The sequence below is a fragment of the Chlorocebus sabaeus genome, chromosome 5, assembly GCF_047675955.1.
Source record: "Chlorocebus sabaeus isolate Y175 chromosome 5, mChlSab1.0.hap1, whole genome shotgun sequence".
Lineage (NCBI taxonomy): Eukaryota > Metazoa > Chordata > Mammalia > Primates > Cercopithecidae > Chlorocebus > Chlorocebus sabaeus.
Window position 1 is genome coordinate 55315772 of NC_132908.1, and position 144179 is coordinate 55459950.

Genomic DNA, 144179 nt, shown 5'->3' on the forward strand with positions numbered 1-144179 from the left:
TACAAGAAATCTGCTATCATTTTAATCTTTGATTCTTTGTATATACTGTGTCTTTTTTTTTTTTTTTTCCCCCTGGCTGCTTCTAGGTTTTCTGTTCATCACTAGTTGTAAGCAATTTAGTTATGATTTCTTTGGTGTCATTTCCCTCATGTTTATTGTTATATGAGATTGGTTGAGCTTCTTAGATCTATAGGTTTGTAATTTTCATCAAATGTGGAAAAATTCAGCCATTATTACTTCAAATAATTTTTCTGTCTCCTCCACACTTCTGAAGATGAGCAGGATCAAGGAAAGACACTACAAAGGAAAATATCAAGAGAAGGCAGTACAAAGGAAAATATACTAAGCTTCTTACATCTTGGAGATGCACATTTGCATAGTCAGGACTTTAATCTAGGAAAATAATAACCCAGAGCTTGCTCCATGCCTGGTACCTGGTTAAATGTAATCTCAATGAACTCTTCCAAGACCTTAGTGGGAATGGCTTTGGATGGATAGGAGAAGGACTGGGATGGGAAGTAATGAGTAATGATTAAAGGTACAAGCTTTCAGCTCCAGCTCTGCATGTCACCTGCTGTTTGAGTAATTCACATCACCTCTCAGGCTTTCACTTCCTCACCTATACAAATGAGGTGAGTAATAGTGTAACTGACCGAGTCCAGCTGCTCGCCGCTTGGAGGCCAAAAACACAAGAAGTGAGGTGTGGTGAAAGGAAAGCAACTTTATTCAAATGCTAGCAGTTGGGGAATGGCCAGGCTCATGCCTCTGAAAGACCATTCTAACTTTTTGGGCTGAGTGAAGGGGTTTAAGAAGGAAAAAGGTGGGGGAAACATGCAGGAGCGGTGCAGCGGGAGGTCTTGTTATCTTGAGTCATCGCCTGTCTGGAGGACTGGTTTGCATCATCCTAACTGCGGTAGTGGTGGGCTAACTGCTCCTAACTCCCCCTAATCAGAGGGTTCCACAGCCGGGGCTCTCTGCCTGGCTTGTTTCAAAATTGATCCCTGGAATTTCTAAGCAAGCACATAATTAGATAAGCCAGTACTGTTCATAGAAGTGGCTGGTGGGAAAGGGCGAAACAAAAAGTTTCAAAGTATGTTTCAACGCTGGAAGCAAGAAAGGAAAAATGTTTTAAAATGTATTTTGAGGCTGGGATACTTGGTTACAATAGTACTTATTTTACAGGGTTAGGGAACAAAGCACTCGAATGTTGGCTGTTATTACTACTATTTTTTTTGTTTGCCAATATTTGAAATATCCCTCTTCCTTACTAACTCAATTCTTCCTTAACATCGATTAAAGCAATATATGTTGCTCAGCTGTGACTGACTCCACTGATTGAGGATTGAGCCAGGATCTGTTTATTTCCTTCTTCAGCTCCACGTCTCTGGAGCTCTCCCTGGGATATGGAGGTTTTCAGGATTAATAACTGGATGAGATACTCAGTTCAGATCAGCCTCAGTCTCCTTTTCCCATCTTGCTTTTCTCCCCTCCTCTTCTCCATTCTGTTGCCTCTGGACTTTCCAGGGTGGAGTCTGAGAGAACAAGGGAGATGTAAGAGACAGAAGAGGTCTCACATGACAGCATGATTTTGGGCTTATGCTCTTGTGACCTGCTTGTGCCTCCAAAGCTTCTCATTCTCGAAGGGCTACTGTGGGTTCCCTAATGATTCTTCCACAGATAAATCCCACTGATTCCCTGACATGAGTCACAGTGTTTTTTCTTAAGATTCCTCTTGGTCTTCTGCATTTTCTGGATATGTCTCCAGCCTCTTTCTGTGAAGACATCTGACCCATGAAAATCCTTTCTCTTGCCCCATCTTGGGGTCAGTGCAGCCTGCTCCCTGGTAGCCCTTGCCCCTGCCTCCCCCTTAGATGTACAGATCCCTCCAGCCTCTACTTTTAACTTCTTGGGGGCATGAGGCAGATGTCAGCCCCTTGCCCCCAAACTCCAGAGCCTCAATAAGCTCCTCTGGTGACAGTCTGGAGACCCCTCATTTGGTATGTGAAACCCCTCCTGCAGTAACCCCTCCTGTGCCTTTCCTTACAGAGAAAGTCCAGAGTACTAGGACAGCTGTCATCAAAGGAATTGTCACTTCTCAATGGTGTACCAAGAGCAGGGTAGTGGGAGGTTCTACCTGTGGTGTAGGAAATAGTTTAGAATTGCATTGTCCATAAAGACCTTTAAAACAATAATAAAATCAACCAAAAGTTGGTCTTTTAAAAATTGTTATTACTGGGTGCTGGCAATTCTAAACAATGACAGCAACAAAATTCTCCTCCCCCCAAAAATCATGTGTGGGTCTAAGTCCTAAATAACGGCTACAGTTAATGTTGAGCTTTTATGGTACACGTTTTGGCTTCAAATTGGCATATTTCAATTCAGAGAACTCCTTGCTATACAGTCATCCCCTGAAACTCACAGACTCAGTTATACTCATTTATTTTGTGAATACGTTTCTATAGGTTTGGAAGAGTTTGGGCTTGTTTTGGGTAAAGTTCTCATCTCCAGCTCCTGTGGTATAATATATTCTTGCATTTGAACAACGGGTTCAAAATAAGTGAAGATGGTACAGTGATAGCAAAGACAAAGAAATGGAACTTGAGTTACTTCAGTTTTGTTATCCTGTGTGACTTTTTTGGAATTTTAATTTGTGTTTAAAAGCTAAGGCAGTGGCTGGGCGCAGTGGCTCACACCTAATCCCAGCAGTTTGGTAGGCCAAGGCAGGCAGATCACGAGCTCAGGAGTTCAAGATCAGCCTGACCAACGTGGTGAAACCCCCGTCTCTACTAAAAATACAAAAATTAGGCCGGGTGCGGTGGCTCAAGCCTGTAATCCCAGCACTTTGGGAGGCCGAGACGGGCGGATCACGAGGTTAGGAGATCGAGACCATCCTGGCTAACAGGGTGAAACCCCATCTCTACTAAAAAATACAGAAAAAAAAAAAAAAAAAAAAAAAAAACTAGCCGGGCGAGGTGGCGGGCGCCTGTAGTCCCAGCTACTTGGGAGGCTGAGGCAGGAGAATGGCGTAAACCCGGGAGGCGAAGCTTGCAGTGAGCTGAGATCCGGCCACTGCACTCCAGCCTGGGCGACAGAGCGAGACTCTGTCTCAAAAAAAAAAAAGAAAAAAAAAAGTACAAAAATTAGCTGGGCATGGTGGCATGTGCCTATAATCCCAGCTACTCAGGAGGCTGATGCAGGAGAATCGCTTGAACCTGGGAGGCGGAGGTTGCAGTGAGCCGAGATTGTGCCACTGCACTCCAGCCTGGGCAACAGAGTGAGACTCCATCTCACAAAAAAAAAAAAAAAAAAAAAAAAAAAAAAAAAAAAATTAAGGCAGTGATGGAAGCAATTCAAGTGTCCATCAACTGATGAATGGATAAACAAAATGTGGTATATCTATACAACAAAATATTATTAAGCCTTAAAAAGAAAGGAAATTCTGACACATGCTACCGTATAAACGAACCTTAAAGACATGCTAAGTGAAATAAGCCAGTCACAAAAAGACGATCGTATATGATCCCGCTAATGTAAGGTACCTAGAGTAGTCAGATTCACAGAGACAGAAAGTAGAACTGTGGTTGCCAGGGACTGGAGGGAGGGAGAAGCGGGTATAGAGTTTTATAATGAATATGGAGTTTCCATTTTGCAAGATAAAAAGGTTCTGGGGATTGGTTGCACAACCGTGTGAACATACTTAACACTACTGTATTGTACACTTAGAAATCGTTAAGATGGGCCGGACACGGTGGCTCACGCCTGTAATTCCAGCACTTTGAGAGGCCGAGGCGGGCAGATCACGAGGTCAGGAAATCGGGACCATCCTGGCTAACACAGTGAAACCCTGTCTCTACTAAAAATACAAAAAGTTAGCCGGGCGTGGTGGCGGGTGCCTGTGGTCCCAGCTACTCGGCAGGCTGAGGCAGGAGAATGGTGTGAACCTGGAAGGCGGAGCTTGCAGTGAGCCAAGATCGCGCCACTGCACTCTAGCCTGGGTGACAAAGCAAGACTCCGTCTCAAAAAAAAAAAAAAAAAAAAAAAAAAAAGAAGTGGTTAAGATGGCAAATTTTACAGGCCGGGTGTGGTGGCTTACGCCTCTAATCCCAGCCCTTTGGGAGGCTGGGGCCGGCGGACCACGAGATCAAAAGTTTGAGACCAGCCTGACCAACATAGTGAAACCCTGTCTCTACTAAAAATACAAAAAATTAGCCAGGCGTGGTGGGGGCGCCTGTAATCCCAGCTGCTCAGGAGGCTGGGGCAGGAGAATTGCTTGAACCCAGGAGGTGGAGGTTGCAGTGAGCTGAGATCATGCCATTACCCTCCAGCCTGGGCAATAAGAGTGAGGCTCCATCTAAAAAAAAAAAAAAAGAAAAAAAAAGAAAAAGAAAAAAGATGGTAAATTTTATGTTATTATTTTTTTCTTTTTCTTCTCAGCTGCCTGGGTCTCCCAAAGTGCTGGGATTTAGAGGTGTGAGCCACTGCGCCCGGCCATGTTATGTATTTTTTAACCACAATTTTTAAAACATGTAAAGCAGCTTGAACAGCAAGGTGATCCAAACAATATTTTTGTTTGGCAAGTGCAAATTTTAGTTCATACATCTAATATGTTACCAAATTAGAATAATATCTTTAAGACTGGAATTTATTCTTTGTGTTGGTTTGAGTCCTCCAAACCAAGATAAAATTAGACATGAAGAGATCTCTTTCTTGGGGAAAGCGTCTGTGATGGACAAAGGAGAGGAAGCTGGAGTAGACAAGGACAGCCTCCCACTGTGATGACATCTGGGAGAGGACGGAGGGAGGGCAAGGGAGCAGGCTTCCCAGATCAAAGCACAGCGCTAACAAAGTTCCAGCCAGCCTGATGGGGAGTCTTTGAGTCCATGATGCCAATTAGGCCAGGTACAGTGGCTAATGCCTGTGATCCCAACACTTTGAGAGGCTGAGGCAGGAGGATCTCTGAAGGGTAAAGTTCCAGACTAACATGGGCAACATAGCGAGACCTCCATTTCTACAGAAAAACAAAAACAAAACAAAACAAAAGAACAGAGGGAGAAAGAAAAAAAAAATTAGCCAGGCATAGTGGCATGCCTCTGTAGTCCCAGCTACTCCAGAAGCTGAGGTGGGAGGATCGATTGAGCCCAGGAGTTCAAGGCTGCAGTGAGCTATGAATGTGCCACGGCACTGCACTCCAGCCTGGGCAGCAGAGTGTGACCCTGTCTCAAAAAAGTAAAAATAAACTCCCCCTTCCAAAAAAACAAAAACAAAAACAAAAATAAAAAAAAAGTTTCCAATTAGATGCGTCCCCTGGGGCCATTTCTCTCTCCACACAAAATAGATGACCAGCCGCAAGACCACTTACAACTCTGCCAGTTGGGAAGATTTCCTTCTCCGCTGTCTTTCACTACCTTTTGTGAAGTGGTTGTAATGTAGCCACTATCCATTTTTGGCTTCCAAGCCAGCCCATCTGTAAACTGAGCTCAAGGCTTTGCCTTCTCTTCCAGGTGGTCATGAACTCCCTAAGCCCCTGCAAATATAGTCATACATTTGAGCTGGGGGAGGGATCCTGGTGCAAATGTGGTGGGTGCCACGTTGGTCTGGGCTACCTGCTCATGCAGCTTACTCATGCTGTCTGGTCTTGCTGAGGCCCAGCCCTGGATTAGCCATTTCCAGGACTGAGGCTGGGCCTGTCCTGCTTAATAACTCAGTGGGTCCAGCGGAACCCAGCGGGTAGACGGCAGGACTGGATGCATGGTCACTTGGTACCCCATATATTCAGCGTTCTGTCTCTACCAGGTTATAGTAACAGGCCAGGAGTTATTTCTCAAAAGACATATAATTCTCTGCTGTGGATTGTATGGTCTTGTTTCAGAATCCTGGGTCCTTTGTTGTGATTCTCCTGCTGGGTCTTGCTTTAAGATTCCTGCTGCATCTTTTTTCACCACGGATACCCCCAATGCCATAGAGTCTATTGTATCACACAGCCCAGTTGGCAGGGTTGTTTGCATCATAGCCTCTCAACTTGCTACAGAGCCCTTTCTTGCTCTGGGTACACTTGGAGCTGGCACCTTTTTATGTCACCTGGGGATAGCATCCATTTGTGTCACCTTGAATATGGACACATTAAGTATTCCTAAATGTGGTCTGCATTGTCCCTAGAACCTAAAGAGGCCTGCCGCCAGAGAGAAGGTGGTAGGGCTCCAGCTCTCTGCTGCCATCTCCAGTAGTTCTACTCTGGCCCCAACCTTGTGCACCCTGAGCAGCAAAACAAAAACCCTCCCTCAGATCTAGGGAGTGCCTGTCAGTGCTAATGCATGCCCCTTGCAGGGGAAGGTGGCTGACACGCACCCCAAGCACTTTATCACATCTTACTTTCTAAGCACATCTAGAGCTCACCCTCCCTAGAAGAAGTCTCCCCGTCCTGCCCTCTGTCCTCTTTTATCCCGATGGGGAGCAGAGAGCTCCTGTGTTGCCTCCCTGATCCTTTCCATGTCTCACATCAGGGTAGAAGTTAACAGCACGGACTTTGGGTTCCATCTGAGCTTGATTCCATTCTTGAGTGGAATGGAACCTAAGTTACTCCATTCCTTGGTTTTCTGATCTATAAGATGACAGCAATAATACCAATTGTACCAGATTGTTTTGAGGACTTAAGGAGATGACTACGATGCACAGTGTGACGCATGATGTTGCTGTCTGCATCCCAGGTTCCAGCGGCTTGTTTAGAGGCTGTTTCACTCATTTAATTGGAAGCTCCTTGAGGATCAGAATGGTCTTTTGCAGACATTCCCCCTAGGATACTAAGGACACAGTAGATATTCAGAAACTATTTAGGGATGTCTCTTGAATGTATACCCATTTTTATCAGCCACGTTTTTTCCTTCCAGAAATGCAGGATGTTAATATCTGAGAGGAGCTGCTGTTAGCATGTAGGAAGCCCCAGGTGGTGAACAGAGCAGGGGCCTCCCGGTGGGACAGGGGAAAAAGGACACTGATAAATCGTGTTAATTTTCTGGGTCCCAGTTTCTTTATTGGGAGAATGGAGAGAGTGATAGATACCATTATAAGGTTGTGGGGAAGGTTTTTCATAAACTATGCTAAACACGATGCCAAGGACACAGTAAGTGCTGAGAAACAGCAGCTGCTATTATTACTATCAATTTAAGAGTTATTGTTAAAGAAGTGAAACTGAACGCACTTAGGTGTGCTGTCAATGCCACCTAAGTGCGTTCCGGCTGGGTCCGCACGGAGACAGGCTGGGCAGGGCGGGGAGGGGCCACCGGAAGCCCCACCCCTTTCCTCGCGTCTGGTCGCCCGGGTAACGCGCCGCCGCATCGCCGCGTCGCAGCCGGAGTGACGTGTGGCCGCCGGCACCCGGAGCTCCTGGGCACACGGCATTGGCAGGGACCACTTCGGCAGAGTGATGACTGATGATGAGATCGAGAGCGTCCTCTCCGACTCCCATGAAGGGTCGGAGCAGGAGCTGCCTGTTATCCAGCTTTGCGGGCTGGTGGAGGAGCTCAGGTACCGCGGCCCGCGCCTGGGGGCAGCCCCTCTTCCTCCTGGGCCCTCCTCCCGGGGCGGCCTCGGACCTGGGGACTAGCATGGAGAAGATCCAAGCCCGCGCTGAGCACTGGGGAGACTTTGCCTCTGCTCCTGCGTCTCCACCACCACTGAACCAACAAGCTGTTGGTGGAGCTAGATCCGGGTGGTGGGGCGAGGGGGTGGGGCCGGTGGTGGGAAGCTCAGAGGGTAATTGGGGAAGTGAGAGTTTCAGCCGAATGAGTCTCTCTCGTGCCAGACGGTGTGCTTAGCCGATCCACAATTCTACAGAGGCAAGTTGGACCAGGTGACTTCTAAGTCCTTTTCTGATGCTAAGATTCTATGATAAGGCCGGGCACGGTGGCTCACGCCTGTAATCTCAGCACTTTAGGAGGCGAGGCGGGCCGATCACTTGAGGTCAGGAGTTCGAGACCAGCCTGGCCAGCATGGTGAAACCCCGTCTCTACTAAAGATACAAAAATTAGCCAGGCGTGGTGGCGCGTGCCTGTAATCCCAGCTACTCTGGAGGCTGAGGCAGGAGAATCACTTGAACTTGGGAGGCGGAGGTTGCAGTGAAGCGAGATTGTGCCACTGCACCCCAGCCTGGGCGACAGACAGAGAGAGACTAAGTCTCAAAAAAAAAAAAAAAAAAAAAAATCTGTGATAAAACTAACACGGCAGCAGAATAGAAACCTAGCTATTGAGATGGTTTTAGTACGAGGCAACGTGTGCCTGAACCTGGATATAAGCATGGAGATGGATAGTAAAGAATGACTGGCCCAGTAGTCTGTGTTTATTTTATTTTATTTTAGTTTTGCAGTCTACTTTATATCTACTACTATAGCAAGTAAATTGGATATCAAGATTCCATGATGTAGTTTAGTTGTACAACTTACTGGTCTTGCACAGAATATCCTAGCTCTAGCAGCTGCATAGATGTTACTTCTACACAGCTACAAATACTTTAGGTCAGAACTGAGGTATTATTACTAATAGTTCTCATTTTTGAGTGTTTCTGTGTACCATGCATTTACATATATGATCTTATATGATGACACTGCAACCCTAGGAGGTGGGGGTAAGGAAACAAAGACACAGAGGTTAAGTCACTTCCCTAGGTTCACACAGTTAGTGGTAGTGCTGGGATTCAAACTCAGGTGTGACTCCACAGACTACACACACCTGGAGCATGATATATGCTGAAAAAGCAAGCTAGTTTGATAGATTGTGTTTTCCATTCAGCCTTTTCCACTAGTTTGTTTTGTTTGTTTTGTTTTGTTTTTGATATGGAATCTCACTTGCTCTGTCGCCCAGGCTGGAGTACAATGGCATGATCTTGGCTCACTGCAACCCCCGCCTCCCGGGTTCAAGTGATTCTTCTGCCTCAGCCCCCGAATAGCTGGGATTACAGGCTCCTGCCACCACACCCAGCTAATTTTTGTACTTTTAGTAGAGATGGGGTTTCACCATGTTGATCAGGCTGATCTCGAACTCCTGCCCTCAGGTGATCCACCTGCCTCGGCCTCCCAAAGTGCTGGGATTACAGGTGTGAGCCACCACGTCTAGCCCCACTAGTCTTAAAATTCAACCAAACAGGAATTATTAAAAGTAATAGCAAAAACTGCAGTTACTTTTGCGCCAATGTAATAGATCAATAACACATGAAAACATCAAAGTTGTTCTCTCTCTCTTATATATATATACATATATATATGTGTGTAACACACACACACATACACACATAAGAGAAGTTAAGAAATTAAAAAGGTTATAACCTTGGCATATACAGGATAAACTGGGTATGTTTTCTTTTCCTCTGTTCAAAGTTTTCCACAGTTTATGATAAACTTCTGGTTGATACTTTTCATCTATTGGGTGCTGGAAATAAAAGAACTGAAAAACATAAACCAAAGGAAACATCTGAAGATTGTGGGTGTGTGTAACTTCAATAATATAGTAATTCAGGATGGGCACAGTGACTATTATTGCCTGTAATCTCAGCACTTTGGGAAACCAAGGTGGGAGGATCACTTTAGGCCAGGAGTTGGCACCTAGCCTTGATAACATAGCAAGATACCACCTTTACAAAAAATTTTTTAAATTAGCCAGGCATGGCGTTGTGCACTTGTAGTCCTAGCTACTTGGGAGGCTGAGGCAGGAGGATTGCTTGATCCCAAGAGTTCAAGGTTACAGTGAGTGCAACAGAGTAAGACCCTGTCTCTTAAACAAATTTAAAAAATATGTATATATATAATATATAGTAATTCAGAAATAATTTCCCAAATGGGTTCAATGACACTTGAAACCTATGACAATTTTCAATGTAATACTAGTGTTCTGAATTTTATGGCTCATTAAACATATTAATAAAAATATCAAATATATAGCACTTACTATGTGTCAGGCACTGTCCCAGAGGCTTTGTCTTCCTTATTGGAACCCTAAAGTTCTATTCTTATACCCATTTTATAGGTGAGGAAACTAAGACACCAAGAGGTTAAGGGGTCTTGCAGGTCCACTAGTTATTAAACACTAGTTATTTGGGGTTTAAACTCTTATTACTAGAACTTACTCAGGTACCCTGTCTTGCAGCTACGTAAACTCTGCTCTCAGAACTGAGACTGAGATGTTTGAGAAATATTACGCTAAACTGGAGCCCAGGGATCAGCGACCTTCACGATTATCGGAAATTAAAATGTCAGCAGCAGATTATGCACAGGTACACAATGGAGATCTAGAATATTCTTTTATTGTTTGTCCCCTTAAATGCAAGTGGCATTTGTGTATCTGCCTTTGGTGTGCCCTCTATGGCCAATTGACCATGGGACCTTCTTCTCCCTGTTTTACTTTTGATTTTTCTTTGCCCTCTAGGGTTTCTCTTTCAAGTGACTACGAAAGAAATTGGGTTCAGTTAATAGTGGACTGACTCTCCCAGCATATCTTAGTTTACTTGAAAGAATTTCTTTTGGCTAGGTGCAGTGGCTCAGGCCTGTAATCCCAACGCTTTGGGAGACTAAGGTGGGAGGATCACATGAGACCAGGAGTTCGAGACCTGCCTGGGCAATATTTCTAGACCCCATCTTTACAAAAGAAAATTCTTAAATTAGCCAGATGTAGTGACATGCACCTGTAGTTTTAGCTACTTGGGAAGCTGAGGTGGGAGGATTACTTGAGCCCAGGAGTTTGAGGCTGCAGTGAGCTATGATCACACTGCTGCACTCCAGCCTGGGCAACAGAGCAAGACTCTGTCTCAAAAGAATTAAAAAAAAAAAAATCATTTAAATTAAGGGACTCAACTGTTTACAAGGCCCAGCCAGCCACCTAAATGAGGAAAGTAGGCCTGGCACAGGCCCTTGTCTCAAAGGGGTTATCTGTGGAGGCTTAGCCTTTGAGGGCCAAGCAAACCCATATGTACCCTGGACCACCCACTTCTGACCTTTGCCTTAAATGCATAGAAAGTCCAAGATGTTTGTCTGTTTTGCTGAACACAGTCCCCCACGGATGCAGTTTCTTTCCTGTGTTCAGCTCAGGAAGTACCTCTGAGCTTCCCCTGTCTTTGACTTGAATGCTAGTCTATAGCAGGTTCACAGCCTTTCCACCTCAAGACGTTTACCCTTATTTATTTTCACTTCATTGTCAAACGTAGGCCTTTGAAGTAAGTATTTAGTGCAGGGGCTTATGATGACTTGAGAAATAAATGTTAGCTCAGGCCTAATATCCAGCATCCTTTTACCGTGAATTTATTCTCCCCGGCTGTCACTCTGGGGAACTTCTAGCAGGTCAGAGGATCATTTCGATGCCTACCTTGGGCTGGTTCATTACTAATTCCTCTTTGACAATGGCTTTGTTTCTGTTGGGTTGCAGTTTCGAGGCAGGCGTAGATCCAAATCCCGAACAGGTGTGGACCGTGGGGTGGGCCTGACTGTCGACCAAAAACTTGAGCTGGTACAAAAGGAGCTTGAAGACACGAAGGATGACTTATGGCACATGAGGGCAAATGCGGAACGCGACATGCAGCATCACGAGGTACACCTTCCTCCCGGCGCAGCCTGTCCTGCCCGGGCTCCCCACCTCCACCCCATCAAGAGGTATCTAGAGTGGGTTCATGTGATTGTTGGGGCTTTAGAAGAAACACAAGTAGGATGAGGCGAATCCAGGGCCTATCTTCAAGGAACTTACCACCTGCTTGTGGGGACGACATATTTTTGAACGTTTTTTTTATGGGAAATTTCAAAAATACACAAATGTAGAGAGGCTAGCACAACAAACCCCTATGTACTCAACATCTGGGTGCAGTGATCATCAACATATGGCCTCTTTTGGTTGATCAACTTTCCCTTCATCTGGCTGGGTTACTAGGAAGTGAATCCTAGTGAATCTCTGTACATAGGTCAGTATGTATCTTTAATATATGAATTCTTTTAGAAGACATAACCACGATAACCCTAAATGCTCTTAAAATTTTACAATAATTTCTTTTCTTTTCTTTTTTTTTTTGAGATGGTGTCTTGCTCTATTGCCCAGGCTGGAGTACAGTGGTGCGATCTCGGCTCACTGCAAGCTCTGCCTTCTGGGTTCATGCCATTCTCCTGCCTCAGCCTCCTGAGTAGCTGGGACTACAGGCACCCGCCACCACGCCTGGCTAATTTTTTTGTATTTTTAGTAGAGAAGAGGTTTCATCTATTAGCCAGGATGATCTCGATCTCCTGACCTCGTGATCCTCCTGCCTTGGCCTCCCAAAGTGCTGGGATTACAGGTGTGAGCCACCATGCCCGGCCTACAGTAATTTCTTAATAATACAACAGGTTTGAGGTTTAAGTTAGTGTATTAGGGTTCTCGAGAGGGACAGAACCAAGAGCATATATGTATATATGAAAGGGAGTTAATTAGGGAGAATTGGCTCACGTGATTACAAGGCAAAGTCCCACACAATCGATCGGCTGTCTGAAGGCTGAGAAAAGAGAGAAGCCAGTAGTGGCTCAGTCCAAGTCTGAAAGCTTCAAAACCAGGGAAGCTAACAGTGCAATCTTTAGTCTGTGGCTGAAGGCCCTTCAGCCCCCAGGAAGCCGCTGGTACAAGTCCCAGGGTCTAAAGGCAAAGAACCTGGAGTCTGATGCCCAAGGGCAGGAGGAGCGGAAGGAATTGTCGGGCATGGGAAGAAGAGGGAGAGCCAGAAGTCTCAGTACACAAGCTTATCCACCTTCTTCCACCTGCTTTGCTCTAGCTGCTCTGGCAGCCAATTGGATGGTGCCCACCCATATTGAGGGTGGATCTTCCCCTCCCTGTCCACAGACTCAAATATCAATCTCTTCTGGCAACATCCTCACAGACACACCCAGAAACAATACTTTCCCAGCCATCTAGGCATCCCTGAATCCAGTCAAGTTGACACCTAATATTAACCATCACAGTCAGTGAATTGAGTGAAAAGTCCCTAGGTCAGCATTTCTTTTTTTTTTTTTCTTCTTTTTTTTTTTTTTTGAGATGGAGTCTTGCTCAGTCACCCAGGCTAGAGTGCAGTGGTGCAATCTCAGCTCACTGCAAGCTCTACCTCCCAGGTTCATGACATTCTCCTGCCTCAGCCTCCCATGTAGCTGGGACTACAGGCACCCACCACCATGCCCAGCTAATTTTTTTTTTGTATTTTTAGTAGAGACAGGGTTTCACCGTGTTAGCCAGGATGGTCTCGATCTCCTGACCCCGTGATCCACCCGCCTCAGCCTCCCAAAGTGCTGGGATTACAGGCGTGAGCCATCGCGCCCGGCCCCTACGTCAGCATTTCTATACGGCACACGTACCCATGGTTCATGCCCTGTTACAGACTAACAGGGTCTCTTAGTGAGTCCAATACAGTCAATTTCCTCCAGAGAAGAAACATCACTGTTAATTCGGTTGCCCACAGGACAACGTTGTTGGCTTGTATTTGAGACCCATGTTGTATGAAAAATAGATACTTCTGTTCTATTTCTAAAGTTTTCTATTTTTCTGTTTCTAAATGTGGGCATTCACAGAATCACACTTGTCTCAAGAGGGACCGATCAGTAGACTCATGTCTCTCATGGATGCAACCATCTGTATACATCAACTGATCCCGCTCTCCCACCCCTCCTCTCTCTCTTTCCAAGTATGCATTGTTGAATTCTAGCAAGTTAAAGGAGGTTGGGATGTGGTAGCGTTATCCTGACCTGCTAGGTTGTGCAATGTAAGCATCAAGTGCAGAGACAGAGATCAGTATGGGCTAGAGTGGTCAAAAAGAATGTGTTGAGGAGGTAGGGCTTAAAAGGGACTTGGCATGATCTTGAAGAATGATGGCATCTGTTTAAGGCACAGGGAAAGAAAGGCACCCCAGGTAAAGAGAATGACATGGGCAAGGAAGTGGAGGTGGGCACAAGCATGGTGAGCTCATGACATTGAGGAGGCTGGTGTGATTAGAGAAGAGGCTACTTTGGAGGCTGCTTTAGGAAGTCAGGTTGAGTAAGGCAATGATTTCTTGAGAGCCATGCCAAGGAGTTTATCTTTGATGTCTTAGAAAGCTGGACCCCACTGAGGATACTTGAGTAGGAGAGCAATGTGTTGAAAGCAGTGTTTCCGGTGGATTGATGTTCTACCATGTGGAGATGATGGGGCTGGGAAGAGGCTGGAGCCTGAGGTCAGCCAGTGAAAATGCTTTTGCTTCTTGGTGCCCAGAGAAAAAGTCTGAACTAGGATGATTTGCAGTCTGGCTACAGATACCATTCCATTTTATTTTTTATAGTAAGGTGTGTGTGTGTAAATGTTTTCTTATTTCAAGGCAATCTATGTTGTAGAATGTTGAAAAATACAGTTAAGCTAAAAGAACATTTGAAAACATTCACAATTTACCACTCACAGGTAATTTCTGTTGACTTTCCATTTACCTCCTACAGTTTAGATAATTTTCTATGCATATATGAATTTCTTCTAAAAAATAGTATCATGTTATTTTGTAAACTGTATTTTTCACTTAACAACATCTCTTTATGTCAATACATATATTCATTTTATAACTTTTTTTTTTTTTTTTTTTTTTTTTAAAGAGATGGGGCCTCACTGCATTGCTCAGGCTGGGGTGCAGTGGCCATTCACAGTCACGATCATGGCACACTACAGCCTCAAACTTCTGGCCTCCAGCAATCCTCTTGCCTCAGCCTCCTAAGCAGCTGGGACTACGGGCACCATACCTGACTTTATAATATCTTCTTTATTTTTTTCCATTCTCCCCCCTCAAATACTCAGGCTTGGAAGTATAATGTCTTTTTTTTAAAGTAACAGAAATATAATAAGAGTGCCTCTTTATTTCCCCACTAATCCATCTCTGTAGATGTAACTGTGGTTCATGTTTTGATGTATATCCTTACAGATATTTTTAATGGATAAATAATCTCAAATATGGAAATACATATTTAGATAGATACCTTGGCCACGCATGGTGGCTCATGCCTGTCGTACCAGCACTTTGAGAGGCCGAGGTGGGCGGATCACCTGAGGTCAGGAGTTCAAGACCAGCCTGGCCAACTTGGTGAAACCCTTCTCTACTAAAAATACAAAAATTAGCTAAGAGACACCACCCGCATGGTGGTGGGTGCCTGTAGTCCCAGCTACTCAGGAGGCCGAGGTAGGAGAATTGCTTGAACCCGGGAGGCGGAGGTTGCAGTGAGCTGAGATTGTGTCACTGCACTCCAACCTGGGCAACAGAGCGAGACTCTCAAAAAAAAAAAAAAAAAAAAAAGGCCAGGTGCGGTAGCTTAAGCCTGTAATCCCAGCAATTTGGGAGGCCGAGGCAGGCGGATCACAAAGTCAGGAGATCATGACCATGCTGGCTAACACGGTGAAACCCCATCTCCACTAAAAATACAAAAATTTAGCCGGGCGTGGTGGCGGGCACCTATAGTCCCAGCTACTCGGGAGGCTGAGGCAGGAGAATGGCGTGAACCCGGGAGGCGGGGGTCGCAGTGAGCCGAGATTGTGCCACTGCACTCCAGCCTGGGCGACAGAGCAAGACTCCATTTAAAAAAAAAAAAAAAAGATAGATACCTGACATCTGTTTTTGTTTGCTCTCTTTTTATGGATTCTATTTTTCAAAGAATGCTTTTAACTAATAACATTGAATAGTCAAGTTTGTATCTTAAGGATATGTTCCTAAGACTAAGAAGAAACATATTTTGGGACACAAAGAGGCCTGGGAACTTAGGTTTTCTTAGAGGACACATCCTTGAAGATTGCTGGGAACATTCTTCTCTCTTTGTGCTGATCCCCCAGGCGATCATTGAGGAGGCTGAAATTCGATGGAATGAAGTTGCGAGAGCAGTGCATGAGTTTGAAAAAGATATTCTAAAAGCCATATCCAAGAAGAAAGGGAGTATTTTGGCCACTCAGAAAGTGATGAAATACATAGAGGACACGAACCGCCGGAGGGTGAGTTGGCAGACGGAGCTTAAAAAGGGAAAAAACATTCTTGCAGGGATGTTATAGAAATCATCCATGTGAAGCAGCCTAGCTCCATTTGGTCTACCATAAATGTTGCCCACATATGCAGATTTTCTTTGCATCCCTGAAAGTGTATGTGTATATGCATGTTTTAAAATGTATGTTTATGGCTGGGCGCAGTGGCTCACGCCTGTAATCCCAGCACTTTGGGAGGCTGAGGCAGGCGGATCATCGGAGCTGGAGGACCAGCCTGGCCAACATGGTGAAACCCTATATGTACCAGAAATACAAAAATTAGCTGGGTGAGGTGGTGTGCGCCTGTAATCTCAGCTGCTTGAGAGGCTGAGGCAGGAGAATTGCTTGAACCTGGGAAGCGGAGGTTGCAGTGAGCCGAGATCACACCACTGCACTCTAGCCTGGGCAACAGAGCAAGACTCCATCTCAGAAAAAATAAATAAATGAATGAATGAATGAATGAATGCATGCATGTTTATCAAGGTTAACACCAGCCAGGCAGGATGTATACTAACAGTACCTCAGATTGATTTCTGTTTTTTGTTTTGTTATTTGCTTCAAGATCTGTTATCTTTTCTTGAGAAAGGTATGAGACTGGTCTGGTCCAGCCTGTCTAGAGAGATGACTGTGGAGTAGGACAGGTAAATCTCTTCTTCAAATTTTTTAAAAAAACCTTTTAAAAAATTGTTATAGAGATGGGGTCTCACTGTGTTGCCCAGGCTGGTCTTGAACTCTTGGGCTCCAGCAGTCCACCCGCCTTGGCCTCCCAAAGTGCTGGGATTACAGGTGAATCTAAAGCTCTTTGAGATCCTTTGTTATCAGGAGACAGACCTTGGGCTGTTATGAGAAAAAAGGAGAATTTGGGGGGTAACCTTCATTTCCAGAGATTTTACAATATGTCAAGCTTTAGATCCTGGAGACAAGGTAGGGTTACTAACCCTAACATGTTAAGAGTAATAAAAATTATGTAAACTACCATGGGAATACAACACCAAAAATCATAAGATGATTTTGTCAGGAAAGACCCCTACAGTAGCATACACCCAAATAATCTTGATTTTGAAAGCAATGTAAAATTTGCATGTTGCAAAACCAATGTCCTCTGCTTCTTGGTCATGAAATATACCAGCCCCAGCTTAAGTAGAAGTAAAACGACCTAAAATAAGTGACAGAATGTTAGGGCTCAAGGTTTGGTTTGCAGCCCCAGAACCATCCACTTTTCAAACCAATGGGAAAAAGGAGAGAAATAGATTAAATGCATTAAAATATGCCTTTATGTTTTAGGATAATATGAAGGAGAAATTGCGTTTGAAAAATGTTTCTCTCAAAGTTCAGAGGAAAAAACTGCTTTCACAATTGAGGCAGGTATGTGGTCCTTTCTCTCTCTCTTTCTTTTTAAGGTTACCATGGTAGGCTGAATAAGGTTCCCACCCCCACCCCAAAATGTCCATATCCTAATCCCTGGAATCTGTGAATACATTAACTTACATGGCAAAAAGGATTTTGCAGATGTGATTAATTTAGGATCTTGAGATGGGGAGACGGTCTTGAATTACCTGGGTGGGCCCTATATAATCTCCCTCCTTATCAGTGGGAAGCAGGAGGGTGGGAGAAGGTATGATAACAGAAGCAGAGATCAGAGTGATGAGCTTTCATGCTAGGGAGAAGGGGCCAGGAATCAAGGACTGCAGACAGCCTCTAGAAGCTGGAAATGACAAGGAAACAGATTCTCCCCTAGAGCCTTGGGAAGAAATGCAGCCCTGCTGAGATCCTGATTTGAGCCTCCCAACCCATTTCAGACTCCTGACCTCCAGAACTATAAGATAATAAATTTGTATGAAAGCCACCAGGTTTGTGGTGATTTGTTACAGCAGCAATAGGAAACTCATATGATGACTGTGCAGGCAAATCAGAGGTTTTCTGTAGACAGAGTTGGCGTGAATTTAAAAGACCCTCAAGATATACTTGTTGGCCCTTTCTGGGAAAATGGCCTGGTGGCACAGTTATATGTGCTTTGATGTGTCTAGCGTCGCCACCAGCTGACCCTAATGGCTCCTGATGAAAAGCAGTAAGGCAAACATGGTTCCGTCCTTTCCTTGCTCAATATTTTTATTATTAACTTGAATTTGGACACTGGTGGCATGCTCATCAAAGGGGGCTACTGACAAGGACACAAAACTGGGCAGGAGAATTAACACGTTGGGCCACTATTGCTTGAGTGACTTGGGATCCAGAAAGACCTCAGCAAGCTGGGACAGATTTAACAGCATGAAGTGATGAAGGACAAGTGTAACACCCTACACTTTTGATCCCCCAAAATACCTGATCAGGTACAGGTTGGCTTAGCCATAGAGTACCTGATAAAGTCAGCTCAGCTGGTGGTGATGCTATGGCGTAGGCTGCACTTATAGAAACACAGTGCCCAGAACAAGGAAGGGGTAGACTTTCTCTGCTGTGTCTGAGCGGCCCCTACCTGGAGTGTCATGTCACAGGGTAAGCCCTACCCTTGGAAGAATTGGCAAACTAGAGTTCACATCGGAGAGCAAGCCAGATGTCGGGAATAGAAACCATATCCAAGAGCCTGGGACTGATGTGCCCAAGGAGAGAGGGCCCAGGAGGGCCACAGCCATGTCTCCAAGTGCTCAGGGTTGCAGCAGGAAGGAAGAGCAGAGCTGGGGCTGTGGATGGAGGTGTCAGGGAAGGAGATTTGAGTTCAGTGCAAGAAAAGATTCTGCAGTGAGTGATCCCAGTGGAGCTGTCTGCAGATCATCAGTTCCTGGTACTTGGAGGTTCATGCAAGCACCGGCATCTTGAAGAGGGGCTTTAAGCTGGAGATAGGGAGTAGATGGATGATCTTTAACCTTAATGCTGCTGCTACACAGAGATAACACAGACACGGGCCCTGCCCTTGTGAACTCCTAGACTAGTGGGCAGCAGTGTTGTGAGAAAAGGTGTGTATGTGTAATTGTATACAGAAGCTATATACCAAAGACTGGCTGGGCGCAGTGGCTCACACCTGTAATCCTAGCACTTTGGGAGGCCGAGGTGGGTGGATCACAAGGTCAGGAGATTGAGACCATCCTGGCTAACACAGTGAAACCCTGTCTCTACTAAAAATACAAAAAAATTAGCTGGACATGGTGGCGGGCGCCTGTAGTCCCAGCTACTCGGGAGGCTGAGGCAGGAGAATGGCGTGAACCCGAGAGGCGGAGCTTGCAGTGAGCTGAGATTGCACCACTGCACTCCGGCCTCGGTGACAGAGCGAGACTCCATCTCAAAAAAAAAAAAAAAAAAAAAAAAGAAGCTACATACCAAGGATCACAGAGCTAAAGCTTCCAGAGGCTCAGCAGAGAGAGGGATCCCCCTCCGGTGTGGAAAACAGGTTGGGAGCATTGGAGCTGGAGGAATGGTTGTACTGGGGCTTAAGGAAGTTGTGTTGTTTTGGGAAGGGGAAGAAGATGAATCCCAGGAGATAGGACAGACAGCATGAGTGAGGTGTGGGAGTGAGGAACAGCAGTTCCCAAGTTGGTCTGTTGTCTGCCACAGATATAAAGTGGCATAGACCTGGCAGGGCTGGTAAGGTGGGCCAGGACAGGGAGGGAACCTTATACACTCGGGCACTGCAGTGCAGAAATATCAGATGATCAAAGTAGGGGGAATCTATGGGCTGCTTGTCCTGGGTTTTTAATGTTAAAAACAACTTTTAAATGGCCTGATTCTTTCTCTTCCTTCATGGCCCTGTTAGGCACCACCCACTGTGGGTTGTCCTCTGTGCGTGACTCAGTCTTTCATCCTCCCCTGGCCTGGCTTAGCGACTTCTGTGTGCCCTCTGCCCCCACTCCCCCACATTCCCCCCGAATAACACATCCCACTGCACCACACTGTTGAGTCAATGGCTTGTCTGTAAACCCTCATATGCACTGCCTGGAGCCAGGGAACATTGTATTTACTTAAATCTCTATTCCCAGTGCCTAACACCACACCTGGGACCAAACTGATGCCCAATATGTGTTTGTTGAATGACTGAATGATGACTGACCTCCAAAGTCTTATCAAGAGTTGCAAGATGTGAGCCATACATTCAGAATCACAGCTGATGTATCATCTTTTCTTTCATCTTTTTGAGCTGTAGAAAGAAGAGGTGGGTGAGGCCCTTCATGATGTTGATTTTCAGCAGTTGAAGATAGAGAACGCTCAATTTCTCGAAACAATTGAAGCAAGGAATCAAGAACTGACCCAGCTAAAGCTCTCATCTGGAAATACTCTGCAGGTCCTCAATGCCTACAAAGTAAGGCCATCCCTGATGCCTAAGGCTCCCCCAAGGCTTTCCATACTCACCTTTCTGGCCACAGGGAGGTTCTTGTGCACTCCAGTTTCACACAGCGCTTAGGTGCCCCCTCACTGTCAAGCCATGTGTCCTGAAATTTCCTGAATGCTCCCATAACCCTGGCTGTGTGTGAGAACCAGGGTTTTTCTTTAAAAAGAAAAAAAAAAATAGATAGATAGATGATAGGTAGGTAGATAGATGGATGGATGGATAGATAGATAGATAGATAGATAGATAGATGACTAGTCCCACTCTGACTAATTGAATTAGGAGGTGAGGGCCATGCATCTTGTTTATTTTGTTTTCTTTTTTATTGTTGTTGTTAATTCCCCAAGTGATTTTTATGGATGATGAGTTTTGAGAACTAACCACATTTAGAGCCCTGTTTAATTTGAGCACATTATAAGCACTTTCCTGCTTAAAACCCTGCAAAGGAAAGCAGTCTTAGCTATAGATCAGAAAACTACTAAATAATTTATCATCCAAACAGAACCCTTTTGGGAGGGAAAAGAGGCACTATTAATAATTAGGCAGAGACTATAGGCACACAAAGGGCCTGGCCCCAACAGACGAGGCCATCTGGTCACCCTGCTAGAGACCATCTAATGTAGTATTCAGCAACTACAGGCCAGTGTATCCCCACCCACTGCCCTGTGAGCTAAGAATGATATTACAGAAGAACCTTTATAACCAATTTGATTATAGAAAACACTAACTGGAAACCAAATGAAGCAACATTGGTTTCTTCCCTAGAAATTCCATTTCTTTCATTAGTGGACCTATATTCTAAAATATTGTACTTAATTATTATATCTTGAATTGAATCGATAAAACGTTGGTAGGATTTTTTTCTCTTGTTAATATAAGTACACAATACCCACAATTTTGCTTCTGGGCTTGCAAAACCTAAAATATTTACTATGTGGTCCCTTACAGAAAAGTTTTGCTGACCCCTCGCATAGTGCCCAGGTGATATCGGTGGCTATGAGCTTAGGTAGCTCGCAGGTGGGCTTTGTTTGGTCCACACAGTTTAAAAATGTGAATGTGAATGCGTTTAGGCCAGGTTTACGTTTGTTCAACATTTTCCTTTTACAAATGAAAAAACCGAGGGTCAAAGATGCAGAGGAGACAGGGAGCAGTGGCTCACACCGGCAATCCCAGCACTTTGGGAGGCCTAGGTGGGCAGATCACCTGAGGCCAGGAGTTCAAGACCAGCCTGGCCAACATGGCAAAACCCCGTCTCTACTAAAAATACAAAAAATTATCTGGGCGTAGTGGTCCACACCTGTAATCTCAGCTACTTGTGAGGCTGAGGCACAAGGATTGCTTGAACCCCCAGGGGCAGAGGTTGCAGTGAGCTGAGATCATGCCACTGTACTCCAGCCTGGGCAACAGAGCAAGACTCTGTCTCAAAAAAAAAAAAAAAAAAAATGCAGAGTATTTGCCAAATTCAAGCAACAAGTTACTGATAGAGGTGGGACTCCCGGTCCAGTATACATCCCACCTAACTCAGTGTGTATCCCACCCGACTGCCTTTTCCAGCATGTAGAAAACAGTGTGCTGGCATTCTGAAATTTATGTGTCATAAACATCCAACAGATCCTCTACTTTTAGCTTCTCTCATCAGTTTTTAGCTTATCTGATTACTGTTATTTATAGAGGAAGCCAATTCCTGTGACTCCCAGGCCCTCGTTGCCTAGAGAGTGGGTTGTACTTGCTTAGATCACACTGGACCTCGATCTTATCCCATGGAATCAGTTAAGTAGCACAGGGCCTGCCTGGTCTTGTGGGGGAAAAGCCAAGGGTTTTGGAAATGGAACTACTGATTTTTAAAATCAAACTGCCAGGTTGCAGGGCCTGACCTCTTTCGGATGGGTCTAAACACACAGTGCAGATTGCTTGCAGTACCTGAGATCAGCAGCACAGGCCACCATGGGCAGAGTGAGAGCCATTCCTGGGGGAAATGGAGGCAGAACAACTGAGTTGTGGAGTCAGACCTTGCCTGTGCTTGAATGTTCTGCTGGGGGAGGTGCTTCATCTAGGCTAGATTCTTCACTTCTTGGAAGCAAGTTTTGTGTCACCAGGATGGTGCTCTCTCTAGTATGTGTTGTGTCCCCAGCATCAAGGATGGTGCCTGGCCAAAGCAGGTGCTTGGCCAATATTGCTGAATGAACTGCTTGCAGAACAGGTGTGTATTTGGTAGGCGTGGGAGGGTGACAGGAGGGGCCACTTTGATGTAAATATGAAACATTCATTCTCCCAGCAATCAGAAAATGAAAATAAAGAAACAAATATCAAACACCCAAGTGTGAAACCTTGTTAAAGACATGCAGAATAATTTTCCTCTATACTAAAAGTACCAATACCTTCAGTAGGGTAGGCACCAGGCTAAGTGCTAAGGGTACAGCATTGAGACAGCACCAGGCAGAAATGGGCTCTTCTCTTCTGTGAGTTTCATGTGTGAGCCTGAGTCAAGGTGGCAGCTTTTTCTCTGATTTTATGCCCTCAAGCCCTGCCTGGTGGAGTTTGGTAAAATGTAAGTATGTGACTACAGCTGTGATGAGTCACTCCAGACTGCCTGTAAACTAGTGATCTGGGGCCTTGTAGGTAGAATTCTAAGATGTCCCCAAGACTCCCCAGCCCCTGATATCTACACCCTGTATAATCTCCAGCCAGGACTGTGAATATGGTTTCGGTTAAGTTCTGTTCTGTTCTATGATTCAGTTATACTGTATGGCACAGTTGACTAAAGACAGGGAGATCACCCACTTGGCCTGACCTAATCACACGAGTCCTTTGAAAGAACAGTTTCTCTGGAAGAGGAAGTCATAGATATGAACCATGAGGAGAAATGGCTGGAGGAGGTCTTCTCCATTGTGGGCTTGAAGACAGAGGGGCCACATGGAAGGGATTCAAGAGGGACCTCTGGAAGCTGAGAGCGACCTCCTGCTGACAGCCCAAAAGAAAACAAGGGCCTTGGTCCTATAGCTTCAAGGAAGTACCTTCTGCCAGCAATAAGGGAGCTTGGAAGTACCTTCTGCCAGCAATAAGGGACCCTGAGCCCTTGACAAGAACCACAGCCCTGGCGGACACCTTGATTTCAGCCGGATGTGACCGTGCGGGAGAATCCAGCCACACTGTGTGCAGACTTCTGGCCTATGGAAGCTGTGAGATAATAAATGGGTGTGGCTCTAAGCCACAAAAGTCTGTGGTAATTTGCTCCATAGCAATAGAAAGTGAATGCAATCCTTTTCAGAAGTGGTCTCCTCAAGGGACCCACATCTTGACTCAGCATCACCAATGCAGCTTTCATCAGCCTTCGTGGAGACTGCCCTGGCAGAGCCAGTGATGGCCTCGCTGCTACTGTTGTACCTCCATTCCTTCCTGCCCTGCCGCTCTAAGTTGGTGACCACTTGTCTTCCCTCCACTCTCCTTCCTCCCTCCTGAATTGCTGGATTTGCAGCAAAGTCCTGCCCCATCTCCCTGGCCCCACACCTCACCCTGTCAGTCTGGTCTCATTCACTTTTGCTTTCGTTAGCAGAGCAATTCTCAGGCAGGACATGGAACAGGGAATGAGCCTTAAGAAGTGAGGCCTGAAAATAGGAGTGGGGAAGAGAATGGCCCCTGGGTGCCAGAAGGTCCCCCAGGCAGGTGGTTCTAGTCTTCTCTGTTTTGACACCCGGGGGCAATGCCCTTGCCCCCTCCTCCTGCCTTTACTTTGACTGTGGCCCTGCCGCTCTCTACCCACTCTCCCAGCTCCTATTAGATCCTCCTCTCCTTGGCTCTTTCGTTAGCTTGGAATGTTCTCTTCTGTCTTCACCTAGACATACTGACTCAACCTTTCAGCTCTCTTTCCAGCATATATTTGTATAATATAAGACTCGGGAAGGGGAACATCACACACCAGGGCCTATCATGGGGAGGGGGGAGGGGGGAGGGATTGCATTGGGAGTTATACCTGATGTAAATGACGAGTTGATGGGTGCAGCACACCAACATGGCACAAGTATACATATGTAACAAACCTGCCCGTTATGCACATGTACCCTACAACTTAAAGTATAATAATAATAAATAAATTTAAAAAATAAAATAAATAATATATAATATATATTTTATATATATATATATATATATATATATATATATATATATATATTTTTTTTTTTTTCCTCAGGAAAACCTTCTCCAACCCTGTCCTGGCATTCTCATAGCTTGGCACAATTGCAGTCTTACATTTCTTGCAATTATTTTACTGCCTTTCCCCTACTGTCCGGGCTGTGAGCCAGCCTTCTGGTGGCAGAGCCTAGTTTACTTCACTGGCCAGTGCGTGGTGCAGGGACTGGCGCCTGGTGGGTGGGTTTTCAGGATTTGTTGAGTGAGCTCCCCCAAATCACTACGTCTTTCCCTTGGTCCACTCCTCTGCCCAGCAAAGCACATCCCAGCGCCTCTGGCTGACTCTTCCCCACTGAGAGAGAGTGGTCAAAAGGTGACCAATCTAAGAAGCAGGGGTGGGGCCTGCAGGAGCCAGTGAAGGGCAATGATGCCGTGGGAATCTGCAAGGCTGTGCTTCTGCAGGACTCCTCTAAAACTAGCAGGCCCGGCCTCATTAGGTGATGAGATGGTGGTGGAGCCTGTGGGCTGTGGGATCTCACTGTATGGGCTCAATTCCCGGCTCCCCCTGGTCTCTGTGTCCTTGGGGAAATGGTTTTACCTCCCTAAGGGTCAGTTCTCTCACCTATAAATGGAGATAGCAGTAGCACCCACCTTATGAGGAGTATTCCCCACTCTCCATCCACATGAGATAGTCACGGCAGCTGTTTGTTGAATGTTCTCCATGTGCCTCAGCACTCTGCCAGGCTGTCTCCTGTACGCCTCTCCACAACCCTACATGGTGACTGGACCCAAGTTTAGAAAGGTTCTGGGACCTCCCCAAAGATCTCCTTAGTGAGTAGTAGGGCAGGATTTAGGTCCCCGTGTGCCTTACTTCTTTGCCTGTCCAGCTGAGGACAAGACTCCAAGGTACCCTCCTACCGCACCAGTTCTCAGACATCAGGATTTGGAAAATCTGGGCAACAGTGAGAAAGGCAATTTGGACTTTCTGGATGGTCCTGCTTTTCTGTTCGTTAACAAAGAGCTGTCTCCCCTTCCTGCGGTTCTGAGAGGTCATCTTAGCTCAAGACTTACTGTGTTGTTATATTTCAGAGCAAGCTTCACAAGGCAATGGAAATATACATCAATCTGGACAAGGAGATCTTGCTGAGAAAAGAGCTACTTGACAAAATTGAAAAAGAAACACTACAAGTAGAGGAGGTAGGAGAGGGCAAAATGTGGTATTTCTGGTATTTGTCTCCTTGTGTTTATAAGGGCTTGAGTTAAGGTCCACCAAGATCTAAGCCACCTTGCTAGTTTATCTAGAAAAGCCTAGACCATAAAAATCAAAATAGCTCTGGGCCATCAAAGCACAAAGTGGCACCTGGAGACCTACAGTCCAAGTGTGTCGCATTTTACTGCTGGGTTGGGTTCTAGAGTCACCTCAGAAAACAAAAATTTCATAGAGTCCAAATAACATTTGGGAATTCCTTAAGTGACCCATAAAGTACAATATTCAAAGTTTCGTGTCTACAACCCCAGGAAAAATGTTTAATGCATGTAGTAATGTACCTGATAGGAAAAAAAGTACACATGCCAAAATAGAATGTTTGATGTAAAGGAGAGACAGAGAGAGGAAAGAGAGAGAGAAAGAGAGAGAGAGAGAGAAACAGAGAGAGAGAGAGAGGTCATAACCATATGACATCTTGCCTGATACCCGGGCTAGACACTCACAACCTGAGTAGCCTGTAGCAGAGACCACTGAAGGACAGCAGACCTGTGACCTCTGTCCTGGGCTCACTCCAAGGCCTGTGGTCACTGTGCGAAGAGGTGAATGGAGTCATCTGAGCTCCCTGCCTATCTAAATTGCAATTTACCTCTCTCATTACTTTGCTGAGCATTGATAGCTGAATTTCCCTAACTTAAATGCACATAGGATGTGATGCAAAGATAACTTTTTGGGGCGCAGGAGAAAGAGTGCTGGACTCGTGATCAGAAGGCCTGGCATGAGGTTTGGTGCTGCCAATTTCTAGTCTTGAACAAGTTTTTAAATAGGACTGTTTCCATGTCTGTGAAATAGATCTACTGTCCTTATTGTAGTGGCTAGAGAGGACCACATATAATGACGCTTTGTTAACCTCTAAAACTGTATGATTATTAGTGTCATTGTCTTGTGTGGCCCCAAATTTGCCTACAGTGGCCCCAAAGCCACAGGATTATTCACATCTAAGTTACGTCACAGCATGCACATCATTTTCTCGATGGAGAACCAACACCTTCCGCAAAAAAACCCCAGTCTCAGTACAGAGTGGCAAGAAGCAAAGTTAAAGCAAAAACCTGTGAACTCTGTTAATGCAGAATTGCTGTGGTCCTTATTTATTTTTTCCTTGGGTTAATAGTTATTAGATTAAAAGTAAAACTTAAAATTGATTTTTTTTAAAGCTGGGAATTCACTGCTTAGTATATTTTAGTTTTCTTGTTAATGTTTTGAAAATAGCTTTATTGGAATTTAATTTATATACCATATAATCACCCATTTAAAGTGTATAGTTCAGTGTATTATAATATATTCACAGAGTTGTGTAACCATCATCACAATAATTTTAGAACATTTTCATCACCCCAGGAAAAAACCCTGCACCCATTAGACCTCCTTCCCCATAGGACAGGTGCAGTGGCTCACCCTGTAATCCCAGCACTTTGGGAGGCTGAGGTGGGCAGATCATTTGAGGTCAGGAGTTCAAGACCAGCCTGGCCAACATGGTGAAACCCAGCCTCTACTAAAAATACAAAAATTAGCTGGGTATGGTGGTGGGCACCACATCTGTAGTCCCATCTGCTTGGGAGGCTGAGGCAGAAGAATCGCTTGAGCCCACGAGGTGGAGGTTGCAGTGAGCCAAGATTGTGCCATTGCACTCCAACCTGGGTGACAGAGGGAGACTCCATCTCAAAACAAAACAAAACAAAAATCTACTTAAGTACATTTATTTATAAAAAGAAAGAAAGAAAAGAAAAGATCCTTCTCCATTCCCCACACCCCACTCTCACCCTCCGGCTCTTAGCGGCCACTAATCTACTTTATGCCTCTGTGGATTTGCCTATTCTGGACATTTCATTTAAAAGAGATTATACAATATGTGGTCTTTTATGAGTGGCTTTTTTCACTTGGAATAACATTTTCAAGGTACACTTGTATCATGTATCATTTGTTTATTTTTATGGCTGAATAGCATTTCATTGTGTGGACAGACCACATTTTATGTATCCATTCATCACTCGGTGGATATTTGGGTTTCCACTTCAGGACTATCATGAGTCATTCTGATATGAACATCCTGGCACAAGTTTTTCTGTGGATACGTGTTTTCTTTTCTTTTGACGTGTTTTCTTTTCTCTTGGATATATACCTAGAAGTGGAATTGTGGGTTATACATGGTAATTCCATGTCTAACACCTAGAAAAACTAGCAATCTGTTTTTGAAAGTGGCAGCCCCATTTCATATTCCCACAATGTGTGAGGGTTCCAGTTTCCGTACATCTTTGTTATTCTCAGTTTTTTTAAAAAATGGCCATCCTACTTGGTATGAAGTGATATCTCGTTGTGGTTTTTATTTGAATTTTCTAATGACATGGAGCATCTTATCATGTGCTTATTGGCCACTTGTCTTTCTTTGAGAAATGTCTAGTCAAGTCCTTTGCTTAGTTGGGTTATTTATCTTTTTAACTTACCCATTGTAAGTTGAAAATATCATAAGTTAAAAATGCATTTAACATACCTGACCTACTAAACATTATAGCTTAGCCTAGCCTATCTTAAATATGCTCAGAACACTTACATTAGCCTACAACTGGGCAAAATCATCGAACACAAAGTCTGTTTTATAATAGGGTGTTGAATGTCTCATGTAATTTATCGAATACTGTACTGAAAGTGAAAAATGGGTTATGTCGGTACTCGAAGTATGGTTTCTACTGAATGTGTGTTGCTTTAGCACTATCTTAAAGTAAAAAAAAAAACAACTTAAGTTGACCCATTGTAAGTCAAGGATCATCTGTATAAGATTCACAAATATTTTCTCCCATACTGTGGATTTTCTTTCACTTTCTTGATAGTTTTGTCTGCAACACAAACATTTTTAGTTTTGGTAGAAGTCCAATTTATCCATTTGTTTTCTTTTGATCTTGTGCTTTTGGTGTCATATATAAGAAATGATTGCCTTACCCAATATCATGAAGATTTTCTCCTCTGTCTTCTTTTAAGAGTTTTATAATTTTAGCTCTTATGTTTAGGTTTATAATCGATTTTGAGTTAATTTTTTTAAATGGTGTGAGCGAGGAGTTCAAAAGCTGAAAGAAGAAAGGAGATGAAATATGTTCACAGAGTTTGTCATATTAACCTTTTTATTTACATTTCTTCCTGTGAATTTGAGTTACTATCTGATGTTTCTTACGTAAATACAGCTTTGTTTCAACCTGCCTCCTTTGTGCTGTTACTGTCAAATACACTCGATGATTACATGTTATAGTTCCCCAAATACAATTATATATGTATTTTTATATACTTGCTTTTTAAATCAGTTAAGAGGAGAAATATGCAATTATACTGTCTTTTATAATTACCTATTATACAGTTAATTTTATTTGCACTACTTTTTTAATGTCGATTTCATATTCCTGTAGGGTATCACTTGTTTTCAGCTTGAAGAACTTCCTATAGTATTTCTTGTAAGGCAGGTCTGCCAACCATGACTTCTGTAGGTTTTTGTTAATCTGGGAATGTCTTTATTTTTCCTTTATTTTTCAAAAATAAAATTTTATTTTAGAAGTTTTAGATTTACAGGAAAATTGTGAAGATAGCACAGAGAACCGCCATACACCTCATACCCAGTTTCCCCTATTTTAACCTCTTATATCAGTAAAATGTGTTTATTACAATTAATGAACTGGTATTGATACAGTATTATTAATCAAAGTCTATGCTTTTGTCACATTTCCTTAGTTCTTACCTAACGTCCCTTAACTGTTCCAGAATCCCACCCAGGATATCCACATTACATTTACTGCTATGTCTCCTTAAGCTCCTCTTGCCTGAGACAGTTTCTCAGAATTTCCTTGATGTTGATGACCTTGACAATTTTGAGGAGTACTTGTCAGGTTTTTGTAGAATGTTCCTCCACTGGGATTTGTTTTTCTCATGATTACATTGGGGTTTATGTGTTTTGAGGGGGAAGACCACAGACGTAAAGTGCCATTCATATCACATCATATCAAAGGAGTCTACTATCAACATGACTCATCATTGATGTGAACCTTGATCACATAGATGGATAGTATGTTACGGATTTCTTCACTGTGAAGTTACTCTCCCTCCTTTCCATACTGTACTCTTCGAAAGGAAGTCACTATGTACGGCCCATACTTAAGGAGTGGGGATTTGTGCTCCACATAATTTATTTGGAATTCTTCTGTATAGGAGATTTATCTATTCTCCCCCATTTATTTATTTTTAACATCATTTATTTATATCAGTTTCAATTCATAGATACTTGTTTTATATGTTGGGTTATAATATCATAAGCCATGCATTGTTTAATGATGGGGATACATTCTGAGAAATGCATTGTTAGGCAATTTCATCATTGTGTGAACATTATAGAGTGTACTCTATGATGGTATACCTAGATAGTATAGCCTACTACACACCTAGGCTGTATTGTGTAGCCTGTTGCTCCAGGCTATAACCCTGAAAAATATGTTATTATACTAAATGCTGTAGGAAATTATAATACAATGCTAAGTATTTGTGTATCCAAACATATCTAAACATAGAAAAGGTACAGTAAAGATATAGCATTATAATCTTATGGGACCATCTTCATAAGTGATTCATTGTTGACCAAAATGTTTTATGTGGCATGTGACTGTATTACATTATTTATTTTGTTGCTCAGATTGTTCCAGGTTGGCCATTGGGAGCTCTTTCAGTTGAATTTGGTGTCCCTTTGACTCTCTTCATCTTTATGGCCTTTTTTTTTTTTTTTTTGAGCACTTCCTTTCTGGCACCAGAAGATGTTCTAGGTTCATCTTAGATATTTTCTGCCTCAGTCCTAGAATCCACCATTTCTCCAAGGAGGCTTGGTGTCTTTTATTTGAAAATGACATTAGAAACCAAGATCTGAGTGTGTTGATTGCTTGCTTTCATTTTGAAAGATCATTTTGAGGATATAATATTCTTGAGTGGCAGGTTTTTTTCTTTCAGCCCATTGCCTTCTGGCCTTCATTGTTTCAGATGAGAAATCAGCTGTTAATCTTGTTGGGCTTCTCTTGTATGTAATGAATCATTTTCTCTTGCTGTTTTCAATATTTTCTCTTTGCTTTGCCATTAAACATTTTGAGTGTGATGAATCTCTGGGTGTGGATTTATGTGCATTTCTTCTGTTTGGAGTTTGTTGAGCCCTTTGGATGTGTGGCTTACTGTTTTTCAACAAATTGGTGAAATTTTCAGCCATTATATCTGAATAATTTTTTCTACTCCTTTCTCTTTCTTTTCTCTCTCTGTTACTCCCATTACCTGTATGTTGGTACATTTAGTGGTGTTCCACATTTCTCTGAGACTGTTAATTTTTCTTCATTCTTTTTTCTCTCTGCTCCTCAATCTGCATAATCTCTATCAATCTACAAGTTTACCAATGCTTTATTCTACTGGCTTAAATCTGCTGTCAATCTCCTGTGGTGAATTTTTCATTTCAGTCATCATATTGAAAAGATTCTGGATTTTCTATGTTTTAAAAATGAATTTCTACCTCTTTATTGATTTTCGTTACTTGATGAGACATTATTATTACTTTAATTCTTTAAACATGATTTCCTTTGGTTTTTTGAATAGCTCCTTTGAAGACTTTGTCTGCTAAGTCCACTGTCTGCTCTCCCTCAAAGGCAGTTTATTTTGCCTTCCCTGGGTGGATCATGCTTTCCTATTTCTTTGCCTATCTCATAATTTTTGTTGGAAGCTATATATTTTAGGTGATATAGCAATTCTTTAAATTGATCCCTCCCACCCCTTTCTTGGGCTTGTCATAGTTTTTGCTTATTACTTGTTGAGTGACTTGGCTGGACTAGATCAGTAAAGTCTATTCCCCTGTTGTTAGTACTCTTTTTTTTTTTTTTTTTTTTTTTTTGAGATGGAGTCTCGCTCTGTCACCCAGGCTGGAAAGCAGTGGCGCGATCTCGGCTCACTGCAAGCTCCGCCTCCTGGGTTCACGCCATTCTCCTGCCTCAGCCTCCCAAGTAGCTGGGACTACAGGCACCCGCCACCACACCTGGCTAATTTTTTGTATATTTAGTAGAGACGGGGTTTCACCATATTAGCCAGAATGGTCTCAATCTCCTGACCTTGTGATCTGCCCGCCTGGCCTCCCAAAGTGCTGGGATTACAGGCGTAAACCACCACGCCCGGCCCCCTGCTGTTAGTACTTTCTAATGTTTCTCCTCACCTGGTGCAGCCTTAGGTCATGGATACAATTGCCCTGATGACCAGGGATAATTGTTGCTTCTGCTGAGTTCTCTTTGACTTTGCATCTTCCTACTAAGCTTACAGCTGATCTACCTCTATTGGCATCACACTTGGTCATCAGCCTTCATTAATTGTTAGCTAATTGCTCTATTGCTTTCAACAATACCCTGAGACATTAATTGTTTTACATTCTGATTCAATTAAAGTCAGGACCCTTTGCAGGGGCAAAGTGTTGCTAGTCTTTGAGGCTTCCCCCAACTCTCAGAGGGCTCTTCTTAGTGGTCTCTTTCTCTGTTCTGTTAAACATATAGCTGGTTTATTATTTTACTTGCTGCTACTAACATTATGGAACTACCAGCCTCCTCTAAATTGCTTACCTTAAAAAAAACTCCATTGTTTCCCACACAGTTCTTAGGCATGAGCTCCCCATCTCTGTTCCAAATAAAGCAAGTCCCCTTGGGCAACATTCCATGGCCCTCTGATTTACAGCCTGAATTGGTTTGGCTCTGTGTCCCCACCCAAGTCTCATCTCAAATTGTAATTCCAATGTGTCAAAGGAGACACCTGGTGGAAGGTAATTGGATCATGGGGGCAGTTTACCCAATGCTGTTCTCATGATAGTGAGGGAGTTCTCACGAGATCTGATGGTTTTTAAAGTGGCAGTTTCCCCTGCACGTGCTCTCTCTCCTGCTACCTTGTGAAAATGTGCTTTACTTCCCCTTCACTTTCCACCATGATTGTAAGTTTCCTGAGGCCTCCCTAGCCATGCAGAACTATGAGTCAATCAAATCTTCTTTTCTTTATAAAATTATCCAGTCTCGGGTAGTTTTTTATAGCAGTGTGAAAACAGACAAATACACAGCCTCTCTCCCTGGGCAAAACTTCTGCACTGCTGCCCTGGAACTGAGGTGGGACAGAGGACAACTTTTCCCGTAGTGACATTGCTGCTCTACAAGTGGGTTGCTGGGTGGGGATCATAATCTCTGGTCTTCTCAGCATGTCCCTCACAGCTGTAGTACTTATGTTTTAATGCCTTCATTCTTGCTACTTCATAATATTTATCTTAGGTATTCTCAAATTACCATCTGGACAGGAGTATGCATTGATGGTTCTGCCCACATCTTTGGGTCTCTCCACAGTTGTTTGTTTATGCTAAACAGACAGGAGCTATTCACTGAACACCTGACAATTTGTTATTGCTTTCTGAAAACAAGTTAATAAAAATTAAATTATTGGCTTGTTTTATAGTGTACTGAAACAGTGGAAGGTGCAAACCAATTACCTGGAGATCTTATTAAAATGCAGATTCTGAGTGGGTAGGTCTAGGGTAGCCTGGGAGTCTGCAGCTCCCAGGTGTTTCTAGTGCCACAGATTGTGCTTTGTGAAGCAAGGAATTAAAAGACAATACCATATTGGGAAGATTCAACATAATAAAAATGTTAGTTCTCTTTAAGTTGATCTGTGAAATATGATATTCCAATTAAAATACCAAGGAAGGCCGGGCGCGGTGGCTCAAGCCTGTAATCCCAGCACTTTGGGAGGCCAAGACGGGCGGATCACGAGGTCAGGAGATCAAGACCATCCTGGCTAACACGGTGAAACCCCGTCTCTACTAAAAAATACAAAAAACTAGCCGGGCAAGGTGGCGGGCGTCTGTAGTCCCAGCTACTCGGGAGGCTGAGACAGGAGAATGGCGTAAACCCGGGAGGCGGAGCTTGCAGTGAGCTGAGATCCAGCCACTGCACTCCAGCCTGGGCTACAGAGCGAGACTCCGTCTCAAAAAAATAAAATAAAATAAAAAATTAAAATAAAATGAAATACCAAGGAAGGTTTTTTTGTTTGTTTGTTGTTAAGAATCTAAATCAACTGACTCAAAAATTCCTTTGGGGGGAAAAAAGAGTATCCCCAAATTCCAAATGAATAAATGACAGGACTAGCCTTATCAGATAATGAAATATGTTATAAAGTTACAATATTTAAAACAAGCTCAGGAATAGGCTGGAAGATCAAAGAAAAATGTATAAAGTCCTATAATGAACCCTGATACAGATCATATAAGTATATAAATATTTGATAAAACTTTGATGTTGATAACTTTATGATAAAAGTGGCATGGCATTAATCAACAGACAGCCAGATTATTGAATAAATGACATGGGGTAACTGGGGTAACTGGGCAACCATTAAGGAAAAAATTAAGTTGGAACTATGTCTTACACTGAAGTTAATTCAGGTATATCAGATATTTAAATGTAAGTAATAAAACCATTAAAATCCTAAAATAAATACTGGGAAAATTTTTAATCTTGGAATGAAGAGGCCTTTCAAAATATAAAACCTAGAAACTATGACATCAGTAAAGTGAGTTATATAAAAATGAAAGTTTTTCGCATAGCAAAAATGATCATAAGCAAAGTCAAAAGGTAAATAACTGGAAAAATGTTGTATCTAAAATCACAAGGAGCTAATAACTCCAAACAAATAACTTCTACAGATCAACAAGAAAAAACTAATAACTAATAGAAAAAATGTGCAAAAGTTTTCAAGAGTTTACTGAAAAGCTAAAAAACTAAAACGTGAAAAATGTTCTACCTCACTCATAATACAAAGAATACAAAATAAAGCTATGATGGGATATTATTTTCCTTCTCTTAGATTGACAAAGATCGAAGAGTTGATAAAACTGTAGTGAGAGAATGAGGGAAAACCGGCAGTCTCAAACATTACTGCGGAAGTGTAATTGTTTTGATTATTATAAAGGGGAATTTAGCACTGTTTACCAAACATTAACATGCACATGTGCTTAAGGCAGGGTTTTTCACCCTAAACACATTATTACTGACATTTGGGGCTGGATAATTCTTTCTTGTGGCGGCAGGGCAGGGGGAGGTCTTGTGTATTGTAGGGTTTTTAGTAGCATCGCTGGCCTCTACCTACTAGATGCCAGCAGCACCCCTCTAATTCCCACAAAAATGTCTTTAGGCATTGCCAAATGTCCCCTGGGGGCAAAATTGCCTCTGGTTGAGAACCACTGCCCTAGAACAAGCAATTTCACTTTTAGTAGTTTATCCTACTGATTCACTTGCATAATGACAATGTGATGTATACCCAGATGGTTAGTAATTGCAGCATTGTTGATTGTAATAGCAAGAGATTAAACAGTTAAGTGACTGTGGGATAATTGTTAAATTATGGTACATCCATGTGGAAAATTATATAGCTGTCAAAAAGAATGAGTAAATTCTTCGTGTGCTGATACAGAAAGATCTTCAAGATTTATTGAGTGAAAACATCTGGATGAATAAAAGTGAATAGAGTATGCTACTATTTAGGTCAAAAAAGGGAAACATGTTTGTATAAGCCTAGATTTCTGGAAGGATGCACAAAACCTAAAAACAGTGTATGCTTCTAGGCAGGAGACCCTCCTGATGGGGTGACAGGAGTGGGATGGGAGCTCATCACAGTGTACCATTTGAACTGAATGTATAGCCTAAACAAAAGAATTATTAAAATAAAAGTTAAAAGGATAATGTTAATTTTTGGGGGGGAGACAGTTTCGCTCTATTGCTCAGGCTGGAGTGCAGCATCATGATCTCGGCTCACTGCAACCTCCGCCTCCTGGGTTCAAGCGATTCTCCTGCCTCAGCCTCCTAAATAGCTGGGATTACAGGCCTAAGCCACCATGCCTAACTCAGTTTTGTATTTTTAGTGGAGATGGGGTTTCACCCTGTTGGCCAGGCTGGTCTCAAACTCCTGACCTCAAGTGATCCGCCCGCTTTAGCCTTCCAAAGTGCTGGGATTACAGGGGTGAGCCACTGTCCCCAGCTGATGTTAATTTTTTAAAAATGCATTTTATTAAAAGGGCTAATGAATTTTACAGTATGATAATTTTTAAAATAAATATTTAAAAGACAAGGATTACTCACAAAATTGAATTACCATAGGTTCTAGCCATTCTGCATCTGGGAATGTACCCAGAAGAATTGAGAAGGGAATTGAACAGAGTTTTATACACCCATGTTGACAGCACCATTCTTCACAATAGCCAAGAAGTGGAAGCAACTCAAGTGTCTTATCGATGGATGACTGGATAAACAAAATAAATAAAATGTGGTATATCCATACAACGGAAAATCATTCCACCTTAGAAAGGAAGGATATTTTGACGCATACTACCATGTGTAGGAAACTTAAGGACGTTATGCTAAGTGAAATAAGCCAGTCACAAAAGGACAAATACTGTATGATTCCACTTATATGAGGTACCCAGAATAGTCAAATTCATAGAGGCAGAAAGTGGAATGGTGGGGGCCAGGGGCTGGGAGACGAGGGAAGGAGGAGCGATTGTATAACGGGTACAGAATTTCAGTTGTACAAGACAAAGAGTTCTGGAGATGGACGGTGGTGATGGTTGCACAAGAATGTGAATGTACTTAACGCCACAGAACTGTATAGTTAAAAATGGTGAAGATGATAAATTTTATGTTTTTTATATATACCTTATAATTTAAAAAGACATGGAAGTGAATTGAGTCTGATTGAAGTACACTTAAATACACAATTTTTCACACACAGAAAAACCCTAAGAAGTCAAAGTAAGTACAACACATTCCTTAATAAAGGAGAGGAAGAGGAAGGAGGGAAGGAAAGGAAAGGGGAAGAGAGACAAAGGAAAGGAAAGGAAAAGAAAAGGGAAAGGAATGAAAGAAACAAGACTATTTAGACCGCACTAGGTGTTTCTGAACTGACTTAAAATATGTTTTGCAAAAAAATCAGAGTTTTGTGATTCCCACCCCCTCCCCAACCTCTTTGAAAATGTAAACATCATTTTTGGAACTCTATTAGAACCATGGGAAAAGATGTCAGGGCCAGTGAGTTCTCAAAGCAAGAGCTTCTGGGGTTCCCTGGGTGTAACTGGTCCTTCCCAACCCAGGACCGGGCCAAAGCCGAGGCAGTGAACAAGCGGCTCCGGAAGCAGCTGGCTGAGTTCCGGGCACCACAGGTGATGACTTACGTCCGGGAGAAGATCTTAAATGGGGACTTGGAGAAGAGCATCAAGATGTGGGAAAGGAAAGTGGAGATAGCAGAGGTGAGCCACGGGGAGCCCCGAGATGGGCAGTCTTTTATGTTTTCAATGTTTTCATTTAGGATTTTGTTCTTTGGGCTAAGAATACAGATGTTTGGATATGTAATTTCTGGGAGAAACCTCAGCAGTTGCTTTAACTATTAAACCAAGATGAAGGATGATTTTTTTTTAAGTTCCCCCTTTTGCATTGTTAGGGGCAGGGTCTTTTCCATTTTCAGGGAGAAACTCTGTAGTAATAGTGTGTTTTTAGTTGCCTGTTTTCTTAATGAATTCTAGAAGTTTCTGAATCCCTCTGCATTGGTAATTTAGTGATTGCTACTTTATACATGGAGAAGTCAGTTTTTTAAAAAATGAGATACTGATAGATTTTTTAATATCACTCAGGACCTCATTCCATGCATGTACACAGTCGCCATGGGTCTTTCTGCTTTTGAACGAATCCCGCAGACTTTGAATATGGTAGTGTGACAGGAAGCACCCTTGCTCCTGTGAGCTGCGGGGGATAAATGGGCAATGGAAACCATTTGCTGGCATCAGAAGAAAGACAAGCACCCAGACTGCCATGGCCACGTTGCAAACTGAGGTCACGCAGGACATCATCAGAGTAGCTTAGAAAGCCAGTCAGGTCACTTGGAAAACTGGGACCTTGGCGTTTTCACATCTAGACCCTGGCTCCCATTTCCTATGTTACTTTCTCCTGCCTCTCCTTTGGCCATTTTGCAGCAGAGAGTAAATTAGGATCCAAACTTGGGCCACTTAGATCTGAAGCTGAGAAATAGCAGAATCGTGGCAGGAGCATGCAACTTCTCATTTCACTGAGCAGAAGAAACATGCTCTATAGAAAAATCCTCTGGGTGGGTGCTACCCCTTGGTGGCCCCCGCACAGCAGTGTGCATGGGGGACACGCTGCCCCACACAGGGTTGCCTGCACCATCACGGGGCTGGATGAGGGCTGCATTCTAAGTAACCACAATCAGTTTTCCCCAAGTGACCTTCTCTCCACTCTCCTTTATAGTTTTCTTTTTCTTTTCTTTTCTTTTTTCTTTCAGATGTCCTTAAAAGGCTACCGTAAGGCTTGGAATAGAATGAAAATAACCAATGAGCAGTTGCAGGCAGATTACCTTGCTGGGAATTAGCCAGAGGCAGGCCACGGCTTACAGACCACAACATGACCTATTAAAGTAATCAGCTCCTTTCTAGTCACCGGCTCCTCTCACTGTTCCCTGTCTGCCTGGTGTTCCCAACCCCCCAGCCAGGCTGAGCATCACCTCCTGGGCCACATCTGCCCATGGGGAGTGTTTTCACAGCCTGGCCCCTGGAACTGTTGCCACTGAAAGAACCACAGGGCGCTCTAATGGTTTGACATGTGTTAGCCAGCATTTAGTTCACAAGCATAATAAAAGTGACCTTCCCACACCCGGGAGAGGGACAGAGGAGGGAGAGCCAGCCCAGTGTGTGCTGTGGGCTTATCCATGGCAGCCCTGGTGTGCAACTATTAAAAACAGACACCAAAACAGCATGGTGAATGCCTGGCACTCAGCATTCTGAGCTTACTCTTCAGTTTGGTGGGGTGGCTCCTAGACTAGATACTGCTGCAAAAGAAAACCATCATGAAGGAAACCAAGATGATTTCTGCGGGCTGATGCAACCTTTTCTGACCTGCAGAAATCCTACCTTCCCCCACCTCCCCACCATAATAGTCATAGTACAAGGGTTGTACAGATGCCTCAGGAGACCGGCCTGATTCCTTTACACCCTTCTCCCTAACATCTAGATCATCTCTAGAGCTGGTTGCTAGTCGTGAATGCGTGATGGTCCTTCCTTGTGCCTGCAAGTATGATCCAACATGGCCCAGTTCAGAATCAGAATTCTGTGTCATGGCGGCATTTGGTCCATGGTGGGAGAAAGAAATCAACTTTTCCCAGTGGTGGAGTGAGGACAGGGGAGGGCCAGCCCTCTCAGCCTTGGATGTGATCCATTTGCTGTAGTCTTCCACCTTGGTGTACAGAAACAGGCCAGGGCACGTCTCACCACCGAAGTTCAGCACTCCTCTCAGAACCCACAGATCGAACTGCTGTAGCTGGCACATCATTGGGCTTCCTGGGTCCCCCTGTGACAAAAGACAGAAGGCTTTAAGTCTTAGAAAAACTAGTTTTGTTGCAAATCTATCCTTGTGCAATATACTGTTTGCTCTAGAAATGTTTTACGCTGGTTCTCACTGGAAATGGGGCAAATTATAGGATACGATTTCAAATCTAGGCAGCCACTACCACAAATTCCAGCAAGATGACTTTTCCTTTTATTATGCAAATTAGTTGTGGACTTCTACTGATTGCCTATAGCTTCCTGGTTCATACTTCATTTTCTTGCCCCTTTCCAGTCCTTTGGCCAAACCTTCCCTCTCTTCTGGCTTCTCATTCCTGAAATGTTGGTGTTTGTTTCCGTTCCATCCTGAAATGCTCACATTTTCCCTTCTCTCTGCCTTGCTTCGACCCTTAGTTTAAGCCACTTCCTGCCGCCTGGCAGCTGCTCACCAGCCTGGCTGGCTGTACTCTTGGTCTTCCCCACTCCCAAGGGAGCAGTCCTCTGGGACTCGGGAATTCTGCCACATACACTTTACCTAAGGTGAGGGAGTAGAAGCTTGGCATCGTTAGCTAGCTATGGGACCCTGGCAAGTGACCAAATCCTCTCTGAGCCAAAGTGGGAACGCAGTTAATGCCTGTAACACGTGCTGAGCACAGCACAGTGCCTGGCACACAGCACACACTCAATAGAATATTAGCTACCATCATCTTGATGTCTCTATAAAGGCCATCATTTTTCTGAAAAGTTGGGGAAAACGGGAAAAGCAACAAGGCAACTACTAGGTATCATTTACCTTACCTGCCCTGACCCCACGCCCCCAGGTCTCCTCTCAAAGGAATTCCTGCCCCTCCTGTGGCCCATCTGTGTCCAAGAAGGGGGTGGTCATCCCCAGGCTAGCCAGCCACCTCTGACCTGTGTGGCCTGCCTGGCTGGAAGGCCCAGGCAATGACATGTTGCTGTCGCGGTTTGGACTGAGACACAGAATGGGGCTGCAATTAACAACAGGAAACAATCTGAACAGACTGAACCACGAGCAGCAGAAAGGCAATAGAGCAGCCGCCTTAGCCCCTCACCATCGAGGCCTCGGTGTGTGGTCTGTCTTGGGTATTTCTCTCTCCCTCCCTCCCTCCCTCCCTCCCTCCCTTCCTTCCTTCCTTCCTTCCTTCCTCCCTCCCTCCCTCCCTCCCTCCCTCCCTTCCTTCCTTCCTCTGTCCCTGAGGCTGGAGTGCAGTGGTGCAATCTTGGCTCACTGCAGCCTCCACCTCCGGGGTTCAAGCAGTTCTCCCACCTCAGCCTCTCAAGTAGCTCAGCTATGTGCCAACATGCCCAGCTAACATTTTTTTTTTTTTTTTGAGATGGAGTCTTGCTCTGTCCCCCATGCTGGAGTGCAATGGCATGATCTCAACTCACTGCAACCTCCTCCTCCTGGGTTCAAGCAATTCTCCTACCTCAGCCTCCCCAGTAGCTGGGATTACAGGCGCCCACCACCACGCCTGGCTAATTTTTATTTTTAGTAGAGATGGGGTTTCACCATGTTGACCAGGCTGGTCTCAAACTCCTGACCTCGTGATCCACCCGCCTCGGCCTCCCAAAGTGTTAGGATTACAGGCATGAGCCACTGTACCCAGCCTAATTTCTGTATTTTTAGTAGAGATGGGGTTTCATGATATTGGCCAGGCTGGTCTTGATCTTCTAACTTCAAGTGATCTGCCCGCCTCGGTCTCTTAAAGTGCTGGGATTAGGCATGAGCCACCATGCCCAGCGGGGTATTCTCTTTCAATAAATCTCCCCTTTTCCAAGGAAGCCACACCAGAACAGAGATAAAGACCCGTGGGAGAAGAAGGGAACAACTCCACGGGCAGGGCAGCAGGGAGGCCGTGCTGAAAAGCTGCCGTGATTCCCTGGTGATCTCAGCAGGTCAAGGCCAGACACGTGAGGAAGTCCTTGAGGACTTCATTCTGTGCCTCTCTTTGAATGGAAGGGGGTGCTTTAGTGCAGAACTCTTGACTTTTCAATTGACTGTGAACAGGCCCTTGTGTGCACCTCACTATGTCTGCCTAGGTCATGGAGGCTCCCTGGCTAAGAATGACATGGTTCCCCCCTTCATCAGTCCCATTCACAGTTTAACTGTAGTGGTATAGCCAGAGCAAGAAAAAGAATGTGATTTAGGACGAATGATTGGATGAATGGTTGGGAGATGTCCTCAGCTATGGCATGGTTTTGCAGGTCGCTGTTCCACCTGGGCACAGCATATGCACTTTTTCTCTGCCCCATAATCCTGTAGGGACTGCGACTTCTGAAGCACAAGAGGCAGAGGTGAACAGCTCCAGATGCCCCTCTGGAGCTACCCTACTTCATCGCCCAAGGGAGTGACCACAGCCCAGAGTGGGGTCTTTCAATGTGTGATCTTTTCCCTTGACATTCAGCAAAAGCCCTAACAGTGGTAGAATAAAGGCTGGATGGGTGAGTGCAGAGTGATTCTGCTTTTGTTGGGTTTTGGGGAAACCCATAGGCAGATTCTGAACCTGGTGGTTGATTCTACATGTGGGAATTGTGGCTTTGAAGACCTCTGGACATGAGAACATATTTCCAAAACAGGATTCTACGGGGATAGGTCACCATTAAGTGGTGTGCAAGCATAATTCTGTTAAAAAATGAAGGCCTGTTTAGAGGTGTGTCAGTTAAAAACCAACCTGCACTTTGCAGTTAGATTTTAAAAGATGGTCACTTAGAGTAGAAATAGCTTAGAATATTCCATTGAATCTAAGATACAGTTAGAAATCAACATCTTTGAAATTAGGGTGTGTCATTTTTTTTTTTTTTGAGATGGAGTCGCTCTGTCGCCCAGGCTGGAGTGCAGTGGTGCGATCTCGGCTCACTGCAAGCTCCGCCTCCTGGGTTCATGCCATTCTCCTGCCTCAGCCTCCCGAGTAGCTGGGACTACAGGCACCCACCACCATGCCCAGCTAATTTTTTGTATTTTTAGTAGAGATGGGATTTCACCATGTTAGTTAGGATGGTCTCGATCTCCTGACCCTGTGATCCGCCCGTCTCAGCCTCCCAAAGTGCTGGGATTACAGGCGTGAGCCACCGCGCCCGGCCAGGGTGTGTCTTTTAATCAGCTGACATCAGAGTTTAACTGACAGCATTTTTTTTCTTTCTTGGGATTACATAAAATGATGGTGCATTCCATAATTGGCAGCATCTTAGATCTGAGGACGTATGATACTTGTTTGATGGAATGGTTGAGGGCAGAATTTTATTAAAAAGCTCTATCTTCACTGTATTTTAACACATTATCTAATTTAGGAAATTGTTAAGATCCCCCACCTGGCAGAGGACCCAGTACGAAGTAGGCACTCAATAGATGTTACACCAACTTTGGAAGGGCAAATGTATTTCTTAATGAGAGGCAGTCCATGCTTTTGCAATAAAATGACTTAGAAAAAATTATCTTTATATATGTATTTTTCCCCTTGCTCTAAAAATCCTGCCTTTCTGGATCCTATAGGGAAAAAAAAAATTCCCCATCAGGTGTCCTGAAGGTTATTTAAAGGAGAGTGAGTGATAAGCCTCTTAGAAAAGCAATTCTAGAGTAGAGGAGATAAACTATCTGGATATCTGGTAGACCTAGGTCCTTGTCTTTACTCTAACTTTTATTGACTGTGTGACCCTAGTAAGCCACACTTTCTCCAGAATTGGATATGAAGGGGCCTGAACCAGGTGTGTGTGACTTCCACACATTTTTTTTGAGGCAGTAGGACAGCCACATCTGTACAGCCCTCATCTGGCTGGAGGGCAGGGCTTCTCAGAGAAGAACAACCCAATAACTGATAGCATCAGAGGGGAGTCTAGGTTCCCTAGAAGCTGAATACAGCAGCCCCACACTGTAGACCTGCTCAAAGCATATCTGCCTGTGTGGTTTGGACTCAGACTTCCAAATTTTTAGCTAGTTAAAAAGCACCTGTGACTTAGACAAGCTTCATCATGTTACACTGAAAATCATGACTGGTTAGTTCATTCAGCAGATTTTTATTGAGCGCATACTGTCTGCCAAGTGCTGTTCACTCCAGAGACAGCCACTCATCCCAAGCTCTAGTCCCTGCCCTCACAGAGCTCCCCATCTAGGGAGGGGGTCCCGAGGCTCCCTTGGATGTGACCAAGGCTTACTCTCAACACTTAGCTTCTATTCCATGAGGTCCTTACCAAGCAGGCAGTCTTGGTTTCCTCTTTCGTGTGGCTGCCGCATTCTGTCTTCTGGACTTTGTGTAGGGGACATATGTCAAGATCTTTCACGAAGATTTTCCTCAGGATACTCATCGTCATGTGATTTCCTGTCTGGACCATGCAACAGAGAGCCCAGGGATTATTAATGAGAAGGCAGTCCCCTATGTCAATACAACTCCCACTCACATAGCCAAATGAGAGTGAGAATTTTTTTTTTTTTTTTTTGAGTTGGAGTCTTATTCTGTTACGCAGCCTGGAGTATAGTGGTATAATCTTGGCTCACTGCAACCTCTGCCTTCCAGGTTCAAGCAATTCTCCTGCCTCAGCTTCCGGAGTAGCTGGGATTACAGGCATGCACCACAACACCCAGCTAATTTTGGTATTTTTATAGAGATGGAGTGTCACCATGTTGGCCAGGCTGGTCTCGAACTCCTGACCTCAAGTGATCCACCTGCCTTGGCTTCCCTAAGTGCTGGGATTACAGGCATGAGCCACTGTGCCCTGCCAGAAATGTTCTTATAAATTCCTTTTTTTCATAGAAATAAGAACCTGTGACTGCGTTTTTACTGAAAACTACCTCCACTTTGAACTTGAATGTGCAAACAAGCAGAGAATACCCTTCCTCCTCTTCCAGAGAGCATCCATTTCCTTGTTTCTTTCTTTCCCCAAAATGAAAGAAAACAAGGATGGCTTAGACAAGAGGACAATCAGTTCTAGTTTGGAGACTAATATCCCCTCACCCCTCTGTACCCTTGTACTCATTCCAGGGTGTCCACTGCCTCTGTACTTCCAGTTTTGGTGTAGGGCTAGAGGGTAAAGGACCAATGTGATGTAAGAATGGCCACGGAATGGGCACAGTAACTCATGCCTAATCCCAACACTTTGGAAGGCCGAGGTGGGAGACTTGCTTGAGCCCAGGAGTTTGAGACCAGCCTAGGCAATATAGCAAGACCCCATCTCCACAAAAAATAAACTTAAAACAATTAACCAGGCATGGTGACATATGCTTGTAGTCCCAGCTACTCGGGGCTGAGGCAGTAGGATCACATGAGCCCAGGAGTTCAAGGCTGCAGTGAGCCGTGATGGCACCACTGCATGAAAAAGACCCTGCCTAAAAAAAAAAAAAAAAAAGAAGAGTGGCAACAGAAAGGGAAAACCCTAGGAGTCTTGACTGATTAGGTAAGGGTTTCAGCCAAACTCTAGAACCTCAAGCAAGCTCCATTATTAAATTAAGATAGGCCCTAGATTGTATTATCCAGGTCACCCCCACTGCCAGCACACACACAGCCTCCTCTGGGAGGAGGAATGCCTTAACTGCAGATGTGGGATTCCATCCTGACACCCAGCAGTTCTGCAAGACTGGTGTTGTATGCAACTTTCTACCGAGGAAGCAGATGGACTGGACCAGGTTGCCAAAATGCATCGCTGTGTCTGTCTTCAGGAGGGCTATGTTGTTGCTCATGGAGTTGTTATCAAAGTCCTCATGGATGATGATGGTATTGACTGGATACTCTGTGTGAGCAATCTTGCTGGAATCCATGTTACTTATACCCACTATAACGACAATGTCCTTCCTGGAGAGAGAGAAAGGGAATCTTGAGAGGCCAAGACAGCAAGGAAGCTTCACACTTCCCTGTTTTCCTATTTACGTTTTTTCAGCCTGGAACACTCCTATTCCATGTGTTAATTCTTCCTGACCCCTTTGGACTCAAGTTTCCAGGAAATCTTTTATGAACCCCTAGGCTTGTGCCCTCTTTTGTGAGCCTGCAGAATCCTGGAGATTCTTCAATCTTAACACCATTTGCCCCACCACTAAAGAAAATCTGTTAACATGTTATTGCTGATTAACATTTTTTCTATGAATAGGTTTTTGTTTGTTTGTTTGTTTTTTACATATTGTAGTTTGCAAAAGTAGTAATTGCAGTTCTACCAAAGATGTCATCTTGACTCCCGCTTTTAGTATTTGACATTTTAAGACAGGCATCTTTCCTTATTATATATTCTGTAAATACATTTTGGAGAAATTAAAGTTCTAATAACAATAGAATTGAGTTGGGTGTTTTCCCTTTCTCCTCTTGGGAATCACCCAAGAAACTATGAGAATGAGGAACAAATACAAGCACCATAAAACTAAGAGACGCTAAAGAATTCAGATCTCAGAGTCAAAGGAAGGGCTGATGAAAGGAAGGATGGCAGGAGTGCAAAAGTTACAGATGATACTGACTGCCACAAAGCTCAGAAAAAGCTTGTTGAGCATGTTCTCATCAAAGAAGCAAAAAGAAAAGAAACAAGACCATCACCAAAATGAAGGCCAAATCAAAAGCAGCATAAAGGAGAATAGGGCCCACAGAAAACACAATTAGGGGCATTGAGAAATGTGACCAAAATGAAAATTAACAAAGATTTTTAAAGGCTTGAGAGGAAAATGAAAGATAAGGCAGTCACAGGAGACCCAGCTGACCACAAAGAAAGTAACCAAAATGATGAAACAGGAAAGATATTTCAAGATATAATTTAAGAAAACTTTTCAGAACTAAGACTTGAATCTATAGTTTGGAGACAGCTAACCTACCTCCAGTAGTGTTGACTGTCCACTATATAGTTTAGAGTAGTTAATGCTGAGACATAGTTCTGGTCAGGTCCCAACAGGAAATAAATGTTCTACTCAAATAAGGTAAATTGGGGTGAGTTTAATAAAGGGATTTTTTTTACAAAGGTCTTGGCAGGATGCAGGGAAACCACAAGGACAGCTCTGGGCACTGCATGCTATAGGCAGCTCCTGCTGAGGTAACAATACTGTGTTGACACCGTCTCTGGGCTCTAGGTGAGGAGAGGATGTGATCAGACAGAGCTGTGTAGAGTGGGTCACTTAGCTGGCAAAAGCAGCCAACCAGCAGCCAATATGCAGTAGCCCTCGGAGGAGTAAAGACCCTGACTTCACTCTCCCCACTCCCTCTGATCTCTTGCCTCTTATATGATTGTTGGCCAAAACCAGCTGGAATCCAGAAGGCAAAAAAGACCACTGGTATAACCCATACAGGTGAGCCTCCTGGGGCCTGGCAGGGTAGAAGAGTAGAGTGGATCTGAAAGGGCAGGTGGGGGAAATCTAGCACAACTAGTAAAGTTGCTGGACTTGAGTGACAAAGAAGGAATCCTTGGACATCCAGACTAACAAAGATGAGGTCATCTTAATTAAGTTTGGCTGTATTGTCTAACCAAAGTACTGGCATTACAGGTGTGAGTTATTGCGCCTGGCTGGTAGGCGATTTTAATTCACCTCTGACGGTCTAGGACAGATAAAGTAGACTTCCTTGCCCAATTTTATATATTGAATTATACACCAACCATGGAGAATGAATGAACTTTTTAATTTACCTGTGAAAATATTCACATAGACCACCCATAGTAGACAGACAGGACAACCTCAACAAATCCTAAATAGATCACCACGTGGTATAATTCAATAATGTTAGAAAACAAAACAAAAAACCCTAGCACCTACCTGGACATTTTAAAACTCTGTCTTGGACACACATGGTGGCTCACCTCTATAATCCCAGCACTTTGGGATGCCATGGCGGGTGGATCACCCGAGATCAGGAGTTCAAGACCAGCCTGGCCATCATGGCAAAACCTCATCTCTACTAAAAATACAAAAATAGCTGGGCATAGTGGCATGTGCCTGTAGTCCCAGCTACTTGGTAGGCTGAGGCAAGAGGATTGCTTGAATCCAGGAGACCGAGATTGCAGTGAGCTGAGATCGCACCGCTATACTGCAGCCTGGGTGACAGAGCAAGACTGTCTCAAAAAAAAAAAAAAAAAAAAATTATATAAAATTTAAAAATCAAGCTCTGACTTTAATAAAACCCTTGAGTCAAAGAGAAAATCAAAACCAAAAGAATGGACCAGATAGAAAATAGCCATAATGAAAACACTACATAGAAAACAGAACTTCCATGGAGGGCTAGTTGGCAGTAGCTCTCAGGATTTTAAATGCATGTCTTTTTTAGCCCAGTCTTTCTACTCCTGGGATGTCTACACTATGGCACACTTGCATGTATGTGAAATAATGCATGTACAAGTATGTCTGTTGCAGCATTTTTGGCAGTAGTAACGGATTAGAAACAGCCTACATTTCCATTAACAGAGGACTGTGTAGTTATAGTACTTCCATTACAGGCTATTGTGCAGCTGACAAAAAGAATGCATTAGCCATTTATGTACCAATAAGAAAAGGTCTCTAAAATTTATGATAAAGTGAAAAAAGGCTGTGAGTAAATTAATGTGTATGGTGTGCTACCAGTTGCATGGTGGGTGTGTCGCGGGTATGTTATGAACTCAATTGCATTCTTTTGAAAATTTGTAGGTTGAGGTCCTAACCCCCAATTTGACCATATATTTGGAGATAGGGCCTTTAAGGAGGTAATTAAGATTACATGAGGTATGAGGCTGGGGCTGTAATCTAACAGGACTGGTGTCCCTATAAAAAGAGAAAGAGACACCAAGAATGCACAGGCACAGAGGGAAGGCCATGTGAGAACACAGCGAGAAGGTGGCTGTCTGCAAGCCAAGGAGAGAGGCCTCAGGAGAAACCAAATCTACTGACACCTGGATCTCAGACTTCCAGCCTCCAGAACTGTGAGAAATAAATTTCTGTTGTTTAAGCCACCCAGTCTGTGATATTTGTTATGGCAGCCTAAGTAGACTAATACAAGGGGAAAGAAAATTCTCTGTCAATAGACATAAGAAACAATATAGCCAGACCTATAGGTATATCGATATCCATGAGTGCTTTGAGTATTTAAGAAGGAATAGGCAAGAAATTGGTGACAGAATGTGACTCAAGGGAGAAAAACTAGTGACTGAGGGGCGGAGGAGGGAAGGAGCTGCTTTTCACTGTATATCCTTTGGTTTCTCGTGAACATTTCACTACATACTTTTTTTTTTTTTTTTTTGGACATGGAATCTGGCTCTGTCACCCAGGCTGGAGTGCTGTGGCACGATCTCAGCTCACTGCAACCTCCACTCCCAGGTTGAAGTGGTTCTCCTGTCTCGGCCTTCCTGATAGCTGTGATTACAGGTGCATGCCACCATGCCCAGCTAATTTTTGTATTTTTTAGTAGAGACAGGTTTTTACCATTTTGATCAGGCTGATCTCAAACTCCTGACCTCAAGCGATCCGCCCATCTCAGCCTCAGTGCTGGGATTACAGGTGTGAGCCACTGCACCCAGCTGCACATGTATTTTTAATTAAAAATACAAATCCTATGTTAAAGTATTTACCAGCTGCATAATATTCCATCAAGGATTTATATTATAATTTATTTAGCCAATTATAGTCATTATACTCTCTCCCCCAATACTCTCTGTGTGTTTATATGTAATTATATATTATATACTATATAATAGAGTATTGTGTACATATATTCCATATACATATATATTACAATATACATGTATATTATGTATAATATAGTATATAATTACATGTATATTATATACTATGTATTATATATAATATATATTTATGTGTATAGCATGTATATATATGAAAAATTATAATTTCATTGCAATAGTGGGACATTAGGTTTCTTTTCAGTGTTTTGTGTGTAATTAACCATCCTAAGAACAACTTTGTACATACAAATTTTCCAGTGGTTGAAATTATTTCCTTAATGTTGATTCCCAGAAATGAAGTCACTGGGTCAAAGAGTGAAAAATATTTACCAAAAACTTTATTCTTTTAATAATATTTATGATTTTTCTCTGGTTTAAAAGAATGCACATTTGTACTACAGAATTTGCAGAATACAGAGAAGCTAAAAGAAGAAAGCAGAAATTGTGCATTCTGAGCATTCAGAGATAAGCACTCTTAAAAGTGCTTCTGTATTTTTTTCGAGGCTTTTCTCTGTGTGTATGTATTTGTGGCAGTAACGTTTCTAAGGCCCAAGTGTTTTAAGGTAAGGGCTCCTATCGACTGGCTGAACAGGATAAGCGGTAGGGACCCTAGTGTTAGGAACCAGTGCCTCTGTGATGGCAGTAAAATCAGAATGAATATCCCACCTGCATTGAATGGAGGACTCATCTTTTCATTTTTCCATTGCGAGGCCTGCAGTCCTCACAGCAGAGATCAGCTTTGGCAACCGGTGATTTTAGAGCAAACGCTGAGCTGGTAAAAAGCGCTGTCCCCCAGAATGCACCTTGCAGGGCTTCCCCAGGCTGAGCAGGAGACAGGGCCACCCCCACCCTCACCCGCGCCGTTGCTGCGGGCCCCAAAAGCAGGGGCACTGGCCTGTTCTGAATGGCGGATGCGATGCTCAGGACCCAGAACTCGCTGAGGATGCAGCCGAAAGCCAGGTGTGTGTACTGCGAGTCCTGCAGCGACACCACCCACGGGAACTCCATGCTGCTGACCAAGCCCTCCTTGAGGTCAGGACCGTAGAAAACGGAAGCTTTCTGGACACCACAACCTGCGGAGCAGGTGCAGGGCCTCACTGCCAGGGCAAGGAGACCTCAGGACCCTCTCTTCTGCGGGCTGTCTCGATCATCACTAATGTTACCCGCAACCCCTGCTTCTTTCTTCTTCCTAGTGTGTCTTCTTCACCCTAAAAGATGCTCAGTGGCATTTCTGAATCCCAAAATTATGTTAGACTACAAATAAAAACGCTCATCTATTGAACACATAATGGTACATATTGGCAATGTCTGCCACCTTTCGTGTTCATCAGCAGTTCTCAAAGCCTGGTCTGGAACCCCCGGGAGTCCTCAACACACTTTTGGGATCTGCAAGGTTAAAGCTATTTTCGTTTTCTTTTCTTTTCTTTTTTTTTTCTTTTTTGAGAGGGGATCTCGTTGTGTTGCCCAGGCTAGAGTGCAGTGGTAGGATCATAGCTCCCTGTGGCCTCAACCTCTTGGGTTCAAGCAATCCTCCTGCCTCAGCCTCTGGAGTAGTTGTGACTACAGGCGCCTGCCACCACCCCTGGCTAAATTCTTTTATTTTTAGTAGAGATGAGGTCTTGCTATGTTCCCGGGCTGATCTAGAGCCCCCTAACTCAAGAGATCCTCCCTCCTCAGCCTCCCAAAGTGTTGGGATTACAGGCATGAGCCACTGCGCCCAGCTTTAAAACTACTTTCATAAGAATGTGAAGACATTATTTGCATTTTTGCTCTCTTCATTAATGTACCATAGAATTTTCCAGAGGCTACAGGATGTCATCACTGTGATTGCTAGTAGTATGTGTGACCTTGTGCATTCCTTTTTTAATTTTTATATATTTTTAAGATGGAGCCTCACTCTGTCGCCCGGCTGGAGTGCAATGGTGCGATCTCGGCTCACTGCAACCTCCGCCTCCCGAGTTCAAGTGACTCCCCTGCCTCAGCCTCCCGAGTAGCTGGGATTACAGATGCACGCCACAACGCCCAGCTAATTTTTCTATTTTTAGCAGAGATGAGGTTTTGCTCTGTTGGCCAGGCTGGTCTTGAACTCCTGACCTCAAGTGATCTACCTGCCTCAGCCTCCCAGAGTGCTGGGATTACAGGCATGAGCCACTGCGCCCGACCAGTGACTCCTTTTTCAGCCATGCATCCAACCACACTCAGCCGTAGCAGGTGCTGAGGTAGGGCCTGGGATTCCAAGAAAGGATTTTAGGAGCCCATCAGGGTGACATGCTGAAGAGTGATGGCGATATAGAGGGATATGTGACCCAGGGAGTGTGCCCAAAGTATAAGAGGAGGGGGCATGAATTCTGCCCACGACATAAAGTCTGGGAGGGCTTCCCCCTGGGGGCAACCTTGCATATGAGCACCAGAAACAGTTTCCAAGCCGTGACCCTAAGAACTGATTGTAACGTACAGAATTATCATTAAAGGAGCACAGAGGACCTCTCCATCATGGGGCATCATACGAGCAGACATCTCCATTAATTGACACTTGGTGACTTTGCTGGAACAATGACAGACTGATTTTAGCAAGATGATGTCTGGAAGGTCACTAAGTGCATCAGAACCACTAGAGACAGGATTCCTTATCTTTGGTCTGATTTCTTCTTGGGACGTTGGCAATCTACGGTACAAGGCATTCGCCAACCTTCCCTAATCCTACAAGAGCTTATGAGCATGTGACCACTTTTGCTTTTCAAAGCTCTAGTTGGCTAGTTTATCTGACCTTACAAAACCCTTAAAAGACAAGACGTAATGAGGAAATCTGACCCAGAGATAAAATGCTTGTCTTGACCCCTTAGCTGTGGCTTTTTAAGGAGGGAGAAGACCTTTCTGTGTTTTCTGGGTATCCCCTGGTCTCCTTGGGGCTGCAAGAAGACAGGGAGCTGCAGGAGGCTGAGGGAGCTGAAAGACTCACCTCTATGTGTGCGTGTGTGTGTGCGCGTGTGTGTGTGTGCGCGCATGTGTGTGTGAGTGTGTGAGTCCGTGTGTGTGTGCACGTGTGTGTGCGTGACAGTCCGTGTGTGTGCTTGTGTGTTTGTGTGTGCATGTGTGTGTGTGTGAGTGTGTGCGCCCATATGTGTGTGTGAGTGTGTGTGTGTGTGCATGTGTGTGTGAGGGTGTGTGTGGACTTTCTCATGTCTCCCATCTAACCCCAGGAAGGCAGGGCAGGGCCAGCTGGGATGGCAGCAAGGTGGGACAGAGCCTGCTTTAGCCAGCTGTCTTCTCTCCACCTGCCCGCTGTAGCCTGGAATTCTTAGTTCTGAGCAGCTTAGAGGTCAAGGGAGGAGGGGACCGCAGCTGCCACTTCTGCCATCTGAGGCTGTGGTAGCCTCCCAGACACCTGCAGCAGTAGAAGCCCCCGCTGCTCCTGGGACCAGTCCTGCCGTTGGGGGTTGTAGTTTGCAAAAGAGCAGTATTCTCCAGGAAGGACAGGGCAGGGGCTGGGAGTGGAGAGGCAGGCCTCTCGCTCACCCCTGTACCCAGAGAGCCTTATTTTCCTAACGACACTACCACCCTAAGGATTGGCTCTGACTTTAGTTTCCTCCATCCACATCCCATGATTCACTTCTTTGCCTGGTTCCTGCCACCAATGCAGGCCGCCCAGTAAAAAGTGCCGTGAGTCATCTTCCCGGAGCCCCTCCTTGAACATTAAGGACCACTTCATTTTCCTGGATGATCCCCGTCTAAGCCACATGTGCAGCTAAAGTCAGAGGGAGGAAAGCAGCTCACTCACTGGTGGAAGAATGGAGAAGGCCGAGCAGCACCAGGAGCACCCCTCGCATCTCTGCCATCCCCAGAGAGACTCGTCGCGGACACCATGGGCAGCTGGGGAAACAAAACCCAGTGACTCCATCCTCTTCCCAAACACATGCGGGGTTTCCTAAGCCTCTTTTATCCATCCGCTTCCCAAACACACGTTCCCTCCCAAACATCGGCAGCTCTCCTTCTTTCTACCAACAAAGGTTCCAAGATGTAGGACACTGACCTGTCACATCCCTAGTGCTTGGTTCTGTGTAGTCAAGAGGCAGGACCAGTTGGCTCACACTGTGGTTTGTGAGATGGCCCGAGAAGAGAAGGCAGCTTACTCTTGTCAATTTTCTTCTCAATTCAGCCCAAGCCCCTGAGCACCCCAGAGAGTTGGGTCTCTGAAAAGGGTTGCTTTTTGACTCGTGGAATTCAACCCTTGCCTTAACTCTGTAGCCATAAAATGCTGCTGAAAGAGAAGTAGAGTTTTAGTGGAAGCCTACCCTGGGATTAATGCCTGTGCTGTGGTTTTATCCTTCCTACTAAACTCTGCTGGCTAAAAGAATGCTAGGCTTCTGTTAACTGTTAACAGCCTGTTTCTTTGTTTATTTTAGTTTATTTTGTTTTGGGACTGAATCTCGTTCTATTGGCAGGCTGGAGTGCAGTGGCACGATCTTGGCTGACTGCAACCTCGGCCTCCCAGGTTCAAGCAATTCTCCTGCCTCAGCCTCCCGTGTAGCTGGGACTACAGACATGCACCACCATGCCCAACTAATTTTTGTATTTTTAGTATAGATGGGGTTTCTCCATGTTGGCCAGGCTGGTCTCGAACTCCTGACCTCAGGTGATCCACCCGCCTTCGTCTCCCAAAGTGCTGGGATTACAGGTGTGAGCCACCGTGCCTGACTGACAGCCTGTATCTTTACATAGGAACAGCCCCAGCATTTAGCTTATTCATTTACACAACCGCAGTAGGGAGCAGACACTGTAATTATTGCCATTTTACAGATTCAGAAACTGATACTCAGAGACATCGAGTAGCCAGTCCAAGGTCACACAGCTGTCAAGCAATGCACAAAAGCCCAAGGAACCCCTGTGCACAGTTCTAAGTCACCATGTTCCACTCATGACACTGGATGCCTCTTATCCTCAGAATGGTCCTCAGAGTTCTTCCATGAACTGCTCCTGCTCAAGGAGAAATGAACTCAGGCTGGCCTGACACAGTAGAGTTCAACAGAAGGATTTCTTCTACCGCCTTGGGAAGAATGTTCCATTGTGGCATCACGGTTACCATGGCATCACCAAGTAAATGTCTGGACATGGGGACTTAGGAGGAGCTAGGATGAAAGGCCTCCTTGTTGCTTAGCCTTGGCAGGGCTCTTCTGGAAGCCAGGCTCTCTCCTAGTCCGTCTGAGAAGACATCCTTTTTGCTACATCCCAAAATCCTCTCTGGTCATGGCCACGGTCTGTCTACCCCACTCAGTGCCTGCCCTGTGTCCACACACGCTTGTCAGACTGGACTGAGGAAGCCCACAACTGGGGTGGGTTTGAAATTTCCAGTCCCTGTCAGCATCTTATACTCCCAGTGTGGTTTTTTCAGACTTAGCCCAGTTTTCTTTAGCCTCTCAGTTTCTGGGTCCAATCTAAGCTACCAGACCAGCTCTGCCAAACCAGAGGCCCAGATGGGATCTGCCATCCCAGCCACTGTGAGCGGCTTTGGTTTCAGCCCAAATGCCAGGACTGGAGAAGTGTTGACAAGGTTGAGGTAAGATGTTAATTCCATGGAGCCACAGAGGTAGGGTGGGCGTGCAGGCCTCTGGTGCAGACGCTCAAAAGATCCTTACTGGATGGGTAGATGAATGACTGATGGAAGGCAGGAAGGCTGGTGAGAAAGTGGAGCCTGGCTGGGCATGGTGGCTCATGCCTATAATCCCAGCACTTTGTGAAGCTGAGGAAGGCAAATTGCTTGAGCTCAGGAGTTTAAGGCCAGCCTGGGTAACATGGTGAGACCCTGTCTTTTACCAAAAATACAAAAATTTAGCCAGATGTGGTGGCACACACCTATGGTCCTAGGTACTCGAGAAGCTGAGGTACGGTGAGCTGCGATCACAACACTGCACTCCAGCCTGGGTGACAGAGTGAGACCCCATCTCAAAATAATAATAATAACAATAATAATAATAATAATAATAATAATTTGAGGCCTGAGTCCAAAGGGAGCCATTACCTCCTTCCCCCATGATTCCCCTGATGTCCTGCTGGCTTCACCACCCTCCCTCACCTTTAACCCTGTGCAGGGGAGCAGGGCCACTGGCTTCTGCTACAAGAATAGAAAATTTTTGGTTGTGAGAGAATTGGGAGTTGATTCTTCAATTTGTTCCACATCACAGGTCTCAAAGAGCTGTATTTTAAATTTTTATTTTTCATTGTTTTTAGAGACAGGATCTTGCTCTGTTGCCCAGGCTAGAGTGGAGTGGTGCAATATAGCTCACTGCAGCCTCGAACTCCTGGGCTCAAGTGACCTTCCAGCCTTGGCCTCCCAAGTAGCTGGAACTACAGGCCTGTACCACCAGGTCTGGCTAATTTTTCATATTATATTTTTTTGAAGAGATGGGGTCTTGCTGTGTTGCCCACACTGGTCTCAAACTCTTGGGCTCAAGTGATCCTCCCACCTAAACCTCCCAAATCATTAGCAATTATATAGATATGAGCCACTGCACCTGGCCCTCAAAGAGCTTTCATTACCATACGTTTCCTCACTCACAATTCCCAGGCACCCTGGCAGGTCAAAGGCATCTCCTGAGCTTTCCAGGTGAGAATATGGTGGCCCAGAATGTGTTTCTCATTCTTTTGTTCTTTGCTTAATACCTGTGTCCATATGGACATATGCCTAAACTCTGTATTAAGTATGTGTGCAAGAGTTTCTCTAGGATTAGGATTGCTAGGTTACAGGATATGTTAAGAGAAGCCTAACTTTACAAAAGAATGCTGAATAGTTTTCTAAGGTGATTGTTTAAATTTACACTCCTGCCAGCAGTGTATGTGGACTTTCATTGATTCGTCTTCTCCCCAACACCCGTTACTGTCAGCCTTAATTTTTTGCCAATCAGTTGGGTATAAAATGATATTGTGTTGATAATTTGCATTTCTCTGATTTCTAAAAAGGTTTAGGATGTGTCCCCTCATTTATTGGGCGTACAAGTTAATCTTTGTGTCTTTTACTCTTTTTTTTCTGTTGAGTTGCTTGCCTTTTACTTATTGATAAGTAGAAATTCTTCATACAGTCTGCATGTTGTTCATAATATGCATTATGAATATCTTCTGAATAGCTCACAATTTGTGGCCTGTACTTTTTATTTCTTTTCTTTTTTTTTATTTTTATTTTTTATTTTGAGATAGGGTCTCACTCTGTCACTCAGGCTGGAGTACAAGTGGCTCCCTCATGGCACGCTGCAGCCTCAACCTCCCAGGCTGAAGCCATCCTCCCACTTCAGCCTCCTGAGAAGCTGGGACCACAGGTGCCTACCACCACACTTGGCTACTTTTTTAATTTTTGGAGAGACAGCTTCTCACTATGTTACCCAGGCTGGTCTCGAACTCCTGGACTCAAGCAATCCTCCTGCCTCAGCCTCCCAAAGTGCTGGGATTACAAGCATGAGCCACTGCACCCAGGCCTGATTTCTTCATGGTACTTTTGAATAACCAGAAATCTTAATTTTCATGAACTCACATGTATTCATCTTATTCAGTTAGGACTCTTTGTGTCTTGTTTAAGAAATTCTTCCCTAGCTCAGCATCAGAGATCTATTTTACTCTATCTTCTTCTCAAACCCTTGAAGTCTTGTTTTTCACATGTAAGTCCTCAACCTGTATGGATTCATTTTGTGTACATGGTGTGGATACTTAGTTGTGCCAGCATCTTTGTCACAAGTCTCCAATGTGACTCCAGCACATATCAAAGTATACATTTCTTTGTTGAACTTCTCTTTGTACTTAGTTTTCTAGTTTATTATTTTCTGCCCTTATCTTTTATTGTCTGTTTTCTTCTACCTTCTTTGAGTTTGTGTTATTTTCCTAATTTTTTTATTTTTTAAGACAGCGTCTTGCTCTGTTGCCCAGGCTGGAGTGCAGTAGTGTGATCTCGGCCCACTGCAACCTCCACCTCCCAAATTCAAGCAATTCTCCTGCCTCAGTGTCCTGGCTAATTTTTGTATTTTTAGTAGAGACAGGGTTTCACCATGTTGATCAGACTGGTCTCGAACTCTTGACCTCGTGATCCGCCCACCTTGGCCTCCCAAGGTGCTGGCATTACAGGCGTGAGCCACCACGCCCAGCCTATTTTCCTAAAATTTTTAACTGACATTAGTGTGTTAACTTTAGCCTTCCTTTCTAATACAAGTCTTTAAGGCATTGTATTTCCCCTAAGTACCATTTCTCTGCAGCTCTTAACTTTTGATACCTTGTGATTTCCTTATCATTCAGTTCTGTTTTTACATTTCCATTGTGATTCTTGTTTGACTCTTGAGCTACTTACAAATGTTTTCTTAAATTTCCCAAACATATGACTAGTTTTATTTACCTTTTTGATACAGACTTCTAACCCAGTTGGTTGGAGAATGTGATCTGTGTAAAACAAATCTTCAAAATCTCTGAGAGGTGCTTTGTGGGCTCATGTGTGATAAGAATTGTTGTACCTGTACCATGTTTGCTTGAGGAAAATGTACTGTCTATATCTGTCAATTATCCTCAAGCTTGTTGACTGTGCTATTCAAATTTTCTGAATTATTCCTGATTTTTTTTGTCTCCTTGGCCTATCAATCATTCAGAAAGGTACCTCCTATTATGCTAGTGAATTTGCCCATTTCTCCCTATAGTTACAGCAATTTTTGCTTTATGTGTTTTGAAGCTATTTTCGCCCAGATACACAAATTTAGAATTGTTAACTATTCTTGGTAAATTGAACTATGGTTGATTCATTTTTAGCTGTAGCTATGTTTTATAAAGTCCTAACAAACACTGAATTAATGAATACTGAACTTTTGTTCCTAGGGGAAATAATAAGAGTAGGTTCCTGAAAGCCTCTGGTCACAACATTTTTATGAAATGGAGTACAATGATGCGATCTCAGCTCACTGCAACCTCAACTTCCTGGGCTCAAGTGATGCTTGTGGATAATTTTTTTTTTTTTTTTTTTTGTAGAGACAGAGTTTTGCTATGTTGCCCAGGCTGGTCTTGAACTCTTGAGCTCAAGCGATCCACCTGCCTCAGGCTCCTACAGTGCTAGGATTATAGGCACGAGCCACCATGCTGGGCCTTTGTCTTTTTAATTGATATGTATACTCCTCTTATGTTTATTGGGATTATTGATTTATTTTTTCTGCTCCTCACCCTCCTCCCACCTCTAACCCTCAAGAAGGCCCCAGTGTCTGTTTTCCCCCTCTTGGTGTCCATGTATTCTCATCGTTTAGCTCCCACTTATAAGTGAAAACATGCGGTATTTGGTTTTCTGTTCCTGCATTGGTTTGCTAAAGATAATGGCCTCCAGATCCATCCGTGTTTGTTTCTGCAAAAGACATGGTATCATTCTTTTTTATGGTTGCATGGTATTCCATTGTGTATATTCCATGGTATATATGTACTACATTTTTAAAATCCAGTCTGTCATTGATGGGCATTTAGGTTGATTCCATGTCTTTGCTGTTGTGAATAGTGCTGCAATGAACATTCAAAATGCACATTTAACTTAATCACCTCTAACATTAATTACTATCTTAACTCTTTCATGATAATACTACAAGCTTAAAATACTTTAAACTTATGCCTATGCTCTCGTTCCATATTTTAGTTCCATACATTATACTTTACTATTATTTTATTCAGATAATAATTATTTAGATTTGAATATCTCTTCCATGAATAGTCTTTAGAAATTTCTTTAGTACAAGCTTCTTGATGACAAATGTTTTTGTTTTTCCTAATGTAAAAATGTCTTTTTGTATCCCTTTCTGAAAAATAGTTTTGTGGGTATACAACTCTAGGTTAAGAGTTATTTTCTCTCAGTTCTCTGGAGGTGTTTTTTCTCTGTCTTCTGACTACCATTATTTAAGGTTTCCCTGAAATCCAATTGTTTTCCATTGTAGATGCTCTGTCCTTTTTCTCTGGCCCCTGTTAAGAACTTCTTTCATTTTTGGTGTACTATGGCTTTACTCTGATACTTTAAGCATGAATTTATTTTTAATTTACTATTTTAGGATATGTTATGCTTTCTAGCTTTGCATATTTATATTTTTTCATAAGTTCTGAAACAATCTCAGCCATTATCTTTTCAAATACTGCCTCTTCTTCAGGGTCTCTATTCTTTACTTTTGGGATTTCAAATAGATATATGTTAGACTTTCTCATTCTATTCTTCATATATCTCATCAAAGCCTTCATATTTTAAATTTTTATCACTTTGTGTTGCATTTGGGGTGATTACTGTAGACATATCTTCCAGTTTATTAATTCTCTCTTCATCTTTGTCTAATTTTCTGTTCAACCATCCTCTGGAGGTTTTTAAAAATTCAACAGATAAATACTTTTTTTTATTTCTAGAACACCTGTTTTTAAGTCTCCCTGTTTGTTTCTGGTTGCATCTTGTCATGCACTCATCTGTGTCATTCCATCCATTATTTCTGCAACCATTTCATATATATCTGCTGTATATTTGGTATTCGACAGTTCCAGGATCTGCTATTTGAGGGAGAGGGGGATTCCAAATGTTTTCAGTTTCATCTACTCTCATACAATGTGGTTGCATTTCCCGTGTGCCTTCCTAATAATCGTGAATTCATTTTTTTGTTCCTAATCTAGGGCTCTAACTTGGATGCATTTTCTTCCAGGCAGAAGTTGCTTCTGCCTCTACTGGTCACCAGAGGGCACCACTAACCCGGTACAGTGGCTTGGCTTCCTACCCTCTCCACTGGTAAAGTGTGTTAACAGCTGTGCTGCTGCCCTAAGGCAACCCCTACTTTCCCAGAGGTTAACAGCTCATTTTTCTTGGAATCCTCTCCTAAAGTTAGTGGGAGCAAAGATAACTCAAAGGGTGTGTCCTCTGCACTGTTTTACAGTAAGAGGTCGTCTCAGATCACCTAGTCTGCAGTGATGCTCAAAGTCGAAAGGGCTAAGCCTCACAACATAGCACACACTCAAAGCTGGACTAATGGATGCCCAGTGGAGCAAAATATAATTTCTAGGTAGTCTTCGTACTTCCTGTTTGTACTTTTGGATTTCTGGTTTCTATTGTTTGGCTTTATTCACTCAAGTTTTTGGCTGTTTGCTTGAACTCATCTTACTCTCCAATTCATGTGTCCCAGTGAAAGTGATTCACACCAGAGTCTCAGCCACTCTTTTTTTGAGTTATGGTATTTACACCTCTGTTTTTCATCACTGTTTTTACACTTCACTGAACCTCTTTTAGCCTTCCCCTCATTTTTGTGAATTGGGGCTATAATGCCATGCAGGCCTGATAACCCCACAGGCTCAGGGTGGACCTGCAACCAGCCCTCCCAGATTCCCTCATCTCTGGAATTTGAGTCTTGAGCCAGGGGACAGAAAGAGTGTAACAGCTGGAGCTGCCAAGCTAGGCCAAGAGCAGGTTCTGTTGGCTCTGCTGTCACATCAGGAGCTCTTCCCTGTCCTGTCCTCCCTGAGAGTTGGAGCTTCTATGTTCTATCTCAAATCCCACCAGCACATTTCTTTTCCGCATGCTAGTCAGAGATAGTTTCTGTTGCTTCTGACCAAAAAAACCCTTAATGATACACAAGTCTTGTGCTTGGAATATCTTTCATGCCTAAGCATTTTAATTCCAAGTCTGATCAATGGCTAGTGCCAATAAGGTCTCTTCAACAATAAAAACAGCAGCAGTCACTGGAAAACAATTATTTGTTAGCGTTGACTTGGGTTTCATCGTGGTTAATGTTCCTAGAGTTTTTATAAAAACACATTGTAAAACATTTTGTGTGTACAAAAGAACACATTTAATGTATATCAATAATGGTATAAACACAAAACCAACAACATTCTGAGGTACCTGCAACCCAGTTTATGAATTATATTAGAATGTCACCACAGAGTACATAAGAAGCCCCTTGTTGGCCCTTCCCCAATCATGTTCCTCTTCTTCTCCAAGGAGAACAGCACAGGTTTTTTTCATACACCATCATCTAGTAGGGTTTACCTCTGGAATGCAAGGATGGTTCATCAACCACAAGTCTATAAATCTGATATACCACATTAACAGAATGAAGTATAGAAATTGTTACCATCTCGATACATGGAGAAAAGCATTAACAAAATTCAACATCCTTTCATGATTAAAAAACTCGCAAGAAATTAAGTATAGAAGGAATAAAGCTCGGCATAATAAAAGTCATATTATGAGATAATATTATTATCAAGCCCACAGCTAATATCATACTGACCAGTGAAAAAGCTGAAAGCTTTTCCTCTAGGATCAGGAACAAGACAAGGATGCCCACTTTTACAACTTCAATTAAATATATTAATAGTACTGGAGATCCCAGAACAACTAGGTAAGAAAAAGAAATAAAAAGCATACAGATCAGAAAGAAAGAAGTAAAGCTGTCTCTGTTAGCAGATGACATGACTTTATATATATAGAAAACCCTAAAGATTCTACCAAAAAAACTGTTAGGTTTGAGCCTCAGAAAGGGAAAAAAAAAAAAAACCTGTTAGGACTAATAAAAAATTCAGTAAAGTGGCAGGACACAAAATCAACATACAACAATCAGTAGCATTCTGTCCACTAACAATAAACTATCTAAAAAAGAAATCAAGAAAACAATCCAATTTATAATAGCATAAAAAATTACTTAGGAAAAAATTTAACCAAGGAGGTGAATGATCTGTACACTAAAAACTATAAAATGTTGCTGAAAAAATTGAAGAAGACACAAATAAATGGAAAGATGCCCCTTATTCATGGATTGAAAGAATTAATATTGTTAAAAGTTTCATGCGATCTGCAGGTTAAATGCAATCCCCATCAAAATTCCAATGATTTTTTTTCTTTTTTTAAAATTTATAAACAGAAGAGGTTTAATTGACTCACAGTTCTACATGGCTAGGGATGCCTCAAGAAACTTACAATCATGGTGGAGGGCCAAGAAGAAGCAAGGCATGTCTTATATGGCATCAGGAGAGAGCTCCAGTGACATTTTTCATACAAATGGAAATAAAAAATCCTAAAATTGGTATGGAACAACAAAAAACCCTGAATAGCCAAAGCAATCTTAAACAAAAAGAACAAAGCTGGAGACACCACACTATCTGACCACAAAATATATTGTAAAGCTATAGTACTCAAAACAGTATGGTACCATAAAACTAGACATATAGACCAATGGGACAGAATTGAGCACCTAGGAATAAATTTATACATTTATGGTCAATTTATCTTCAACAAAGTTGGCAAGAACATGCAATAGGAAAAGAATAGTCTTTTCAATAATGGTCTTGGGAAAATTGGATGTCCACATGTAGAAGAATAAAATTAGGCCCTTATCTCATACCACATAAAAATAAACTCAAAATGGATTAGAGACATAAGACCTGAAACTATAAAACTATTAGACAAAAACATAGAGGAAAAAGTCTTGACATTGGCCTGGGTGATGATTTTTTTGGATTTGACTCAAAAATACAGGCAACAAAAGCCAAAATAGACAAATAAGTTTCCATCAAACTAAAAAGTTTTTTTTTTTTTTTTCCTCACAATAAAGAAAACGAAACAGGGCCAGGTGTGGTGGCTCACACCTGTAATCCCAGCACTTTGGGAGGCTGAGGTGGGTGGATCACCTAAGGTTGGGAATCTAAGACCAGCCTGACCAACATGGAGAAACCCTGTCTCTAATAAAAATACAAAATTAGCCGGGGATGGTGGCGCATACCTGTAATCCCAGCTACTTGGGAGACTGAGGGAGAAGAATAGCTTGAACCCGGGAGGTGGAGGTTGTGGTGAGCCGAGATCACACCATTGCACTCCAGCCCAGGCAACAAGAGCGAAACTCCATCTCAAAAAAAAAAGAAGAAAAAGAAAAAAGAAAAGAAAAGAAAAGAAAAAAGAAGAAGAAGAAAAGAAAGAAAAAAAACCCAACAGAGTAAAGAGACAACTATCAAATGGGAAAAAATATTTTCAAACCATACATTCTGATAAGAGGTTAATATCCAAAATACATAAGGAACTCAAACAACTCAATAACAAGAAAATAACCCAATTAAAAAATTGACAAAGAACCTGAAATAGACATTTCTCAAAAGAAGACACACAAATGGCCCATAGGCATGTTCAACATCACTAATCATCAGGGAAATGCAAATCAAAACTATAAATCACCTCACACCTGTTATTATCAAAAAGACAAAAACTAACAAGTGTTGGCAAGGATGTGGAAAAAAAGGAAAACTTGTACACTATTGATGGGAATATAAAACCCATTATGGAAAGGAATATGGAAGTTCCTCAAAATACTATGATCCAGCCAACCCACTCCTGGGTGTGCATACAAATGAAATCACTATATCAATGAGATATCTGCACTCCCATGTTCATTGCAGCATTATTCACAATAGCCAAGATATGAAAGCAACCTAAGTGTTCATCAATGGATGAATGGATTAAAAAAAAAAAAAAAACCTGTAGTACATATAAACACAACAGAATACTATTCAGCCTTAAGAAAGAAGAAAATTCATTTTCTTTCTTTTTTTCTTTTTTAACATGGATATGTTCTTTAGTGGTGATTTCTGAGATTTTGGTGCACCCATCACCTGAGCAGTACACACTGTACCCAATGGGTAGTCTTTTATCCCTCACCCCCCATTTTCCCCAAGTCCCCAAAGTCCGTCATATCATTCTTATGCCTTTCCATCCACATAGATCAGCTCCCAGTTGTGAGTGGGAACATAGGATGTTTGGTTTTCCATTCCTGAGTTACTTCACTTAGAATAATGGTCTCCAATTCCATTCAGATTGCAATGAATGCCATTATTTCCTTCCTTTTTATGCGTGAGTAGTAGTCCATGATATATGTGTGTGTGTGTGTGTGTGTGTGTGTGTGTATTCTAAATGAGTTACTTAACTACTCGGCACATTCTAAGTGAGTTTCTTAACTACTCAGAATGTTCTAAATGAGTTACTTAACTACTCAGTCACTGTATATGTTGTGTGTATATGAGCTGTGTTTTTTAATCCATTCATATATATCACATTTTCTTTATCCACTTGTTGATTGATGGAAATTTGGCTTGGTTCCATGTTTTTGCAACTGTAAATTGTGCTCCTATAAACATGCATGTGCAAGTATCTTTTTTGTATAATGATTCTTTTCCTCTGGGTGGATACTAAGTAGTGGGATTGCTGGGTCAAATGGTAGATTTCCTTTTAGTTCTTTAAGGAATCTTGACTCTGCTTTCCATAGTGGAAAGTTTACCTTCCAACAAAGGGTGTAAAAGTGTTCCCTTTTTACCACATCCACGCCAACATCTATTAATTTTTGATTTTTTTTATTACAGCCATTCTTGCAGGAGTAAGGTGGCATTGCATTGTGGTTTTGATTTGCATTTCCCTGATAATTAATGATGTTGAGCATTTTTTCACATGTTTCTTGGCCGTTTGTATATCTTCTTTTGAGAATTGTCTGTTCATGTTCTTAGCCTACTTTTTGATGAGATTGTTTGTTTGTTTGTTTGTTTTTGATGATTTGTTTGAGTTTCTTGTAGATTCCAGATATTAGTCCTTTGTCAGATGCATAGTTTGCAAAGATTTTCTCACTCTGTGGGTTGTCTGTTTACTCTGCTGATTATTATTATTATTATTTGCTGTGCAGAAGCTTTTTAGTTTAATTAAGTCCCATCTATGTAACTTTGTTTTTGTTGCATTTGTTTTGGGTTCTTGGTCAATAATTCTTTGCCTAACACAATGTCTAGAAGGCTTTTTCTGATGTTATCTTCCAGGATGTTTATGGTTTCAAGTCTTATATTTAAGTCTTTGATCCATATTGAGTTGACTTTTGACTTTTGTATAAGGTGAAAGATGAGGATCCAGTTTCATTCTTCTACATGTGGCTTGCCAATTATCCCAGCACCATTTGTTGAATAGGATGTCCTTTCTCCACTTTATGTTTTCATTTGCTTTGTTGAAGATCAGTTGGCTGTAAGTATTTGGCTTTGTTTCTGGGTTCTTTATTCTGTTCCATTGGTCTGTGTGCCTATTTTTATACCAGTACCATGCTGTTTTGGTGACTATAGCCTGATAGTATAGTTTAAAGCTGGGTAGTGTGATGCCTCCAGGTTTGTTCTTTTTGCTTAGTCTTGCTTTGGCTATGTGGGCTCTTTTTTGGTTCCGTATGAGTTTTAGGATTGTTTTTTCTAGTTCTGCAAAGAATGATGGTGGCATTTTCATGGGCATTGCATTGAATTTGTAGATTGCTTTTGGCAGTTGGTCATTTTCACAGTATTGATTCTACCCATCCATGAGAATGGGATATGTTTCCATTTGTTTGTGTCATCTATGATTTCTTTCAGCAGTGTTTTGTAGTTTTCCTTGTAGAGGTCTTTTGCCTCCTTGGTTAGGTATATTCCTAAGCATTTTAATTTTTTGTGGCTATTGTAAAAGGGGTTGAGTTCTTAATTTGATTCTCGGCTTGGTCGTTGTTGATGTATAGCAGTGCTACTAATTTGTGTACATTAATTTTGTATCCTGAAACTTCACTGAATTCATTTATTAGTTCTAGGAGCTTTTTAGATGAGTCTTTAGGGTTTTCTAGGTATCTAATCATATCATCAGCAAACAGTGACAGTTTGACTTCCACTTTACTGACTTAAAGTGGAGAGAAATAAAGAAATAAATGTCTCCTTTAAATAAATAAAGGGCATCTCTTGTCTGATTGCTCTGCCTAGAACTTCCAGTACTGTGTTGAACAGAAGTGGTGAAAGTGTGCATCCTTGTCTTGTTCCAGTTCTCAGGGATAATGCTCTCAACTTTTCCCATTAAGTATAATGTTGGCTATGGTTTTAGAAAGTTCATTTTCAACTGTATGAATGAATCTGTAGGATATTATGCTAAATGAGATAAGCTAGGCACAGAATGACAAATGCTGCTTGATCTTGCTTATATGTGGAATCTAAAAAAATCGAACTCAGGAGCAGAGAACAGAATGGTGGTTGCCAGGGGCTAGGGGTGGGGGCCTGGGGAGATGTTGCTCAAAGAGTACAACAGTTTCAGTTAGGCACGATGAGTACCTGGAGATCTATTGTACAGCATGGTTACTATAGTTAATAATAATGTATTACATTATTGAAAATTACTAAGAGAGGATATTGAATGTTCTCACCACACACAAAGATAACTATGTGAGGTGATGGATATGTTAATTTACTTAATTGTGGTATAATCATTTCACAACATATACATATATTGATTTATTTATTTATTTATTTATTTATTTATTTATTTATTTATTTTTTTGAGACGGAGTCTGGCTCTGTCGCCCAGGCTGGAGTGCAGTGGCCGGATCTCAGCTCACTGCAAGCTCCGCCCCCCGGGTTCCCGCCATTCTCCTGCCTCAGCCTCCCGAGTAGCTGGGACCACAGGCGCTGCCACCACGCCCGGCTAGTTTTTTGTATTTTTTAGTAGAGACGGGGTTTCACCGTGTTAGCCAGGATGGTCTCGATCTCCTGACCTCGTGATCCGCCCGTCTCGGCCTCCCAAAGTGCTGGGATTACAGGCTTGAGCCACCGCGCCCGGCCTACATATACATATATTTAAAGATCACATTGTACACTATAAATATACACTATTTATTTATTTATTTATTTTTTAGACAGAGTCTGGCTCTGTCACCAGGCTGGAGTATAGTGGCACCATCTCCTGGCTCACTGCAACTTCTGCCTCCCGGGTTCAAGTGATTCTCCTACCTCAGCCTCCCCAGTAGCTGAGATTACAGGAGTGCACCAACATGCCCAGCTAATTTTTGTGTTTTTAGTGGAGAAGGCATTTGGCCATGTTGGCCAGGCTGGTCTCAAACTCCTGACCTCAGGTGATCTGCATGCCTTGGCCTCCCAAAGTGCTGGGATTACAGGTGTGAGCTACCATGCCTGGCCAAATATACACAATTTTCATTTGTCAATTATATCTCAATAAAACTGGGAAAAAATAAAATAAAGGATAAAAAAGGAGACTCTAATAAATACTATAATATAATAAATTCCTCTAACATTCCAAAAAAAAAGAAAGAAATTGACATGATTGGTGGAGGTGAAGTCTCCAGCATGGCCCAGACAGGCAGCCTTTTCCCCTTCTTCCTCCCCAAGGTCATCACTACAACACCACCACTGCTGTCTTTACACTTTTACTACAAATTACATGTACCCATAAACAATATGCTGCATTTTGTGTGTTTTTAAAATGGGCTCACACCATACATATCATTCTGCTGCTTGCTCTTTTGTTTTTCTTTTCTTTTCTTTTTTTTTTTTTTTTTTTTTTTTTTGAGATGAAGTCTCACTTTGCCACCCAGGCTGGAGTGCAGTGACAAATTGGCTCACTGAAACCTCTGCCTTTCAGGTTCAAGTGATTTTCCTGCCTCAGCCTCCCAAGTAGCTGGGATTATAGGTGCCTGCCACCATGCCTGGCTAATTTTTTGTATTTTTAGTAAAGACAGGGTTTTACCATGTTGGCTAGGCTGGTCTCAAACTCCTGACCTCAAGGGATCCGCCTGCCCCGGCCTCCCAAAGTGCTGGGATTACAGTTGTAAGCCACCACGCCTGGCCTGCTCTTTCATCATTATTTCAAGATCTAGTCCATTCATTTTCATTGCTGTCAAGTATTATATCCCATAAACACACCTCAATTTGTTGATTCATTCCCGTGCCCATGGACATTTGCATTGTTGCCAATTTCTAAAATATTAACAAATAATCCTGTAGTAAACATTATTATAACATTATCCATATGCAAGTGTAAAGGTTGTAAACCAAAAATAAAATTCTAAGCTTGCTAACTATCTGAATGGACTCCTCCTCTCAGCCAAGGACATTCCAAAGTTAACCTGAAAAACTAGCTCAGGCCATGATGGGAAGCGGGGTTCGGCCTCATTACACCTTTCTATCTTGGAATTCAGACCCAGCTGACCAGTACTGATATCAACACAGACCTTAAGACTGATAGAACAGACTCTTTAAGTCTGATAAGAAACATTTACAATCTATTCTTTCTGAAGCCTGCTACCTGGAGGCTTCATCTGCATAAAACCTTGGTCTCTAGAACCCCTATTATAACCCAGACATTCCTTTCTATTGATTCCAGGTCTTTAGATAGTAACTCTTTCAACAATTGCCAATCAGAAAATCTCTGAATCTGCCTATGACCTTGAAGCTTTGAAATTATTGGTAAAGTAATATTAGGAACGTCTTAAGAATTGTCAGCATTTTTTGTTTGCATTTATTAGGCAGTTTCATACTTATCTCTGCTAAACACTATACTGTGTCAAAATTTGACATAAGGGCTAGAAAAGTATAAAGACAGCCCATGACAGAATGATTCTTTGCTTGTGTAATTTTTTTTTTTTTTTTTTTTTTTTTTTTTTTGAGACAAAGTCTTGCTCTGTTGCCCAGGCTAGAGTGCAGTGGTGCAATCTTGGCTCAGTGCAACCTCCGCCTCCCAGGTTCAAGTGTCTCCTGCCTCAGCCTTCTGAGTAACTGGGACTAAAGGCACACGCCACCACACCTGGCTAATTGTTGTATTTTCAGTAGAGACAGGGTTTTGCAGTGTTGGCCAGGTTGGTCTCAAACTCCTGACCTCAGGCGATCCACCTGTGCTAGGCTCCCAAAGTGCTGGGATTATAGGCGTGAGCCACGGCACCTGCCCTGCTTGTGTAATTTTTGATAAATAAGACATTTAATGTCATTGGTTCAATGAAAACAACTAAATCCTATGTTATTGGTAAAATGTCCATATATTTAACCTTAAGTTTCTTACTTAAACATGTGAAATTCACAGACCATAAAAGTTGTTAACAGAAAAATAACTTTAAATGATGACTATCTTGGTTTTAATAAATAATCTAGGTAAACTATTAAAAATAAAATAAGTAATCAGGTAAATGTAATGGAACAAATGCTTGTAAACAAACATCATATAATATAGAATCTGAGGTTATATTAAAAAATATTCATTAAATGTCTGAGTAATTTTGAATTTAAAAGATTATAGGAAAACCTTTTTCTGAAAAAAGTACTCTTATTAAAAGGTAAATAATTTCTGTCTAATTCAAAGGTCATTTAAAGGCTATATTTAAAACAAGGTAAAAGGAACCAGGAAAATAGGAGATTCTTAAATAAAGTTATAGATATAAAGAGGTACTTTTGGTAAGACAGGTTAAAAGAAAAATAACTTTGTATGACAGAGAATCGTATATGGCAAATTTTTGTCTTAAAATGACTGGTTGTTTTAAAAAGAGGGTTGTTGGCCAAGCATGGTGGCTCACACCTGTAATCCCAGCACTTTAGGGGGCCAAGGCAGAAAGATCACCTGAGGTCAGGAGTTCAAGACCAGCCTGGCCAACATGACGAAACCCCATCTCTACTAAAAATACAAAAATTAGCCAGGCTTGGTGGTGGGTGCCTGTAATCCCAGCTATTCAGGAGGCTGAGGCATGAGAATCACTTGAACAAGACATGAGAGTCACTTAAACCTGGGAGGCAGAGGTTGCAGTGAGCCAAGGTCGCGCCACTGCACTCCAGCCTGGGTGACAGAGCCAGACTCTGTCTCAAAAAAAAAAAGAAAATAAAAAGAGAGACGGATGTTTAGGACAAACCAGAAAGCCCAAGCATGTTATGAATGATCCGTGTAAGTTGTAATAAGGTTAGTAAAAAAGGGATTTGTTTTTAAAATGTTATGATTAAGTTGGCAATACTTAAAAGGGAAATATAACGGTCTTTCTAGAAATTGGACTTTGATATCAAAAATACACCAATACAAAACTAAAGGATTGGTTAGAATAAGATTTTATTTAAAATATTGACTTATTCTTAATGCAAGAAGTTTTTAATTTTTAAATTCCATAATCAGTTTCTTTTTAAAAATTCTTCAGATTGATATCTCACAAGTTCAGCTTCTGCCATACTCCACTGCCTCAGCTCTTTTTCTCTTTTGGGAAGGCCTGGGATGGGAACTCTCTCTGTCAACTTTTGTTGGCTCCTATAATTTTTTTTAATAGTCTAATGGGAGGGAGATAATTTTTGGAAACAAGCAAATGAAAAATCTTATGGGATCTGCCTTTGTATGTCTGCTATGTCAATATGCTTATATATGTCATGTGGAAGTAATATTTCACTACCAAACTACTAAAAGAGCTCTAATCAGTTGGCTTAAAATAAGTGTTTATCAGACTAATAACCGCTAGCTCAGATGCCTTTATTACTAAAGTTCACATGACTTTAGTAATATTTGGTAAGATTAATTTGGTAAATATAATCTCAAACATTTCTTCAGTAGTTTAAAATCTTAAAGTCATGTTATGTTAAATTAAGTTATCCTCTTTTTTCTCATTGGGAATTTGGGTTACTAAGAGTCAAAATCATAGAAAAATAAAATGTGTTTTGGGTGAAGTTTATAAAAACACAGGATGTGGTTTAAAATGTTTTTTTTTTTTTTTAGTTTAGAGGCTATTTAAGTAAAGGGAAAATTATATACATAAGACTAAATAAATAAAGATAACTTTTTGAAGATGAGATATGAGAAACCTTTGACTCTTGGGTAACCACGTGGTTAACCCATCTTTAGGGGCTGCAGCTGGGCTGCATTCAGTTACTGAAGGTAAAGGTTACTATGGAATTTAGAGATGGATCATACTCCTACTCCCAGGAAGTTAGTTCACTGGGTGCATAAGGAAATGCAGACTACTAAGGAAAAAACAAAATATTCAACTGGTTATTGTTATCTGTAATAGCCAAAATGAAAGTCAAAGAGTGCTGAATTGGGCCTTAAGGCTGGACCAAGCTCAGATGTGGGTCTCTCTCAGGTTAGGCCACTAGCTACCCACAAAATTTAAGATTAAGCCAGGGCAACAAAAGTTACCTCAGAGATCTGTAGTTATTATACCAAGATGATAGTTAGTGTGGGGGAAGGGCACAACCAAGTAACTATTCAAATTGGAGGGTATAATGTAAAATAATTGTTCCACTTTGTAGATTGATATCATCAGCTTCCTGAGAAACCTTTACGTAATGGGTTATAAAAATAACTACTTTAAGGACCATATCTATAATTTCAAATGCTACAGAATGAAAGAGCATGTTCAGGTTGATGCGGGACCCACAGCTCACTATTGAACAATCTGTGATGAGTATATGTGATTCACACACATAGGAGGTTTTTCCTGAGAGAATGACCAGCCTAGTAGACTGGATAAATGCCACTGTAAGATCTGTTAACCCTGAGAAGTGGACTTTCTAACTTTCCCTATAAAATGCCAAGTGGAGCACCCCAGATAAAGCAGCTGGTATGCTTCATATGCAAACCATGTGGGCCTGGCTTTATGGTGATCAGGATATTCTCCCAGTGAATATGCCTTTCCCAGATCATGGTAAATGCCGTGGTTAAGGGGGCCCCTGCTACATGGGAACCACAGGTGACATTACTCCTGCAAAATCAAACGACTGATTGAGAAGCCTTACCAAATAGTTTGCTGGCCCTCAAGGGTCTTATAGATGCTAATAAAACATTAAAGTAATTAACAAAAAAAAAAAATGGGAAAGGCAAAAGAGACTCAAAAGACTAGTTCCAGAAGGGTGGAAATCTTTAGATGACCATTAAGAAATGAAATAACTAAAAAGAAAATTGATGGAGGTTAAAACAAAGGTCTTTACAACACTTACCAAAGCTTGGGTGGAACAAAGGGAGCCACTGCTGGTCTCCCAATGTTACTGGAAGGGGGTCTGCATCCAGACCCCAAGAGGGGGTTCCTGGATCTCATGCAAATAAGAATTCGAGGCCAGTCCATAGTGTAAAGTGAAAGCAAGTTTATTAAGAAAGTAAAGGAATAAAGAATGGCTACTCCATAGACAGCAGACCCGAGGGCTGTTGGTTGCCCATTTTTATGGCTATTTCTTGATTATATGCTATATAAGCGGTGGATTATTCATGCCTCCCCTTTTTAGACCACATAGGGTAACTTCCTGACTTTGCCATGGCATCTGTAAACTGTCTTGGTGCTGGTGAGAGTGTAGCAATGAGGATGACCAGAGGTCACTCTCGTCACCATCTTAGTTTTGGTGGGTTTTATCCAGGTTCTTTACTGCAACCTGTTTTATCAGCAAGGTCTTTATGACCTGTATCTTGTGCTGACCTCCTATCTCATTCCTGTGACTAAGAATGCCTTAATCTCCTGAGAATGCAGCCCACCAGGTCTCAGCCTAATTTTACCCAGCCCCTATTCAAGATGGAGTAGCTCTGGTTCAAATGCCTGTGACACCATTAAAGGGCCCCACACTAGTTTTCTACATGTGCCCCAGATTGGGGAGATTTGAGAAAAATCAAAAGGCAAAGATTATAACGAGAAAGCTGACATTGCCTGGAGCAATACTGACACAAATTAAGATAAAAAATTGACAAAAGGGTCTGAGTCCCTTGGCTCAACTCCCTGCTGGGAACCCAAATCCTTTTTCACCAGAAAAGATAAAATGGTCTGGGGGTGGAGAAGAAAAATCCCTGGTACCAGAACGTAAGAATGTAAAGATTGATAAGATTATGAAATTTGAGATGTTTAAACAGGCTTTATGTAAGATAGTTGCAACTCCTTTACCTAAATGTCTTATGAAAATGGGTATCGTATCTGACTGGGGAATGTTTCTCCTACCTAGTACTATAAAACTGAAGGCACGGCCGGCGCGGTGGCTCAAGCCTGTAATCCCAGCACTTTGGGAGGCCGAGACGGGCGGATCACGAGGTCAGAAGATCGAGACCATCCTGGCTAACACGGTGAAACCCCGTCTCTACTAAAAAATACAAAAAACTAGCCGGGCGAGGTGGCGGGCGCCTGTAGTCCCAGCTACTGGGAGGCTGAGGCAGGAGAATGGCGGGAACCCGGGAGGCGGAGCTTGCAGTGAGCTGAGATCCCGCCACAGCACTCCAGCTTGGGCAACAAAGTGAGACTCCGTCTCAAAAAAAAAAAACAAAACTGAAGGCACGTAAATCTGCCTGTATTAGTCTGTTCTCACACTACTAATAAAGACATACCTGAGACTGGGTAATTTGTAAAGGAAAGAGGTTTAATGGACTCACAGTTCCACATGACTGGGGAGGCCTCACAATCATGTCAGAAGGCAAAGGAGGAGCAAAGTCATGTCTTACATGGCAGCAGGCAAAGAGAGCGTGTGCAGGGGAACTCTGCTTTATAAAACTATCAGATATCATGAGACTTATTCACTATCATGAGAACAGCATGGGAAAGACCCACCCCTGTGATTCAGTTACCTCCCACAGTGTCCCTCCTGCAACATGTAGGAATTATGGGGACTAAATTCAAGATGAGATTTGGGTGGGGACACAGCCAAACCATATCACTGCCCTTTAAGAAATGTTCACTGGACACTCTAAATGGGAACTAGTAAGATTGCCTGAGCCCACAGAATATTGGGTAAAAGCTGGAGTACTGGTTGGGACAAATCCTCCACTGATAGCTCTTTGTGGAGTGTTCACTGGGGCTTATGGCAAAAGCTGTGAGCACCTCCCAATGACAACTACTGAGACTCTGGAGTAGAGAATTTCCACTTGAGGGACATTTACTGCCTTGCTGTGGGATGTTAACCAAAACTTCCCCTATGCCAATGGAAATAACGGTGCCCAAAATAATTCCATGATAAAAAATGGTTTATATAGGATCTTGCTTCCTGGGGATGCAAAGTGGAGGTATTCATGAGCAGGGAGCCTCTTTTCCCCCAGGACTGATCTAACCGTGTAAGCAGCTGGTAGATTTGACAGTGCCTGATAAATGGCTGTCATCTGACAAGAGCTGCTTCACTTGTGAATGGCAGTTCCAAGGTGAACAAACAACATCTTGTTTGGAAGCCTGCTGCTCTGGTTAAAGACAAGTCGAGGAAATCTTTTTCTTCTGAGTTATTTATAGTTTAGAGCAACTGGGTAAAAAATATTTTTGTGAGCAAATTTACCTTTTTCTCTACCTGAGTTCTCCAAAATTTGGAAACTGTTCATGAGCACTCTGATTTTATATCAACATCGTTATTTGCTTAAGTTTAGTAAGAGTCTTTTTTCTTTTAAAACAAAACAATTGGAGACATTGGTTATTCTACCAATGCTTTGCCTAGAATAACATATTTTTAGTTAAAGTTCCAGCAAAGCCAATCTAAAAAGAGCCTATCTGGCCAATCAATCATTGCTGCGTTTTATGTAAATAATCAGACCAAGTATAATAAGCCTCAAACTTATTTTGCAGCCGGGCGCGGGTGGCTCATGCCTGTAATCCCAGCACTTTGGGAGGCTGAGGCAGGTGGATCACGTGGTCAGGAGATCAAGACCATCCTGGCTAACATGGTGAAACCCCATCTGTACTAAAAATACAAAAAAATATTAGCCTGGCGCGGTGGCGGGCGCCTGTAGTCCCAGCTAGTCGGGAGGCTGAGGCAGGAGAATGGCGTGAACCCGGGAGGCAGAGCTTGCAGTGAGCCGAGATCATGCCACTGCACTCCAGCCTGGGCAACAGAGCAAGACTCTGTCTCAAAAAAAAAAAGAAAAAACTTATTTTGCACACAAATTAGTCTTACTATAGTTTCTCTTTAGTAGAAAAGGACGGCTAGAGAAAGATAAATTGTTTCAAAGAAAAATTATAATGCCTGTTACTAGATTCCAGCACTGACATTTATTTTTGAGTGAAGATTGAATCATGAATTATTTCTTGGCTACAGTAATCCTCTAGAGTATCAGGATATAATTTTCTAAATGTTTTTAGTTGGCACCCAATGAAATAGGTTCCTTTTTTCTCCCATCTGACAAATGAATTCTCTTTTGATTGTCAATTTATTTATTTATTTATTTATTTATTTATTTTATTTTATTTTTTGAGATGGAGTGTCGCTCTGTTGCCCAGGCTGGAGTGCAGTGGCACGATCTTGGCTCACTGCAAGCTCCCCCTCCGGGATTTACGCCATTCTCCTGACTCAGCCTCCCAAGTAGCTGGGACTATAGATGCCCACCACCACGCCCAGCTAATTTTTTGTATTTTTAGTAGAGATGGGGTTTCACCATGTTAGCCAGAATGGTCTCGATCTCCTGACCTCATGATCTACCCACCTTGGCCTCCCAAAGTGGACTGTCAAATTATTAATGTTATTTATCTCTCATAGTTGTACTTCTTCCCGGAAAACCACAATCATGGTTTTCTGAGATGATCGGACAAAGCCTGCGAATCTCCCTTATTTGGAATCCCCCTGGGGCCCATTTGTTTCTCACTGCAAATGCCCTGCTGCTAAAACTCTACCAGCACCCCACCTCTAGTCGCAGGGACTATCGTGGAAGAGGTGTTCCATCAAAACAGAGAATGGGGTCTAATTCAGTGCCTGGTCCTCCAAAAGCATGAGATTGTAAGGGCTGGTTTTGAGGGATAGAGTTAGTTCAGACCCTCCAAATCAAGGATAGGTACACAGATGTCTAAACAGCAGGCAAAATAAGGAACTCTGCCTCCTGGGTTACTAGATTCATGGCACCTTTTCATTCATCCCAAACATAACAATTTCCTGCTTCCCATAGAATTAAAAGAAAATTATTACTAAAAGGATATAAAGATACTTCATGACAACACCTCCTGGGTATAGCACACCTAGTTATGAGTTTATGGAGATAGATATATATTTAAAAAAAAGTTTTAAATCAGTCACCTTAGGACAAATTACTAAAAGGTCACAAAAAAGCATAGTGGCACAACAGAAGTCCCTAAATTCCTTAGCTTAAAAGGTTTTAACAGTGCTTAAGTTTTGTATAGCTAAGTTTTTGTATAACAGTGCTTAAGTTTTGTATAGCTAAGTTTTGTATAACTAAAACCAAGATTACAGTATCTCAATGCATAGAAGTTAAAGATAAGTCTGTAACTGAAACAAAGATTATAGTAACTCAATGCATAGAATTTAAAGATAAGTGAATTTTATAACCCTGCCTTTGGCATTTTGTTTGTTGGCTTTTATGTTACTCTAAAAAATGTGAGGGTTAATGAATGCTGGTCTGTGTCCATTCTTGACTGGCCTAGAACATTTAAATTGGCTGTAAGTCTTTTGACTTGAAGTCCCTTGGCCATAGGGGTCCCACCAACGGACTAGATGGACCTGGGGCAGGCAGCCATGCCACCCTGGCTACACTGTGGGACAAAATAAAAGTTTAGTGACCATTGATGTTGCCTCTGGCAAATTTTTGCCAGAAGGGAGAGAATGTAAACCAAAAATAAAATTCTAAGCCCCCCCAATCATCTGAATGGACCCCTCCTCTCAGCTAAGGGCATTCCAAAGTTAACCTGAAAAACTACCTCAGGCCATGATGGGAAGTGGGGGCCAGACAGGCAGACAGGCCTCATTATACCCTCCTCCTTTCTGGAATTCAGGTCCAGCTGATCAACATTAACATCAACACAGACCTTAAGGGTGACAGAACAGACTCTTCAAGTCTGATAAGAAACACAGTCTATTCTCTCTGAAGCCTACTACCTGGAGGCTTTATCTGCATAACATTATAAAACTTTGATCTCTACAATCCCTTACTGTAACCCAGACATTCCTTTCTTATTGATTCCAGTTCTGTAGATAGTAACTTTTTTTTTTTTTTTAGACTTAGTCTTGCTCTGTCACCCAGGCTGGAGTGCAGTGGTGAGATCTCATCTCACTGCAACCTCCACCTCCTAGGTTCAAATGATTCTCCTGCCTCAGCCTCCTGAGTAGCTGGGATTACAGGCATGGCATGCACCACCATGCCCAGCTAATTTTTGTACTTTTAGTAAAGATGGGGTTTCACCATGTTGACCAGGTTGACCTTGAAATCCTGGCCTCAAGTGGTCCACCCATGTCAGCCTCCCAAAATGCTGGGATTACAGGCGTGAGCCACCGTGCCTGGTCTTAGATAGTAAGTCTTTCGACTGACTGCCAATTAGAAAATCTTTGAATCCACATGTGACCTGGAAACTCCCCTGCTTCCAGTTGTCCTGCCTTTCTGGACCAAACAAATATACATCATACATGTATTAATTGATGTCTTATATCTCGCTAAAATGTATAAAACCAAGCCTGACCACCTTGGGCGCATGTTCTCAGGGTCACTCATATTTGCCTCAGAATAAATCTCATCAAATATTCTACAGACCTTGACTCTTATTGTCAACAAGTATTTTCTTTGTGTTCCATAAGCTAACCTATTACACCAAAGAAACATCTTTGCTAGAGCCTACTGAGTGAATGCTACAGTGAGTTTTCCTGGGAGGAACTTTTCCTTGCCATAAACCAACTTGCCATTCTATTTCTCAAGGTCAATGATGAAAGCCCTGGAGGAAATGGAAAATATGTCTAAATGTATTCTATTTGGGCTCTGAGGATCCCCTACAGTAAGAATCTGATCTAGCCACAAACCCCGTTTCTGCTCTCTGGGGCTAGCCATTGCCCAGTTCCTCCTGGGACCTCCTTGGTGCCCGGGGACCCTTGGAGTTTCCATGAGTTCCAGGCACATATCCAGTCACAGGCTGATGTGCTACAAAGGACAAAAACTGCCGTTTTTCCAAGGATCCCCTTGCAAATTAAGTTGGTGTCTCTGAAGTCTGCTTGTTCTACTAACGATGGCTGGGCTCAAGGCCACCCTTCCCTGTAAGAAAAAACTCCGCATAGAGAGGACTCTTCCGCCAAAACATAGAATGGGGTGCGATTCAATGCCTGGACCTCCAAAAGGCGATCTATTGTTGAAGAGAAGAAGCAAGCTACAAAACAGGAAATAGAATGTGAGCTCATTTCTGGTTTTTTAAAAACTACATTATAAAAAGATATACATAGAAAATGTCTGTCAGGCTACAGCCTCCCCTCTGAAGGGTGGGTTAAGAATGCAGGGATGGTGGGGAGGAGATAGCGATCTTTTACTTTTGACTCCATTTAATTTTGTGCTTTTTCTTTCATAAGCATGTGTTACTTTTATACAATAAGGAACATTTGCGGAAGGCAGGCTACAGTGCTTCTGGCCTTTCTGTGGAGCTCAGAGGAGCACAGTTCATTTTAAGAACATTCTATTATAAATAATTCGTAACAAAGAGTATTGTGTTTCAAACAATATATGATATCTTTAACACTTATCAGCCAATAAGTGCTTATTGTATAAAAGTTAGAAGGAGGTCTTTTTTAAGAACCAAGTGTGATGCATCTAAACCAACTAACTAACGAAGGGCTCCATGTGTCCCTCGCTGTAAAATAAAGCAGCGTTAAGAGATCGGGCACCCATCTGTCAGACTGGCTGTTAAAATATTCTGCCTCATTGCAGAAATAGACATCCTGGATTACCCGTATCATCTTACTGAGATAGACAGGAGGGACAGGAAATTCCAGGCAACAAATACAGTAGCCACCCCCCACTGCACCTCATCCATGGTTTCAGTTACCCACAGTCAACAATGGTCCAAAACTATTAAATGAAAAATTCCAGAAATAAACAATTTGTAAGTTTGAATGGTGCATCCTTTTGAGTAGCAACGAAATCTCGCACCACCCTGCTCCACCCCTTCTTCATCACAAGAAAAAGGGTAAGTCCAGGACAATGAGATATTTTGAGAGAGAGACAGTCCACATCCACATAACTTTTATTACAGTATATTGTTATAATTTCTCTATTTATTTTTTGAGACAGAATCTCACTGTGTCACCCAGGCTAGAGTGCAGTGGCACGATCCCAGCTCACTGCAAGCGATTTTCCTGCCTCAGCCTCCTGAGTAGCTGGGATTACAGGCATGTGCACGTGCCTGGTTAATTTTTGTATTTTTAGTAGACATGGGGTTTCACCATGTTGGCCAGGCTGGTCTCGAACTCCTGACCTCAAGTGATCTACCCGCGTTGGCTTCCCAAAGTACTGGGATTACAGGTGTGAGCCACTGTGCCCAGATAATTGTTCTATTTTATTATTGTTGTTAATCTCTTACTGTGTCTAATTTATAAATTTAACTTTATCAAAGCTATATATATATGGAAAAAGAAGTCATCTATATGGACTTTGGTACTATTTGTGGTTTCAGGCATCCACTGGGGGGCTTGGAGCTTACCTCTGTGTACCTCAACTTACAGGTGCAAGAGGTGGGGGAAAGGCAGGAAGAGTGTCCCAGTTCTCAGCACGGTGCTTGAGTTTCTTTCCATTGCAGTTTTCTTCCCCAGCCTCCCTGTCTGCCACCCCGCCCCTGCCTTCACCCTCATGGCATCCTGTGGGTCCTGCCCCTCACTGGTCTCCCTGCCTCCTCCAATCCACCCTCCACCTCGCTGCCAGACGTCTGGCTCCAGGCAGCTTTGCCTGGGTCTCACCTCCCTGCCTGCCAGCAAGAAGCCCCCTAGGCCTGGTCACCAGCTCCTGCCAACCCGTCTAGCGCCATCCCAGTCCCTCCAGACCTCAACCACTCACCACACCGCATTTCACCATGTCAGCAAGACCCCAGACACGGTCCCACGTGCCTTGCTCCCGGAAGCTCTCCTACCCTGTCTCCACCCCCGTACCCTCCTCTCTAGTGAATTCTCTGGGTGTGTTTTTTAAAAATCCAGTCCTCAGTCAGGCCTGGTGGCTCACGCTGTAATCCCAGTACTTAGGGAGGCCAAAGCAGGCAGACCACTTGAGGTCAGGAGTTTGAGACTAGCCTGGCCAACATGGTGAAACCCAGTCTCTAGAGAAAATACAAAAATTAGCGGGACATTGTGGCACATGTCTGAAGTCCCAGCTACTCTGGAGGCTGAGGCACGAAAAACACTTGAGCCCAGGAGGTGGAGGTTGCAGTGAGCTGACATTGCACCACTGCACTCCAGCCTGGGTGACAGAGCGAGATCCTGTCTCAAAAAAAAAAAAAAAAAAAAAAAAAAAATCTAGTCCTCAAGACATAAATTCCACCTTTACCACTTAAAAACAGCTACCGTTAATAATTAATATGCAAAACACCTAATTATATTATTATCTTGTTTAATTTTCACAAAGAACTATTATTGCCATTTTACAGATGAGGAAACTGAGGCTCAGAAAGGTTAAGATCTGGGCTTTGAAGCCAGGTCTCTGCCACCCCAAGTCCTGGGCTTTTATCCACTGAATCACATCAGAATAACTTGTGGCTCAGTGGACAAAATTGGTTCTGTCCTCTGCACTGGAACAGGAGGTTCCCGAACAGAGGGGCTGTGTGTTTTATTTGCCTTTATATTCCCAAGGTCAAACACAAGACCTGGCCCAAAAGCACAAGGATGGAGGGAGAGAGGAAGAGCAATAGGAGGGGAGTCTTTTTCACATTCAGTTAGGGGAGGTGTCGCTGGGAACTGGCACTCTTTTTCATTCACCCAACAAATGTTTATTGAGCAACTACTAGGTGCCGGACATGGCTCTAGACAGATGCACTAAACAAAGTCCTTCCTAAGGGAGCTCACCTTCTAAAGTACTGGGAAGAAAAATAAAGCCAGATTAGGGATGGTGTGTGTATACTGTTTTGGAGAGGGTGTTCAGGGGAGGAGGTTGCTGGGTAGAGAATAGCTTGGAATGGGCTAAGTGGTGGGGTGGGGACCTCAGTCAGAAAGCCTCTGCAGCAATCCGAGGAGATGGTGGAGGCTCAAGCCAGGGGTAAAAGTGGGTTTTAGTGAGAAGTGGTCGGATTTAAAGTCTATTTTGAAAGTAAAACAGACAGGACAGGAATCCAAAGCTGAATGTGGCCTGTTTTTTTACCACAGTACACCTCATGGAGAGGAAAAGCCAGTTTCACTTAAAAGTGTCTGTGATGAAACCATTAAGATTATTAATTCTATGACATCTTGACTTTGGAGTACATGATTTTTTAATATTCTGTGTGATGAAATGGGAAGCCCTTCTGCAAACTGGAGGACAGTGATTACCTCCAGGCAACATCCTCTGTGCCTGAGCTGCCGGCCTCCCAGCCCCCTTGGTGATGGAACTTCGTTTTTACTTAAAAGAATGACTGACAAACTGTGCTCACTCAGACTTGGGTATTTGGTCGACATTTTCTTGAAAATAAAAGGAGTGAGCCGTCGCTTCAAGGAGAACAACTGAAATATTTGTTGGCACGATAAAAGTTGAACTTTCAAATGAAAATTAGCATTTGGGAAACTTGTATCCACCACTGTAAGTGTGGACACTTTCCAGTACTTTACATACTTTTCTGATGAGATTGGTGGTGACATTACCAAATGTGATTTTTAAATTTTGTGTAACATTTGGAAAATCTGCATCACTCCACGAACTGATATTTTCCAAATGACCAAAACACAATTTGATGAAGCCATGCGTGAGTAAAGATCCATCAAAAGAGCAAGTGCAGGCTGGGCGCAGCGGCTCACGCCTGCAATCCCAGCACGTTGGGAGGCAGAGGCGGTTGGATCACCTGAGGTCAGGAGTTCGAGACTAACCTGGCCAACATGGCAAAATCCTGTCTCTACTAAAAATACAAAAATTAGCCAGGCATGGTGGTGCAGGCCTGTAATCCCAGCTACACAGGAGGCTGAGGCAGGAGAGTAGCTTGAGCCTGGGAGGCGGAGGTTGCAGTGAGCCGAGATTACGCCACTGCCCTCCAGCCTGGGCAACAAAGCAAGACTTCGTCTCAAAAGACAAAAGAAGAAAGCAAAGCAAAATAATGGATTTTAATATAAGAGAATATGAAAAAGTCATTGATGTGGCTTCAGAGTCCGCATGCAGCTAACCTATAAGATAAAGCATCAATTGTCGAGTTCGGGTATGGTCAGGCAGGGCGTGGTGGCTCATACCTGTAATCCCAGCACTTTGGGAAGCTGAGGTGGGTGGATCACCTGAGGTCAGGCGTTCAAGACCAGCCTGGCCAACATGGTGAAACCCCACCTCTGCTAAAAATACAAAAAATTAGCTGGGCATGGTGGTGCACACTTGTAATCCCAGCTACTCAGGAGGCTGAGGCAGGAGAATTGGTTGAACCCAGGAGGTGGAGGTTGCGGGGAGCTGAAATTGGGCCACTGCACTCTAGTCTGGGAGATAGAGCAAGACTCCGTCTTGGGAAAAAAAAAAAAAAAAGGTTTGGGTATACTCAAAGAAGGCTACGTACAATGATCTAAAAAGGCCTTTAAACTATCTGAACTTTTCCAACTACACCTATCTGTATGAGGCCAAACTTTCTTCATATATACATTAGCCTGATAGGGCTGCCCTCACCAAGTACCACAGACCAGGTAGCTTAAAGAGCAGAAATTTATTTTCTCACAATTCTAGAGGCTGAAAGTCCAAGCTCAGGGTATCCCCAGGGCTGGTTTCTCCTGAAACCTCCTTCGTTGGCGTCTGATGTCTGCACGCTTCTGGTGTCTCTATGTGGTCTTCGCTCTGTGCCGGGGTCCAAACTTCCTCCACTGATAAAGACACCAGTCATAGCGGATTAGGGTCCACCCTAATATTTTCATTTTCAACTTAATTGTACCTGTAAAGACCCAGTGTCCAAATACACTCACATTCTGAGGTAGTGGGGGACATAATTCAGACTGTAACAGTATACTTAAACTAAATAATAACATATTACAAGAGGTTAAATGTAGAGGCCATATAAGAATTCAGCTGTCTTCTATTAAGCCAGATACTTAGAATATTGATAAAAATGTAAAATAATGCTACACTTTGCCCAAAATTTATTTGCCCAAAGTATATTTGTCACAAAAAAAGTTGTGTTAATATGTAATTGGTTTATTATTTTTAGAAGAATTAATAAAGGTTTTTAAGCTTTCTCAGTTTATTTTTTGCTTGAGATAGAGTCTTACGCTGTAGCCCAGGCTGGAGTGCAGTGGCTCACAGCAGCCTCCGCCTCCCAGGCTCAAGCGATCTTTTCAACTCAGCTTTCCAAGTAACTGGGGCTACAGCTCCACAACTCCACACCCAGCTATTTTTTTTTTTTTTTTTTTTTTGTATATGTTGGAGAGATGGGGTCTCACTATGTTGCCCAGGCTAGTCTCAAACTTCAGTGATCTATCTCCAAAAGTCCTGGGATTACAGGTATGAGCCACTTTGCCCAGCCTTTTTTTTATTTTTATTTTTTAAGACACAGGGTCTCATTCTGTCCCCAGCAAGCTACCACACAGTGGTACAATCATAGGTCATTGCAGCCTCCACCACTGGGCTCAAGCAATCCTCCTGCCTACGCCTTCTCCTCCCAAAGTGTTGGAACTACAGTTGTGAGCCCCCACACCTGGCCTCAGTTTTAATTTCTAATCGGTAATTTATTTTTGGTAGATATAATCTGTATAAATAAAACCTCTTTGGAATTCTCAATAATTTGTATAGAGTAAAGGGGTCCTGAGACCAAGAAGAATCACTGGTTTACAGTGATAAAAATTTGTGTTTAGATCTTTTATCCAAATATCCCACTAGGAGACTGACCTCAGGGCATTTGCGCTTGCTCTTTGAATACCTTATTTGTCATGCCCTGTACTGTGATAAAGGTGTGTCTGAGGGGACCTTATCCATCACCTTCCTTTCCTGACAGTAATTATTGTTTTCTCAAAGACATACAGCTTCAACCCTTTTCATCTGCTCTGAATACTGTCCTGAATCATCTATACAGAAAATCTGGAGTGCCATTGTTCAGGTCTTAACTGAAATGTCACTTCCTGAGAGAGGCTGCCTGAAACCCATAACCCATGCCATAGATCAGAAATAAGTTCTTGGCCAGGCGCGGTGGCTCACACCTGTAATCCCAGCACCTTGGGAGGCTGAGGCGGGCAGATCACCTGAGGTCAGGAATTCAAGACCAGCCTGGCCAACAGGGTGAAATCCCGTCCTGGAAGGCAGAGGTCACCAAGATTGCACCACTGCACTCGAGCCTGGGTGACAGAGCAAGACTCTGTCTCAAATAAAAAAAGAAAGAGAGAGAGGGAGGGAGGGAGGGAGGAAGGAAGGAAGGAAGGAAGGAAGGAAGGAAGGAAGGAAGGAAGGAAGGAGGAAGGAAGGGGAAGGGAGGGAGGAAGGAAGGAAGGAAGAAAGGAAGGAAGGAAGGAAGGAGGAAGGAAGGGGAAGGGAGGAAGGAAGGGAGGAAGGAAGGAAGGAGGAAGGAAGGGGAAGGGAGGAAGGAAGGGAGGAAGGAAGGAGGAAGGAAGGGGAAGGGAGGAAGGAAGGGAGGAAGGAAGGAAGGAGGAAGGAAGGGGAAGGGAAGAAGGAAGGGAGGAAGGAAGGAAGGAGGAAGGAAGGAAGGAGGAAGGAAGGAAGGAAGGAAGGAGGAAGGAAGGAAGGAGGAAGGAAGGAAGGAGGAAGGAAGGAAGGAAGGAGGAAGGAAGGAAGAAGGAAGGAAGGAGGAAGGAAGGAAGGAGGAAGGAAGGAAAAGAAAGAGGTTCTTATGGCACCCTGGGTTCTTCCCTCATAGCACCTACCAGGGGGATTGTAGAGTTGCTTCTGAGAGTATTAGTTCAGCCTCCCCCATTCAAAGTAGATCTATAAAGCTAATGTCCTTGTCTCTCTTGTTCATTGCTGTATACTCAGTTTCTAGGACGTTTGTTCAAAGAATGAATGAAGACATGCATTCAACTGCTGTGGACCAGGGGAAGCTACTAGTGGAGTCAGGGGCGCTGCAGCTGTGCACACAGGCATGCAGTGTGGGAGCATCGCTGGTGCATCGCCTGACTTCTGAGGATGCTTAACTTTTCGAACCACAGCAAACTTCATTATAGAACCTATTTTCCAGAGCACGTATACAAGATAGTACTGTGTTGAGGAAGAAATGAGGTGCACCTAGGATCATCAAAATCTTCACTCCACCCCCAACCTCCTATCCCCACTTTTTTGCCACTGACAGATGAGCCCATTGGAAATAAGCCAGTAAGTCTTCCTGGGACCTCCTTCAGCTCCTTCTCCAGGGAAAAGGCAGAATGCAAATACAGTTTTCGATCTTGTGTGAATTTGGAGAATGTGCAATGTAGAGAGGCCCCGTGTGCATTTCATGGCAGATCCAGAAAATAAGGTTTAATGATGAGAAAAGAAGGAAATGATTGTCAAAATATGACTTCATAAGGTACAGCCCCAGGGGGCCTACTTTGGCAGTAAAGATAATTAAGCTTAGATTTTTAAAGGTCAATTTTAACCAGCTTGTGAGGCAAATGGCAACCGTAACATCATCCTAACCCTCCGTATCTATGGCAACTGAATTTCTCAGCCGTAATTAAACATAAAACTACAACTACTGCATTGGTCCCAGCACCAGCTGCAAATACGTATACGAGAACAAAGTAGGCAAACTTGAGATATCCTTTTGGAATATTCTGGCCATTTACTGGGAAAACAAGCAACAGAAGCTGCTGTTAAACCTGCTGCTAATGACGCCAGGTTGCCGGTCCACCAACCTGCCTCTGGGACCTTGTGTGAGAGGAAGACTGATCCCAAATCAATTGTTTTTCATTCATATATTGGTTATAAGCTGTAGAGCAAAGGTAGCAAAAGAAAAAAAAGGTGATTATTTGGATATTTGAATTATCTTTTTAAAAGTATATTTTTCTAATCTCAAACATGATTAAAAATGACCAGGCACAGTGGCTCACGCCTGTAATCCCAACACTTTGGGAGGCTGAGGCAGGCAGATCACTTGAGGTCAGGAATTTGAGACCAGCCTAGCCAACATGATGAAACCCTGTCTCTACTAAAAATACAAAAATTAGCCAGAAGCAGTGGCATATGCCTGTAATCCCAGCTACTTGGGAGGCTGAGGCAGGAGAATCACTTGAACCCAGACGCGGAGGTTGCAGTGAGCTGAGATCGCACCACTGCACTCCGGCCTGGGTAACACAGTGAGACTCCATCTAAAAAAAAAAAAAAGATTTTAAAAAGAAACCAACACATATTTATTGTAGAAAATTTCTAAAATTCAGACAAATGTCAAGAAGAAAAGAAAAAGTACCTGAAGTCCCAATTAGGTTGTTTCCTGTCTTTTTTCTGTACGTGTATTTCATACAATTAGGATTAAGCATATAGTTTTGTGTCCTGTGCTTTTTTCCCATTAATAGTATTTACGATCTTTTTTCCATATTATTATTCTTCAAAAGTACAGCTTTTAACAATGGCAGAAAATTTTTACCATATAACTCTCCTGTAAATTGTCTTTGTACTTTATCTCATTTACTCCGCATTGTGGGATTAGTCATTTTTACAGCCTGTCAGCATGTCCTACATAGGCATTCTAGCTCCCCAATTTAGGAGGTAGAGTTCTTGGCATCTGTTGCACTGATCTCACTCCACTTTGGAGTCTCAGCTGAAGCCAAAACGAGAGTCCCATTTTAGCATCCTGTTCCATATGTAAAATTGGAGGGAATAACTAAGACAAATTAATAAAAATACAACAGTGGTGGTAGACTTTCACCCACTTGTTTCAGTCTTTGTTGGACTAAATAGAGAAAAGAAAGTAAGGATGTTTCAGAGGAGGAGAATATAATGACTAAATGTTCTGAACTGTATCCTTTGAAAAGAGTAGACTTCCTTTCAATTAAATGGAAAAAGATATAATGATGTCCACTGATGAATGGGTAAACAAAATGTGGTATATACATACAAGGAGGCCAGAGTAGTGGTTCATGCCTGTAATCACAGCACTTTGGGAGGCCAAGGTGGGTGGATCACTTGAGGCCAGGAGTTCGAGACCAGCCTGGCCAAAATGGTGAAACCCTGTCTCTACTAAAAACACAAAAAATTAACCAGGTGTGGTGGTGCACACCTGTAGTCCCAACTACTTGGGAGGCTGAGGCAGGAGGATCACCAGAGCCTGGGAGGCAGAGGTTGCAGTGTGCCGAGATCACGCCACTGCACTCCAGCCTGGGTGACAGAGCAAGATTCTGTCTCTAAATAAATAAATAATACACACAATGGAATATTATTCTGCCTTTAAAATAAAGAAATCCTGTCATGTGACAACATGGATGAACCTGGAGAACATGATGCCAAGAGAAATAAGCGAATCACAGAAGGACAAATACATGATTCTACTTATATGATGTCAAACTCATAGAAAGAGAATAAGATGGTAGTTGCCAGAGGCTGGAGGGAGGAGGGAATGGGGAGTTGCTAGTCAGTGGATATAAAATTTCAGTCATGCAAGAGGAAAAAGTTCGAGAGATCCGCTGTATAACAATGTAGTTATAAATAACAGTATTGTGTTGTACACTTTAAAATCTATTAAGAGGGTAGCTCTTACCTTAAGTATTCTTGACACAATGAGATCAAGTAAAACGGAAAGCCCATTGTATATAACAAACTGGAAATTTTACAGTCATATTCCTGGTCATAATGCAAGAACACAAGAAATAAAAGTAGATGAATTGGATGTCTTTTGTAGTTGGTAGTTGGCAACAAATAAAACAAAATAAAATAAAAAGTAGATGCAGAAAGACATTTGAGAATGTCAAGCCTTTCTATCGAACTACTCTAGAACAAAAATACATTTATAAGATATTTGAGAAATAATGCTAATAAAAACACTCCATATAAAAACTCATGGATCACCCTAGAGCTATACTCAGAGGAAAATGCCTACTCTTAAAACATTCTGGGAGTAAGAAAAATAAAATACAGCAGTCAATTAAGTCTGCCTAAGAAGTAGGGAGGAGAAACTTTGTTTTCCCTTCAAGAGCTGCCTGAGGTGACGTGCCCATTTTGTCACACTCCCCAGAGTCAAACACTTTAGCAAAACAATAAAGATCACAACTCCAAGTCTTATTTGGAGCTCAACAAGTTAGACATAAGGTGTTTCGTTGGTTTTGTTAAAAAGCAGATATACTGAGATATAATTCACATCCCACCATACAATCTACCCACTTAAGGTGCAAAAATGAGTGGTTTTTACCATATTCACAGGTTGGTGCATCCATTATTATAACCAGTTTTTAGAACATTTTATTTAATTTTAATTTTTATATTTTTGAGACGGAGTTTTGCTCTTGTTGCCAGGGCTGGAGTGCAGTGGTGTGATCTTGGCTCACCACAACCTCCGCCTCCCGGGTTCAAGTGATTCTCCTGCCTCAGCCTCCCGAGTAGCTGGGATTACAGGCATGTTTCACCATGCCCGGCTAATTTCGTATTTTGGGTAGAGACAGAGTTTCTCGATGTTGGTCAGGCTGGTCTCGAACTCCCGACCTCAGGTGATCCGCCCACCTCGGCTTCCCAAAGTGCTGGGATTTCAGGCATGAGCCACCATGCCTGGCCGGAACATTTTTATTACCATTGAAAAAACTCCATCCCTTGGCCAGGTGGTGGCGCACGCCTTTAATCCCAGCACTTTGGGAGGCTGAAGTGGGAGGATCACCTGAGGTAAGGAGTTTGAGACCAGCCTGGCCAATATGATGAAATCCCGCCTGTACTAAAAATGCAAAAAATATCTAGACTTGCTGGTGCACGCCTGTAGTCCCGGCTACTTGGGAGGCTGAGGTGGGAGGATCGCTTGAGCCCAGGAGGTGTAGGTTGCAGTCAGCTGAGATGGTGCCACTGCACTCTAGCCTGGGTGACAGCATGAGACTCTCTCAAAAAAAAAAAAAAAAAAAAAAGAAAAAGAAAAATCCCATTTCCATTAACAGCCATTCCCCATTTCTCTCCATCCCCACCCTGCTGGCAACCACTAATCTGCTTTCGGCGTCTGTGGATTTGCCTATTATGGGAATTTTATATAAATGGAATCCTATGGAGAGAGAGAGAATGGAGAATGACTGCTTAACTGGGTACAGGAGTGATGAAAAAGTTCCGAAACTAGATAGTGGTGATGGTTGCAAAACATTGAGAATGTATTTAAACATGCCTAAGTTGTACACTTTAAAATGGTTAACCAATCCGGGCAACATGGTGAAACCCTGTCTCTACCAAAAATATAAATAAATTAATTAATTAAATGAATGAATGAATGAATGAATGAATGAATGAATGAATGAATGAATGCCAGGCATGGTGGTCCCAGCTACTCAGGAGGCTGAGGTGAGAGGGTTGCTTGAGTCCAGGAGGTTGAAGCTGCAGTGAACCGAGACTGCTCCACTGCACTCCAGCCTGGGTAATAGAGTGAGACTCTGTCTCAAAAAATAAAAACTAAAAATAAAAAAATCTATAATAAAGCGGTCGATTTTATGTTATGGTGGATTTTATGTAATGTGTTTTTTTACCATAATAATTTTTAAAATCCAAACTAAGGAAAGCTAGTATTTGTGAAGTCATTAGACAGAACCATATCTAATTTAAGAATTAGTCATGAGTATTGAAGTGGATTCCTTTTTGTCACATTGTACTAAGAGAAACAACAAACATTGTCAACCAAATATCACCCAAAACAACAACTATTTAAGCTTATTTAACCAAAACACGGAGGTTAGGCATTTTGTTTCTTTGAAAGCAAGGCATAATAATTTTAACAAAACAAACATGTGGAGCTAAAAAAGATGTTTTAACAATAAATATACAATTTTAATAGATTGTTACCTAAGTGACTATGAAAAGCTTGAAATGTCACATTATGATGCTGGCTTCACCTTGCTCTGTTTATTTACAGACTAGGAAAGAGAAAGATAAGCCTCCAGCCTTATCAAGCTCCTAAAAATTTCTCACTTTGGCAGCATTAAACTATTGTGCAAGAGCAAGTGGGGTCAGGCTCTGTGACTCACGCCTATAATCCCAACAAGCTACCAGCTTTCAGGTCCCAAATGTAATAAGACTCAAAGAAACGGCATCAAATTCTAGAGCAAAATCAATCATCTACCATGATTGTGCTGAATATCCTTCTGTTTCCACGTAAGGGAACATTAAAGTCAGCTTCTGAATGGCTTGAGACTTTAAAAATAAAACTAGCCAGGCGTAGTGCCACACACCTGTAGTCTCAGCTACTCTGGAGGCTGAGGTGGCAAGATTCCTTGAGCCCAGGAGATCAAGGCTGCAGTGAACATGAGTGTGCTACTGCATTCTAACCTGAGTGACAAAGCAAGACCCAGTCTCTATTTTTTTAAAAAACTATTTAAGAAAACTGCAACCAAGTATTAATGCAGTGATTTGTGATCTTGGATGCACCTTAGAATCATCTAATGGCTTTTAGAATCTTCCATGCCCTGGTCACACCCAAGGCCATTTTTTTTTTTTTAATTTATTTTAGGTTCCAGGATACATGTGCAGAACATGCAGGTTTGTTACATAGGTAAACGTGTGCCATGGTGGTTTGCTGCACCTATCAACCCTTTATGTAGGTATTAAGCCCAGCATGCATTAGCTATTAGTCCTGATGCTCTCCCTCCCCCTATGCCATCAACAGGCCCCAGTGTGTGATGTTCCCCTCCCTGTGTCCATGTGTTCTCATTGTTCATCTCCCACTTATGAGTGAGAACATAGAGGCGTTTGGTTTTCTGTTCCTGTGTTAGTTTGCTGAGGATGATGGCTTCCAGCTTTATCTATGTCCCTGCAAAGAACATGATCTCATTGCTTTTTATGGCTATATAGTATTCCACGGTGTAGATGTACCACATTTTCTTTATCCAGTCTATCATTGATGGGCATTTGGGTTGGTTCCAAGTCTTTGCTATTGTGAAAAGGGCTGCAGTAAACATACATGTGCATGTATCTTTATAATATAATGATTTATATTCCTTTGGGTATATACCCGGTAATGGGATTGCTGGGTCAAACAATATTTCTGGTTCTAGATCCTTGAGGAATTGCCACACTGCTGTCCACAGTGGTTGAATTAATTTACATTCCCACCAACAATGTAAAAGCGTTCCTATTTCTCCGCAGCTTCACCAGCATCTGTTGTTTCTTGACTTTTTAATAGTTGCCATTCTGACTACCCCAGACCAACTGACTCAGACATTGGGTGTGAGACCCAGGCATCAGTATGGCATTAAAGCCTCCCAGGTGAGTCCAATGTGCAGAGGTTGGCTGTCATGGCAAGAGATGCGCGACAATTAAGAAATTGGGAACACCTGGCTGGAGGCGGCGGCTCACACCTGTAATCCCAGCACTTTGGGAGGCCGAGGTGGGCAGATTACCTGAGGTCGGGAGTTCAAGACCAGCCTGACCAACATGGAGAAACCCCCCCCAATCTCTACTAAAAATACAAAATTAGCCAGGTGTCATGGCACATGCCCGTAGTCCCAGCTACTCGGGAAGCTGAGGCAGGAGAATTGCTTGAACCTGGGAGGCGGAGGTTGTGGTGGGCTGAGATCATGCCATTGCACTCCAGCCAGGGTAACAAGAGTGAAACTCCGTTTCAAAAAAAAAAAAAAAAAAAGAAAGAAAGAAAAGAAATTGGGAACATCTTCTTTCTATCTGCCAGTGGTAAAGCTACTCAATTTTGCAGAAATAAACGTGTAAGAGAAATCAAAGTCCTGCTCCCAAAAGAACCTTTCAGAAGTTGTTTTGAAAGCTCTGGGCCAGCTACATGGATGAAAGAAATGCTACAAGGGACTTGTGAACCTCGCTTGCATTCAACCACTCATTCATTCGTTCATTTATTCATTCACCGATTCACTCACAAAGTCATTTATCACTGTTATTTATTCCTTCACTCAGTCAGTCATTCGTACAACATTTCATAATGTCAAGTCCAGGAGAAACTGAAATAGAAGGAAGGATGGTGCCTACCCTAAGAAAGCTTGTGATCTGGGATGAGGGTGAGGGGTAACAGATGGCGGTAATTGAGTTCAGGGTGCTCAGGAAGAAGACTGTCCTGGGTGTGACGAAGTGTGGGGGGAAGGGGTGTGTCACCCCGCTGAGTGGGGAGGTGGTGGAGGAGGGGGCTCCCTTGAAGACAGCTTTCTGAAGGAGAGGACACCTGAATAAGACCTGAAAAAGGACCAGGTGTGAGCCCATCTGCAGCAAATCCCCTGTAAGTGTGGCGCTCAGCCTGGCTGCACCTGGGAGATTCCTTCATGTCTGGCTCCACCCCCAGAGACGCAGGTTTCATGGGGCTGCAGTGGGGCTTGGGCATTCATATGTGTTTAAAATATGATTTTTTAAAGTGAAATTCATATAAAATTAACCATTTTAAAGTGAACAATGCAGTGGCATTTAGCACATTCACACTGTCGTCCAATCACCCCCTCTACTTGGTTTCAAAACATTTTATCACCCTTAAAATAAGACCCTGTGTAACCATTAAACAGCCACTGCCCATTCCACCTTCCCCCGGTCTCTGGTGACCACAAATCTGCTTTCTCTCTTTATGGATTTAACTACTCTGGATATTTTGTAGAAAAGGAATCAATCATACAAAATGTGACCTTTTCCATCGCTTCTTTCACTTGGCTTAATGCTCTGCGGTTCCGCCGTGTTGGAGCATGGGTCAGCCTTCCTTCCTTTTCACAGCTGAATAGTATTGGCTGCACCACAGTTTTTGTTTGTTTGTTTGTTTTTTGTTTTTTGAGATGGAGTCTCACTCTGTCGCCCAGGCTGGAGTGCAGTGGCGCGATCTCGGCTCACTGCAAGCTCCGCCTCCCAGGTTCACGCCATTCTCCTGCCTCAGTCTCCCCAGTAGCTGGGACTACAGGCGCACGCCACCGCGCCCAGCTAACTTTTTGTATTTTTAGTAGACACGGGGTTTCACTGTGGTCTCGATCTCCTGATCTCGTGATCTGCCTGCCTCGGCCTCCCAAAGTGCACTGCAATTTTTTATTCATTCATTCGTTGATGGACATTGGGGATGTTTCTGCCTTTTGTGGCTATTGTGAGTAGTGCTGCTATGAACGTGAATGTACACATGTTTGTTTAGTATCTGTTTTCCATTATCATTTGAGGTATATATTGGGCATCTGTAGTTTTCTTGGTTTGTTGTTGTTGTTGTTGTTGGTTTGTTGTTTTTTCTTTCTTTCTTCCTTTCTTTCTCTTTTTTTTTTTTTTTTTTTTTTTTTTTTTTTTTTTGAGACAGAGTCTTGCTCTGTTGCCCAGCTGGAGTGCAGTGGTGCAATCTCCACTCACTGCAGCCTCCACTTCCCCAGTGCCAGCGATTCTCCTGCCTTAGCCTCCTGAGTAGCTGAGACTGCAGGCACGGGCCACCACGCCTGGATAATTTTTGTATTTTTAGTAGAGACAGGTATCTCGCCATGTTGCACAGACTGGTCTCCAACTCCTGACCTCAAGTGATCTGCTTGCCTTGGCCTCCCAAAGTGCTGGGATTACAGGCGTGAACCACGGCACCCGGGTGCATCTGGTTTTTTAAAGCTCCCCTAACAATTCTAAAATGCAGCCAAGGCTGCGAAGCACTCAGTCCAAGCGATGTCCCCACCCTGTGGCTCTGGTTTGAGAAATTAGGTTCCCGGGTCATGGCTCTGGAGAGTCTGATTTAGTGGACTCAGGGGTCTCTCTCTCCTTGAACCTCTCTCTTCCCTGATTGACAGGTCAGCCTACCTATCAGCCACAGGAGTGCCTTGGTAAATGTCCCCTTTGTGAAGGCCAAGAATAGCCCCCTTTCCCTCCGGAGTGAGGTCCCTCACTCCCAGCTCAGGGCCCCTGGCGCCCCTGCCGGTTCCACTCCCCCATTCTTCCTGCTTGGGTCAGCCTCTGCTTCCTATCTGTGGGCCAGACTTGGGCACCCAAATGCCCCAAGAACAAATCACCCTGTTTAGAGACAGGGCAGCCTGAATGGATCTTTAAGGCCCAGCGCCCTCTAACCCTGTAAGGACACAGTCGGGCTAAAGATGCCTCCATCATTCTTGTGGCTTGACAAGATATCTTGGTCTGAAGCATTGTTATTCTGGTTATGAGCCATGACACAGTTGTCACCAAGAACCTTTTATATTTGTGTGACTAACGGGCCTATCCTGTAGATTTTCCCTAAGCAAAGGAAGCTGCTTCGAAAGAGATCCCTTGGCCGGGCACAGTGGCCCACGCCTGTAACCCCAACATTTTGGGAGGCTGAGGTGGGCAGATCACTGAGGTCAGGAGTTTGAGACCAGCCTGGCCAACATGACAAAACCCCATCTCTACTAAAAATACAAAAATTAGCCAGGCATTATGGCGCATGCTACTTGGGAAGCTGAGGCAGGAGAATCGCTTGAACCTGGGAGGCAGAGGTTGCAGTGAGCCGAGACCATGCCGCTGCACTCCATCCTGGGTGACACGGAAAAGACTCCATCTCACAAAAAAAAAAGAAAAAAAAAAGAAAAGTCCCTTAACCTCTAGAAACAGAACTATGCCAACAATTTTCAAATAGCCCTTCTCCAGTCTCCGAAAAATTAGAGTCCACGGAGCACTGGTTATTTAGATAAACCAAAATGGTATAGACTCTGGCACCAGTGTCAAATCCAAGGACATCATGGGGCCTCTATGAGTGTACAGTTACCTGGTGTGACCTCTCCAGAGTGAGGCAGCCGCTTCCCTCACTTGAGAACTAGAAAACCGGGACGAAGCAGACTTGTTTGCCGGAGTAGGAAAGGTCAAAGTGGTTATAAAAAGCTTGCACAATAAAAGGCAAAACTTCTGGAAATAAATACTCTTGTGACAACCAAGTCCCATTCTACAAGTCGGGGAACAAAGCCGGTTTAATATATTTAATCCGGGCAGGCATGGTGGCTCATGTCTGTAGTCCCAGCACTTTGGGAGGCCAAGGCAGAAGGATCGCATGAGCTCAGGAGTTCAAGACCAGCCTGGGCAAAATAGTGAGAACCCCATCCCTACAAAAGGAATTTTTAAAATAGCCAGGCATAGGCCAGGCATGGTGGCTCACCCCTGTAATCCCAGCAATTTGGGAGGCTGAGGCTGACAGATCACTTGAGGCCAGGAGTTCGAGACCAGCCTGGTCAACATAGTGAAACCCCATTCCACTAAGAATACAAAGAATTAGCCAGGTGCGGTGGTGCATGCCTGTAGTCCCAGCTACTCAGGAGGTTGAGGCAGGAGAATCACTTGAACCTGGGAGGCGGAGGTTGCAGTGAGCCAAAGGTTGCAGTGCACTAAGATTGTGCCACTGCACTCCAGCCTGGGTGACAGAGGCTCCATCTTAAAAAAAAAAAAAAAACCAGGCATGATGGTGTGTGCCTGTGGTCCCAGGTACTCAGGAGACTGAGGTGAGAGGATCACTTGAGTCCAGGAGGTTGAGGCTGCAGTGAGCTGAGATTGTACCACTGCACTCCAGCCTGGACCACAGAGCAAGACCCTCTCTCAAAAAAAAAAAAAAAATACACTTAGTCTAAATGTTGAAATGCTTATACCAATATTTATTTCTCCTATGGGCCAAACTCTGAACTCAAAGTATTAACACATATTCACCCATTTAATTCTCACAACAACCATGTGGGTAGAATGTTAAAGATGAGGCAACTGAGGCCTAGAGAGGTTAAATGACATGCCCAAGGCCACACAGCTGGTAAGCAGGGGAACTGGGATGCAAACCCAGATACGTCTGACTTCAAAGTGTGTGCGTTCTGAATTACAAATATCTTGAAAACAACATCTGTTGGTCTTTGGGAGGCCGAGGCGGGCAGATCACTTGAGGTTAGGTGTTTGAGACCAACCTGGCCAACATGGCAAGACCCCATCTCTACTAAAAATACAAAAATTAGCCAGGCATGGTGGCACGTACCTGAAGTCCCAGCTACTTGGGATGCCAAGTAAGATAATCACTTGAACCCAGGAGGCGGAGGTTGCAGTGAGCTGAGATTGCACCACAGCACTCCAACTTGGGCAACAGAAGGAGACCCTATCTCAAAAAAAAAAAAAAAAAAAGAGAAAACATCCGTTGGAAAATAATGACCTACCGATCTTCATAAATGCTGCAATCACTCAGAATGATAAGGATGTAAGAGATAGTCACTGGGCATGTTTTACAAATAGAAAGAACATGCTGTAACCTAACTGCTAGGTTGGCAGTCTTTGAGGTGAGGGACGTGGCGAATATCCTTGTGTTCACAACACAGAGTCTGGCCCTGGGTAGAAACAGTGCTGGGTGAAAACTGGCCACTACTGACATATTATTCCCATATGAGGGGGCTAGTTACTCCAGTGGCCCTCAAAGCAACATGTTTTGTAAAAGAAGTTATGTGTTGGATTGCTCTTTAAAATTGAATAAACCATACACCGCGTGCATTGGCTCACGCCTGTAATCCCAGCACTCTGGGAAGCCGAGGTGGGCAGATCACTTGAGGTCAGGAGTTGGAGACCAGCCTTGCCAACATGGTGAAACCCCATCTCTACTAAAAATACGAAAATTAGCCGGGCGTGGTGGCACGTGCCCGTAGTCCCAGCTACTCAGGAGGCTAAGTCAGCGAATCGCTTGAATCCGGGAGGGGAGGTTGCGGTGAGCCGAGATCACACCGCTGCACTCCAGCCTGGGTGACAGAGTGACACTCCATCTCGAAAAAAAGAAAAGAAAATTCAATAAACCATAAATCTATAAAATGTCTTCTTTTACTTTTACTTTTATTTTTGAGACGGAGTCTCGCTCTGTCACCCAGGCTGGAGTGCAGTAGTGCAATCTCGGCTCACTGCAACTCCGCCTCCCAGGTTCACACCATTCTCCTGCCTCAGCCTCCGGAGTACCTGGGACTACAGGCGCCCGCCACCTCGCCCGGCTAATTTTTTTGTATTTTTAGTAGAGACGGGGTTTCACCGTGTTAGCCAGGATGGTCTCGATCTTCAATAAAACGTCTTTTTAGAGCTTCTATTTCACAAGAAGATGAGCTTAAAAATATATTATTTAAAACGTTGTTTTATATATTATTTAAAATATTATTTATAATGTGATAGAATATTTAATATTTTATTAAACATTAATATTTAATGTAATATTAAAATGTTATTATAATAAAAATAGTATTATTTAAAGTATCATTCACTGAACAACACACCTCACTCCAGAGGTACAGAGAATTCCAGGACAGTTGCAGTAGACATGGGAACATTTTTTTTCTCAACTGGGTGAGTGTGAAGCTCTCAGTCGTTTCCTGTGGTGAACGCATAAACGGTGAACGCATAAACGTTGTCACCCATGCATTGCCCAAGAAAGTTAAATATTTCCGTCCTCCCCCAAGCAGTCCCGTCAACCAAATACACCACTGGTGCTTCCGTGCGATGATCATTTCTGCCGACAGGGGGCGATCTTGCTCGCCACATTCTATATTGACGCTTCCTCAAGCCGTCTGAACGTGGCACTCAAGAAAATTAAGGTAAAAGGTTTCTATGCTGACGATTCCTTGGCGGAGAAACTATTTGCAAACAGCAGGAGAAACGTGCTCAAAAGCCAAAGCGCTTTCCCTGGTTTCTGATCACTGTTTATAGGAGTAACTGCTGTAGAAAAGAAAGACAGAAAAAACTGCTTGTTTTTGTCAACTTGTTGCAAATGTTAAAACTTTAATTAACGTGTTAGCTTCATTGATGTCAGGTGACTTTTTCATCGGCTGCATTTCCAATGAGGCAAAGTGGCAAACTCATCCTTTCTGTGAAATGAACTGTCACAGCCAATGGGCCACGCAGGAGGTGTCACCCTCGCTGGGTGATAGTTTGGAGCGTTAACTCCTCATCTCTGAAACTTGGGCTTCTAGCCACTCTCTGGCTTCCCTTGCAGCCTCTTACAGACCTGAGTGAACCCAGGAGACTAAACAGGGCCGTTTTCAGCCTTAGCACCGGTTTTGTCTTGGAGTTCAAAGGTAAGATTTCATGCGATGGAAAGTCTGTTGCTTTAAAAGCAAACCAACCAGGCCGGGTGCAGGGGCTCACACCTGTAATCCCAGGACTTTGGGAGGCCAAGGTGGGTGGATCACTTGAGGTGAGGAGTTCTAGACCAGCCTGGCCAACATGGTAAAACCCTGTCTCTACTTAAAAAAAAAAAATACAAAAATTAGCCAGGCATGGTGGTGCACACCTGTAGTCCTAGTTACTTGGGAGGCTGAGGCAGGAGAATCACTTGAACCTGGGAGGCGGAGGTTGCAGTGAGCCAAGATTATGCCATTGCACTCCAGCCTAGGAGACAGAGTGAGACCCAGTCTCAAACAAACAAACAAAAAAACCAAAAAAGTAAACCAACCAACCCTCTAAAACTGCTGTTACAGAGGCCCAGAGGTGTCAGGTGGCATAAAGTGGCAGCTGGAATTTAAACTCCAAGTCTCTTAACTCGAAAAATAAATCAAGTTGACAAAGATAAAGCTCTTGACATAGATGGCGTTTAAGCCTTGTTAATCCATTTTAAGATGTTCTCAAAAATTTGTGTTGGTAAGCTTGAATTCTAAATGGAAGTTCAAGAAATCCAAGCTTCAGAGTGGAAAACTGTAATCATAATTATTTACTAATTTTTAAAGAGACAGTGTCTTGCTTTGTTGCCCAGCCTGGAGTGCAGCGGTGCAGTCTTGGCTCACTGCAGCCTTGAATTCCTACCTCAAGCAGTCCTCCCACCTCAGCCTCCGAAGGAGTGAGGACTACAGGTGTGTGCCACAACACCTGGCAACTTTTATTTTTATTTTTTGTAGAAATAGGGTTTCAAACTCCTGGGCTCAAGCAATCCTCCCACCTCAGCCTCCCAAAGTGCTGGGATTATAGGCATGAGTCATGGTGCCCAGCCCACAACTATTTTTGAAAGATGACCGACACACGACCCTAAACTCTTTTGTTTGGGAAGATGAAAATAGGCCTCACTACTTATAGCACAGATGAGTTTTCAGGAGCACACCTGGCAATGTGATTGCCCAACATCCACGAAGTTACAGAACAGTTTTGAGCTGGAGGAAATGCCTGGATGGAGAAGGATTTCCATGTGAACAGACAATGGACATCTGCTTGTCTCATACAGACTTTTCTCCCAGGGGAGAATTCTGTCCTTCCCTAACGGACAGGGTGGGGCCGCTCCCCACTGTGGAAAGAAAAAAATTATTTTCATGTTTTTAGGGAACAGGGGTATTTGGTTACATGAGTAAGTTCTTTAATAGTGATTTGTGAGATTTTGGTGCACCCACCACCCGAGCAGTATACACTGAACCCAATTTGTAGTCTTTTATCCCTCACCTCCTTTCCACCCTTCCCCCATACCCGGAGTCTCCAAAGTCCATCGTATCATTCTTATGCCTTTCATCCTCATAGCTTAACTCACACTTATGAGTGAAAACATACGATGTTCAGTTTTCCATTCCTGAGTTACTTCACTTAGAATAATATTCTGTGGGCCGGCGTGGTGGCTCATGCCTATAATCCCAGCACTTTTGGAGTGAGCATATCACCTGAGGTCAGGAGTTTGAGATTAGCCTGGCCAACATGATGAAATCCTGTCTCTACTAAAAAATACAAAAAAAAAAAAAAAAAAAAAACTTAGCCAGATGTGGTGGCAGGTGCCTGTAATCCCAGCTACTTGGGAGGTTGAGGCAGGAGAAACGCTTGAACCCGGGAGGTGGAGGTTGCAGTGAGCCAACATCGTGCCATTGCACTCCAGCCAGGGCCACAAGAGTGAAACTCTATCTAAAAAAAAAAAAAAGGAAAGAAAACAAGGGAAAAAAAGAAAGAATAAAAGTCTGCGGCTGGGCGTGGTGGCTCATGCCTGTAATCCTAGCACTTTGGGAGGCCAAAGTGGGTGGATCACTTGAGGTCAGAAGTTCGAGACCAGCCTGGCCAACATGGCAAAACCCCCTCTCCACTAAAAATACAAACATTAGCTAGGCATGGTGGCATACACCTGTAATTCCAGCTAGTTGGGAGGCTGAGGCACAAGAATCTCTTGAACCTGGGAGGCGGAGATTGCAGTGAGCCGAGATTGCACCACTGCACTCCAGCCTGGGTGACAGAGCGGGACTCTGTCTCAAACAATAGAAAAGAATAATAGCCTGCAGAAGGCTCCTTCTCTCCTTTCCTTCCCTTTCCTCAAACCTGGATTGCACTCCATATTGTTGCCGCCGGGAAAACCACAGTCACTGTTTCTGCTGTAGCCCTGACAACAGGTGGTCAAGGACACAATGGATAATTTTGGTTTGGAAAGGACAGAGCTCGGATGGTCCAGTTCCCTCAGTTTGCAGAAGTGGGGGTTGGCAAGTCGCCTGCGCCACCTTTGGTAGCACAGCTGTGGCTAGAGGCAGCTGATCTGGTGTTTAGTTAGGAGTTTTTCCCATTGCATCCCAAGGGATCAAGACTGGAGGGACCACGCACATCGGAAATTGCCTTGGAACTTTTTATGACCAAGTCCCTAGAGAGTTCTTTTTTTGGCTGCTCACAGAACTTAGTTCCTGTGATCTGAAAACCAAAAGAATGGTGAGATTTTGGAATATTCTGTTGTTTTCATGGCCCTACTCTGTTTAATAAAAGAGCTTTTCAACCTCCCAGCTTGATTTAGTTGTTGAAAATGTAGAATTTAGGCCGGGTGCAGTGGCTCACACCTGTAATCCCAGCACTTTGGGAGACCGAGACAGGCAGATCACCTGAGGTCAGGATTTCAAGGCTGGCCTGGCCAACATGGTGAAACCTCATCTCTACTAAAAATACAAAAATCAGCTGAGTGTGGTGGCAGGTGCCTGTAATCTCAGCTACTCGGGAGGTTGAGGCAGGAGAATCGCTTGAACCTGGGAGGCAGAGGTTGCAGTAAGCCAAGATCGTACCACTGCACTCCAGCCTGGGTGACAGAGCAACACTCTGTCTCAGACAAAAAAAAAAAATGAAAAGAAAAAGAAAATGTAGAATTTAAGTTAGACATTGTTTCCAACTCAGAAGCTCTTCCTCTCTTCTTCTCAAAACCTCCCATTTTTCCAGGCCTAGTTCAATGTTTCCCCCACAACATCCCTACAAGATCTCCCTCAATTAACCCAAGTAAGGTAACTGTCTTCCTTCCACACAGTGCTGGAACTTCTCTCATTCGAAATCTCTCTTCCTCGCCCTCATATTAAAAATGGTATTAAAGGCCGGGAGCGGTGGCTCACGCCTATAATCCCAGCACTTTGGGAGGCCGAGGCAAGTGGATCACGAGGTCAGGAGATGGAGACCATCCTGGCTAACATGGTGAAACCCCATCTCTACTAAAAATACAAAAAATTAGCTGGGTGTGGTGGCGGGTGCCTGTAGTCCCAGCTACTCAGGAGGCTGAGGCAGGAGAATGGGGTGAACTGGGACACAGAGCTTGCAATGAGCTGAGATCATACCACTTCACTCCAGCCTGGGCAACAGAGAGAGACTCTGTCTCAAAAAAAAAAAAAAAAAAAAAAATTGTATTAAAACTACCTTTCCCAGACCAGAGTCCAAATCCACTGGTTTCTTCAATCAATATATGAGTGTCTGTCCCCCTCATGCATGTATCATTGACGTCTCTATCTTTGCCATTCTGATACGTAAAAAAAAAAAAAAAAAAAAAAAAAATTCTATTTTTTTCTTTCAGTAAGAGTTTATAAGCCTTTTTTTTTCAGTCAGACATCATAAGCCATTTTTGCTTCTTTTTCTGGGTCTGCTTATTCTTGCACTTTGTCCATTTTTCTATTGATTTGTTGAACTTATTAATCAATAGGAACCGGTTATGTATTAAATAAACTCTAAAATAGGTCATGCCATTTAAAAAATATTTATTTATTTATTTAATTTTTGAGACAGGGTCTCACTCTATCACCCAGGCTGGGGTGTAGTGGTGCAATCATGGCTCACTGCAGCCTCCACCTCCTGGACTCAAGCGATCCTCCCACCTCAACCTCCTGAATAGCCGGGACTACAGGCTTTCACCACCATACCCAGCTAACTTTTCTTATTTTTCACAGAGATGGGGTTTTGCCATGTTGCCCAGGCTCTTCTCAAACTTCTGGACTCAGGCAGTCTGCCCACCCTGGCCCCCCAAAGTGCTGGGATTACAGGCGTGAGGCACTGTGCCCAGCCTAAAAAATATGTATTTATTTAAGGCTGAGTAAAGGGGCTCATCCCCGTAATCTCAGGAGTTTGAGACCCTGTCTCTAAAATGAAAATAAAAAGATTTTAAAAATTAGCCGAGTGTGGTGGCATGCACCTGTAGTCAAAGATACTCAGGAGGCTGGGGTGGGAGGATTGCTTGAGCCCAGGGGTTTGAGGCTGCAATGACCTCAAACTCACTGCAGTGAGTATGGCTACCCGCCTGGGTGACAGAGTGATGCCCTGTCTCTAAATATACATAAAGGTATAGTTTATACCATAAATCTGTGATATAAGTTTTTCCTGTGCATATGTTTTAACCTTTATATGGTAAAATTTATCAGTCTTTTTTTTTAAGGCTCCTTGATTTTTGATCTAGCTTGGAAAAATATTCCTGACTTCAAGATTTTAAAAACACTCTTTTTTCCTAACATTTTTTCAAGTACTTTTAATGGTTTTACTGTATCGAAATTTTTGCTCCGTTTGGAATATATTTGGGTGTGAAGAGTACATTGGAATTCAACATAAAAGTTTCCCAACCCACTTATTAAATAATCTACCTTTTCTTACTGATTTGAAATGCCATGTTATCAAAAAACAAATCATCTTTTGGGTTTTTGTGAGCCCTCTAGTCTGTCCCATTGATTTGTGTGGCCACTGGGGTGCCAGTATTTAGCTGTCTTTATTACTTCTTGGCTTTCTTATGGTATTTGTTACTTTCTGCACTACATTATGTAAATTCACAGCAATGTCAAGATTTGTCACACTTCCAAATTTTAGGTCCTTTTTCCCCCTAGACAGCACTCCCCTTCGTTGCCCCCGCCCGGCCCTGGGGAACTTTTTTTCTTCTTCTTCTTTTTTTTTTTTTTTTTCTTTTTTTGAGACAGTCTCACTCTGATGCCCAGGCTCGAGTGCAATGTTGTGATCTCGGCTCACTGCAACCTCTGCCTCCCAGATTCAAGCGATTCTCATGCCTCAGCCTCCGGAGTAGCCGGGATTACAGGCACCCACCATTACACCCGGTTAATTTTTGTGTTTTTAGTAGAGACGGGGTTTCACCATGATGACCAGGCTGGTCTCAAACTCCTGGCCTCAAGTGATCCGCCCACCTCGGCCTTCCAAAGTGCTGGGATTACAGACATAAGCCATTGACCCCAGCCTTCTCTTCTCTCTTAAACTTATTATCTCTATCACTCATGTGAAGCTTAGTGTCATGCAGTCTTTTCTGGTTACTCACTTTTTTTATACACATCTTATTTTCCCACGAAGATTGTCTCTCCTGGAAGGCTAAGCTAATCTTTCATGTACCTACACCATCCGCAGCAGTATCTGATACACTGCTAGGCACATAGAGAAATTCTGAGGATACTGTTAAAAAGCATTGTCTCAAAATTGATAAGAATTAACATGGTAAGTATTAACTTCTAAAATAAATAACATTTATTGAGAACATTTATTTTAGAAGTTGTCTCTCCCAAAAATCAGTCCTTTTTCAACAACCAATAGTTTTTATTTGCAAATTTTGTTCAAGGTTATTTTACATTTTAAAATTCATTTTATTTTTCGTTGTAAAATTTACATAACATGATATTTACCATTTTAACCACCTTAAGTGTATAGTTCAGTAGCATTAAGGACATTCACAGAATTGTGCAGTCATCACAACCATCCATCTCCCGAACTTTTTAATCTTGTGAAACTGAAATTCTGCATCTATTAAACACTGACTCCTCATTCCCCCTCTCCCCAGCCCTGGCAGCCACCATCCTTCTTCTTATCTCTGTGAATCGGACTACTCTAGGTACCTTATATTAGTGGAATCATACACTATTTGCCTTTTTGTGATTGGCTTATTTCACTTAGCATAATGTCCTGAAGGTTTATCCATGTTGTAGTATGTGTCAGAATTCCCTTCTATTTTAAAGCTGAATAATGTTCCATTGTGCTTATAAACCACATTCGGTTTATCCATTCCTTCAACTAGGGTTGCTTCTACCTTTTGGCTATTTGTGAATACTACAGCTATGAACATTGGTTTACAAGTATCTGTTCCAGTCCCAATCTGTTTCAGCTCTGTTGGGTATATACCCGGAAGTGGAATCGCTGGGTCATATGGTAAAATCTATGTTTAATTTTTTGAGGAACTGCCATCTTGTTTTCCACAGCAGCTGCATCATTTCACACGCCCACCAGCAGCCCACAAGGCTTCCAATTTCTCCACTTTCTCATCAACCCTTATATTCTCTGTTGGGTTTTTCTTGTTTGTCTGTTTTCTTTTCTTTCTATAATAGACCTCCTAATGGGTGTGAGGTGATAGCTCATTGTGGTTTTGATTTGCATTCCCTAATGGTTAATGACACTAAACCTCTTTTCCTGTGCTAAATGGGTATGTGTCTATGTCTTCTTTAGAGAAATATCAATTGAAGTCCTTTGTCCATTTTTAAGTCTGGTTACTTGGTTTTTTTTGTTGTTGAGTCATAGTGGTTTTTAAAAAATGTTCTGGATATTAACATCTTTTAAGATATATGATTTGCAGACATTTTCTTCCATTTCATTAATTTCCTTTTCACTCTGTTGATAACATCCTTTGATGCACAAAAGTTTTAAATTTTTATTTTAGCCCAATTTACCTGTTTTTCTTTTGTTGCCTGCTGTTGGTATCACATCCAAGAAGACCCTGACAGTCTGATAGTATGATGTGGTCCCTTAAAATGGGCTGTCACCCTAAAATATTAGAAATTCTAATAAGAGAGCCTGGGCCAGCCAGTTATATAGGTTTTTCCAGAAAGTGTAAGTTGTTCCAGAAAATGTGAAAGTATGTGTCCCAATTCTCCTGGTCGATAGATTTGGCTTACAGGATCCATGTAACATGTTTTCATTACTGAGTGCAACTCTGTCCTCAGAATACCTTGTCAGAGCAGAAGAGGGCAGATGTGGTCCTACAGACACAATTAATAAGACAAAAATGTTGGGCAAGGTCATCTTGGAAAAGGTTGTTACTCTTGGAATTTTAATAGGCCCAACTGTATTATAAATTGTATCTGAAAGGCACAACTATGTAAAGTACAATTTATTCTTCAAAATACAATGGAGGATTGAGTGAACATGCAACTGTAACCACAGGACAGGAAGGGAGTCCTGAAATATGCTCTGATGGCAACTCTGGGCTTATCTTGGTATCAGAATGATCACACGCTTTAGGCCGGGCAAGGTGGCTCACGTCTGTAATCCCAGCACTTTGGGAGGCCGAGGTGGGCGGATCACTTGAGGTGAGTATTTCAATACCAGCCTGGCCAACGTGATGAAACCCCATCTTTACTCAAAATACAAAAATTAGCCAGGTATGGTGGCATGCACCTGTAGTCCCAGCTACTTAGGAGACTGAGGCACGAGAATCGCTTGAACCCAGGCACGAGAATCACTTGAACCAGGAGGTGGAGGTTACAGTGAGCTGAGATTGTGCCACTGCACTCCACCCTGGGTGACAGAGTGAGACTCCACCTAAAACAAACAAACAAACAATGCTCATAAGCTTCAAGTTCGATATCCAGAACATTCTGCTTAACCCCCTAATGTATTTATTTTTGTCACTTGTTTCTGGTATTCATAAAGGTATCTTTGTCTACTGTATATGATTTAAAGGAATTTCTCTTACATTTTCCCCAAATTTGAAAGCAGCAACCTTCTGTTCTGTAGACCTGTGTGAAAATGTCAAGTGCACACAAACATGAGACTTAAAATACAGATACATTCTTAAGTCATCAAAAATATGTAAAGGGTCAAAACTACATTTTTAAATTATATTCTGGTTTAGAGTTTTCAAACCTTCAAAAATCACAAGTCATTTTTTAAAAAGTCCTGAGCCTTTACACTAAAATGTAAATTGACCTTTTTCAAACACAAATTTGACTGATACATAGAACAAAGATTATAAAGAAATTTATGTGCGTTATACCTAGCGATTCATATTAACGGCGAGTTTTGAGAAAAGAGTAGTAACAGTAATAACATTTCAGAGTTACTAGGTTAGAGATCAAGATTACAATAATTTTTTTCCTTTTTTTGATGTTGCAGCCTATCCAAATCAAAAGAAAACAAATATATTTTCCACCTATAGATGGCAATATTTGTACAATGAGTTTACCTTTATTAAAGGAAGATTATTAGAAATAATCTTGATGTAAAAATCTTCAAAGCTTTTTATAGTGGAAAACTTCCAGCATACCCAAAGGTAGACAGAGTAGTATAATGAACCACCGTGCTCCCACGATTCACGTCAACAGTTACCATGGCCAGTCTTGTTTCATTGACCCACATCCCCTTCCCCTCCATCTGGATTAATTTGAAGCAAATCCCAGACTACTGCAAAATTAAAATAGAAAAATAAAGTTATGATACCACCTGCAAAACACCTTCAAGGAATTCTGTTGGTACCCATGGAATCCTAAAAATAAATAAGTGGTCAAATAAGAAACAAACGAAAGCAACCCTGATGCTGTGAAGATAAAAAACACTACGGTGGCTCATGCCTGTAATCCCAGCGCTTTGGGAGGCCGAGGCGGGCAGATAACGAGGTCAGGAGATCGAGACCATCCTGGCTAACACGGTGAAACCCTGTCTTTACTAAAAATACAAAAAAAATTAGCTGGGCGTGGTGCCGGGCGCCTGTCATCCCAGCTACTTGAGAGGCTGAGGCAGGAGAATGGCGTGAACCCGGGAGGCAGAGTTTGCAGTGAGCCAAGATCGCGCCACTGCACTGCAACCTGGGCGATAGAGCGAGACTCCATCTCAAAACAAAAAACAAAAACAAAACAAACAAAAACCACTGAATGCCATAACATTTCATGATAAAACTTTATGTCTATCACACACTGTAAGGTTTATATACGTATAGTGTACAGGTAAAATAAAAGGTAATACTTTAACTCTTTAAAACAATTACTAGGCCTGGCACGATGGATCATGCCTGTAAACCCAACACTTTGGAAAGTTGAGGCAAAAGGATCACCTGAGGTCAGGAGTTTGAGATCAGCCTGGCCAACATGGCAAAATCCTGTCTCTACTAAAAATACAGAAATGAATAAAATAAAAGCAATTACTAACTTACAGAAATAACAAAATACCAAATGACAGAATATGTGACATGCACATCCTTCTTTGGGGGGAAAAAAAGACAAGGTCCAATTACAAATTTAAAAATTAACTAATAATAAAAACTTTTAAGTGAGAAGACCAAGTTAGAAGCCCCTGCAAAGTGAGTGATTAGATATAGAAAGGAAATCCGAGGAAGCAAGGGGAATGGAAAATTACTGACTTGTTAGAACAAAGCAGTGACAGCTGTTGGCTCTAAAATTAGGAACGGAGACAAGGAATTTTCAGAGCACCACCAAACAAATCACAAAGGCACAATTCACCAAGCACCTTTCAGAAAGATTTTAACTCCTAAAAGAATACAAGGCAAGCGACCGCCAGGTCGATCATTCGGGGCTGTGTGCTTCCCTAAACCTTGCTGCTCACTGAGTCCAGGGCCGTTTCTCTACAGAAGGCTGCCCTTGAATGACAGCTCAAATGGAAACCAAGGGCAGAGAGGATGCACCTCTTTAGAGTCTTTTGTGTTTTCTGTGCTTTTCTGAGATTTTGCTGATTTCACAGACAGTCTAGAAGTCTAGCACACACTGCTTACATTTTCATCATACTCTTTGAGCTTTTCCAACCCAAACTCTGGGAATAAACTGATTACCCATAGGCCTTTAGTTGCCCAGGTACCACACTTTCAGGCACCTGGGTGGCAGATTCTTTTACGCATCTGAAGCAGAAACTTAGCCAATTATACTTTTAAAAAATCCCTATGTGATAATCTGTAAACAGAGCAGCTGTGCCCTCAGGATGAACAAAGGGCAACTTTAAGAGCCCAAGATCTGGCTTCTGTCTGGGCCTTTGTCCTGGAGTGACTGAGGACTTCAGACAGGACGCTCAGGACTTTAGTGTCCTCCCCTAAAAGGGGGTAGCCGTACTTGCCCTAAGTCACAGGGAGACCAAGGAAACAAAACTTAAAAACACTTTGAGGCTGGGCATGGTGGCTCATGCTGTAATCCAAGCACTTTGGGAGACCAAGGAGGGAGGATGGCTTGAGCCCAGGAGTTCGAGACCAGCCTGGGCAACATAGGGAGACTCTTGTCTCTAACAAAAAATTTAAAAATTAGCTGGGCATGATGGCATGTGCCTGTGGTCCCAGCTACTCAGGAGGCTGAGGTGGGAGGATCACTTGAGCCTGGGAGGTGGAGTGAGCCGTGATCACACCACTGCATTTCAGCCTGAGTGACGGAAGGAGACCCTGTGTCAAGAAAATTAAAAAAGGACTGATTGGTTAACATCATGTCACTTCTGGTTACTTTTTTGGAAGGGTTAAAGCAGAGGAAACCTTCTTATTATGCTAACTCAGATAGACTGGAATCCCCTGTTTTCAGGAGAAACTGGTCTGTTTGGAATCTCCCTGCTTCCTTAATGTTTCAGTTTAATTACTGGCATGTAGCATGAGTGATTCCACTTTGGTTTGGTCTGGTGTGTTGGGGGCATAGTGTAGGATCTCAGCCCAAAACAATGGCCTCCCAGGATTTTTGTTTAACAATACAGAGAAGTTAACTACAACACTAGGTATCTAACTTAAACTCAGGGATTCAGTTAGTTGCTAACTAGCTTATTAGATTCTGGGACTTCTCTTGATTACTTCTAAATTAGACTGTTAAATGACATCTAACATGCCTAGTTTCACTTCCTCTTCTGGGAAATCAGGGAAATACTAGTACTTGGAATTTTGACGATTTCTATCGCAAGACGTTGTCTACCAAGTAGAGAGAATTATCTGGGCACTATATATTTTGGATTAATTGCTACATGGTGGTACTAATATGGAGATATTTGCTGCAAAGAAATAAATTTGTGGATTATATTCATTTTCCAGACTGCTTGAGAGCCGAGAGTTTGAATCTTGCATAATGACTAAAAGAAGGAATTCTAACCAAAAAGTTATCTCCAGAAAAGTCAGAATACTGGTACAATTTGTGGTTTCTATCACAAAATGCCACAAATTTAAAGTAAGATGTAGGAAAAGGTTGTAGGAAAAGGTTATAAAACTACCACCTAAGGTGAAGTTTTGGAATCACTGAACAGGGAAAAGGACCGTTCAGAAATCTTTTTGTTGGTTGCAGACTGAAGCAGTTAGAACCTCCCTAGGTCTCTTTTCAGGACAAGCAGATGCTTTTCAATTCCATTATGTTCCCTGTGATTCCTTGATTGGGAAATCGCGGTCAGTGTGAAGCAGAGAAACATCACTACTGTGTAGATCAGGATTTCTCAACTGTGACACTGTGGACGTTTTGGCTGGGTAATTCCTTGTTGAAGAGGACTGCTGAGTGTACAGGAGGATGTTCGGCAGCACCGTCCCCCAGTTTTGATGGCCAAAAATGTCTCCGAACATTACCAGGTGTCCCCTGGGGGCAAATTGTCCTCACTGAAGGACTCCTTGTGTACAGATCCAGCCACTGAAGCAGAACTGTAATCAAGTTGAAACTGAACTGGTTACATCCACATAGGACTCAGGATACCATCTGGTACAGCCATTATGAAGATTAATGAAGAAGCTGTCTACTGTGGCTCATTTGGGAAATTCCAAAAAGTAAAATAGGACTGATCATCCTACAGCAGTTAATCAGACTATAATATATTCAGAGAATTTATAAACTGTAAGCAATTTCAGTTCAGTAGTTTCTTTTCTTAAAATCATTCTTTTAGTGTAAATGAGAACTACAAAACTATGGATTTTGTATGATTGCACTCATATGAGGTACTTAGAGTAGTCAAATCCATAGAGACAAAAAGTAGAATGGTGGTTACTAGGGACTGAGGGGAAGGGGAAATGGGAAGTTGTTTAATAGGTACAGAGTTTCCATTTTGCTAGCTGAAAAGAATTCTGGAGATTGTTTACACAGCAACGTGAAACAATCAGAACTTAGCACTACTGAATTATACATCTAAAATGATTAAGGTATTAATTTTATGTTACAAATAGATTTTCCACTTTTTTTTTTTTTTTTTTTTTTTTTTGGTGGAAGGAGTGGAGTGAAGGGAGTGGAGGGAGTGAACATTCTCCACACGTTTGAATATCCTCGTTAGCTCCAAGGTGACAAACCCAGAGAAGTGCTCCAATTGGCCTGGCCTTGGGCTGGTCCATGCCTGGACTAATGAAAGGTGAATAGGATGGGGCTATCATTATTTTCCCAGGATGTAGGAGAGAAGAAAGAGCAGATATCCATTCCTGATCCAATTTAACTCTGGCCAGGAGTCTGGAGTCTGCAATTGCCAGCTCCCATTTAAACCACATTGCTGGTGTGGACAGAGAAGCATGCTTCATGCAAAAATCAGTTCTAAATGGACTAGAGTGTTAAATGTAAGACCAGGAACTACTAGAAGAAACTACTAGAAGAACTTCTTCATGATATTGAACTGGGTGAGGCTTTTTTTTTTTTTTTTTTTAATAAAACCTCAAAAGCATAGGCAACAAAAACAGACATATGAGATTACCTTAAACTAAAAAGCTTCTGCACAGCAAAGAAAACAATAAAGTGAAGATACAACCTACAGATTGGGAGAAAGTATTTGCAAACTATGTATCTAACAAGGGGTTCATATCCAGAATACATAAGGAACTCAAAGCAAAAAATCACCAAATAATGTGATTTTTTAAATGGACAAAAGACCTGAATAGACATTTCTCCAAAGAAGACATACAAATGGCCAACAGGTATATGAAAAAATGTTCAGCATCACTAATCATTAGAGAAGTGCGAATCAAAACCATGATGAGATATTACTTCATCCCAGTTAAATGACTGTTATAAAAAAGACAAAAAACAGCAAATTCTGGCGAGGATGCAGAGAAACGGGAATGCTTATACACCGTTGGTCAGAATGTAAATTAGTACAGCCATTATGGAAAACAGTATGGAAGTTCCTCAAAAAATTAAAAACAGAACTACCATATGATCCAGCAATCCTGTTACTGGGGATTTATCCAAAGGAAAGGAAATCAGTGCAACGAAGAGACATCTGCACCCCCACGTTTATTGCAGCACTATTCACAATGACCATGATATGGAATCAACCTGGGTGTCCATCAAGAGATGAATGGATAAAATAAATGTGCTAGATATACACAATGGAATACTATTCAGCCACAAAACAGAAGGAAATCCTGTCATTTGCAGCAATATAAATTAACCCGGAGGACATTATGTTAACTGAAATAAGCCAGGCACAAAAAGACAGACATTGCATGATCTCACTCATATGTGGAATCTTAAATAGTTGATTTAATAGAAGTAGAGAGTAGAATAGTGCTTACCAGAGGCTGGAGAGAGAGAGAAGGAGGGGTACCAGAAGAGGTTGGTCAATGGGTACAAAACTACAGTCAGACAAGAAGAATAAGTTCTGGTGTTCTATTACACAGTAGGGTGACTACAGCAAAAAACAATGTAGTGTATATTTCAAGATAGCTAGAAGAGAATATTTTGAATGTTGTCATCGCAAAGAAATAAATGTTGAAAGTGATGGATATCGCAATTAGCCTGATTTGATCATTATGCAAATGTATACATGCACGGAAACATCAAATGATACCCCATAAATATATACAATTATGCATCAATTATAAATATGCCATTAATTTTCAAGAAAGAGGAGGGAGAAAGAGGTTCAGGGCAGACAGAACAATGACTTAATCATGCCATATCAACCACCATATCAACATGATCTAGTCGTTTTCTGTCCTTGTTGCCTCCTGTATCACTGTCACCAAGTTGAACTGAGCTGATTACATACACACAGGGGTTAGGATACCATCTGGTACGGTCCTGAAGATTACTGAAGAGTTGCAGTCTTCTGCAAAGGGAAACATGATTTATAAAAACTAAGCCTGTGTTGAATAAGAGCCTGCATTGCATAACCTGGGAAGAGACTGCGGTTGACTCAGCTTTATTTGTTGCCTTACCAATTAGGGCATTAGACATTAGGCTGCCATGAAGAGAGCCACACCACCACGAGCTTTGGAATTGATGAAACTGAGTTCACAGCTCAGCTGCACCACCTTGTAGACCATCTCATTCCTGGGCACCTCCAAGTGCCTGAGAAAATTTTAACCCAGGTGGCAACGTAGAGCCCCTGTATTAGGCAGGATTTGGAGGACCAAAGATGATTTACTGGGGTTTAATGTGAAGGCTTATCATGAAGCGTTATGAAGCTTATCATGAAGGCTTATCAAGTGATTTATTGGGGGTTTATCATGAAGGCATCTGCAGTAGAAAGATCAGATACACCCAGCCGGGTCCTGCCTACCAGACTGCTCAGAAACAGCCACAGCTGGGCCTGATGGAGACCCGTGTAGTAGTTAAGATTGCAGCCCGGCTCTGAGAGCAGAATATTTCGCCTCCCTCTTTCCTCCGCCTGCCCTTGTTTGGGTCAGTCCTCACTCTTTTCCCATCCAACCTCCTTCTCCACTCTGCACCTTTCTCTACTTCATTGCTTCTGTTTATTCATGGCAGTCTGTGTCTGATGGGCTCCTGCCATGCAGCTTTCTATCTTCTGCTTTTGCCACTAACCCTGTCTCCCCTTGTATTTTTGAGTTAAAATTCCCTGCAAAGAATCTGATATGCCCAGCTAATCACCATCAACCCTGATTGGGTGGAACGTCTGCAGTGGGACCCTTCACAGCCTGCTGATCTTCTAGGGGTCGGGTGTTCTGGAACCGGCTCTCATCCCTTGTTGGGGCATCAGTGGTCCAGGAGTGGAGTTTCATGGTGTGGAAAGTGACTGATCCCTCTGCACAGGACTAGGGCAGAGCTGTTTTCGAGGAGAGGAGCACCGAGGTTATGACAGGTACCATCTTGACCTAGCTCAATGCCCACCTGTACAGTAGGCATTCAACATGTGTTTCTTCTTATCTTTTTTATTTTATTTTATTTTATTTTATTTTATTTTTGAGAAGCAGTTTCGCACCTGTTGCCCAGGCTGGAGTACAATGGCACAGTCTCAGCTCACTGCAACCTCCGCCCCCAGGTACAAGCAATTCTCCTGCCTTAACCTTCTGAGTAGCTAGGATTACAAGCGCCCACCACCATGCCGGGCTGATTTTTGCATCTGAGGTTTCACCATATTGGCAAGGCTGGTCTCAAACTCCTGACCTCAGGTGATCTGCCTGCCTTGGCCTCCCAAAGTGCTGGGATTACAGGCATGAGCCACCATGCCTGTAATGGTCTTCTTACAATCACCATTAATGGTCCTCTTATCTTTAGACCATTAATGTACTCTGCTCCAGCCACTGTGTTGGGCACCAAGGAGACACAGACACGCCCAGTCAAACATTTACTATTTATTTGTGTTGGGAACATTTCAACTCTTCTATCCATTTTGAAATATTCAATATGTTATAAAGTATAGTCAACATACTGTGCTATTGAACACTAGAACTTTTCCCATCTAACTGTATATTTGTACCTATTGATCATCCTCTCTTCATCCCCACAACCCTTCCTGGCCACTGGTAACCATCATTCTACTCTACTTCCACGAGAGATGAACTTTTTTAGCACCCACATATGAGTGAGAACATGCAATATCCATCTTTCTGTGCCTGGCTTATTTCACTTAACATAACAACCTCCAGTTTCATCCATGCTGCTGCAAATGGCTGAACAGTATTCCAGTGTGCGTGTGTGTGTGTGTGTGTGTGTGTGTATCACATTTTCTCTATCTATTCATCCATTGGTGAACTCTGAGGTTGATTCCATATCTTGGTTATTGTGAATAGTGCTGCAATAAACACGAGGATGCAGGTATCCCTTTGATATACTGATTTCCTTTCCTTTGGGTAAATGCCCAGTAGTAGGATTGCTGGATTTTATGGCAGTTCGATTTTTTGTTTCTTAAGAAGTTTTCACAGTGTCTTCTGTAATGGCTGTACTAATTTACATTTCCCCAAACAGTGTGTAAGAGTTCCCTTTTCTCTGCATTCTCGCCAGCATTTACTATTTTTCGTCTTCTTGATAATAGCCATTCTGACTGGGGTGAGCTGTTACCTCATCGTGGTTTTGATTTGCATTTTTCTGATTATTAGTGATGTTGAGCATTTTTGCATAGATCTGTTGGCCATTCATATGTCTTCTTTTGAGAAATGTCTATTCGGAAATGTCTTTGTCCAATTTTTAATGGGATTATTTTGTTTTGTTTTTGTTTTTATTGTTGAGTTGTTTGAGTTCCTTCTATATTCTGGATATTAGTTCCTTGTTGGATGAATACTTTGCAAACATTTTCTCCCATTCTACAGGTTGTCTCTTTACTCTGTGGATTTTTTTTTTTTTTTTTTTTTTTTTGCTGTACAGAAGCTTTTTAGTTTAATGTAGTCCTATTTGTCTATTTTTTGTTTTTTGCCTGTGCTTTTGAAGTCTTTGCCATAAAACCTTTGTCTAGGCTCTAGGCCAATGTTCTAATGCATTTTCTCTATGTTTTCTTCTTGTAGTTTTATAGTTTTGAGTCTTATGTTTAAGTTTTTAATCCCCTCTCGGTTGATTTTTGTATCTAGTGAGAGACAGGGATCTAGTTTCATTCTTGTGAATATAGATATCCAGTTTTCCCAGCACTTCACATTTATTAAAGAGACTGTGCTTTCCCCAGTGTATGTTCTTGACACCTTTGTTGAAAATCAGTTGTCTGTAAACAGGTGGGTTTATTTCTGGGTATTCTATTCTGTTCTTCTGGTCTATGTGTCTGCTTTTATTCCAATATTAGGCTGTTTTGTCTACTATAGCTTTGTGCCATATTTTGAAGTCAGGTTGTGTGATGCCTCCAGCTTTGTTCTTTTTACTCAGGATTGCTTTGAATATTCAAGGTCGTTTGTGGTTCTGGAAAAATTTACAATTTTCTTTCTATATCCGCAAAGAATGTTATTGGTATTATATAGGGATTGCATTGAATCTGTAGATTGCTTTGTGTAGTATAGTCATTTTAATAATATAAATTCTTCTTATTCACAGGCGCCTGATGTCTTTCCATTTGTTTGTGTTCTCTTCAATTTCTTTCATCAGTGTTTTGTAGTTGTCACTGTAGGGGCCTTTCACCTCCTTGGTTAAATGTATTCCCAGGTATTTTATTCACTTTTTTGTAGCTATTGTAGATGGGGGATTTCTTCTCAATTTCTTTTTCAGCTAGTTCATTACTGGTGTATAGAAATGCTGCTGATTTTTTTTTTTTTTTTTTTTTTTTTTTTTTTTTTTTTGAGACATAATCTCACCCTGTCGTCCAGTCTGGAGTGCAGTGGCACAATCTCGGCTCACTGCAAACTCCACCTCCTGGGTTCAAGCAATTCTTCTACCTCAGCCTCCTGAGTAGCTGGGATTATAGGCACCCACCATCATGCCTGGCTAATTTTTGTATTTTTGTAGAGACAGGGTTTCATCATGTTGGTCAGGCTGGTCTTGAACTCCCAACCTCAGGTGATCCACCCGCCTCGCCCTCCCAAAGTGCTGGGATTACAGGCGTGAGCCATCATGCCCAGCCAGAAATGCTACTGATTGTTATGAGTTGATTTTGTATCCTGCAACTTTACTAAATTTGTTGATCAATTCTGAGTTTTTGATGGGTTTTTCTATATATAAAAGTACTTTCTGCAAAGAAGGATATTTTGACTTCCTTTTTTCCAAATGGATGCACTTTATTCCTTTCTCTTGCCTGATTGCTCTGGCAAGGACTTCTGGTGCTATGTTGAATAATATGGTGGAAGTGGGCATCCTTGTCTTGTTCCAGTTCATAGAGAAAGGCTGTCAGCTTTTATCCTTTCAGTAGGATGTTAGCTACAGGTTTATCATATGTGGCCTTTATTATGTTGAAGTACGTTTCTTTTATGCCTAATTTGTTACAAGTTTTCATCATGAGGGGATGTTGAATTTTATCAAATGTGTTCTCTTCATCTAGTGAGATGATCATATGGTTTTTGTCCTTCGTTCTGTTGACATGATATATCATATTTATTGATTGGCACACGTTAAACCATTCTTGCATCCCTGGAATAAATATGACTTGATCAGTATGTATCATATTTTTGATGTGCTGTTGGGCTCAGTTTGCTAGTATTTTGTTGAGGGTTTTTGCATCTATATTCATCAGAGATAGTGGCTTGTACTTTTCTTATTTTGTGTTCCTATCTGGTTTTGGTATCAGGCTAATGCTGGTCTCATAGAATGAGTAAGGAATATTTTCCTTCCGTTCAATTTTTAAAAATTGTTTGAAAAGTATTAGTATTAGTTCTTCATAAGTTTGGTAGCATTCAGTAGCAGAGCAATCTGATCCTGGGCTTTGCTTTGTTGGGAGACTTTTCATTATTGATTTGATCTCATTTCTCATTATTGATCTGTTCAGGTTTTCTGCTTCTTCCTTATTCAATCTTGGTAAGTTGTATGTGTCCAGGAATTTATCCACTTCCCCAAAAAACAATTTGCTCTTCCAATTTGTTAGCATATAGTTGTTCATAATAGTCTCTAATGATCTTTCTTATTTCTGTGGTATCTGTTGCAATGTCTCCTTTTTCATTCCTGATTTTGTTTCTTTGGGTCTTCTCTCTTTTTTTTTTTCTTGGTTAGTCTAGCTAGCAGTTTATCAATTTTGTTTATCTTTTCAAAAAACCAGGTTTACATTTCATTGGTTGATTGTATTGCTTGATATTGTATTGCTTGATATTGTCTTGATATTCTTTAGTTCTGCTCTGTTCTTCATTATTTCTTTCCTTCTTTTAATTTTGGATTTGGTTTGTTTTTGTTTTTCCACTTCCTTGAGGTGCATCCTTAGACTGCTTATTTGAAATATTTCTACTTCCCGTTGATGTAGGCATTTATTACTATAAACTTCCCTCTTAGCACTATTTTTCTGTATCCCATAGGTATGTTGTGTTTCCATTTTCATTTATTTCAATTTTTTTTCTTCTTAATTTCTTCATTGACCCAGTGGTCATTCAGGAGCATGTTGTTTAATTTCCATGTATTTGTGCAGTTTCCAAAGTTCCTCTTGGTATTGATTTCTAGTTTTATTCCGAGTGTGGTCTGAGTAGATACATGACATAATTTTGACTTTTAAAAGTTTGTTGAGGCCAGGTGCTGTGGCTCACACCCATAATCCCAGCACTTTGGGAAGCTGAGGTGGGTGGATCACTTGAGGTCAGGAGTTCAAAACCAGCCTGGCCAACATGTAGAAACCACATCTTTGCTAAAAATATAAAAATTAGCTGGGTGTGGTGGCAGGCACTTGTAATCCCAGCTACTCAGGAGGCTAAGGCAGGAGAATCGCTTGAACCTGGGAGGCTGAGGTTGCAGTGAGCCAATATTGAGCCACTGCACTCCAGCCTGGGCAATAGAGTGACACGCTTGTCTTGAAAAGAAAAATTAAAAACTTTTTTAAAAAAGTTTTTTGAGACTTTTTTTGTGGCCTAATATATAGTCTGTTCTGGCGAACGTTCCATGTGCTGATAAAAAGAATGTATATTTTGCAGCTGTTGTATGAAATATTCTTTAAATGTTTGTTAGGTCTATTTGGTCTAAAGTGCAGTTTAAATCCAGTATTTCCTTGTTAGGCCAGGCGTGATGGTTCACGCCTAATATAATCCTAGCACTCTGGGAGACTGAGGTGGGTGGATCACTTGAGGTCAAGAGCTTGAGACCAGCCTGGCCAACATGGTGAAACCCCATCTCTACTAAACAATGCAAAAATTAGCCAGAAATCACTTGAACCCTGGAGGCGGAGGTTGCAGTGAGCCAGGATCATGCCACTGTACTCCAGCCTGGCGACAGAGCAAGATTCCATCTCAGAAAAACAAAACAAAACAAAAAACACAGTATCTCTTTGTTGATTTTTTTTTCTAGATGATACGTCCAACACTAGAGTGGGGTTGAAGTTCCCAGTTACTATTGGGTTGGAGTCTGTCTCTCCCTTTATTTTATTTTATTTTATTTCATTTTATTTAGTTTACTTTTTAGTAGAGATGGGATTTCACCACGTAGGTCAGGCTGATCTCAAACTCCTCAGCCTCCTCAAGTGATTCGCCCACCTCACCTCAGCCTCCCAAAGTGCTGGGATCACAGGGAAGAGCCACCGTGCCCAGCCTACCTCTCCCTTTAGATCAAATAACATTTGCTTTATATATCTGGCTGCTCCAGAGTTAGGTGCATATATATTTAGAATTGTTATATCCTCTTGTTAAATTGATATCTTTGTCATTATATAATAATATTCTTTGTCTCTTTTTACAGTTTTTAAAAATTTTTTAATTTTATTTTTAAAATTTCAATAGTTTTTAGTGGAACAGGTGGTGTTTGGTTGCATGAAAAAATTCTTTAGTGGTGATTTCTGAGATTTTGTTGTACTCGTCACCTGAGCAGTGTACACTGTACCCAATGTGTAGTATTTTATCTCTCACTCTCCTCCCACTCTCCCCACTGGGTCCCCAAAGTCCATTATATCATTCTTAGGCCTTTGCATCCTCATAGCTTAGCTACCACTAATTGTTCCTTTTTATGGCTGAGTAGTATTCCATGGTATATATAAACCACATTTTCTTTATCCACTTGTTGGTTGATGGGCATTTAGGCTGGTTCCATATTTTTGTGGTTGTGCCACCATTAACGTGTGTATGCGTCTTTTTCATAAAATGACTTATTTTCCTCTGGGTAGATACCTGGTAGTGGGATTGCTGGATCAAATGGTAGTTCTACTTTTAGTTCTTTAAAGAATCTCCATACTGCTCTCCATAGTGGTTGTACTAGTTTACATTTCTACTAGCAGTGTAAAAGTGTTCCCTTTTCACCGCATCCACAAACATCTGTTTTTTAATATACATTTTAATTATGGCCATTCTTGTAGGAGTCAGGTGGTATCTCATTGTGGTTTTGATTTGCATTTCACTGATAATTAGTGATGTTAAGTATTTTTTCATATGTTTGTTGACCATTTGTATATCTTCTTTCAAGAATTGTCTATTCATGTCCTTTGCTCACTTTTGATGGGATTATTGTTCTTTTCTTGCTTATTTGTTTGAGTTCCTTGTAGATCCTGGATATTGTCCAGGATCTTGATTTGCCCTTGTAAGACTCTTTCCTGGATATTGTCAGATGCATAGTTTGTGGATATTTTCTCCCACTCTGTAAGTTGTCTGTTTACTCTGCTGATTATTTCTTTTGCTGTGCAGGAGCTTTTTAGTTTAATTAGGTCCCATCTATTTATCTTTGTTTTTGTTGCATTTGCTTTTCATTTCTTGGTCATGAACTCTTGGCCTAAGCCAATGTCTAGAAGAATTTCTCCAATGCTATCTTCTAGAATTTTTATGGTTTCAGGTTTAAGATTTAGTCTTTGATCCATCTTGAGTGGGTTTTTGTATGAGGTAAGAGATGAGGATCCAGCTTCATTCTTCTACATGTGGCTTGCCAATTAGCCCAGTACCATTTGTTGAATAGGGTGTCCTTTCCCCACTTTATGTTTTTGTTTGCTTTGTCAAAGATCAGTTGGCTGTAAGTATTTGACTTTATTTCTGGATTCTCTATTATATTCCATTGGTCTATGTGCCTATTTTTATACATGCTCTTTTGGTGACTATAGCTTTGTAGTATAGTTTGAAGCTGGGTAATGTGATGCCTCCAGATTTGTTATTTTTGCTTAGTCTTGCTTTGTCTATGCAGGCTCTTTTTTTGGTTCCATATGAATTTTAGGATTTTTTTTCCAGTTCTGTAAAGAATGATGATGGTATTTTGATGGGAATTGCATTGAATTTATAGATTGCTTTTGGCAGTAAGGTCATTTTCACAATATTGATTCTACTCATCCATGAGCATAGGATGTGTTTCCATTCATTTGTGTTGTCTATGATTTCTTTCAGCAGTGTTTTGTTGTTTTCCTTGTATAGATTTTTCACCCCTTGGTTAGGTATATTCCTAAGTATTTTAATTTTTTGCAGCTATTGTAAAAGGGGTTGAGTTCTTGATTTGAGTCTCAGCTTGGTCATTGTTGGTAGGTACCAGTGCTACTGATTTGTGTACATTGATTTTGTACCCTGAAACTTTACTGAATTCATTTATCAGATGTAGAAGCTTTTTGGATGAGACTTTAGGATTTTCTGGGTATATGAACATATTATCAGTAAACAGTGACAGTTTGACTTCCTCTTTACCAATTTGGATGCCCTTTATTTCTTTCTCCTGTCTAATTGGTTTGGCTCTTTTTACAGTTATTGACTTAAAGTCTGTTTTATCTGGGTAAGTAAGATACTCTTACTTGCTTTTGGTTTCTGTCTTTGAGGAATATCTTTTCCATCCTTTCACTTTCAATCGTATGTGTCTTTATGGGTGAAGTGAGTTTCTTGTAAGCAGCATAGACTTAGGTCATTCTTTTATTATTCCATTCAGCCAGTCTATATCTTTTAAGTGGGATATTTAACCCATTTATATTCAAGGTTATTACTGATAGATGAGAACTTATGCCTGTCATTTTGTTAATTGTTTTCTGGTTGTTTTGTATATCCTTTGTTTCTTTCTTCCTCTGTTATTGTTTATCATTGTGATTTTGTAATTTTCTGTAGTGGTAACATTTGACTGTTTTCTCTTTCTCATTTGTATATCTGCTTTACCTGTGAGTTTCATATTTTCATGTGTTTTTATGGTGGTAGATATTGTCCTTCACTTCCAGATGTAGGACTCCCTTAAATATTTCTTGTAGGACTGGTCTAGTGATAATAAATTCCCTCAACATTTCCTTATCTGGGGAAAACAGCTTTGCTTGCCATAGTAATCTTGGTTGACAGGTGTGTTGTTGTTGTTTCCTTTTAGCACTTTGATAGCTTTCTCTAGGTTTGGGAAGTTCTCTGTTATTATTCCTTTGAATAAACTTTCTATGTCATCTCTTTCTCAACCTCCTCTTTAAGGCCAATAACTCTTAGATTTGCCCTTTTGAGGCTATTTTCTAGATTCTGTAGGTGTTCTTCATTGTTTTTTATTCTCTTTTCTTTGTCTCCTCTGACTGTGTATTTTCAAATAGCCTATCTTCAAGCTCAATAATTCTTCCTTCTGTTTGATCAATTCTACTATTAAAAGAGTCTGATGAATTCTTCAGTATGCCAATTGCATTTTTCAGCTCAAGAATTTCTGCTTAACTCTTTTTAATTATTTCAATCTCTTTGGTAAATTTATCTGATAGAATTCTGAGTTTCTTCTCTGTGTTATCTTTAATTTCTTTGAGTTTCCTCAAAATAGCTATTTTTATTTCTCTGTCAGAAAGGTCACATTTCTCTCTTTCTCCAGAATTGGTCTCTGGTGGCTTATTTAGTTCATTTGGTGAAGTCATGTTTTCCTGGATCATCTTGATACTTGTAGATGTGTGTCTGTGTCTGGGCATTGAAGAGTTATGTATTGATTATAGTCTTCACAGTCTGGGCTTGTTTGTACCCATCCTTCTTGAGAAGGCTTTCCATATGTTCAGAAGGACTTGGGTGTTGTGATCTAAGCTGGATCTGCTTTAGGGGGTACCCAAAGCCCAGTAACACTGTGGTTCTTGCAGACTTGTAGAGGTACTGCCTTGATGGTCTTGAATAAGATCTAGGAGAATTCTCTGGATTACCAAACAGAGATTCTTATTCTCTCTCCTTACTTTTTCCCAAACAGAGTCTCTCTCTCTCTTCTTAGCTACCTGGAGCTAGGGGTGGAGTGACACAAGCACCTTCATGGCCACCACCACTGTGACTGTGCTGGGTCAGCCCTAAAGCCAGCACAGCACTGGGTCTTGCCCAAGGCCTGATGTAAACACTCCCTGGCTACTGCCTATGTTTGCTCAAGGCTCTGGGGATCTAAAATCAGCAGGTGGCAAAGCCAGTCCTATGATCCTCCCTTCAGGGCAATGAGTTCCTCCAGGCCCCAGATGGATCCAGAGGTGCTGTCCAGGAGCCAGGGACTAGAGTCAAAAACCTTAGAAGTCTACCTGGTGTTCCACGGCACTGCAACTGAGCTGACACTCTAACCACAAGACATAGTCCTTCCCACTCTTCCCTCCCCTTTCCAAAAGCAGAGAAGCCTCATCCCATGGCCACCACTACCACAGGCCCATGGAGAGTACTGCCAGACTACCGCTGATGTTGCCTTAAGGCCCAAGCACTCTTCAGTCAGCTTGTGGTGAATGCTCTCTGGCCTGGGACTCACCCTTCGGGGCAGTGGGCCTCTCTCTGGCCCAGTAAAGGTCCAGAAATGTCATCCAAGAACCAAGTCCTGGAATCAGGGACTCTAAGAAACTGCTTGGTGCTCCACCCTACTGTGGCTGAGCTGGTACCTAAAGTGCAAGACAAAGTCCCCTTTACTTTTTCCTCTGCTTTTCTCAAGCAGAACTATTGTCCCATAGCCACCATGGGAATGTGCTGAGTCTCACTTAAAGCCAGCAAGTTTCAAAGTCTTACCCAAGGCTCTTGATATAGTATGTGGGTATCACTGCTGGTTATTCAAGGCCCAAGGGTTCTTCAGTTAGCAGATGATGAATGCTGCCATGACTAGGTCCTTCCGTTCAAGACAGTGGCTTCCCTTCTAGCCCAGGGTATATCTAGAAATATCATCTGGCAGCTAGGCCCTGGAATGGGGACCTCATGACTCTGGTGCCCTATCCTCTTGTGGCTGAGCTGGTATCTAAGATAGATGCAAGACAAAATCCTCCCCGCTCTTCCCTCTCCTCTCCTCAGGCAGAAGGGAGGATCTCTTTTGGAGAGCTGTATAGCCTGGGGCTGGGGAAAGGTGGTGCCAGCACCCCCTTAGCCACCCTAGCTGGTCAATAGGTTGCGTGCCCCCGTCCTCCACCCAGTCTACTGGCTCTGGGTCAAGTTTAGCACTAGGACTCACCTAAAAGTTGCAGTCCTTGTGGCCTAGACTGCCTTTCAACTTTATTTAGAGCTCTTGACTACTTTAGCCCACAGTGGTGAGGTCTGTAGGAACTCAAGTTTTGACCACTGGGATCAGCTATTCCCCTCTGGCTAGGGCTGGTTTAAATGCTCCCTCCATGGGTGGGCATCAGCTGAGTTTGGTGTGGCTTTCCTTTCTGCCATAGCAGGACAGCACTGAGTTTAATGCCTCACAATTGCTGTGTTGTCTCTCCCCCAGCCCATAGTAACACTGTCCACACCACATTGCTGCTACTACCAGAGGTTAAGCAGAGGTCGTGTCAGATATTTAAGACTGCTTTTTTCTACCTCTTCAGTGCCTCATTCAGTGATACAAAATTAAAATCAGGTACCATGAGTGCTCATCTGATTTTGGTTCTTATGAAGGTTTTTTTGTTTTCATTTTTGGTTTTGTTTGTTTGTCTTGTATATAAGTAGTTGTTAAATTGATGTCCTTGTGGGAAGGACAATCAGTGGAGCCTTCTATTTCACCATCTTGCTCCATCTCTGCCTCTCTTAGCACTTTGAATATATCATCCCATTCTCTCCTGGCCTGTAAGGTTTCTGCCGAGAAATCAACTGTTAGTGTGATAGGAATTTCCTTTATATGTGATGTGATGCTTTTCTCTTGCTATTTTTTGAAATCTCTTTTTGCCTTTGACTTTTGACAGTTTGACAATACTATGTCTTGGAGAAACCCTTTTTGGGTTGAATCTATTTGGTGATCTTCAAGCTTCCTGTATCTAGATGTCTATATGTCTTGCAAGACTTGGGAATTTTTCAGTTTTTATTTAGTTAAATAGGCTTTCTATGACTTTGCCTATCTTTTCTTCTTGTGGAATTCCTAAAAATTAAATATTTGGTCACATTATGGTGTGCCATATATCACATAGGCTTTTTTCGTTGTTTTTTATTCTCTTATTTCTTTCTTTCTTTTTATCTGGTTGGGTTATTTCAAAAGGCCTTTCTTTGAGATCAGAAGTTCTTATGTTTGATCTTGTCTATTGTTGAAGTTTTTCAATTGTAGTTTTATATTATTCAATAAATTCTTCAGTCCAGTATTTCTGTTGTCTCTTTTTTAAATTACATCTATCTCTTTTTTGAATTTCTAATTCAGATCATAAATTGTTTTTCTGATTTCTTTGCATTGTTTATCTGTGTTCTCTCGTATCTCACTGAGTTTCTTTAATATCATTATCTTGAATTCTTTTTCAGGCACTTCATAAACTTCCTTTTTTCAGGGATCCATTACTGTAGACTTATTGCTTTCCTTTGCAGTGGTCATGTTGTCTTGCCTGTTCATGTTTCTTATATCCTTATGTTGATGTCTGTGCATCTGGTGTAATAGCTGTTTCATCCCATTTTATGAGCTTCCTGTCATAGGAAGACTTTTTCCTATAGATTTAACTATAGTGTTGGTTGGGTAGAGTGCTTTGGCTGTGATTCTGGGTGGACACAGTGGTGTAGTTTCCATGCGATTTTGTAAACTATAATCAGCATCAGTGGTGTCTGTGAGTTCTTCAGTGGCTTAGACCACAGTTGTTAGTAGAGGCTGTGGTGAGGCTTTGCTGGGAATAGAAACAGCCAGCAGGCCATTTCTCAGGTGCCAGTGGTGGTGGTGGTGGGTAAGGGTGGGCCTGTCCTCAGGCCCCTAGATGACATGTGCAGACACCAGTGGAGTGGGAAAGGTGGGTCGATCCACAAGCTCCCAGACAACATGTGTGGATGCCAGTGACAGGTGGAACATACCTGTCTTCAGGTCCCCTGATGGCGTGTGCATATGCCGGTAGTGGTGGGTGGAGCAGATCTATCCCCAGGTCTCAGACAATGCACAGGTCAGGTGGGCTTCTCCTCAGGACCCTGGATGCTGCACATGGGCACCAGCAGTGGCAGGTGGCAGGGGTCAGTTCCCAGGCTCCAGATGACATGCATGGGTGCTGGTGGCAGGAGGGGCATGCTGTCTTTAGGTCTTCTCAGTGATGCACTGGGGCACTGGTAGCATCCAATGGACAATGTACACAGGCACCCAGTGGTGAGCAGGTGAGGTGGATTCCACATACACGTTTTTTTTTGTTTTGTTTTTTTGGGTTTTGTTTGTTTGTTTGTTTTTGAAATGGAGTCTTCTTGTGCTGCCCAGGCTGGAGTGCAGTGGCACAATCTCGGCTCACTGCAACCTCCGCCTCCCAGGTTCAAGCAATTCTTCTGCCTCAGCTTCCCGAGTAGCTGGTATACCGGCACAAACCATCACACCTGGCTAATTTTTTATGTTTTTGGTAGAGACAGGGTTTCACCATGTTGACCAGGCTGGTCTTGCAACTCCTGACCTCAAGTGATCTGCCTGCCTCTGCCTCCCTAAGTGCTGGGATTATAGGCATGAGCCACCATGCTCGGCCCACATACACTTTTTGGAAAACAAAAATGGAATTTTGATATACATCTTTGTCTTCAACTCGTGTTTTTGTTGTTGTTTTTTTTTTTTTTTTTTTTTTTTTGGCTTTTTGGTTTGTTTGTTTGTTTGTTTGTTTTGAGATGGAGTCTCCCTCTGTTGTCCAGGCTGGAGTGTAGTGGTGCAATCTCGGCTCACTGCAACTTCTGCCTCCTGGGTTCAAGCCATTCTCCTGCCTCAGCCTCCTGAGTATCTGGGACTACAGGTGTGGACCACCACAGCTGGCTAGCTTTTTGTATTTTTAGTAGAGATGGGGTTTCACCATATTGGCCAGGCTGGTCTCAAACTCCTGACCTCATGATCCGCCCACCTCAGCCTCCCAAAGTGCTGGGATTACAGGCATGAGCCACCACACCCGGCCAACTTGTTTTTTTACTTAAGAGTATACCAATCACTTTAGCTTTTCGGGCCAGTGTATACAAATTTACCTTGTTCTTTAAATTAATGCACAACTGGGGAAAAGGATTTGGGGAGACAGTGTCTAGAATTAAGAATAGGACCTCTTTTGATTTTTTCCAGATATATAAGTGAAAATTGAAAGTATTTTAAATTACCTTTGGTCACTGGGGTATAGTTCTTTGAATGCCACATCAAGCTCAGATGGGTATTGGGCACTGTAAGATTTATTCAGATTACATTAGAAAGATCCCCAAGGCAGAAGGGTGGAGGATAGATTCATGGAAACGAGACAGATGGTGAATTCAATTAAGAGACTCTTTATGGAGATAGCTCAATATTTCAAGTCAAACATGATCAATACTCAGAAGGGAGATTATAGAGTTCCCAGATGTTTAAGAATTAGAAGCAACAAGACATGGTAACTGGTTGGATGTGGAGGACAAAGTAGAAAACACCTAAAGGGACTTTTAGGTTTTGTTGTGGGTAATAGGGAGATGGCACCATTCATGGACACAAGAATAAAGGAAGGTAATAAATTCACTTCTGGGACTTGGTAGAGTTTAAGTGGCCCTGGCCATCCACACAGGGGTGATTGGAATGTTGGTGTGAATTCAGGAGGCATCGACCTGGGAGTCACCACCACGTAGGTCATATTGGAAACCATGACAGCTGATGAGATCATCTAGGGATGTGTGTTGACTAGAAAGAGAAAGGGGAGTAAGGATACTGTATCCTCATCAAAAGAGGAGAAAAAATGTGACCAGCAAGAGAGACCAAAAACTAGCAAAAGGTAAGAGAAGTACCAAGGTCGAATGTCATAGTGGAATGCAAGAGCAGAGAAAATATCAGGGAGAATAGAGGGCCAAATAACATCAAATTCTGCAGAAAACCAAGTCAAGTAATATCTGAAAAGGGTGTAGGAGGTTGTGGGTAAGTTCAGTGATATAGAGGGAGCAGAAGCCAGAGTATAGGCTCAGAGGATGGAGAAGTAAGTGTGGAGCAAGAGGTGGACACAGCAAGGGCACACTACATGTTTGAGAAATTGAATTCAAGATGAAAAAGGAAAGGAGTTAAGCAATGGTTAAGGTCACACAGGGTCATAGGGATAATTTTGAACTCATACCATAGTTTTATATAGAGATAAAAAAAAAAAACCAGAGCTCAGAGAGTCCTCTTCAGCTTTATAAAATCAAACTTGTCAAGTTAATGGAGCTTATTTAAATGAGTCAGACCCCATTAGAGCATATATCACTTGACTGTTATAGGTACACAACCATGACTCAGAAATGCTGACACAAAGCCGTGTGGTACAATATATTACTAAGCAGTGCTTATGCATTGTCACACAGTGATTAGAAAGATTGCATTGTGGTATATGGCTGGCAGAACAGCTCAGAACTATGTAAGTTACATATCTCTTTGTGGAAATTTTGGGAACTTGTATTTGATTACAAAATGCCCTGAGATTATAAATCCAATCAGTAGATACAGAAAACTTACAGCATAGCTTTCTTCATATCAAGGCCTCTGTAAGAAAAATGTATTAATTTAATTCCATAGAACTTTTTTTACTGGTTCAAGTGATTCATTCTTCTAAGCAGATGCCAGTGTGATTTAGTGATTAAGAGCACAAGCAATGAAATTCAACAGACTTGTGTTTTGAATCCAAGGTCAACCACTTATGAGCTGTGAGATCTTGGGTAATGTCTTAGTCTATTTTGTGCTGCTATAACAGAGTTTTAACAGACTGGGTAATTTATGAAGAACAGAAATTTATTTTCTCACAGTTCTGGAGGCTGGGAAGTCCAACATCAAGGTGCTGGTATCCAGTGAGGGCCTTCTTGCTGTGTATCCCATGGCAGAAGGTGGAATGGCAAAAGAGCACCCAGGCACAGAGGAAGAGAGCTGAGCTTGCTTTTATAACAAACGCACTCTCCTGGGTTAATCCATAGATGAGGGCAGAGCCTTCATGACCTAATCTCCTCTTAAAGTTTCTACCTCTTAACACTGTTGCATTGAGGATTGAGCTTCCAAGACATGAACTTTGTAGGACACTTTCAAATCATAGAAGGTAAATTCCTAATTTGTAAAATGAGGAAAATAATGGTACCCACCACAGAGAGTTGTTATGTAGGTGAAAATGAGGTCATGCATATGCAGTGCTTCACACAGTATATGACACCTAGTAGAGGCTCAGTGAGCATGAGATGAAATTCAATTCACTGGGGCCAACAGGCAGACCCCGCTAGGAAGGGAACCCCAGGCACAAAGGGCTAAAGGCAATAATAACTGTGGCTGAGCTTGGAGAGGAGAGGATGTGGGTGAAAACTGACAGAAAATGAGATAGGCAGAGTGGTAACAAGGTATGTGGATCTTCTGTTGGGGAAAAAAATCGTATAGCAAAGCTCCAAATAGTATTGTTATTTTATATATGCATATATATATTCATATATGTATATTCTATATCTACAAGTACATATACACTATGTGTTACCATCAGAGTCTTTTCTATGGTTTGCTAAACCTATGACAGGGATATTTCCTGAGCCACTGTATCTTTTTTTTTTTTTTTTTTTTTTTGGAGACAGGGTCTCACCCTGTCACCCAGGCTGAAGTGCAGTCCCACAATCTCAGCTCACTGCAACCTCCTCCTCCTGAGTTCAAGCGATTTTCCTGCCTCAGCCCCCTAAGTAACTGGATTACAGGCACCCACCATCATGCCTGGCTAATTTTTGTATTTTTAGTAGAGATGGGGTTTCGCCATGTTGGCCAGGCTGGTCTAAAACTCCTGACCGCAGATGATCTGCCCGCCTAGGCCTCCCAAAGTGCTGGGATTACAGGTGTGAGCCACCACACCAACCTGTTTCTCCACTCCAGTGTCCATGCCAGCTGCAACTGTACTTTGCATCAACCAGTCAAGGGAGGACTCTGATTGGTTCAGTTCATCTTTTCAAGCCAAGCCCATGAGTTGTGCTCTGCTTGGAACAGGGGTTTGCCCATCCAATCAGCTGTATCCAGGGCTAGAGGGAAAATGGAATCCCATGCTTCAGAACCTGCCCTTTCGTGTAACAGGAGCTGAGACCATGAAATCTGCCACAGATGAGACCACACTGAGTAAGCAGCATCCTGAGTTATATCTATCTGTTGGAGGGATGGAGGAGAAAAGGCAGGCAGGTGTAAGATATGAGTGGCCAACTGTCCCAGTTTGCCTGGGACTAGGTTTAAATTTTTAATAGTAGTGAAATGTACATGTCATAACATTTACCGTTCTAATGACTTTCAAGCATGCTGGTCTGTGGTGTCATTGTGCAAACATCATCACCATCAATCTCTAGACCTTTTCATCTTTCCAAACTAAAACTGCACACATTATACACTAATTCCCCATTTTCCTTCTCCCTAGCCCCTGGCAACCATCTCCTGTCTGCCTCTATGAATCTGACTAAGTACCTCCTATAGGTGGAATCATACAGCATTTGTCCTTTTGTGACTGGCTTATTTCATGTAGCATAATGTCCTTGGAGTTCCTCTATGTTGTAGCGTGTGTCAGAATTTCTTTCCTTTTGCAAGCTGAATAATATTCCATGTCTTGTTAGCTTATTTATTCATCAATAGACCCTTGAGTTAGTTCTGCCTTTTAGACTGTTATGGGTGGGATAGGCTCAGTTTTAACACTAAAAGTCTTGTGTCCCAAGAAACTTCTCAGTCCTGGGCAAACTGGGACAATTGGTCATCCCAGACATAGACCCAGCTAGCATACCCAAAACCAGGACACCAGCACAAGCAGCCAAGGGCATCACCACCAGGGAAACTCCGCCTGCACAGGGCATGATTTTGGTGTCCCAGGAAAGGTGACTCTTCCCACACAGCCTCGGAGAACTAAGCAGGCTAAAGAGAGGTGGTTATCAGAGATCCTTAATGGAGCAGCCAATTCTCAGTGAGAGAATTCGTTGTCCAAATGGGACACTGAACATAATACCCTCACACACACACACATCCTCACAGTCCACAGCATTCGGTTTTGCCTAAGCCTGGCCTTATTCTTAAATACCAAAGTGCATCAATGATTTAACTCATACGAAGCTGAGAGGGTTTTCCCTTCACAAGAAACCTTATAAAAATCATGCATTTCTCAGTAAATAGATCTGTTTCTTCCCTCGTGTACTTTTTTTTAATTTTTTTTTTTTTTTTTTTTTTTGAGATGGAGTCTTGCTCTGTCACCCAGGCTGGAGTGCAGTGGCACAAACTCGGCTCACTGCAAGCTCCGCCTCCCGGGTTCATGCCATTCTCCTGCCTCAGCCTCCCAAGTAGCTGGGACTACAGACGCCCACCACCACGCCCGGCTAATGTTTTTGTATTTTTAGTAGAGACGGGGTTTCACCGTGTTTGCCAGGATGGTCTCGATCTGCTGACCTCGTGATCCGCCTGCCTCAGCCTCCCAAAGTGCTAGGATTACAGGCGTGAGCCACCACGCCTGGTCTGTTTTTTGTTTTTTTGAGACAAGGTCTCACTCTGTGGCCCAGGCTGGAGTGCAATGGCGTGATCACAGATCACTGCAGCCTCAACTTCCCAGGCTCAGGCAATCCTGCCATCTTAGCCTCCCGAGTTCTTTGCACTACAGGTATGCACCACACACCCAGCTAATTTTTTTTTTTTTTTTTTTTTTTTTAATAGAGATGGGGTTTCACCATGTTGCCCAGGCTGATCTCGAATTTCTGGGCTCAAGTTATTCACTCACCTCCCGCTCCCAAAGTGCTGGGATTATAGGCATGAGCCACCGTGCCCAGTCTTCCTGTTTTTTGTTCACTATTTCTTAAATGTGCTAGCTGCCAAATGTACCACTTTTCTATATATTTTTTTCACACTGCATTGCCTGCAAGAAAACAGAATGCTCAGTTTCTGGCATTAAACACTTTTTTTTTTTTTTTTTTTTTTTTTTTTTTGTATTAGCTTCAGTACAATTGACAAGGTGTCTGTTTTTCATGGTCTGTAACGAGGTTTGTTGTGTGCTAAGAATGAGAACAGTAGGTTTGGGGGAGGTATAATGTTCTATTTGCATTGCTTTCCCAACTGCTAGTGCTGACAGATTTGAGCATCTTTCAGGTCTGAAATATTTTAAATCTTTCATGGCATTGGAGATGGGTGGAGGGAAAAAGTGTCTTCTTTCTAAAATACATGCTTAATCTGTTTAGCATGGAATCAAACCATACTTTTTGTACTTTAAGTCTCACATTTTAGATTTCAACTGCATTATATTGTCTTGTGTTTATGGATAGTGTGGGATGCAGGACTTTTTAAAGAGCATTTTTATAGACTCTTTAGTTAATTTTCCTATTTTCATTAAGTAAAAACCCTTATCTCCTAAAAAGAGGTTTCACCAACAAATATTAGGTGAACAGGATACGCTGTAAATAAGTTGAAAAAACTCAGTGATAGTGATGTGATATTGATCATCATAAATAAAGTAAACAGGCAACCGGGCCTGTTTCTCGGGATCAGACAGCTATAAGTAGCTTCACTTCAAGGGATCAGAATTGTCAGGGAGCATTACTGGTTCCTGCTGAAGAGTGAGTCTACTTTACCTACAGCTCACCCTCCAGCTCAACACATTAATGCATAAGAACCCCTACATGGCTGGGACTGATTAATGATTTTAAAATTTAAATTATGTGTAATTATATTTCAGGAGATAAAAGCTCCCCTGGGGCTCAACCCTGGTGATTTATAGTGGAGTCACAGAGCCATCTATACATCCAGCAGCAGAATGTTGGGGAACAGTGCTTTGTCACTTCATGGGGTGCAGTGACACCCCTTCCCACCCCAAATTTATTAATCAGGAGATTTAGGTGGCCTTCTGAGGTGGATGCATATTGCTGGCACTAGCCTGGGTTCTGTTCCTTCTCCTACCAGTAAAAGCCCAGATGTCCCCCATCGAAAGGGGCGTAGGATCATTGTGGTACATAAACTGATGGTTTATAAGCTCTTATCTTTGCATTCACTACAAAAAAATTATTTAAATTTCATATTTGCTTTAAAATTTCGAGTTTTAAATGTAAAAACAATACATGCACAGGTTTTAAATGTTAAACCCTGCAAAAAAATATAGAGTGGAAAGTAAGTCTCCCTCCTCCCTTGACCCTCAGGTTCTTAGTTCTCCTCCCTAGAGGAACTACTGTTACCATTTTTATTAATATATTTCTAGAAATATTCTATGCTAATACAAGTATAGTTATAAATATATGGCCCCCATTTTTATAGAAGTGGTAGTATGCTACACACATTGTTCTGTACCTTGATTTTTTAAATTAAACTTTTAAAGGTATTTGTTGGTTCATATGCAAATATAAGAAATACAGACATTCCTAGACTTAGGACAGGGTTACGTCGCAGTAGATCCATTATAAGCTGAAAATATGGTAAGTCAGAAATGCATTTAATACACCTAACCTACTAAGCATCATAGCTTAGCCTAGCCTACCTTAAACATGCTCAGAACACTTACATTAGCCTTCATTTGGGCAAAATCATCTGGCAACACAAGACCCTGTAGAGTATTGGTTGGTTACCCTCATGGTGGCACAGCTGACTGGGAGCTGCGGCTCACTCCCCCTTGCCCAGCATCAAAAGAGAGTATCATACTGCATATCACTAGCCCGAGAAAGGGTCAAGATTCAAAATTTGAAGTATGGTTTCTACTAAATAGGTATCACTTTCACAGCATGGTAAAGTTGGAAAAATAGTTAAGTCAAACCATCATAACTCAGGGAATCGATGTAATATAGGGAGACCAGGGCACTCTTCATCCAGTTTCCCCCAATGGTAACATCTTGCAAAACTGTTGTACAGTAGTATCACAACCAGGGTATTGATGTTGATATAATCCATTGACCTTATTCAGATTTTGCCACTTTTACTAGTACTCTTTTATATATGTACCTATCTTTATACAATTTTATCATATGTATAGGTTCAGGATCCACCACTACAGTCAAAGTTCAGAACAGTTCCATCCTAATAGGGATCTCTTATGTTTCCCTTTTATAACCATACCCAGCTTTTTCCTGTCCCTTCTGCCATCCTGAACCCCCTGGAAACCACTAATCTCTCCATTTCCAAAACGTTGTCTTTTCAGAAATGTTATATAAATGAAAATATGCAGTATATTATCTTTTAGTATTGACTTTTTTTCCTCCCAACACAATTTCCTGGAGATTCATCCAAGTTGCATAATAAATGCATGGCTATTAGTCATGCAATAGTTTATTGCTTTTTATTGATGAATAGTATTCCATGATATGAATGTACTACAGTTTGTTTTTCCATCAACCTGTTGAAGGACATCTAGGTTGTTTCCATATTTGGATTATTATGAATAAAGTTGCTAGGAGCATTCGTGTACAAGTTTTTGCATGAACATAAGTTCTCATTTCTCTGGGATTAATGCCCAAGAGTACAATTGCTAGGTCATATGGTAATTGCACATTTAATTTTGTAAGAAATTACCAATCTGTTTTCCAGAGTGATTGTACCATTTTATGTTCCCATCAGCAATCCAGTTACTTTGCATCCTCACCAGCATTTGGTGTTGTCACTATTTCTCCTACAAATAGGAACAGTTTCATTTCTTCTCAAACTGTATGCCTTCTGTTTCTTTTTCTTACTTGTCACAGTGCTTTTTCTCAATTAATATATTACTTGGGGATCAGATCAGACCAGCAACTTAGATCAACCTCATGTTTTTAATGGATTTGTAGTATTCCATAGTAAAATCACCAAAATTTATTTTGCTAGTGTCCTATTGATAGGCCTTTAGTTGATTTCAATCTTTTGCTATTAGGAACAGTGCTCCAATGAATATCCTTACACATGTCTTTTCACACATGTGCAGGGTGTTACAGAAAAAAAATATAGAAATAAAATTGCTTCATCAAAGAGTATATTCACTTAACATTTTGACAGTGCTAAATTGCCCTCCAAAGAGTTTGACCCAATTTATAGTCCTATCCAATATATTGTCCTCTCAAACTAAATTTAAAGATCATTGCCAACCTGAAAAGTGAAAAAATGATATATTCTGGTTATAGTTGCTAAATTTTGAGGTAAGCTTAAACTTTGCTTGAAATAAAACCAAATTTATAAAACTAAAAAGTGGCTTTGTAAAAATAGAGAAGTACTATATTATCTTTTTATGTATCAAAGTTAGATAATATTACTATTTTTTATTCAACCAAATTCTTCAGGCTGTGTTTTTAAAACAAAATTGGGCTCATTTCACATTTCTTTTAAGTATCTAGGGGGCGCTGTAGCTGAGGCCTTTTAGCAAACAGTCCCCGAACTCTAGTACTGCTCCTGTCTTCAAGGAACTTGCAGTGTAGCAACAGAGTCGAAATAACTTCACTGTATTGCAGTAAGTACTAGGATAACTGTTTAGAGTAGATGCTGTATCTACAGTACAGAGAGAAGAGGAATTTAGCTGAAGCTGGAGGTTAGAGAATGCTTTGAGGAGGAGAGAACATCTGAGCTGAAGAGTGAAGGCACTCCAGGCAGAGGGAACAGCATGAATGAACTTCAGGAGTGAGAATGACAGAAATTCAGCATTTCCAGAGGGGCAGGGAGAATATTAGGCCAAAACTGCAGGCAGGAGCCCAGTTAGAAGCAAAGATCTAGCTCTCTCCTGCAGGCTGCAGGGACCATTGATGGTTTTAAGGAGAAAATAGTCAGGTTTGCATTTTAATTGCTTACTGTTTGTGTGTTGTGCAGACCTGGATATATAGGCATTCAGATAACTATACCTTTTTGGTGTGCCTGAAATAGTTCGTAATAATAAAAACTGAATGTTTTTATACATAAAAACTTTTCCTAATCAAGTCATTACCATTTGTATTCATTTCCTGTTATTGCAATAACAAATTATCACACACTTAGTGGTTTACAACTGTATAAATTTATTATCTTACAGTTCTAGGGGGCAGAAGTCTGAGATGGGTCTCACTGGGCTAAAATCACAATGTTAGCAGAGCTGTGCTATTCTGGATAATCCATTTCCTTACTGTTTCCACCTTCTAGAGGCCACCTGCATTCCTTGGGTCATGGCCCTTCCTCTATCTTCAAAGCCAGCAGTGTAGCATCTCCAGACCCCTGACTTCTGCTCTTGCCTCCCTCTTTCACTTAGAAGAATCAATGTGAGTCCACTGGGCTGACCCCAATGACCCAGCATAATCTCTTCATCTCAGACTCGACTGATTAGCAACCTTAATTCCATCTGTAACCGACAGGTAACATAATAGATTCCCAGGTTCCAGGGACTATGACTTGGACATCTTTGGGGAGAACTATTATTCTGCCTGTTACACCATTTATTCAACATTTTTAAAAAATTGAATGGTGGTGAAAAGATGCATAACATAAAATTTACCATTTTAACCATTTTAAGAGTAGAGTTCAGTGGCACTATGTACATTCACATAGTTGTACAACCATCACCAGCACCCATCTCCAGGACAGGACTTTCTAATCTTCCCAGGCTGAAACTCTGTACTCCTTAGAAAATAATTCCCCATTCTCCCCTCCACCTCCCATTCCCTAGCCACCATCATTCCACATTCTGTCTCTGAATTTGACTACTCTAGATGACTCATTCAACACCTATTGCATAACTACTATGGGCTAAGCACCCTGCCACAAACTGGAGAATCAAAGATGAAAAAAGACATAGTCGGCCAGGCGCGGTGGCTCACGCCTGTAATCCCAGCACTTTGGGAGGCTGAGGCGGGTGGATTACGAGGTCAGGAGATCGAGACCATCCTGGCTAACACGGTGAAATCCCGTCTCTACTAAAAATACAAAAAAGTAGCTGGGTGTGGTGGTGGGCACCTGTAGTCCCAGCTACTTGGGACGCTGAGGCAGGAGAATGGCGTGAACCTGGGAGGCGGAGCTTGCAGTGAGCCGAGATTGCGCCACTGCACTCCAGCCTGGGTGACAGAGCGAGACTCCGTCTCAGAAAAAAAAAAAAAAAGAAAAAAGACATGGTTCCCAGTCTCAAAAGATTTCATCAAGACTCGGGGGGAATGGCTGGGTGAGGTCACTCACGCCTGTAATCCCAGCACTTTGGCAGGCAAAGGCAGGCAGATTACTTGAGGCGAGGAATTCAAGACCAGCCTGGCCAATATGATGAAACCCCGTCTCTACTAAAAATACAAAAATTAGCCAGGCATGGTGATACACGCTTGTAATCCCACCTATTCAGGAGGTTGAGGCAGGATAATTGCTTGAACCTGGGAGGCAGAGGTTGCAGTGAGCCTAGATTGCACCACTGAACTCTAGCATGGGTGACAAAACGAGACTCTGTCTCAAAAACAAAACAAAACAAAACAAAATTTAAAAAAAAGAAAAAGAAAAAGCGATATCAAGGATATGCATGCACAGAGGAAAGGCCATGTGTGAGGACACAGCGAGAGGGCAGCCATATTGCCATCCCCATCAAGTTACCAATGACTTGCTTCACAGAATTGGAAAAAACTACTTTCAAGTTCATATGGAACCAAAAAAGAGCCTGCATTACCAAGACAATCCTAAGCCAAAAGAACAAAGTTGGAGGCATCATGCTACCTGACTTCAAACTATACTACAAAGCTACAGTAACCAAGACAGCATGGTACTGGTACCAAAACAGAGAGATAGATCAACGGAACAGAACAGAGCTCTCAGAAATAATACCACACATCTATAGCCATCTGATCTTTGACAAATCTGACAAAAACAAGAAATGGGGAAAAGATTCCCTGTTTAATAAATGGTGCTGGGAAAACTGGCTAGCCATATATAGAAAGCTGAAACTGGATCCCTTCCTTACACCTTATACAAAAATTAATTCGAGATGGATTAAAGACTTAAATGTTAGACCTAAAACCTTAAAAACCCTGGAAGAAAACCTAGGCAATACTATTCAGGACATAGGCATGGGTAAGGACTTCATGTCTAAAACACCAAAAGCAATGGCAATAAAAGTCAAAATTGACAAATGGGATCTAATTAAACTAAAGAGCCTCTGCACAGCAAAAGAAACTACCATCAGAGTGAGCAGGCAACCTACAGAATAGGAGAAAATTTTTGCAATCTACTCATCTGACAAAGGGCTAATATCCAGAATCTACAAAGAACACAAACTTATAAGAAAAAACACAACCCCATCAAAAAGTGGGCAAAGGATATGAATGGACACTTCTCAAAAGAAGACATTTATGCAGCCAACAGACACATGAAAAAATGCTTGTCATCACTGGCCATCAGTGAAATGCAAATCAAAACCACAATGAGATACCATCTCACACCAGTTCGAATGGTGATCATTAAAAAGTCAGGAAACAACAGGTGCTGGAGAGGATGTGGAGAAATAGGAACACTTTTACACTGTTGATAGGACATTCAGCCCCACCATTCAGCCATTGTGGAAGACAGTGTGGCGATTCCTAGATTCCTAGGATCTAGAACTAGAAATACCATTTGACCCAACCATCCCATTACCAGGTATATACCCAAAGGATTATAAATCATGCTGCTATAAAGACACATGCACACGTATGTTTAATGTGGAACTATTCACAATAGCAAAGACGTGGAACCAACCCAAATGTCCATCAATGATAGACTAGATTAAGAAAATATGGCACATATACACGATGGAATACTATGCAGCCATAAAAAAGGATGAGTTCATGTCCTTTGTAGGGACATGGGCAAAGCTGGAAACCATCATTCTCAGCAAACTATCGCAAGAACAAAAAACCAAACACTGCATGTTCTCACTCGTAGGTGGGAATTGAACAATGAGAACACTAGGATGCAGGAAGGGGAACATCACGCACTGGGGCCTGTCATGAGGTGGGGGGAGGGGGGAGGGATAGCATTTGGAGATATACCTAATGTAAATGATGAGTTAATGGGTGTAGTACACCAACATGGCACATGTATACATGTGTAACAAACCTGCACGTTGTGCACATGTACCCCAGAACTTAAAGTATAAAAAAAAAAAAAAGACTTGGGGGGAAATGCATAGACTAAAATGCAGTTCCATCCTTTACCTACAGATCTCAGTCCCAGCTTCTTGCAAGTATGCATGGTCCTGCACAGCCAGGTCTTGAGTCCATCTTTCCAGCTGTGTGGACCTTGTGTTGTGTCTAGTACAGTTTCAGGTCCTGAGAATAGAAATATAAATGAACTGTGGTTTTGGTTTCATTATTTGCAGCCTGCATCATCCTTTCTTGGATTCACTTTAATTATGCTTTTTGATAAAGTATTCTCTTGAGTAATTATTCCTAGAAAATCTATGGATCACAAAATTTATGAGTGCTGGCCTATTTAAACATTTCCATATTTTGACCTCACACTTGATTGCTATTTTTACCGGTTATAGAATGCTAAGTTCAAAATAATTTTCCCCCAGAACTTTGAATATGTTGCACTGTCTTCTAATATTCTGAGTTTCTGGTAAGAAATCTGATATCAGTGGCGGGTGTGGTAGCTCACTCCTGTAATCCCAGCACTTTGGGAGGCCCAGGCAGTTGGATCTTGAGCTCAGGAATTCGAGACCAGCCTAGGCAACATAGTAAGACCTTGTCTCTATGAAAAATACAAAAAATTAGCTGGGTGTGGTGGCACACACCTTTGATCCCAGCTAATTAGGAGGCTGAGGTGGAAGGACTGCTTAAGAGCCCAGGAAGTAGAGGTTGCAGTGAGCCGAGGTCACGCCACTGCACTTCAGTCTGAGTGACACAGAGTGAGACCTTGTCTCAAAAACAAACAAACAAACAAACAAAACTGCTATCAATTCAATTCTTAAGAGTTCTTTTGTCAGTAACCTGTTCATCCTCTCTGAAATGTTTAGGGTTGGAAATGTTTAGGGTTTTCTTTTTATCCTTGAATTTATAAATTGCAAGCATAATGTGTCTGGGTGTAGATATTCTTTTCATTTATTCTGCATAGATCTGAGTAAGCCCTTTTAATCTAAGAATTTATTTCTTCAGTCTGGAGAAATTTTTTTGTATTATTTCTTTCATTACTTTTTTTCTCTCCATTCTCTCTGGTCTCTCCTAGCCTATTAACTGAACATTGATATTTCTGGATCCATTTAACAAGTCTCAACTTTTCTGTCATAGGTTCTATCATTCTTTACTTTTGTAAGACACTGTGGGAAAATCTCTCAACTTGATCTTTTAGCTCATTTTCAATTGAGTCTATTCTGCTATGTGCCCTACTTATTAAGTTGTGGAGGGTTTATTTTATGGTAATGATAATATTTTTTAATTTCCAAAAGCAGAGTGGTTTATTTATTAGCAGTTTCTTCTTTCTGATAATATTAATTACAATTATTTTAAAGTCTTTTGATTGCTGTATGAATTCTGTGTTTTGGGTACTCATTTTTCTGTTTGTTGAGTTTGATGTTTTGTGTGTGTATTGTGTTTCCCAAACTGCTGATGATTCTTAAGTATCTATTAATACTTATAATTGGAAGTTGTAATTGAATATCTGTCTATATCAGTCCATCTATCATTTATCTGTTTTTTAGTTCAAAAGTAAATCTTGGGTCTCCTAATGACAGACTACTAAATTAGGAAAGGATAATATGTTTGCCTTCTGAGTGACAGGAACTCTCAGGGTCATTGTAACTTACCTGAAATACCTCCCTCCTTTTTGGTCCCAGTTTCAGAAGTCCTGTTTCAGAGAGCTCTACTCAAGGCTTTATCCTGGTGGTGGGGATGGGGAAGGTAATGCCAGCTTCTGAGTCAGCATATGTGGGAAAAGATCTTTTTCTTTTATTTTTCTTAACTTTGTACTAAAATGTAGCATATATCAGAAAGTTGCTCAAAGTTAACACATCCTTATAACGAGCACCAAGATCAAGAAACAGAACAACTAGGGGCCTTGCATCCCCTTCCAGTCACTGTACCTCCAAGGGTAATCATTGCCCTAACATCTATTATGGTAGATTTATTAAATATTATTTGATTACAATATTATCTCTATTAAAAGATTATCAATGGATTCATACTCTTTCACATCTGACTTCTTTCCTGTAGCATGTTTGTGAGATTAATCCACCTTGTTCTGTGTGGTTGTGGTTTCTTCATGCTTGTTGATGTATAGCATTCCATTTTATGAACAAACATTTATCTATTCCTTTTCCTGTTGATGTACATTTGGGTAGTTTGCAGCTTGAGGCTATTGTTAGTACTACTTACTCATATGTTTTGATGAACATATGTATGGACTTCTTTTGGAACAGGAATTGTTGGGTCATAGGGTAGCTACATGTTGGCTTTAGAAGATAGGGCCAGCAGTTTTCTACAGTGATTGGACCATTTTACACTTCTGCGAGGGTGTTCCACTTGATTCACAGCCTTGCCAACGCTTTTCTGTCCTTTTCATTTTCGCCCTTCTGGTGGGTGGTATTGCATTTGGGTTTTAATTTAAATTTTCTTCATGACTAATGAAGTTGGAGGCATTTTTATGAGTTAAATTTTCTATGCTCTTTTTTTCTCAGCTTTTTATTATGAAAATCTTAAAACACAGAAAAGTTGAAAGGCTGGCATAATGAACATGCATATACTTAGTACCTAGATTTAAACAATTGTTAGCCTTTTGCTATATTTGCTTCGTGTGTGTGTGTATATGTATATATATACACATACACATAATTGTTTTGCTGATCCATTGTAAAGGAAGTTGCAATCATAATGACACTTGACTCATAATTACACCAGTATCTCCTAGAAATAGATATTTTTCTACATAACCATAAAACCATGATCATATCTAACACAATTAACAATAATTTCCTAAAAATACTGTGTCATGGTCTGTGTGCAAGTCTCCCCAGTTGTCCTTAAAGTACCCGTAATCTACTTTTTTGAACCAGAAGCCAATCAAGGCCAAATCCTTGCATTTTGATTGTTATAGCACTTTAAACAGATCCCTCATCTTCCCCACCTCTCACCCACGACGTTGATTTTTTTGGAGAGCCAAATTCTGTTCCAGTTATCTATATAAAAATTTTTTAAACCCCAAAACCTTAGCGGCTTAAAACAATTATTTTATTATATTTTATAATTTTATCAATCATAATCAGGCAGGCCTCAGTCAAGTGATTCTTCTTTTTCACATGCCATTGACAAGGTCACTTGGTGGTATCCACTTGTTATATGGACTGGTCTGGAGGCTCCAAGATGGCTTCTGCATACTCATGTCCAAGACCTTGGTTGGGATGGCAGGAAGGCTGTGATCAGCTGGGACTGCCAACCAGAGCACGTCCATGTAGCCTCTCTGGCTAGCATGGACTCAAAATGGTCAGTTTCCTTATATCTTGACTCCTGGCTCTGAGGACGAGTGTTTTGGAGACCAGAACAGGAGCCACACTACCTTTTATGACCCAGTAGCAGGAGTCACACAGCGTCACTTCCATCAGGCTCTGTTGTTTGAAGCAGTCACAAAGCCCACCCAGATGCAAAGAATTTGCAGCTACGTTTTTAAAGCTGCAATGATCTGTTCTTCAGTCACAAATAATGTGCCCTTTTCTCACATGCAAAACACACACCCTTTTCCAAGATTCCTCCAGACTCTCATTCCATTAGGGCACCTGGCTCAGACTGTTTGAGATCCGCTCTTCTTTATCGTGGGCTCCCCGTGAAGCTGCTGTAGAAGTCTTAGAAGTATTATTGTCTAGCTGACATGGGCTAAGAGGCATGCCCTTTGGATTCTTCAGGAATTTGGGGTATAACTAAGAGGAGACACAAAAAGCACCATTTTAAGTCTTTCTGAGGCCATTAACAGGATCTTACAGTTATGCACTGGATTTCCTGAGACTATTTTCCTAGTATTACTCTTGTGGAATGTTCCCCATTCTGATTTTGTCTGCTTGTTTTCTCTTGGTGTGATTTAACCCTTTTCAGATCCCTTTCCCTTACCTCCATATTTCCTGCAAAATTGGGTGTAGAGGCTTGATTCGATTAAGGTTGAATATTTTGGCAAGAATACTTTGTAGGTGATTTTGAATACATTATACTGCATGATATCTATAGGTATATCATGTCAGGTTGTCCTACTGTTAATATGTTAGGTTCCATCTCTTGCATATGGTGGTGACCCCCAGGCCTCTCTCCATTGTAAAAATGTACATTTTCTTCCTTGTGATTTTCATGGAATTTGTGGGGTGATACTAGGAAAAATATGAAATGCTGCAAAAATTCATGTCATCCTTGTGCGGGGACCATGTTAATCATCTTGACATCCTTCCAATTTTAGTCTGCACTATGGAAGCACATCCTGCCCTGGCTCTCACGAATTTGTAACTGTAATTGGTTCTTTGCCTGATGCATGTGGCAAGTCAATATGCTAAGGCAGCAGAGAAAGAGGTTTAATCATAAGGCCTCCAAATAATAAGACAGGAGAAAATCCCAAATCTGTCTCCCTGAGGAGTTTGGGGCTAGGGATGTTAAGGGTTTTGGAATGGGCCAAAGTGTGAAGATGGTTGATTGGTCAACAAGTCCAGGGTGACGTCATGGGATAGAGAGATAAAGAAACTATATCTGTACATTGATTTGGTTCCTCTGTGGGATCTTTAAAATGGTTGACATCAGCTACTCTGCTAGAATTAAGGATTGGCTTAAGCCGTTCTTACACAAAACCATTATGATTCTAACATCAGAAATCCCATCTGTAGAAACAATGGGGATACAAATGGTCAATATCTAGTGCTACATGAATTTTGGTTACAAGGAAGTGGGTCAAATTGCAGCCTGACTACTGCTTTATTATAACTATATTTCTGCCCAGAATTCTTGTTAACCCTGTGAGGACAGCTTCAAATACAGCTCTTCCATCTCTTGTGCCAGCACCTGCTCCTGCTCCAGATGTCTGTTGATTTAGGCTTAGAATATCCCTAAATTGCTCTCACTTCCTTGGTGGTCATTTTTCCTACCTTTGGTTAAGCCATCGTCTTTTCTCCAGATTTGTTGTCATTCAGATTTCACCTGCTTTCTATCCTCCAGAAATTCCTGTATTCTTCTGGTCTTCCAGTGGCCCTCTTTATTGTGTTCATGTGTTTTTGTGGGTTTCATGTGTACGCAGGAAATACTCACAGAGAGACAGAATGTGTTGTGTAAGGAGATTTGAGGCAGGAAGTAGGGAGGTAGTATATGTGCTGTGTTCAATCAGACATCTCTGGCCAACCTTTGCTCTTGGGAAACTATATCCCAGGGCAGAAATGAGGAAGTGTCATATGTATCAAATCATTACATTGTATCTCATAAATATATACCATTATTATTTGTCAATTAAAAATTTTAAAAAGGACCAGGTGCGGTGGCTCATGCCTGTAATCCCAGCACTTTGGGAGGCCATGGTGGGTGGATCATTTGAGGTCAGGAGTTCAAGACCAGCCCGGCCAACATGGTGAAACCCTGTCTCTACTAAAAATACAAAAAAGAAAATTAGCTGGACGTGGTGACATGCACCTGTAATCCCAGCTACTTGGGAGGCTGAGGCAGGAGAATTGCTGGAACCTGGGAGGCAGAGGTTGCAGTGAGCAGAGATTGTACCACTGCACTCCAGCCTTGGTGATGGAGTGAGACTCCGTCTAAAAAAAAAAAAATTAACTAAAATTAAATGTAAATTAAATAAAAAAATAAATATCAGAGGATAAAGATAGAAACCAGGTTATTGTGGATTGTATTACGTTTTCCCCAAATTCATAGTTTGAAGCCCTAATTCCCAATGACTATATTTGGAGACAGCATCCTTAAAAAGGTAATTAAGGTTAAATGACATCATAAGGGTGGAGCCCTAATCCAACGTGACTGGTGTCTTATAAGAAGAGAAAGAGACACCATGAATGAGCGTGCACAGAGGAAAGGCCATGTGAGGACAGAGCTAGAAGGTGGCCATCTGCAAGCCAAGGTGAGAGGCCTCACCAGAAATCAACCCTGTGGACACCTTGATATTGGGCTTCCAGCCTCCAGAACTGTGAGAAAACTAATTTCTGTTATTAAACCACTCAATCTGTGATACGTTGTTATGACTCTAGCAGACTAATACACATAACATGAAAGACATGACCTCCAGGAAGTGACTTATCCAGGCTTTAGAATTTATTCTGTAACCAGTAGGAAGCCATTTGGGTCATAAGCAGGGGAGTAATGGGATCAGAACTTGGGAGCAGGAAGATCACTATTGGAGTAGTCCAAAGGAACTCCAGAGTAAGGAGACAGTAGAGGCAAGGACACCAACTAGGAGGCATTTTAAGCGTATGGGTGAGAAATGATGATGGCTTGAACAAAGGCAGCTGGGTCAATAATATAATAACATGAAGGTAAAGTCAGCAGAATTTGTTGACTGGTTGGATGTGGGGAGGTAAGAAAGTAAGAAATACCAAATTCTTCCCAGGCTCCTGAATTGCATCTAGTAATTGAAATGAACATTTATTTGTTCATTGCAGGTAGTAACTGCAATGAACATTTATTTGTTTTCTACCCAGCTTCCTTCTTCCTAAGAGCTTCCAGATTGTCACTCAACACGATCTCCCAATCTTTCTTATTGTACAGTCCATGTGCTTTGGAGAAACTGAACTCTATCTTGGCTTTAGAGGTGGACCTGGACTGACTTACATTAATTAGCACATTCCATGGCTCTCACTGTAGTTTTTGGTTCAAGAGTGACAATGTGATCTAAACCTGCCAATCAGTGAATGCCAGAACTCTTGATTGGAATACCGGGACTGAAGTGCCCTT

General features: G+C 42.2%; 2 protein-coding genes and 1 pseudogene across 7 annotated transcripts; 1 reads left to right on the forward strand and 2 right to left on the reverse strand.

The window, feature by feature from the left end:
* Positions 1-7345: 7345 nt before the first annotated feature.
* CFAP263 (cilia and flagella associated protein 263) lies at positions 7346-88681 on the forward strand. 6 transcript variants are annotated; one of them, XM_007993511.3, is made up of 10 exons: positions 7347-7521; positions 10132-10258; positions 11404-11565; positions 15817-15972; positions 17284-17364; positions 20132-20287; positions 25532-25639; positions 36865-37020; positions 38067-38198; positions 41387-44463. In XM_007993511.3, exons 1-9 carry the CDS (start codon positions 7421-7423, stop codon positions 38151-38153), a joined length of 1134 nt encoding a protein of 377 aa, XP_007991702.1. In that variant the 5' UTR covers positions 7347-7420; the 3' UTR covers positions 38154-38198; positions 41387-44463. The 6 variants fall into 6 exon arrangements, with proteins under 6 accessions (XP_007991707.1, XP_007991702.1, XP_007991705.1 ...); XM_007993514.3 differs by lacking the exons at positions 38067-38198; positions 41387-44463 and adding an exon at positions 84275-88681; XM_007993513.3 differs by lacking the exon at positions 38067-38198.
* PRSS54 (serine protease 54) lies at positions 38600-55883 on the reverse strand. Its single transcript, XM_007993502.3, is given in 6 exon segments — positions 38600-39127; positions 43309-43440; positions 44645-44903; positions 49622-49799; positions 52505-52553; positions 52555-55883. Coding segments are annotated over 6 exon segments (1233 nt in total). The 5' UTR covers positions 52642-55883.
* Positions 88682-141615: 52934 nt separating the features above from the next.
* Positions 141616-141714, reverse strand: LOC119627826 (U6 spliceosomal RNA; annotated as a pseudogene).
* Between the last annotated feature and the right edge of the window lie 2465 nt (positions 141715-144179).

Coding starts and splice junctions, on each gene's coding strand:
- CFAP263 (XM_007993511.3), top strand. CDS start 7,421: ATGACTGATGATGAGATCGAGAGCGTCCTCTCCGACTCCCATGAAGGG. Junction 7,522..10,131: donor GGGCTGGTGGAGGAGCTCAG/GTACCGCGGCCC, acceptor CCTGTCTTGCAG/CTACGTAAACTCTGCTCTCA. Junction 15,973..17,283: donor AGGACACGAACCGCCGGAGG/GTGAGTTGGCAG, acceptor TTTATGTTTTAG/GATAATATGAAGGAGAAATT.